Genomic DNA, 144,179 nt, shown 5'->3' on the forward strand with positions numbered 1-144,179 from the left:
TAGAGATTTTTTATTACTTCTCACAGTTAGTAGTAAAACTCCTAGAAGAGCTTCTGTTTCTTAATCTTTCTTAAAGAGGTACCCCAAAATGTTAATTTTATAAAAATTTGATAAATTGGACTTCATAATTGTAAATTAATGTTCCTTGAAATAAAGCTTAAAAAGGGGCATGACTGAAGGATGTATTTGAAATTTATAGAGTTTATAAAGGAGTTATATCATGAATACATAAAGAACTGTACAAATCAGCAACAGAAAGACAGTCACATAAAAAGGGGCAAAAGATTTTACAGACATTACACCAGAGAACTAGAGAGTATATATAAATGGCCAATAAACACATCAAAATGTGCTCAGCATCTTCAGTCTTTGTGGGCCTGTGTGTGTGTGTTTGTGTGTGCATGCTCAGTTGTGTCTGACTCTTTGTGACCCCATAGTCTGTAGTCAACCAGGCACCTCTGTCCATGGAATTTTCCAGGCAAAAATACTGGAGTGGGTTGCCATTTCTTTCTCCATATAGAGAAAATTTTGTCAAGTTGTAAAGTACAATTGATTGAAAAGTAAAAATACAGAATTCTGAATATATAGTATGATATAAGCAGTATTTTGAGAGTATAATTTATGTCGGTGTGTGGGCGTAAGTACAGTTGGAGCAAATGGAGAAATTATTATATCATTACCTTTGGCTGGTGGGATTATAAATGAATTTAATTTTCTTTTCCATGTTTTTTGGTATTTTCCCAATATATCATAAGAAACATATATTATTTTTATGATAAGAAATATATACAGCCTTGAATTACGTTTCAAATATTATAAGAGTGTCCAATTTAAAGCTTCTCTATATGCATGAACTTAATTTTCACAACTGTTTGTTGTAGGCAGGATAATTGCAGATATTCTAATTTTACAAAGAAGAAATATTATAAATGTATCTTAGAAAGGTGAAGAGTAAACCAAGTTTAAATCATGTAATTAGTGGCAGGGCAGGAGTAGAACATATGTGTTTCAATTTCTGATTTTTGCTTAGGTTAGTTTTTATCATACATGTTGCTTGCACTAATCAATGATGCAGATGGTCCCTTGTAAGGTGTGTTGGTATGGAAGCCTTCCTAAGAGAGTTTAATAAAGCCTTAGTTGAATATTATAGTGGCAAAAAAAGAGAAAGCAACATTTTAATAATAGAAAAACAGTTGCCTTGTAAAGGTAAATTTCCCATGTGTGGGAGATAGTTGGAGGTGTAATCACTGAAATTTTAAAGGCCCCCTCTAGGAGTACTGGGTATCCTTGGTGGCTCAGCAGTGAAGAATCCACTTGCAAAGCAGGAGTTGTGGGAAGGTCCCCTGGATAAAGAAATGGCAATCCCCTCCAGTATTCTTGCTTGGGAAATCCCATGGACAGAAGAGTCTTGCAGGCTACAGTCCATGGGTTTGCAAAGAGTCAGACATGACTTAATAACTGAGCATGCTACCAGGAGTACTAGGATGAGGGAAAAAACACCAAACTGTTAACTGATTTTATTTTTTACTTCTTAGCTGCACCCTCTGCTTTGTTTCTAGCAAGGCTTTGCAGAGTCTGAGATTAATGACATATTGTCATTTCTCCAAAAATTTTATTCATATTTTCCCAAGCATTCTTGCTGCCAGATGTTTCAGGGAAGCTATGGGAAATACTAAGCTGCAATTAGTAGCCATCTTAAATTCAATTTTGCCAGAACATAGTGTTCATTAATAGAACTCAGAAGAACAGTTTTGTTGTTGCTCAATGTATCTTTCTGACAAAAGAACACTTACTGTCCCAGAATAACAAATATCTCCACACAATTAGTCTTCGAAGACCAGCTTTTCTCCAAACCTCTGTCTTGGCATTATAGCTCTTATATAACCAGCATATGTTTTTATATTCTAGGTATCTGGAGTAGACTTAATGACAGAGAAGATTTTCATTGCTTCCCTGATAGCTCAGTTGGTAAAGAAGCCACCTGCAATGTAGGAGATCCGGTTCAATTCCTGGGTTAGGAAGATCTTCTGGAGAAGGGATAGGCTACACACTCCAGTGTTCTTGGGCTTTCCTTTTGGCTCAGCTGGTAAAGAATCCACCTGCAATGTGGGAGACCTGTGTTCGATCCCTGGGTTGGGAAGATCCCCTGGCAAAGGGAAAGGCTACCCACTCCAGTATTCTGGCCTGGAGAATTCCACGAACTGCATAGTCCATGGGGTCGCAAAGAGTCAGACACAACTGAGCGACTTTCACTTTCAAGACATACATTACATTATTTGATTTTTATTTGAATTGAACTTCAGTGGCTAGTACATGAGGAAACTCCCTATTTAATGGGTCCCCAGTAAATCTTCAGATTAGTGGTTTTGTTTTTCCCTTGAAATACATAAAATAATTTTACACAGATGAAAGAAATGAAGTGTTTGTGGAAAGGTATACATCAGCAGGAGGAGGTCAATTGTTACACCATTTGTTTTGTAAATTTAGCATGGTTTCAATAAACTTACTAGCAGGATGTTTTATTCCTTATGCTGTAGAAGTTGGTCATAAATTCATGTGGAAACATATGCAAGGAAGTGACTGTAGGAGGGGATCCAAAGTAGAAGGACATTAGAATTAGGGATTAAGTCCTGCCACATACTAAAATGTACTATAGTATCTGGCTTTCATTTTTCACTTTCATGCATTGGAGAAGGAAATGGCAACCCACTCCAGTGTTCTTGCCTGGAGAATCCCAGGGACGGAGGAGCCTGGTGGGCTGCCGTCTATGGGGTTGCACAGAGTCGGACACGACTGAAGCGACTTAGCAACAGCATCTGGCTTCCCCGGTGGCTCAGTGGCAAAGATTCCACATGCCAGTGTAGGGGACATAGACTCCATCCCTGGATTGGGGAGATCCCCTAGAGAAGTGGGAAGTAGGAATAGTCTTGCTGGGAAAATCCCATGGACAGAGGAGACTTGTAGGCTACAGTCCATGGGGTCATGAAGAGTCAGACATGGCTGAAGTGACTTAGCATGCAGGCAAACTAGACTTCTACTTAACTTTATGTATACTAAGACAAATACCAATTTGGTTAAAAAACTAAATGTAAAACATTTAAGTTTTAGAAAATATTATTGGTGAATTACTTTATAACTCAGAATTGAACAAAAAACCTTCTTTTTTTCCCAAATTTTGAAACAATAAAAACAATAATGAATCTATTAAAAATATTTTTTCATGAATTAAGAAAAGCAGAAGCAAAATCGAGATTTAACATAAGAAGCAATAATAATACTTGCAACTTATATTACAAGCAAAGTGCTAATTTCTAAATATATAAAGAATTCTACATATGGAAAAGAAAATTTAAAACAAAGTTACTGGAATTAGTGGGGAAAGTGATCAGAGATTTAACAAATAAAATAAATATAAATTACATTTATCTATACATAAAATACTCATCCTGACTCTTAAAAGGAAAAATGTTATTTAAACCTTATTGAGACAGTATTTCTCAATTATTCTATTGTCAAATATCAAAAAGTTGACCAAGTATTCTGTTGGCAAGGCTGTGGGGAAAACAATAAGACATATTTTTCAAGTTCAGTTCAGTTCAGTCGCTCATTGGTGTCTGACTCTTTGCGACCCCATGGACTGCAGCACGCCAGGCTTACCCTGTCCGTCACCAACTCCCGAAGTTTGCTCAAACTCATGTCCATTGAGTCAGTGATGCCATCCAACTGTCTCATCCTCTGTCGTCCTCTTCTCCTCCTGCCTTCAATCTTCCCCAGCATCAGGGTCTTTTTAAATGAGTCAGCACTTAGCATCAGATGGCCAAAGTATTGGAGTTTCAGCTTCAGCATCAGTCCTTTCAATGAGTATTCAGGACTGATTTCCATTAGGATTGACTGGTTTGATCTCCTTGCAGTCCAAGGGACTCTCAAGAGTCTTCTCCAACACCACAGTTCAAAAGCATCAATTCTTCGGTGCTCAGCTTTCTTTATAGTCCAACTCTCACATCCATACATGACTACTGGAAAAACCATAGCCTTGACTAGATGGACCTTTGTTGGCAAAGTAATGTCTCTGCTTTTTGATATGCTGTCTAGGTTGGTCATAGCATTTCTTCCAAGCAGGAAATCGGAATGCAAAATTCATTCAACCTCAATGTAGAGAAAGTAGGCATTACCTGGTTAAATTTTATCTCATTTGTCTCAGGAATCCTACTTCAAGAAAACTATCTTGAAGAAATGTGAAAAAAATATCAAGTGACTTGCACAAAGTTACACATTATAGCACTTTACTAGCACAAAGACTAGAGGCAATCCAAATATACATTAATAGAGAATTATTGTTTTGCCCCACAATGAAATTGTATTGTTAGGTAGGTAGAACTTTGTCTCATCAGTATGTTGTTGCAAAAAGATTTAGAATTCTATTCATTCTATTCATTGATTTGTTCATTGCAAAAGGAAACAGTTAGATTTTTACACTTTGATATGACACAATCTCTAGCATATATCATTAAGTGAAAATAATAAACTGCAAAAAGCATAAATAGTGTGCTCCCTTTTGCGGAAGCATGTGAGTATATGCTTACATTTGCAGAAAGAAAAAAAAAAACTTACTGAAATTCAGCTGTTAATGTCATTCTGGAAGATCAGTATCATGCATTTCCAGAAAGATAGATAAATGGAGAGGGAGGAAGAGAGATACATGGAGAGATTTGATATAAGAAATTATGCCAGAATGGAAGAGCTGGCTAAGCAAGTCCAAAATTTGTAGGGCTAGCAGAAGGGAAGATTGTGGTGCAGCTAGAGCCCACAAGCATGAATTGAAGTTGTAGTCTATTCAGAGACAGTCAGGAAAGGAAGATGCAGAGAGGGGAGAGGGTTTATAGATTCATTTGCTATTCAAAGTCTCATTTACCAGGAAAAACCAACTCCCTTTCAAGGTCTTGCCTGATTAGATCAGGCCTGCAAAATATGATAATTTTAGCTAAAAGTCAACTGTTAGAGACTAGCTGCATCTACAAAATTCCTTTACAGTAATCACTTGCTTGATTGAATAATTGGAAGACAGCATGCAGAGTCTGTGAAATGCCCCCGGCTCTCCATTCCATCCTGGTAGCTTAGTCAATTTGGCTGAGTCAACACATCGCAAGTTTATCATAGGGCCTGAAAGTTGTAATAAAAACATTTGTAATAATTATTCTGCATCAATATGATAATGTGTTTTTGAGGGTCTCCTGCTCTATGAGAGCTGACTCTACCTTGACAATTTTTGCCCAGGGTATGGAAGAAACTCTCAATCTGGCTTCCTATGAAGCAATTACAAAAATGCATTGCTACTTTGGTCTAATCACTGCAGAGTGGACATGAATGAAAAACTGATTTTCAGATCTCAAGCTATATTTTGAGGTGCCGAGATTACAGGGTTCAAAGAGAGACCACTGGCCATTCTCAGCAAGATTGATACTTTTTATTGATAACCTGAACATTTCAAAATTATTCATAGAATCAAGGTTTTCCACAGTTTGGTGACAAAGTACCTTGAACTTGACATCAGTGGAACCCATTTGAAACAGTTCAAGTCACATTTCATGAACATTTTATTCTCAATCTTTCTTCTTATTTTTTCTATCACAGTGACAGATAATGTTGAATGAAACCTGACAGGACATTTAAATGCTAAGTACATTCTTTTCATGTTAAATTTCCATAACATCTTGGTTGCTGAATTATATACTATATTTGTACTTTGTTTTGAAAACTAAGCATTGCTGGCCTACCCAAGATAATTTGCAGGCCGTTGGTCAATTAAAGAGAAACCCAATGATTGCATGTAATGATGGTTTCCTTTAAAATATGATGGCTTAAGGAAGTTAGAACAGAATGAAATTACCTTCCTTGCTCAGTAACTTAGATCCTTCTTTCCTCAGTGACACAAATCTGGAGCAGTTTTGTCATAAGAATTACCTAAGTGATTGAAAAGTTGAAAATCGGTGATTCTGGGTAAAACTGGAGGAACTTTGTCCCTCCACTACAGGGAAGAAAGAAGGAAGACTCTAAAGCATGTGATTTGGAATCTGACTTTCAGAGGAACTCTTTTATTAGGGAACTCCTATTCACCCAGCTTTCAGTTGAAAATGTCATTATTTTCAAAGAGAACATAGTATTGCATGCTTATTCTTTATCAGTGGTGATCTTGAGGGCGGCTCTTCATTCTATTACATAGTCAAGGATCCATGCCTGGCAGGCATTTAGAATGCTTAGAGTCAATTGGATCACTAGCTTTCAAGCACACATATTCTCTCTGCAGAAAGGTGAATTTTTTAAACACTGCCTGGTAAATATTAAGCTAGGTTTTCAGGTGCAGAATGCAAAAATTAAAGCTAAATTGGTAGTTTTTTATTTTTATTTTTGAATAAGAATAGAGTAAAATATGTTGAGTATTAAAAATGATTGATCTTGAAATCTGAACAATGTGAGAACAAGAATAGATATATTCTCTTCTTTTTAACATTGGTTTAATTATAAAAACATAGTAATTTTACTTGCACCTAAAGGTATATGAAACAGCCATTGGTTTAACTTAAATACCTACTCCTTTACAATGTCCTATTTACCTGAGAAATAGCAGTGGTATATAAACAAAAGTATTGAAAGAAAATAATGCACTGATATTAAAAATACTGAAAATAAATCACTTGACTCATACTGCCTTTTTCTCTTCAGTAGTTCTTCAATGTTTTAAATTTGTGCTTATTAAAATAAAAAGTAATATTGAAAACAGTGATTATCACTATCACTAAGTTTTTGGATTCCTTTTAATTAAAGCAGTTTTACACCTTTCCTTGAGGAAAAAAAGCAGAGGTACAGAAAATAGTCTGTATAATAGCTTCCTAATAGCTGAATTATTCTTAAATACCTTTCTTGACTATCTTTTTGACTTCCCCCTCCCCACACGTTTCTTTCTGGCAAAGTATGCCTGTGGGATCTAGGAAATCACTAACACCATTAATGATTGATAACAATGAAGCAGACTCTCAATTATCTCCTAATCATTTTCTTCCTTGCTAGTTTATCCCTTGTTTCATTTGAGTAGTTCAAGTGTGGATAAGATGTTGTACTTCATAGAGGTCTCTGATTGCCTTTTAAAGTTCTATTTGTTTACAACTTTAGAGCACTAGTCATCTTTTTTAAAAAGCAAGCATTGAACTAGTAACATAAGATGCACCATTTAACTGCATTTTATTTTGCCTCTTTGAAGAGTTCCTGCAAATGCAGATAACTCCAGTAAGTCTTCATAACAAAATCAAGAGTTTGTTTACCAAGGAAAATTCCTCCAGTTTTGGCAGAAGAGTCTTGACAGCGTGTCAGTGATTACCCTGTGAATGTTCCACAGTCCAATGTTTGGCACTTTCATACGGCAACATTGAAAACTTGACTTGTCAGTTTCCCAATGATGGATTTATCTATAGGTACAGATTCACATTAACCATGTCCAAGGACTGATAAGAGTGCCAGAAGGTGCTGTAAACCAGAATCCTGGGAAACTCTATACTGACCGTATTTTCTTCCTGAAGGTAGGCCCACAGGGGAAGCCAGGTTATAAAAAGAAGTTTGTTGTTGAATGTGGACTCAAGATTAAGCATATATGATGACTGAAGTTTTTGCATCAGGCATAAATGATCAGAACACTCAGAGTAAATTGACCACATTGCTTACACCCATGGTCTCATTGGGAATTTCCTTGCCCAGGGAGTTGTTGCTGTCACATGGACTGCAGTCTGCCAGGCTCCTCTGTCCTTGGGATTCTCCAGGCAAGAATACTGGAGTGGGTTGTCATGCACTCTTCCAGGGGATCTTCCCCACCTGGAGATCAAACTTGTCTCCTGTGTTTTCTGCATTGTGGGCAGATTCTTCACCTGCAAATCCACCAGGGTAGCCCTGCCCAAGGAAGAGGAGACTCAATCTCTAGTGAAGCTCTTTCCTTTTATGATTGGACTGGCACTGCCAAACTTGCCTCAGTGACATTGCTTTTTCAAGTGATCAACAATGATCAGTGGCCATCCTCATTGATAATTACCTTTAAATATCTGTGTATTTAGTTATATGATTACAAGGCCCAGTTGGCTTAGAACCATACAGTCTCTTGAGGATAGCTTGCCTCTCTGCTCTGCTCTATTTGTGTATGCCTTTTAAATTTAACAACAAAATTTTTATAACTTCTTTCACAAATGTGAGAGGCTTGCATCTCTTATGGAATGCTTGATTACTGAGATATAGGGGTAAAGATTGGAGGCTTTTAGAATTTGTGCTTTCCTTCATTCATGGGTTGTATGAATGTAAACAGCTTCAAAAATATATAAAAAAATCTGAAATATCTGCTGCCTTAGAACTTCCAAGGCTATTATTGTAAAGATATTTCTGATGATATATTTTTCTGACACTTCACTACGAAAATGAATTTGTTAAAATGACTATTTCCTCTTTCTTAAAATATAGTAAAATATACTAAATTACATTATTATGCAAGTAAATCAGTTTAAAATTATTACCATGTTATTCTTTTAATATGAAAATATATCTTCTGTACATAATCTTTATATGTTGAGTGTGATTCTGACCTTGAGTGTGAAGTTAAGGAGATAATTTAGTAAAATATCTTCATTTGAGTTGTGGGATAACTTCTCATCTTTTGATTAGTGATTACTTCTAGGAAGACTTTAACAGCTATTTGAACAGCTATGAGAGTGATGTTTTTCACAGAAGACAGCTGGCCAGAGACATTATACATAATGAGATATGGAAGTTATCTTCATCTATTTCTTTCTTTCTTTCTTTAATTTATATTGAGTTCCTCCTCTAGAAGTACATGCTAGCTTCTAGAGCTACACTGCCTGATATGGGAGTTTCCAGCTACATGTGACTATCCAGCACCTGAAATGTGATAGTGCGAACTAAGAAAGTAAATTTTTAATTTTATTTAATTTTAACTAGTAAAATAAAAATACTTGAAGCAGTATAAAAATTTTCAGGGATTATATATTGAAATGACAATATTTTAGATATATTAGCTTAAATAAAATATATTATTAAAATAATATTATCTGATTCTTTTTACATCTTTCATGTGTCTACTAGGATATTGAAAACCCATGATTCTATATTTCTATTGAACAGTACTGTTCTGGAGCTTTTGTGGTGAATAAATAAATATGATCCTCACCTCATGAAACATTATGTTTTATTATAAACATTAGATATGGGTGATTCCTTTTGATTACTAATGTTAGCAATAAAAATTGCACCAAAAAATGAGTAGCTGATGAAATAAATTGAGTTGAAAGTAAATAACAAATATTTGAACTCTGTACTAAAAAATATTCTCTAAGAACCTAAGGGATCTTAAATATATAGATGAATGAGATTTTACTCTTTCATGTAGTTCTATTGTGGTCCACTTTATGATGGCATATTAGCCATATTTTTGATGGAAAGAAAGGCCATTATTTTATACAAGAGTTTGTTTAATTATTTTAATAATTCTGTGTGATAAGTATTACTTCTATTTTACAAAAGAAGAAAGGCTTTTGAGAGATTATTCAACTTTTAAAAATTTGTACAAAAATGATGAACAGAGCAAGGAAGCAAACTTCTATTACTCATTTCAAACTTCAAATCTCTCTTCTATCAAATATCAGGTCCCTTGAAGCTGAAGGGGGCTTTGCAATGCTATCTTAAGAAAATAATATTCAACTTTCAGCTTCTGGTGCAAGGCACTCACAAAACATAGGAAATGATTTTGGCTTTTCCCAGAAAAGGAGTTCATCTTCCTCCCTTCTGGGATTGCTGGTTATCATAACCAGTTAGCCACAGTGAATCTCCTAATAGTGTTCTCATTTTTATTTCTCTTCGTCAAAGGCCCCTGCTATAGGCTGGATTAAGGACAGTACTAGGTACTCTTAGGTTTAGATACTGGAAAGAATAAGTTAATGGAAGCATTTTTCTCAGTATAATCTGTCACTAGGAAAAGCATCTAAACCAAAGAACTGAGTCACTAATTTCAGAATGCTCATAGTGTAGATAGATACTGATGACCTCATGAAAGCAGACTCCTTCAATCCAGAGCAGGAAAACAAAATTTAATTACCTGATACTAAAATAAGTGATGGGTGAAAATGCTCAAAAGGCACAAACTTCAAGTTACAAAATAAATATGTGCTTAAAAAATAAAGCATAAAATAAGTAATTCAATAATGACTAATATTCTACTTAATTCTTAAATGAATTTCTGAAAAATATTTTCTAATCTTAATTTAAATTTTCCAATACAGAAGTTTCAATTTAAACTCTGTACTTGTATAAACTAAAATCAAATCCCTCAGATTTCAGAAAAAAAATTCTTTTTAGGAAAGATCTTTATGTAAACTGAAAGTAAATATATCATCAGAAAAACAAAATAATGTTCTGGAAAATAATGTCATATACTTATTAGTCTAACAAACTCTTCAAAACAATAGTTAATTATTACAAAAATTTTCTGTATTAGGCACCTTTATTTTTCATAGCTATATTTTTATTTCTGCAGAGTGAGTAAGAAGCTATTCTCCTTTGCACCAGGATAAAGTTGAATAAATCAGTGTTGTAACTGACCTTGCCACAGATCTTATTTATTTATTTAATTATAACAAGTCCTTTATTGAAGAATAGGTATTATTCTTCCCACATGGTCAAATGGAGTAAAATATCAAATTAATGAAATTCAATTAGAAAGATCAATTAACAAAGTTATGCGTGCATTAGAGAGGACTTAAACCAAGTCACAATTATAAAACCTCTTCCACCCTAAGACACACCAACAATAAATGATGCCATGCTGCCTCATCTCCTTACCAAAGAAATGAACCAATGAACATTTCCTGTAATTGGCTAATTCCCTAACAAAAACATCATTCACTGATTTTGAAGTATTAATGTTTGATTTTATGGTGCATATTTTGTAAATGCAATTTCTTTTTAAAATGCTTTTATTCCGGAGGCTTCTTTTTACAATAGGTAACTCAGAAAAAAGGCTTATCAAAGTTTGTGAGTTGAGACAAATCATAAAAACAAGTTTCTGTTTGGGTTTGTGGATTAGTCTTACTGAAGAAAAAGGTGGATATTTTCACAACCATGTTAAAAGAAGATAGGCATTTAACATTGGAGAAAAAGAGGGGGAAAAACCTGTTTTCACTTCCTAAAGAAAAGCTTTTCAATCGAGCAGAGGAATATCTCCATAATTAAAATCAGGCAGGTAAATACAGTTGCATTTTAAAATTGCATCCATCTTTCATTAAAAAACAAAACAAAACTACTTCTCATTTGTCTTAAAATGGGATCACTATAGATAAGCAACTGAAAACAGACGTGATGTAAACTTGTTCAATATCATCACTATCTCAGAATATAGGTCTTAATGTGTCTTTTTAATCTGAGATTAGAAATAAACTCAAACTCTTGTTAAATGTAGCGACTTGCAACTAATTCAATAAGTTAAAATCCTTTTCAGTAGATACTAATGAAACATCCATGTCTTTCAGTCTATTTTGTGATTATATGTAGCAAATAAAGAAATACACTGTATCAAATTTTGCCTAGTGTTCAGGTGGAAAATATAATATCTGCTAGAATGCAATGTCGGAGAAGGCAATGGCAACCCACTCCAGTACTCTTGCCTGGAAAATCCCATGGACGGAGGAGCCTGGTAGGCTGCAGTCCATGGGGTTGCTAAGAGTCGGACACGACTGAGCAACTTCACTTTCACTTTTCATTTTCATGCATTGGAGAAGGAAATGGCAACCCACTCCATTGTTCTTGCCTGGAGAATCCCAGGGATGGCGGAGCCTGGTGGGCTGCCGTCTATGGGGTCGCACAGAGTCAGACATGACTGATGAGACGCAGCAGCAGCAGCAGCAGAATGCAATGTAAGGCATCTCAGATGACCAGGGTCATGTAGTTCCACAAAGTGAAAATTTCTTAGTATTTTGCCCCTTTACAAGTGTGACTGTTTCTTACCTAGCTAAGACCCTTTATTACTAAGAGGAAGAGGTGGTGATTATTCTGCCTAATTGTAGACATTTGTGGTGAGTGAGAAAAGATATGCTGAGGACATCAAATCTCCATGTTGCTTTTTTTTTTTACAGTGTAAATAGCAATGCCGTGTAATTTCTTTTCAATGATAGGGATAGTTTTCTCTTTATATTCTTACATTAACCAAATTTAAAATCTACATATGTGAATCAATAAAAGCTTCAAGTGAATATCATAGTTCTGAAAATATTTAATGGAGATGGAGGGAGACCACACGGCAGTGAAACCAGAATGCTTAAGACGTAGAACAAGAAGAAAAGGAAGCACTTTCTAGAAAGTTACATTTATTAACATCCATGACTCAGAAACCCAAATAAATAACAGTTAATAAACTTTCCAATTTTAAAAGTTCAAATTCTTCTCAAATTTTAGTGAAACTAAATATAGCAAATACTTTTATTTCAGTTCAATATTATTACTGCCAAATATTCAATTAAAGATCCAAATGAATTTGAAAGCTAATTAAGAAGAATAGTAATATTATTTATGTATTTTCAAGAAATGTTCCTGTGCTGTACTGTAGGTTTGAAAATGCCTCTTCCACTGTCCACTGTTAGAACAAAGTCACAGGAAATAAAAATCTTGAAAGATAACTGAAATAGTGCCAAACTATATAAAAGAAATTGACCAGCATACATAGGGGCCCCATTGATAGAGCAACACAGCAACTGTGGGATGTAGAGACAAATAAGATAGACTTTCTAAGCTCAGGAAGACACATTAAAGACAGTAAATAGCAATTTAAAATTAATTAATATTAATCATTAACATTAATTATTAATATTCTCTGATCATAATGAAACCAAAAATACAAAGGATATGGGTAATAATAATAATGATAATAGAAATCACTATATGATTAGCTACCATAAGTGAACATTATGAAAAATGTAAGAGGAAGAGGAAATTGTTTTTCTCCAGTGTGAATAAATGGTTATCATCTGGCTTGGGTGTGCAACAATCTAGAATTCTCCAGGAAGATGATCTGAGATTACCTATCACAACACTACTTCCATGGAGATGACAGAATTACGATGAATGAAGAATGATGCATTCTAGCGGACAATTGTCATTCTTGTTTATGTGCAACACTTTATATGGTACTGGGCTTAGCTTGGGGGCAACTTTGAGCTACAACCAGAATAATATTAAAGACGTGTGGGAAGAAGCAAAGTCTTCTCTATGTCAAGATGAATCCTCCACATGGGGATATCCCTTACAAGCCCTCACTTCCTTTGGGAGAGTTGGGTAGTGTGGGATGGGGGTGAGAAACCGTGTGTGCTGAACCTTCCAAAGAGTTAGTGAGGTCGCTCAGTCGTGCCCGACTCTTTGCAACCCCGCGGACTGTAGCCTACCAGGCTCCTCCATCTATGGGATTCTCCAGGCAAGAATACTGGAGTGGGTTGCCATTTCCAATTGCTTGCCTTGTATTCATCTCTAAGGCAGTCACTATGCTTGTGAATTAAAAGCCCACTGTGTCTCATGAGTGCTATTGCTACTATTGAACCTGGTGATAACTTTATGAGATTTTATGACCAACATAGATCTGGCAGTCTTGAGAAGAAGATGGCAGCATTTCATGTAAGTATGATAGTATAAATTTTATACTATAAGATGGCAAGTGTAGAGATACATTAGCATGATGGAACAAGAATTTGGCTGGAGTGGAATGGTTGTGTACCCACATTACACATTAACTAGATCCCCTTAGAAGAGACAGGATGGAGCAAGAATTTGGCTGGAGTGGAATGGTTATGAAATCATATCACAGCTATCCAAATGAGAAAATGTCAGGTGGAGGAGAGAGAGGGGGCTGAAGGAGTGGGTGGATGATGGGATGTGTGTGGGAGAGTATAGAAAGAGCACCAAGAGTTACAGAGCAACAAAAATGTATGGTGAGTTTGAAGAATGATATTATAAGAAAATTGACTGTGGTTAAATGGCAAAGCCTTTTTATTGGATGATGTCGGTATCTGTTCTGAGGTCATTAAGTGGGGATTTTTTTCTGGTGATCTTTTGATATAATGAGTAAATAAAAATGTCTTTTTTCCTCTATTATTTCTATATTTCAACATGAATGATTCTGAAGCTTCCCAGGTATGGATAAATCAAGACAAATTAGCTAGAATTTTTATTTTTGTTCTTTAATCCAGAAATGGCAATTTAATGCAATACTAGGATGTCATTTGAAATATTCCCCTTCCACTTGAATGTCTGTAACTCCTAATTTTTAAAATTATTTATGAAGTATTGAAGGTTAAAAGAAGGTTTTAAGATTCTAACAAATAATTGAAAATAAGGGAAAATTTGGGTTATGAATGGGGCTTATCCCAGTGATTACCAAACACATGCTTATAAATCATTAGAGACTGCTGCTCTGAGATTTTGTCTTGGATGATAAATAGATGTGTTATTCATCTTGCTATAGCTACTCTAAAATTTGGATTCATTCCCACAAATTTTTTGGGTCACAGAGACATGAAACAGAAGCAAGATTTTAGTCCATCACCCATAATTAATTAGCCGTCTTTGGAGGAAATTCTTTCAGTTCTCTGGGATTCTTTTTTTGTTCATCTGAAAAGCGAGGGTAGAATAAGCTTTTAAAGTGAGATAATGGATATAAAAGCCCAAATTGCCTCAGCAAAGATAATATCTTACATAAGATATGATGCCTTTAGAATATTAGTTTTATTATGTTCCATCTTAAAATTGATTCTACACTTTTATTCAGTGATCTACATACATGCAAACACCCACATATATTATTTGACTAATCCAATTTGATACCATTTTAAAATTAAAGACATTAATTGGTTGGTTTTAAAATGTTTTTAAAAGACCCACGTTTCCCTTCTTTCTTGTATATGAATTAGAGGCTTTTCTCTAGGGGAACTGACATTGAGTTTAGCTGTAAATATTCAAGGCAATCGTTTTTAGCTTGAGGCATGAGGTTGGTTTGTATGACTGCATGCTAAGTCTCTTCAATTGTGTCTGACTCTTTGCGACCCCATGGACTGTAGCTCGCCAGGCTCCTCTGGCCATGGGATTTTCCAGGCAAGAATATGAGAGTGGGTTGACATGCCCTCCTCAGAGGATCTTCCTGACCCAGGGATTGAATTTGCATCTCTTAAGTCTCCTGCATTCGAAGGTAGGTTCTTTACCACCTGAGAAAGAACCTTCCCTGGTGGGTTCGAGTGCCACCTGGGAAGCCCCCAGGTTGGCTTAGTAACCTGTATATAGATTCTGAGCTGGTATTTGTTACATGTGTATGTTGTTTGTAGTAACAATCTAATATATAACATTGTAATAGAACATTATGCGATGGTGTGACTTAAGAAATTATGAAATTTATGATCAATCTGAATTTTAAGTTTATGCTAACATCTTATTTTTATACAAACACTTATAATTTGTCATTTGTTCACATCTGTATTATAATCAGGAAAAAATACTTTTTCTCATGGCTTGTCAGTTTAAACAACTACTTACTTGGCCTGTGTCTAAAATAAGGATCCTGAAGTGCCTTCCCAGTCTTGGAATGTGGGGTGTTCTAGCCCATTCTCAGCTTTCCTCTCAATCCCTGAAGGCAAAAATTTCTGGTAGCTTGTTGGGGACTCCACATCTGGAAAGTGAATACAGTGCAACTGGGCATGATTCTGGAGTAGGAAATGGCAACCCACTCCAGTATTCTTGCCTGGAGAATTCCATGGACAGAGGAGGCTGGAAGGCTATGGCCCATAGGGTCACAAAGAGTTGGACCCAACTGAAGTGACTTAGCATGGGCATGATTCAGGGTAAATCTCTTGTGTACATTGTTTAGTTGTTTTAAAGACAGGACATGCTGTATGAATTGGATGGAGTTTTGCAAGAACCAAGATAAAGAAATTTTAATATCTGTGAAGGGACAGGGGCAAGGCACCACTTTGTTATAAGAGAATAAGCTTATGAAAGGATTTTTTATATGAATAAAAGCAATAAATAAAGATTGAAATCAACTTGTTTTTTGGTCACACTATGCAGCATGCAGAACTTTCCTGACTAGGGATCGAACCCATATCCCTGCATTGGAAGCACAAAGTCTCAACCACTGCATAAGTCCTACATCAACAGGTGTCCACCATAACCATATTTAGGATCAGGATTTTTAAGTAAGAAAATATGAAAACATTAAACCAACTTATGTTCAGGTTTTACCTATTTGGCAAGATACTGCATAATATCTAACATAATTCCAGATTTTTACATCTTTGTACTGGGGGATGAAGGGAGCATACATTATTTGGTTTTGGTATTCCTCCATAGAATATCTGCAGGTAGTTTATAACTTTTCACTTCAACATTTGCTCTGTTTGGGGTGAACAGAATTAAAAATATTTCTTGAAGACATATGGAATGTAGGTGTGAAGCAATTCTCACTTTATTAACACATTTCTTGACAGATTCTCAGATTGGTCAAGAAGTGGTAACAATTTTCAGGGAACTGAGAAGTGTGTAACGTGAAGGTGATGCATGTTCCTAGAGATGGTTTAGGAAAAGCCCAAGAGTTCTATGAACTTCTCTTTAAATAACTTGAATTCCTGTCAAAAGGGCTTGGCTGAAGAGAATTATTGGAAGTAGATGGTTTAAACCAACTTAGGTTGAGTTAAAAAAAGTTTCCTATCACAAAGTAACGCAAATATTAAGAAGCTAAATGGAGAGGGTGAGTTTTTCAAAAACAGAATTTGGTAAAAAATGTTTGTCTCTGATGTGATGAGCATCTTTAATGCGACACAGTGCATTGCAAGAATTTACTCAGGAAAATAGATTGTTTTGGCTTCTGCATCTCCTACTGCCACCTTTGTTGTACATCTGAGTCTCTGGCTTAAAAAGACAGAAGGCAGAAAAAAACCATTTCCACCCAACAGAATATTCTGCTGCTGCTTGATATTTTAAAAATCTGTCCCTTTTTCATGAACTCTCAACTATTTATCTGGAGTCAAATTATATGGAAGTAACAGGAGGCAGTTTTTATAAGTATATGGGATATATTTTCTCATCAAATCTATATATGCTTTGAAATGAGAGCTTTCTCTACAGGGTTTTATAGAACTCTTTTCTTTGGAACCAGCTTTGGTGGAGTGTAAAACAGCTGTAGATTGGTAATTTTGCACATCAAGTGGCTGCAGATTGGTAAAAAGAGAAAGTGGAAAAAGTGAACCATTTTCAAAAGGTGTTTTTTAAAAATTGTTTTCTTTCTTCCTGCTGGGTGGGTTTTGTCACTGATTTGGTGCTAACACCTCTGCACTCTTAGGTGATACATCCCTCCTGATAATTCATGACTATGAGACTAAATCTTTGGTCCAACACTTCCTTTACCACCGCATTTTCAAAAATTAAAAAAAGTGTGTATTTCCTGGTAGCTTTGTATTCATTCATTCATTTCAGTCATTCAGTCATGTCCGACTCGTTTCGACCCCATGAATCGCAGTACGCCAGGCCTCCCTGTCCATCACCAACTCCTGGAGTTCACCTAAACCCATGTCCATCGAGTCGGTGATGCCATCCAGCCATCTCATCCTCTGTCGTCCCATTCTCATCCTGCCCCCAATCCCTCCCAGCATCAGAGTCTTTTCCAATAAGTCAACTCTTTGCATGAGGTAGCCAAAGTACTGGAGTTTCAGCTTTAGAATCATTCCTTCCAAAGAAATCCCAGGGCTGATCTCCTTTAGAATGGACTGGTTGGATCTCCTTGCAGTCCAAGGGACTCTCAAGAGTCTTCTCCAACACCACAGTTCAAAAGCATCAATACTTTGGCGCTCAGCTTTCTTCACAGTCCAATTCTCACATCCATACATGATCACTGGAAAAACCATAGCCTTGACTAGATGGACCTTTGTTGGCAAAGTAATATCTCTGCTTTTCAATATGCTATCTAGGTTGGTCATAACTTTCCTTCCAAGTAGTAAGCGTCTTTGAACTTCATGGCTGCAGTCACCATCTGAAGTGATTTTGGAGCCCAAAAAAATAAAGTCTGACACTGTTTCCACTGTTTCCCCATCTATTTCTCATGAAATGATGGGATCAGATGCCATGATCTTTGTTTTCTGAATGTTGAGCTTTAAGCCAACTCTTTCACTCTCTTCTTTCACTTTCATCAAGAGGCTTTTTAGTTCCTCTTCACTTTCTGCCACAAGGGTGGTGTCATCTGCATATCTGAGGTTACTGATATTTCTCCCAGCGATCTTGATTCCAGCTTGTGCTTCTTCCCCCTTAGTGTTTCTCATGATGTACTCTGCATAGAAGTTAAATAAGCAGGGTGACAATACACACCCTTGATGTACTTCTTTTCCTATTTGGAACCAGTCTGTTGTTCCATGTCCAGTTCTAACTGTTGCTTTCTGACCTGCATATAGGTTTCTCAAGAGGCAGGTCAGGTTGTCTGGTATTCCCATCTCTTTCAGAATTTTGCACAGTTTATTGTGATCCACACAGTCAAAGGCTTTGGCATAGTCAATAAAGCAGAAATAGATATTTTTCTGGAACTCTCTTGCTTTTTTGATGATCCAGAGGATGTTGGAAATTTGATCTTTGGTTCCTCTGCCTTTTTTAAAACCAGCTTGAACATCTGCAAGTTCATGGTTCACGTATTGATGAAGCCTGGCTTGGAGAATTGCCATTGGCCACAAAACTTTGTTTGGGTTTGTTCATGGGAAACCCCCAAAACCCAAGTAAACTGTATCAGAGACCCATAGAATTAAATGCAGCTGCATAATCTAGATTGTTTTACTTATTTTTAGTGAAGAGGAGAGAGGGTGGGCATGTGTGTGGTGCATGTACTTTTCAGGCTCAAGGATAGGGAAGATGGTAGCCAATGACACACTGATAGAGTATATATAAAGTTGAGTAAGGGGTTTCCCAGGTGGTGTTAGTGGTAAAGAACCTGCCTGTCAGTGCAGGAGACATAAGGGACATGGGTTCAGTCCCTGGCTTGGGAAGATCCCCTGGATGAGGGCATGGCAACCCAATCCAGTATTCTTGCCTGAAGAATCCCATGGACAGGGGAGCCTCATGGGCTACAGTCCATACGGTCACAAAGAGTTGGACAGGATTGAAGCACCTGAGCTGGTGCCACACTGTCCAAGGAGCGCTTGAGAGCAAATGAGCTTAAGTACCACTTTAAATATCTTTTCTAGAATCTGGACCCAGCTACCCCCTCATCTACTCTACAAATCAACCTACCACTCAGCTGGTACCATTGCCTTCATTGATACTGGATTATCATTCATAAATCCCATTCCTAAAATTGAGTTCAACTCTTGCCCTCACTTGTATCCACCTTGAGACTCCCAGAATCATGTTTAAAATTTTGAAGAACAGTTGTCTATAGTTTTATGAGGTTTTAAAATAACATCATCCCTTATAAGATGTCATGTATGGGTCCTGGAAAAGCCCATGGACAGAGAAGCCTGGGGGGCTACAGTCCATGGAGTTGCAGAGTCTGAATAGGGCATGACTGAAATGACTTAGCAAGCATGCTTACAAGGTTTGGTAAGAGCAAAGGAAAACAAAATCTGCTTTTACATGAACTTAACAACCTGTTAGAGAAAGAGACTGTGTGTATACAAATAAAAGGAAGTTCCTAAATTGTAGCTATTTTGTGACTTTTATCAAAAAGTGACTTTTTATATAAGATGTCATGCATGCTTATTTGCTCAGTCATGTTGGGCTCATTGTGATCCCTTTGACTATAGCCTGCCAGGCTCCTCTGTCCATGGGATTTTTCAGGCAAGAATTCTGGAGTGGGTTGCCATTTCTTCCTCCAAGGGATCATCACTACCCTGGGATTGAACCCACATCTGTGTCTCCTGCATTGCAGGCAGATTCTTTATCCACTGAGCCATCGGATAGGAACTCATTAAACTGGAATTTACCTTGGATTTTGAACTAGTTTCTTTTCCTTTGCCTTGATTAAGCCATTGAGATAATGGATGAAATTTTCATTTAAACTCCCTTTGTGTCTTAGTAGTTCGTACTAAACATGTTTTGATTCCTAACCTGTCCCAGAATCATGGCTTTGGGATGAGAGAGATGAGTAGTCAAGAAAGGAAGTCTAGTGATGAGAAAGAACTTCTTCTTCGCTCCTAAAAAATTTCCTATTTATCTCTAACAGCTTCTTTTTAAGTAGTGTTCGAACTGATATATGTAGGTTAACAATAACAGCGGTGTCAGTTCAGTTCAGTTCAGTTGCTCAGTCATGTCCGACTTGTTGCGACCCCATGAATCGCAGCACGCCAGGCCTCCCTGTCTGTCACCAACTCCCGGAGTCACTCAGACTCACGTCCATGGAGTCAGTGATGCCATCCAGCCGTCTCATCCTCTGTCATCCCCTTTTCCTCCTGCCCCCAGTCCCTCCCAGCATCAGAGTCTTTTTCAGTGAGTCAACTACCTTATAATAAATAGTGTTATTCTGATTTCCAAATCCCAGTACTTTCTTTTTACTGATTTTTTAAATTAAAACTTCATTTTTTCAAATAATGACATCTTAAAATTATGATAATACAACAATGTACAAAAATGGAAGTGTCAATCAGTCAATAATTTTCTATCCAGAAATAAATATAATTCACATTAAGGTGAATATTTTTCTTCTCTGCTTTAATTTAGACAATTATTTCAAATTGTGGCTGCTAACTTATTAAGGATGATAGTAAGTTAAATTTGTGGGCAAGCATATTAAAACGACTAAATAGAACAGAATAGAAACTCATCGCATGTGACATGGGCACTTGTATTCGAAGAAAGTTTTGCTTCAGTTGTTTCTGTGTGCATGTGCGTAGTGCTTGATGCGAGCTTCAGTTCATGGTGTAGGCAATGGATGGAAGTCAATCTGAATCCAGAACACAACTGGTTTGTCGTTCTTCAGTCACTCTGTTGTGTCTGACTCTGCGACCCCATGGACTGCAGCATCCCAGGCTTGCCTGTCCTTCACTATCTCCTGGGGTGTGCTCAAACTCACGTCCCTCGTGTCCATTGAGTCAATGATGTCATCAACCATCTCATCCTCCACTGTATATAATTAGGGTTGAAGATGAGATATGATCAGGGACCAGTAAGGAAGAGTGATAGAACGTGAGAAGAAAAAAGGGAAGGAAGAGAGAAAAAGGAGTTCTGCTTAAGGACTATTGCTGTCTTTTGCCTTAGATTCATTTCTCATGCTAGATATAGCCTGTTCAGATGAGCATTTGAGACATGAGATGGGTAATGAAAATGGGATGTACTACAAGAATAGGGACTGACTTTAAAACATGTGAAATGAGGAATGGTCTAAGATATATGATTTGAGCATGCTCTTCCCTGCCAAGAACCCTCCTGTGAAAGATGGCACAATGAAATTCACTCTAAAATTTTATTCCCTTTTAAAATCCATATGAAATGCACATCCATCCTGGTCAGGACACATTTAAAGGTCATCCCTGCTTGAACCGTTTCACCTGCCTGGGACTTAGGTTTTCCTTGATGAAACTGAGATGTTGGATGAGATAATCTTAATCTTCACTTCTAATTCTGATATTATAGGGTTTATATGTGAAATTATCAAGCGGTAAAAAAGTTGATTTTGATAGGCATAAAGTGGTAGCAAGTTGAAGGTGAAAACACTTGTGTAGCTGGGAATACTGGAGGTCAGTTCAAAATGGATTTCCAAATTCAACTTTTCCAAGGACTGACTGAAGAGAAGAGAATTACAGTACTAGCACCACTTATTCATCATTTGCTATTTGCTTAGCTCCCTGATAGCTCAGTTGGTAAAGAATCTGTCTGCAATGCTGGAGATCCTGGTTCGATTCCTTGGTTGGGAAGATCTGCTGGAGAAGGGTTGGGCTACCCACTCCAGTATTCCTGGGTTTCCCTTGTGGTTAAGCTGGTAAAGAATATGCCAGAATATGGGAGACCTGGGTTCTATCCCTGGGTTGGGAAGATCCCCTGGAGAGGGGAAAGGCTGGCTACCCATTCCAGTATTCTGACCTGGAGAAATCCATGGACCATATGGGGTTGCAAAGAGTTAGCTGCGACTGAGCGACTTTCACTTTTTTTTTTCACTTTCATATTTAGCTCTTCACTATATTTTTCATCCAATCCCCCAAATAATTTCTATAGTGTAGGTACTATTAGCCTTGAATCTAGGATACAAGGTAACTCAGTGATTAATTAATAAAGTCAGACAAATTTAGCATTGTCTGCTAGAACTCCCTTACTAGTCACTGGCATACCCTGCCGAGTAGGCTTTTGAAACATATGTAGGATTAAATTTTATTTTATTTAAATTTTTTGGCTGTGTAGCACAGTATGTGGGATTTTAGTCCCTAGCTAGGGATCGAACCCATGCCCATTGCAGTGGAAGCAAAGAGTCTTAACCACTGGACCACCAGAGAAGTCTCAGGATTAAATTATATATTGTTGAATCTGTATTGATAATCTCAGTATTCAGATTTTTAAAGCATGTAATGTATAATGAGAATATGCAATGACTAGTATAATATGAGGGGTTTCCCACGGTATGACGGTGATGAATCTGCCTGCCAATGCAGGAGACACAGGAGACTCGGATTCTGTATGTTGGTTGGAAAATCCCCTGGAAGAGGAAATGGCAACCCACTCCAGTCAGTATTCTTGTCTGGGAAATCCCATGGACAGAGGAGTCTGGCAGACTGTAGTCCACAAATTTGCAAAGAGTTGGACATGACTGAGCGACTGAACAGGAGCATTAATATAATGTGAAGCATAGAGAGTACAGAGTCAGAAAGTGTGGGTCTTAACATCAGTTGCATCTTCTCCTAGAGAAAACTTTGTCAAGCTGTATATACCCCTGCCCTGAAATACAGTTTCTTTACCTTTGAAAGACACATTAAAATCATTTCTAATAACCTGTACTGTGTGCCTCAGGATTGTAACTCAGTTCAGTTCAGTTCAGTCGCTCAGTCGTGTCTGACTCTTTGTGACCCCATGAATCGCAGCCCGCCAGGCCTCCCTGTCCATCACCAACTCCCAGAGTTCACTCAAACTCACATCCATGGAGTCAGTGATGCCATCCAGCCATCTCATCCTTGGTCGTCCCCTTTTCCTCCTGCCCTCAATCCCTCCCAGCATCAGAGTCTTTTCCAATGAGTCAACTCTTCGCATGAGCTGGCCAAAGTACTGGAGTTTCAGCTTCAGCATCATTCTCTCCAAAGAAATCCCAGGGCTGATCTCCTTCAGAATGGACTGGTTGGATCTCCTTGCAGTCCGAGGATAAAACAAATGAATCTATTTGGAAACATTCTGTAAATTATAAAGCAGTGAATAAATGAAGAACATATTACTTAATATATTCTTGGACTTAGCCATTGCCTGAATGGGAGAAGGACTTTATAAAATGTGAAATCTGTTTTTTAATTATAAATTTTGTATCTGCATAAAGAAATAATGAAAACAATATTAATTTTTTAAATGGAAAAGGAGCTACATCACAAACATCCAAGTAAGAAATGTGGGTCTGAGAAAGGATGCACTGATTGGATGCACTCTTAAGATTAAAAGTACAAATACAGTGAGAATAGTATTCCCTGAAATGGGAAGTTTGAGATCAGATGACTTGGGTGGATGATGGCAAAGGCAGTTTGATAAAAGACAAGCAAGATAAAAGATCACCAAATCAAAGCAAGAACTGTTTATTCGCAGAGATGAGGAGCAATGGCATTTTGAGCACAGAAGATGTGGTTGTTGTTATATGAAAAAAAAAAAAATCCATAAAGGCCTTTAAAGCAACAGTGATGTTGTAGGACAAGAGCAAAACAAGTTCGCAAGTTTTACTGTGTGAGGTTTCGAAAAGAAAATCAATGTTTTCTTTATCAAGTGCTAGTTCTCTCTCCTTTGAATTCTGTGTGAAGTGCTGATCATATGTATAAACCCTTCCCAGGGTTGTAAGAAAGAGATCAGGCTTCAAGTATCTGTGCTGGTGAAAAGATGGCAAATTTGAGCTTTTGCAAACTCAAGGTGAACTTTGCCTTGACTACACTGAATTTTAAAAAATCAGATCTCTAGGACTAAATTAGTACACATTCAGTAACTTGGAAAATAAGTTTTAGAATGTGAAAAGCCATGAAACTTTTAAGAAGTTTCAATGCAAAATGCTTTGGAGATTAAAAATTGGTATTCATAAGTATGTGAAAAGATGTCTCAATTATACTTCAGTTGCTAAGATACAAGTATTCATTGGCAAACACTTGATTTACTTAGGAGCAAGACAATGACCATAATTCAACTATACCCTTACTGAAATGTCATGGCTATTTTATGAAAGACACTGTAGCAGACAAGAAGTAAAGGGTTCAAAACGCATGTACACCCGTGGTGGATTCATGTCAAGGTATGGCAAAACCAATACAGTATTGTAAAGTAAAATAAAGTAAAAATAAAAATTAAAAAAATGCATTGCTCTCAAAGAATAATTTTTATAATTACTATAAGCCATTTCAGGGAGCTTCCCAGGTGTCACAATGGTAAAGAATCCACCTGCCAATGAAGGAGATGCCAGAGATGGGGTTTCAGTCTCTGGGTCAGGAAGATCCCCTAGAGGAAGAAATGGTAGTCCATTCAGTAATCTTGCCTGAAAAATCCCGTGGGCAGAGGAGCCTGGTGGGCTATGGTCCATGGGGTCACAAAGAGTTGGACATGACAGAGTCACTGAATGTGCATGCATAAGGCACCTCAGTTACTAATGCAAGTTGTTAAGAGAATAGATCCTAAAGATTTTTATCACAAGGAAAACTTTTTTTCATTTCCCCCAAATTTTGTATCTGTATGAGATGATAGATGTCCATTAAACCCCTTCATTGTAATAATCATTTCATGATATATATAAGTCAAATCATTCTGTGGTACACCTTACACTTATTTATAGTGCTGCATGTCAGTTGTATCTCAGTAAAACTGAAAGAAAAAAGGAAAAATAATTGCAATATTAAAGTAGCTCATTTATTGAGTACCTCCTGTATATTCAATTTTCGAAAACATACTTTCTATATACTAATTCTCTGTATCAAAACAATACTGATAATTTGATATTACCGTTGTCTTACAAATGAGAGACCTGAGGCTGGATCCAGGAGGAGTTATACAACCCAGTTATACAACCAGATTCTGGAAATGTCCAAGTAAGTAATCAAAACTTCTTTAGGTCTTAAAATTATTTTTTTCCTTATTCTTTGCCACTTCCTCCTCCTCTTCTATTCCTCCTCCTCTGCTTTATATCGCTCTTCCATCTCCTCCTTTTCTTTCTCCCCTCTCCCTTCTTTTTCATCTGCTTTCAAAGGCAGAAACCCATGGCCTCACAAAAAAGGGAACAATCAGGCAGAATGTGGAAAAGGTCCAAGATTGAGAGACAGAAACCTGGAACACTAGCTCGGCTTCTTTTCTTCAGCTAATGTTTAACTTGAGCAAGTTACATAATCAGTCTGTAAGAGGGACAACTAAACATGGTAGTCTCTGCATCTGAGCAGTGCATAGGCATAAAGGCTATTTGAATCATCACATGGAAAAACTTACATTTTTCAAATAGGTCTTAGGGATGAAAATAATGGTCCTTATTTTCAAGCCTGAAAGTTAAGATATTGCAGAACTTCTGGGTTCCAGGCTGATGACAGATAATAAAAACTGACAACCTCCCAGAATCGAATCCTCCAATAATTAGAAATGCTGCAGAAAATGAATGTAACTTTTTAAAAAGTATGGATGACACATTTATTACCAACAAAAAATAAAATTAAAAATAAAAAGTCATTGCTCTACTCAGCAAAGCATTCTCATATTTTTCATAAAAATTGATAAATTTTGTTAAAAATTGACCAAACTTTAAATGATTCAGCTGCAGATATTTATAGTACATTTAAAGCAACATGATAATTGATACAGTTGAATGTGATTTGAGGTAATGACACATGATTCTGAAAAACGCTCCTGTAAGCATTCATAAGCTGAAGCAAATGACAAAAAATGAGCTAACCAAGTGTATAACAGGGGAATTAACTTTCTAATGAAGGCCTAAAAGTATATGTGAAAAAATATAAGAGGGTAGGTTACATTTAAAATTTACAAAAGGCTACAAAGGAAGCTTGAGAAGCCTAATAAATCAATATTACCTGAGCCATATAGAAAGAAAGAAAGAAGCAAAGGAGAGAAGGAAGGAAAGTAAAAAGGAAGCAAGGAGAGAAAGAGAGATGAGGGAAAGGAAAACAAACCTCTTCAACTGCTAAAACCAAGAGAAAAATGAAAACCAGAGCACCCAGGACTTCAGCTCAAATGACAGATACCTCTGGGGTGGGGATGGGTGTGTGGGGCTATTTGCCTTTTTCTGCAATAGTCTCACTTTTAATGTCCATTTGAGGAATCAGCAAACTAAGTTACATATTTGACCCAGGAAAGAGGATATAACGAAAATCTTTAAATGTCTGCACTTTGCACTTTCTATGTAGAAACAAACCTACCCTCCAGCTAATGAAAAACAACAACTAAAACCAATACAGCTTTTTAAAAAAATTCTATGTTTATCTGCTTTGTCAGTTAGTCAAGTTAAAAAAGTCTAATCTGAGAACTGGAAAGGCAAAGTTTATATCCTTTTAAATTTGTGACTTGATTTTGTCCTGCTTGCATGTTTTTAAAACTCTCAGAACAAGGAGAGAGAGAGAGAGACAGCCAGTGAGCCTTCTCAAACCAGTGAAACTTGAAACTTGTCAGAAGCCAGGAGAAGTAAATGAATGTAAAATGTATCTCGTCAGGCATTCCCACAATTGAACAACAGAGAAGTCTCAGCCTCAAGAGTTTAATATAATCGAAATACATTCCTAAAGAGGATATAGTAATATAATAAGCATACTCACAATTATAAGGAGTTGAAACACAAACATAAAAAGATGCAATGCGTAAAACACGGGATCTGAAAAATACTGAACTAGACCTTACACAAATAAAAATGATCACAATTTAAAATTAAAAAGAAAATGACATAGTTGAGAATTAGTCAAATTGAAGTATATATAAGCCAATTATATAAAATGAAATATCTAAAAAGATGGAAAATGTAGCAAGACTAAAATTCAAAGAATGAAGACTTAGAGGAAGTAATGTATTTCTAATAGGTCTGGAGGGAGACAGCATTCTTAGAATATATTTTAGTAGAAAATGGAAAGGGAAATCATGGTTGAGAATTTTCAGAGCTAACAAAACACAGGTATTCTTTATTTTGACAAACAGTGAGTCTTGAGCAGAACTGATGAAAACAATCCATTGTGAGACACACAAGTTTGATCCAGCAAAACACCAAAGTCAATGAAAACACTTTAAAAGCAACCAGAAAGAAAATGCCATCTGTAAGAACCACATCTTAAACTAAAGGCAGAAATTTTCTGACTATAACAGAACAAATACTTTAAACTAGAAATAAGTAACAAAATAAACCAATTAGTTTAAGCATGTATAATATGATATTATATGGTGGCTCAGACGGTAAAGCATATACCTACAATGAGGGAGACCTGGGTTCAATCCCTGGGTCGGGAAGATCTCCTGGAGAAGGAAATGGCAACCCACTCCAGTATTCTTGCCTGGAAAATCCCATGGACAGAGGAACCTGGTTAGGCTACAGTCCATGGGGTCGCAAAGAGTCCGATACTACTGAGTGACTTCACTTACTCAGGTAAAAAAATGTACATAACTGCATATAAATGCAATGACAGAAATGATATGGGAATTGGTGGGTCTTAAGAACATATGGGTAGGTATATACTTTCATTACTGCTTTATTTATGTGCATGCAGTTTTATGCATATGCATTGTGTGTGTGTGTGTGTGTGTGTGTGTGTGTATGCTCAGCCATGTCCAGCTCTTTGCAACCCCATGGACTGTAGCCTACCAGGCTTTTCTGTCCATGGAATTTTCCAGGCAAGAATATTGGAGGGGATTGCCATCTCCTTCTCTGGTGAATTTTCCCAACACAGGGATCAAATCCATGTCTCCTGCATTGTCAGGAGGATTCTTTACCACTGTGCCACCTGGAAAGCCTGAATATGCATTACATAGTTGGTAAAAATGCATTAAATATACAATATTTTTTGTAAAAAGAAATCACTTAGACTAACAGCATGCATATCAAGACCATCGACTTAGAATAGGGAGGCAATGCTATAGTATCCTCAAAAGGTCAAGAAGACAAAATAAATCTCTTTATAACACCCAGCAGACCTATTATTGATCAGGAACAAGGGCTGTCTTAGGTTGATTTCTGAAAACGCAAGTCCTTAGAACAATAATTCATTTGAAAGTGATTTATTAGAAAGTGCTGCCTGGAAAAAATTGATAGGACTAATAATAACAGGATGATTTTAAAAATTTCAATAAATAGTGCTGAAAAATAAAATATCCATATAAATAAAAATAATTATTAATCCAAGTGTAAATATGGATGTTAAAGAGCTTCTAGAAGAAAACACAGGAGAATATCTTTATATGTGTGATTAGATTTTCTAAACAGAACATAATACACACTAATCGGAAAAGTTTAATACATTAAACTTAATTAAAACTAAGGTATCTGTTCACCAAAAGAAAGCATTAAGCAATTAAAAATGCAAACTATACACTAGGGAAAATATAGTGTATATATCTAATTAATATATAAAACTTACCAATTTTTTGATAAACATATTTCCTTTTGAGTATTTCTTTAGCATGGGACATTCATCTTTATTATCTCCTGACACACTCTTTAATTCTATACCTTATTTGCTAGAATTTTGTCAGATGATCACACATAATTTTAAGTGAAGGTATAAAAACTACTCTTTATTTATGTGTCCAGATGAAATTCAAAATTTTCTTACGAAGTAGGTCAGGAAATGTGTATTCAAGAAAGCAAACAGTAAACCTTGAGATGCAATTTTCATGTATGTGGTGTGAATATAATATCATTCTATAAATTTATTGCAGATGATGTTTATTTTGTATTTCTTTTCCAAATGCGATTTGGGAGGAGATTTAGAAATTAAAAGCTGAATGAAACACTGTCCTGTCCTCAAAGAGTTGATAGTCTAGTAGGAGGAGATAACAATGCATCAGGTCAGTTCAGTTCAGTCGCTCAGTCGTGTCCGACTCTTTGCAACCCCATGAATTGCAGCACTCCAGGCCTCCTGTCCATCACCATCTCCCGGAGTTCACTCAGACTCATGTCCATCAGGTCAGTGATGCCATCCAGCCATCTCATCCTCGGTCGTCCCCTTCTCCTCCTGCCCCCAATCCCTCCCAGCGTCAGAGTCTTTTCCAATGAGTCAACTCTTCGCATGAGGTGGCCAAAGTACTGGAGTTTCAGCTTTAGCATCATTCCTTCCAAAGAAATCCCAGGGCTGATCTCCTTCAGAATGGACTGGTTGGATCTCCTTGCAGTCCAAGGGACTCTCAAGAGTCTTCTCAACCATGCATAAATAACCATAATATATTTTTTCATTAAATATACTGATATTAGATCTCAAAATGAAAATGACTACTTCCACAAGAATCTTGAATAAATAAAAATATTTTAAGGTAGAGAAAACTCATGGACAGAGTCAGAGAGCTGGGAAAATATTAAGTAGCTATGGAAAAACAGTAGTTCAGTTTGCCTGGAGTACTGTGAATGTAGTAGGCCTTAATTGTCAGGTTTTGGCTCTTCCTCTTTAAGGAATGAGAACCCCCAAATTTCTGAGCCATGATCCTTAATGTTTTGTTTGTGGAATGTTGCATTTGCTATGACTTTGTGTCACATCTCAGTCTTGAATTACAGATTAAAAAATAACTTTTAGATTAATGCTGTGGTACATACACTATGTAAACTAACATGGTCTTTAAGTTTCTAATGATAATTGTAGGCTAGACTAAGAAATGTTTTTTTATAACCAGAGCATCAAGATTATGCACATCAGATAACACCATTTTCTTTTTTTCCTCTAAGAAGACACACTGAATAGGATACCTGATAGATCTCAATGTCATTAGAGAGGACAATTGGTAATAGACAATTTGGAACTTAGTAGCTACATAAAAAATGTAAGCCAACTGATGTAGTTCAATTATGTTTTGCTTTACATAGTCAACATGATATTAATGCTGAGTAAATATAAAATGGTAGAGCTATGTTGTGAAGTTTGGTTATAGGAAGGATGTGGGACATCAGTAGATCATGTCTAAAGCAAAGTCATTAAATAAAAATATAAGCATGTCATGTAGACAAATAAGGATAAATATCAAAAGAATAGTAGAATAAAATTGGTTGTCTTTGGGGAGAGGAAATCAGGAAGGGAGATAGGTACAATTAGTATTTCTCAAAATAAACCTTGCAAAACTATTTTATTCTAAATTATGTACATGTACAACTTTGATACAAAATCAAACCTGAAATTAGACATTTCAGAAATAACTTCAGTAACACATGGTAATTATCAAGAGTTGTCATACCACAAGACAAAGTATTACCCAGAAAGATACTGCTGTTTAAATACCACTTCCACTACTAGCTGATCTACCTATGTAACAATAACAAGAATGACATCATTTAGCCAGTACTCACTGTTACACTAGACAGTTTACAAAGTTATTATTTTTATCACCTCTAGTCTTTATAAGAATGCTATGAAATAACTACTGTTATGACCCATATGTTTCAGGGGAAAACATGGTCATTTAGAAAATTTGATTGTGCTATCTCTATTTATAATGCTAGGAAAGAAAGGTTCAAGCCAAATTAGACTAATGAATATCTGGATGTAAAGCTCTTCATAACAGTCTAGAAAGGTTAAATATTTGCATTAGTTTGGGATTTTCTCAAGGCATACCCCTGACAAGGATGAGAGTGCAAGTGGTATGGGAGAGGAGCAAAAATACAAGACAGGGAAGGGGGGGCAGGCAGGCAGCAAAGGCTATTATTCGGTCAGAAACCATAATGGGTCACTGGAGCTCAGGAAATTCTGGAATCTAGGTGAGACTTGCTTCAAAAGTATCCTACAGGAGGGTCCAGGAGAGGGGAAATTGCTGGAAAATGCCCTCAGTCATTAGTTGAGGGCTTCCAGGGAAGGGCAGTAGTAAATTATAGGGACAAGTTCCCTATAATTTCTGAACAGACAAGTGTTTTGGTGGCCAAACAGCCTTTTGTTGTTGTTCAGTTGCTAAGTCCTGTCTGACTCTTTGAGACCCCATGAACTATAGCACGCCAGGCTTCCCTGTCCTTCATTATCTCCTGGAGTTTGTTCAAACTCATGTCCATCAGGTCAGTTATGCCATCCAACTATCTCACCCTCTGGCGGCCCCTTCTGCCTTCAATCTTTCCCAGCATTAGGGTCTTTTCCAATGGGTTGGCTCTTCCCATCAGGTGGCCAAAGTAAACATCCTTTAGGCAAAAACAAAAAAGGGTTCTGATTCTTGCAATGGGAAGTCAGGCTGAAGATCTCTTAAATGGTAAGAACTTGGAGATAAGGTAACAGGATTTTTTAGAAGTTGCTAGCAGATAACCCCCAAATCTCGGTTGATGAACAACATAAAAGTTTATTTCTTGTTTCCATCATGACTTAAGGCAAGAGAGGAGGGAGTGCACATGGCTGTCACTCACAACCCAGATTTCTTCCATCTAGATGCTATTTGTAGTCTTCCAGAGTTTCACAGTCTTCTCGGATCCAGTGCGTCTAGCCAGCCCTAGAGCCAAGAGAGGGTGGCAGAATTGTGCAGGAATTTTATGGGTGAACTTTCTAAGTTTTGCAACACTTCTTCCTATATGCCATTGGCTGAAACTTTATCACAAAACTGCATCTTATTGTCAGAAAGCATTAGAAACATAATCTAGGAATGAAAGTATGGTTGTTAATGGGGAAGAATGGGGGAAGAGATACTTAGGGAGTTTGGGATTGACATGTAGATGCTGCGATATTTAAAATGAATAATGAACAAGGTCATACAGTATAGTATAGGGAACTCTGTTCAAAGTTATGTGGCAGCCTGAATGTGAGGGGAGTTTGGGAGAGAATGGATACATGTATATATATGTGTGTGTGTGTCTGTGTGTGTGTGTCTGTGTGTATGGCTGAGGCCCTCTGATATTCACCTGAAATGATCACAACATTATTAAATGGCTATACTCCAACATAAAATAAAAAGTTAAAAAAATTAAAAATTAAAAAAAAGAAATGTAGTCTAAATGCTTGTCCTGGTTAAAAAAAAAAAAATCACTTTTGTTAAGAATTACTCATAACCATTCAATAATTATTACACTATACTACTTCTCAAAAGCTCACCTTGAGGTGATTAACAAATATACATGTAGATATTAATATATCCATATATATTTGCATATATGATAAGTACACATTCATATATATCTACTGTTTTGTCTGGCAATTGCAAGCTATTCAGTAAAAACTTACCCTCATGGAAACCATTTTTACACATAAATTCATCAATTCTTTTCATTTTATATTAAAAATAAACATAATTTATTTTAATTTCATCAGACTGCTTTTTTCTTAGGGAAACTTATCTTAATTTGCTCCACAAATTAAACTACAGTATTTTATAAAGGGATTTATCTTCCATATTACCTAAAATTTTATCTGACATTTTAAGAAATGATGTGTACTGGCTTGAATACTTTTGAAATGAGTGGTTTTGCAAACATTTTAAAATGCTATCTATATATCAGCAGAAATATGTCTATTTCCCTGTCCTGCAAGTTTCCCCATACAGCCGGTCATTTTCACATTGCATAGAATGTATTTTGACTGTTGCTATTGGATTCCTTGCTGTTTTGGAAGCTTCATGTATTTGAGTACAAAAAAAATTAAATTTCAGTGAACAAAAGTACTGATAAATTCTTTTTTTAGTAAGTTAGGGGCATCATGAAAAAAAATATGTACAAACTATAGTGGACTCTTGAAATCCCTTACAATCATAAAGTGAATTTAAAAGAGCAAGAAGGCAGTATAAGTTTTAGAAAAATTATATCATATTAACTTCATCATTTGGCTAGCAGTAGGCAAGTTGCACAAATGGAACTGTTATTTATACTGAATTTCCACTTTTTTCTTTCAATAGGGAGGGGAAGGGGAGAGAGAGAAAGAGATCCAAAAGAAGATAGAGGACAGAAATATAGAATTTGGGGAACAGAAATATAGATCTTTGGGCCTGTATCATACCTCAGGAACTGTTTTCTTTCTCTGTTATCAAAGAAGAGGCCAAATGGATTGAATATACAGTTAATTTTCTCCTGGGAGCAAATCATCCCCGTGAAAGTCTAGCTCTGGGAATGAGTATAGGTGTCATCCCAATATTTTTCAGGCTTAGACATCATGCCTATTTAGTAAGGTAAATAATATCATTATGCCCTGATTTGATATAACAAGGCAATTTGACTGTGGTTGAAATGTATTCATCTATCTGGATTATCTAGACTAATGTTTCTCAACCATGGGTGATATTTTTCCCCTAGGAGAAATTTCTGGAGACATCCGTGGTTGCTAAGATTATAACAGATTGCATTTAGAATCTAGTGAGTTGAGGCCAGGGATACTGCTAATCATCCTACAATACACAGGATAGTTACTCACAATAAAGAATTATTTGGATCCAAATTTGTATACACCAAGATTGAAAAATTGTGACTTATAACTATAGTGTTTTATATACATATGAAAATAGTCCCTATTTCATGTAGAAAGAAAGAGTCACTCAGTTGTGTCCAGCTCTTTGTGACCCCCTGGACTATAGCCTGTCAGGCTCCTCTGTCCATGGAATTCTACAGGAAAGAATACTGGAGTGGGTTGCCAATCCTTTCTCCAAAGGATTTTCCCAACCCAGGCATTGAACCCAGGTCTCCTGTATTGCAGGCATATTCTTTACAATCTGAGCCACCAGGGAAGCCCCTATTTCATGTAAGAAAGATTAAAAATTGGAGTATCAATTCATCAGTTCCTACTTTTGTTATAAAATAGTTAAGTGATTATTCATTAGAACTAGACCTCATTTTCCCCCTGCTCTAGTTCTTGCCACAGAGAACACATTATCTATCATTTAATTCTCTTTTGTTTTGCTCTGTTTAAATTAGACTGTCAATTTCTACATACTCCCTATGCTTGACCCTCCTGGCACTAATCCCTTTCACAGGTGTGCTGGCCCCATATATTACTAATTGAATCATCAGCCCTTCAAGGCAGGATAGACATTAACCAATGGAGTGAAGGCTCTATATGGTGAATGTGACCTTTCATTTTTCCAGGTTTCCTCCCCAAAAGTATCTCATTTTACTTCACTCCATCAGGCAGCCACAGTCACTGGAGGATGTGGGAGGTATCAGATAGACCAGATGGCAATCCTTGCTCCTCTGGTTCGGGTTGTCGCTTCCTACTCTTTTTCCTATGGCTTCATCACTTTTTATACATCTCACAGGGGGTTCTGATTTAGTTGGCTGTGTAACCCTTCAGTTTTTTCATGAATGATTAACTTGTTATTCAGTATTAATGTCTCCTGTAAGCAATCTTGCCTTGTAAAGCAGGGCAGATTATTAAGCCAGAAGTCTGATCTGAAACAAAATGGAAATGTTCTATTTTGAAATCTTGACTTCCTTTGTTTTATTGAGAACCTGGGAAGTATTGGTTCAGAAACTATCTTCTCTGTTTTAATGTAGTAAAATTGTACATAGGTCAAATAGTTGATTCAACTAGTTGAGGTCAATATCTATGAAACATTCTGGAAGGTAAATCTGAAAAGTGGGAAAGAGTTGGATAATCATTGTTGTTGCATTCAGACATTAAGTTGTGTCCAACTCTTTGTGACCCCATGGAGTGCAGCACTCCAGGCTTCCTTGTCCTTCACTATGGATAATCATATTGGTGCCCAGATACTTGCATAAACATAGCTCATGCTTCTATCATACAGCAAGCATATACAAAATGTAACCAGGCCTGAGAACAGGATTTTCATCCTTGGAGGAGGTAATATTTTACCTCCTAAATAAAAGAAGAACCACATGTTGGCTTTGGAGTCAGACAATGGTGACTTCAAATCATATCTCTGCCACTCCCTCTGCCTCTATAATCTAGGGAAGATGGTTTAACCTCTCTGAACGTCAGGTGCTGCATCTACAAATCAGATAGAGTAACTCCAAATTTATAGTATTGAAAGGATTATGGTGTTGCAAGGATTAAGGTATATCTACCTATTGCTATAATATTAATATATACACATATGCAGGTATAAATATGTATATATATGTACATAATGCTTATATGCATATTTGTATACACATATATGTATTATATATATGTATTGATAATGGTCCTTATCTCAGACTGGTCCTATTTACAGAAAAAGATTGGTTAATACTATCATTCTTACTTGACCCACTGTTGTATATCGTATATGCTACTCCAATAACTGCAACATCAGCATTAGGAATGACTTCAACTTTAGAAGTTCAGGGACCATGTTCCTAGTATAATTCAAGCCAACTGCTAGATGTAAAAACCCTAAAGGATTATACACACAGAATTCCCTTGAAAAGTCAAGCTCCCTGTGCTTATTGATGCATATGCCTTTGTTTTTGTTATTCCTACTGCCTCCTTCCCTGTATTTCCCTGATGTTAATAAAAACCTTCTACTTAATTGCAGAAAAAAAGAAAAAAACCCAGATTGGGTTTTGTTATGAGCTGAATTATACCCTACCAAACTCATGTTTAAGCCCTAATCCCCAGTATCTTAAAACGTGGCTACATTTGGAAGTAGGACATATAAGAAGGTGATTAAGTCAAAGTGCAGCCAGTATTCAGTTCAGTTCAGTCACTCAGTCGTGTCCAACTCTTTGAGACCCCATGAATCACAGCATGCCAGGCCTCCCTGTCCATCACCATCTCCCGGAGTTCACTCAAACTCATGTCCATTGAGTCGGTGATGCCATCCAACCATCTCATCCTCTGTCATCCCCTTCTCCTCCTGCCCCCAATCCCTCCCAGCATCAGAGTCTTTTCCAATGAGTCAACTCTTTGCATGAGGTGTCCAAAGTACTGGAGTTTTGCTTTAGCATCAGTCCTTCCAAAGAACACCCAGGACTGATCTCCTTTAGAATGGACTGGTTGGATCTCCTTGCAGTCCAAGGGACTCTCAAGAGTCTTCTCCAACACCACAGTTCAAAAGCATCAATTCTTTGGTGCTCAGCTTTCTTCACAGTTCAACTCTCACATCCATACATGACCAATGGAAAAACCATTGCCTTGATTAGATTGACCTTTGTTGGCAAAATAATCTTTAAGCCACTGATTCTGTATCTTTTTTTTTCTTTTTACTTTATCTCTGGAAAACTCATACAAGCTTCATGGGCCACTTCAAAATACTACCTTAAAGTATCTAGAATGACATCTAGAAAATGGTGATTTCTGGTTTGAGTTCTTAAACATAAAATCAGAACTTAAAATTTGGAAGAGATTGTGAGTGCATCAAGATTGCTGGGAGAAATATCAATAACCTCAGATGTGCAGATGACACCACCCTTATGGCATAAGAACTAAAGAGCCTCCTGATAAAAGTGAAAGAGGAGAGTGAAAAAGCTGGCTTAAAACTCAACATTCAAAAAACTAACATTATGGTATCTGGTCCCATCACTTCATGACCAATAGATGGGGAAACAGTGGAAACAGTGATAGACTTTATTTTGGGGGGCTCCAAAATCACTGCAGATGGTGACTGCAGCCATGAAATTAAAAGACACTTACTCCTTGGAAGGAAAGTTATGACCAACCTAGATAACATATTCAAAAGCAGAGACATTACTTTGCTAACAAAGGTCCATCTAGTCAAGGCTATGGTTTTTCCAGTAGTCATGTATGGATGTGAGAGTTCGACTTTAAAGAAAGCTGAGTGCTGAAGAATTGATGCTTTTGAACTGTGGTGTTGGAGAAGACTCTTGAGAGTCCCTTGGACTGCAAGGAGATCCAACCAGTCCATCCTAAAGGAGATCAGTCCTGAATATTCTTTGAAAGGACTGATGTTGAAGTTGATACTCCAATACTTTGGCCACCTAATGTGAAGAACTGACTCATTTGAAAAGACCCTGATGCCGGGAAAGATAGAAGGCGGGAAGAAAAGGGGATGACAGAGGATGAGATGGTTGGATGGCATCACTGACTTAATGAACATGAGTTTGAGTAAACTCTGGGAGTTAGTAATGGACAGGGAGGCCTGGTGTGCTGCAGTCCATGGGGTCACAAAGAGTCAGACACAGCTGAATGACTGAACTGAACTAAACTGAGTCAAAGCTATGGTTTTTTCATTAGTCATGTGTGGATGTAAGAGTTGTACCATAAAGAAAGCTGAGTGCCAAAGAATTGATGCTTTTGAACTGTAGTGTTGAAGAAAACTCTTGAGAGTCCTTTGGATTGCAAGGAGATCAAACCATTCAATCCTAAAGGAAATCAGTCCTGAATATTCATTGGAAGGACTGATGCTGAAGCTGAAGCTCCATTACTTTGGCCACCTGATGTGAAGAACTGATTCAATGGAAAAGACTGATACTGGGAAAGACTGAAGGCAGGAAGAGAACAGGACAACAGAGAATGAGATGGTTAGATGGCATCACTGACTCAATGGTCATGAGTTTGAACAAGCTCCAGGAGTTAGTAATGCATCGGGAAGCCTGGCGTGCTGCAGTCCATGGGGTCTCAAAGAGTTGGACATGACAGAGCGACTGAACTAATGATTACATCAATTTAAATGTTGGTTTCTCCACATCACTGTGTTCATTTTCACTGTAGCTTTTCATTACAATCTGAAATTTAATTCTATATTTATTTTCTGTAACTCCATCATACTAGAGAATAATCTTAATGAAAGGACGAAGTGTGTAGTTTGATCAGTACTTTTATTGGCAACTGTGAGGAGAGCACCTGGAGGAAAATAAGAGGGCAATAAAGAACAGTTGAATTATCAGATGAAATCATAGAGCTCTGAATAATTTATCATCATAAAGTAGTAGGGATGACATGATTTACTTCTTCATCATGAGGCAGCTAACCACCAAAACAAGTAAAACAGAAGCACCAGAAGTCATCAATTATTTATGATGTTGGATATTCAACTGTGATATTAGCCCTCAGACTAGGAAAGATTTTGAAGGGTTAACAACATTTGAAATATGCTTTGATATTCTTTTAAAATGCAATATGTTTACCATACATTTGTGAAGTGTGATTCAAGGCCATTGCCTGAAAACTCTAAAGCACTTTAGAGCTTTTATAAAGATGTCTGAGTTTGGATAAACACTTTCCTGCAGCCTCTAGAGACTGTATTTAACTTAAGTTCTAAGTGATCTTTAGACCTGACAAACATCTCTTGCAAAGTGTATTTTAGTTTATTTGAAGTGGGAAGTAAATGACTGATAAATTTTGTTTATATTTCACTACAAAAGAGATGCAAGTTCCTACCATGATGCTGTTAATTGGCTGGTAAAAATTTATACTGAATGTTACGCCAAATGTTCAATATATCAAAATGAGACTATTTTTGAGAAGCTGAGTTTAAAACCCTCCAAATACATAAATTACTGGTGAACACAATTATAATCTGCTTTTGTCTTTGTAAAACAAAAGAATTTTTGTGACAAATTTTGAAAAATAATTTATAAACTTCACACACCTAATTGAATTTACAAGTGTACGTTGTATTCTGTTGTATTGCATAGTTAACATAGTTTAATTATTTTTACTGTATTCCTCTTTCTCATTAAAATTTCTGCATAATATTTAAAAACATGGTTCCAAATTTAAGTAGACTACAGTTATAATCCTGTGTCTGCCACTTACCAACTGTGTGGGCTTTCTAATTTTCAATTATCTTATTGGTACTTATTATTGGTAATAGTTCATATACTTCACAGGTACCCTGAGAAATATACATTATATAATGAATATAACAATGTTAGATGATATTTTCTGACACAAATTACATATTCAATAAATTTTAACTATTTTTACTTTTGTAGGAATTTTATTTCTGTGAATGTGTATGTGTTTGAGATGTTTAAAGGCTTAGTCTAGACTTCTGGGCAACCCCATAACTAGCACTAGAAAATGAAAGTGAGTTCGCTCAGTCGTGTCCGACTCTTTGCGACCCCGTGGACTGTAGCCTACCAGGCTTCTCTGTCCATGGGATTCTCCAGGCAAGAGTACTGGAGTGGGTTACCATTTCCTTCTCCAGGGGATCTTCCCGACCCAGGGATCGAACCCGGGTCTCCCACATTTGAGGCAGATGCTTTAACCTCTGAGCCACCAGGGAACATTGTTATATACATTATATAATGTATATTTCTCAGGCTACCTGTGAAGTATATGAACTACTACCAATAAGTACCAATAAGATAACTGAAAATTAGAAAGCCCACACAGTTGGTAAGTGGCAGTGTAATTCTGAATGAATCTCTTTTATACTACAATGGATTGCTGCTAGACACATAAAGCAGAGGGCTTAAAAAAAAGACAAGTGTGATGTTCAGTTTATTCCTTTTGGACTAAGTCACAGTTCTACATTTTTCAGTCAAATATTAATCGAGGTGTTGCTCTGGAAGTATTTTGTAAATGTGATCGGAATCTATGATCAGCCAACTTTAAGTAAAGGAGACTATCCTAGACAATCTGGGTGGACTGTATCAAATCAATCCACAGTTGCAAGAGAACTGAGATTTCCCTGAGGAAGAAGAAATTCCCCCTGTGGATCAAAGCCTCAGCTCTTGCCTGAAAGTTTTGAGCTACCATTTCTGATGGCCTGGCCTATGGATTTCTGACTTGCATAGCCAGCCCCTTAAAACATATAAGCTAGTTTCTTGCAGTAGACATTTTCCCCACATCTCTTTTTCAAAAGGAATATAATTCTCTGCTACAGAGCACATGAACTTTACCCAGAATTTTAGTAGTCTGTACCAGTGATTCTCTCATTAGGACTTGTCATTAACTGTACACCACCTCTTTTCCCTAAAACAGATACCTCAGTACTACTGTACTAGGTCATATGGTCATACTAGCATTCATCACAGTTTGCAAGCATGTTCTTTGTAGGTGCCACTAAAAGCTGGGAGCACTATGTCACCTGATATATGGATCAAAACAGCATTCTCAGAGATGGAACATCCCACTCCTAAAACCCAAGAGACTAAACAGAGATTACACTTAATTCTTAGTGGCAGGAGGTTCAAAATGCAAAAATTCATCTTTTACGTTGGAGAGGATGCCTGGGCATGGTTGAGAACTCCAGACATGTTCCAAACCTCAGTGATATCTACCCTCCAAATATTTATAAGGGTCATCTGATATCCTTTGCAGGATTTGTCTTCCCAGGATTTCAACTCCCTTGCCACTCTTGTTCTCCTGGTGCCATTAAGATGAAGTCATCTATCTGTGGGGTTTTCACTTTGTTCTGTTGCCTTTGGACTTTTTTTTTTTACCGGATAGTAATGTTATTATAGGCTTGTAACAAGTATATTCTAATATGTCTTAATACTTAAAAATACCATTTCTAACCTTCATTCTTGATAGGGAGGTAAATATATTTGTAAGATCACTGATTGCAAAATATATACTGAGGCTGTGTTAATATGATCTAGTAAAGATTCCTCATTCCACACAAATAATTGGAATTGCTGTGTGGTTGAGATGGCATGAGTCAATACCATCCTCCAGAATCCATCTTGCATTTTTAGAGACATGAATAGAGTTGGAGATATAATGAGCATCACCACCCTAGGAATAACATTAACCTATTCCATTTCCTCCAAGCTATGATATTGCTTTTAATTTTTCTAATTTGGCTTGGGGTGGGGGGCTTTAGAAAACTGCCACTTGACCTTCCAACTATGAATAGGTCTTACCTCACAGGATAAGGAATCAATGTGGGGCCTGCCAACTACCAAATATGTCCATTAGATTTTATAACTGGGGATATATTATATTATATTTGGACAAGAAAACTGGTATTAGGTTTATGGGTTTATGGATGAAGTGGACCCAATGTGGGCCACACCTGGCCAAGATTCCCTTTATTGCCTGGCCTCCATAAATCACACTCTAACAAAAGGGCTTTAGGGCTCTGGTTGTCTATGCCAGTTTGGATTTTGTGTCTTCAATATCTTTTGGGTATTCTACTTTCCCTACAGTAAGTTCAATAGGGAAAGTACTCAATGGCTACAGATTTCCTTGAAGAAGGAATGGGAGGAATAATAGTCAGATTTTCTTGCTACAGTGTTGCAAGGGTTCTCTCTTTTGTAAACTCAATAGCTACAGTATGTGAGTTCTGGGTCTGAAAACTGACTTGAATTCATAAATTAGGCAAGGTGTTGTGACTTTTAGTTGGGGTGGCCCCTCTTAGATTTCTGATCATTAATCCTTATTTTATTGTTTGCATAGATCGAGAGATGCTCTGAATACCTCTGTTTTGCTCATAAGGACATCATGTTCTATTACCCAATTCCATAGCTCTCTAAATTTTTATGGAAACTCTACTGGTACAGCAAACCTATTGAGGTTAAAAGTTCAACTTTTTAAATCTTCTTTGAGATCTTCTGCTACTTTTATGATTAAACTTGATTTTCCTATCCCCTAACAGGATAAATCGGAGTCTCTTTATATTGATATATTGTCGAGGAGGGCCTCTTCGAATTTAATTGTTCAGTCTTTCATTTTTTCCCCCCACTAAATCAACTATTTCTCTTAAATAGTTATCCATTTCCTTTGCCTTTGTAAATACTATTTTGGTGTGCTTCTTAATCCCTGATACATTACTTCTATCAGTGCATTCCCTTCCAGCACATACCAGTTCCTAACAGTAAAAGTGTTAACAACTTCACTATTGCTGCTTACCAAGAGATCTGAATGCTCTGTCTGCTGCCGACAGGTGATCCGGTAGGCTTCCTAGGACCACTTCTAGCACTAACTATTGCAGACTGTGTTTCCCAGATTCTGAGACAGAGATTTGTGTACAAGAAGCTTATTGACTCAATATCTGTAACAAAGCAAAGAGTAAAGAAATGGGTAGAGGGAGGCCTTAGGCTATGTTCGAGTCACATCTACGATGAGCTCTGCGGTCGGTAAGACCTTGCAGAGTTGTCTTGTATGGGAATCTATCATACAGAGCCAGCTCTCTTTATCCTAAGGCAATTGCTGGGAGACGGGAATCAATCCCCAGCAGGCAGGAAGAGGCACGCTTAGTCTCAAAGTACACACGCGTGTGCGTTTCTTCATCCCTGTGTACCTACGTGCGTATGTGCGTAATGCGTGCATGCGTTAGGGCGTGCACTCTGCGTTGAGCATGTGCTCTATCGGCTTTCCCTTCACTAAGCAGGGAGTTTGATCATAAAGCCCTTTGTTACTTTTCACTCTGCCTTGCTTTCTTTTCTGAAAATGACCCCTCATACATATGTTAAGACAAACTATATGATTGTAGAAAAAATTTTAGAGAATTAAAGAAGGGTAGTTTGGTTTGGAGAAGGCAATGGCACCCCACTCCAGTACTCTTGCCTGGAAGATCCCATGGATGGAGGAGCCTGGTAGGCTGCAGTCCATGCTAAGGGTCGGACACGACTGAGCGACTTCCCTTTCACCTTTCACTTTCATGCATTGGAGAAGGAAATGGTAACCCACTCCAGTGTTCTTGCCTGGAGAAACCCAGGGACGGAGGACCCTGTTGGGCTGCCATCTATGGGGTCGCACAGAGTCGGACAAGACTAAAGTGACTTAGCAGCAGTTTGGTTTACCTTAGGTTTCGCCCAACTCTCTGAGGTTGTGGTGTCCGTTCTCATTTGAGTACATGTCAGAATATGAACTAGGACAAGGATAGGAAGAGTTTCTCTCTGGATTTCATAAGGTATATTTTTTTCTCTCATGATTTTGGTTTTTTTTAATTGGGCTATAGATGATGGGTTGGGGAATATCTCTGCAAGGTAGGCGCCACCAGGGAAATATCCATTCTCCTTTTCCTGAGATAGCTTTTGTAGCTTTTTCTTTCTCTTGGAGCCACTATCCTTGCCGGCAGCAGCATCTTCAAGTCCGTTGCCAAGTGGCTTGTCCTTGGAAGAGAATTTCCTCTTTTTCTTAGGGACACTCTTATTTATTGACTTTTAGGGGACCCTAACTGGTTCTTCTTTGAAAAAGATTTCTTCCTTTTAGGAAGATTCCACTGCCAGCTCTCTCTTCAAGATCACTGCTAACCAGTTTCTCCTTAAAAAATTATTTCTTTTCCTTGGGTTTGGAAAAGGAGACAGATGGGTCTTCCATTCGATTTTCCTGAGGAGACTCCTGGCACTTTTTCTCTTTCTTCTTTTTGGGTCTTTCACTTGTCTCCTCACCTTCCTCTGGAGCACTCCTGCTATTTTCTGAAGATTCCAGGGCAACTGCAGCCAGCCACTTATTTTCCTTTTTAAAGTGCTTCATCTCCTGTTTCCTAGTAATCTCAGCAGCCGCCCCCTGTCTGAACCGTTGCTTCCTTCATGAGATCCAAATTCTTTAATGGAATCTCTTCAATGTCAAAGCACAGTCGCTCCTCAACTTGTTCTCAAAGGTTCTCCCCAAATCCACTGGTGCTTAAGATATACAGTCAGTTCATGAGGTCATATTGCATTTGTTTGCCAGGTATCTAGAAATGCGGTGGACTAAGGTAGAATGGAAAATGAGTCCATGTTTTGGGGTGTTAAACCTTATCTTTAGGGCTCTGGAAACTTGGTACATTTGCTGGGTCTAGGAAATCATTCAGACATCAGGACTGGCCAGGGTTAGAGTGCTTTTAAAATACAACACCATAAAATATTTTATTTGAAACTTGGTGAATCTCTAGAAGATGTCAAGTGCTCATATTTAAATGTAAGTATGTATGCTCATTCTTGGAGAAGGCAATGGCACCCCACTCCAGTACTCTTGCCTGGAAAATCCCATGGATGGAGGAGCCTGGTAGGCTGCAGTCCATGGGGTTGCTAACAGTCGGACACAACTGAGCGACTTCACTTTCACTTTTTCCTTTCATGCATTGGAGAAGGAAATGGCAACCCACTCTAGTGTTTTTGCCTGGAGAATCCCAGGGACGGGGGAGCCTGGTGGGCTGCTGTCTATGGGGTTGCACAGAGTCGGACACAACTGAAGCGACTTAGTAGTAGTAGTAGTAGTATGCTCATCCTAAACTAATCTAGATGCACTCTTCTTAGCTCTGGGGTCTCAATTACTTTCATTAGGAGGGACTCCTAAGATCTGAATGTAGACTGAGGTACTGGCAGTTTGGTGGGGAGGAGGTTTAAAAATCATTAATGCTGTCTTCTGTTACTTCTTTTCTTAAACAGCATGAGATTTTAAGATGAGCTATTTTGAAGGTATTTTCTGAAATAATAGGAGGGTATTATAGCCACCCCCTCTACAAAAAGAGGGTACTTTTCTGATGCATGAAGTTTGCAGATGTAGGGTAGCATAAGTGGCATTATCCTTAGAAATAGTGTATATAACACAGGTGCAAGTGACTCTAGCTCTCATTTGAACTAGGTTTGTATTAAAAGAGGTAAGAGAAAGAGTTTATTCTTTCTTTCTCTGCATGCAGTTCACATCCATGCTAATGAAATTCAATATAAAGAGTCACTTGCATTCGCTCACCGTATAAAATGACACTGACTGCTTCCCAACTCCCATATGTGGGATTTGAGTAGGTGAACACTCTCAACTCAAGTGCTGTCATATGTATTTGCCCCGTGAAGATCTTTTAGGTTCTGCTCTCAAGTCAGCAGGTTGCCTTCGATGCCAGTGGTGGTATTTTATCCTGTTGTTTCCCCACAATAAATTCCAGTCCTTCCCTGGCTTGGCTGTGACCACCTGTTCTCCCACACCTGTTTTCAATTTATAAACCATATGCTGTAGTCACAGCTGAGAACCGCTGTAGACATGATGCGATTTCTCATAAATATTTCATAAATTCAAAGTTTCCTGCACTTCAAAATATTTTGAAGGCACTGATTTTACTGAAAACCTCACAGAGACTGACATACACTCTTTACTATGATCATTATGCAAGCAAAGAAAGATGAAGTGTACCGCCTTATAAAATAACCTGCACCAATACTGAAATAGCACTATATTGGTATTTATGCTTTTAAACAAACAGAACTGCAGCCTATGGTAAAATAATTCAAGTGAAGTAATTGGTCTGAAATGTACATATGCTCAGGAAATCCAGGGAAACAGATGTTTTCACATTGCATTTCCTATGTGGAATAAGAGGTGCTTCACAAGACTGTCAAATACTTAACCATGTATATTAATTGGCATTCTGTTATTAGTATTTTGAGAATGCACATTAAGTGAGTTTTACAAATCATGCTTTGTAAGTAATGAAACCTAAGATTCAGCTTGCTTAAATAATAAAGGAAATTGCCTGTCCTATTAACAGCTAAATGTTAGTTGCTCAGTCGTGTCCAGCTCTTTGTGCCCCCATGGTCTGGTCTGTTCATGAGATTCTCCAGGCAAGAATTCTGGAATGGGTTGCCATTCTCTACTCCAGGGGATCTTCCCAACTTGGAGCGAACCTGGGTCTCCTATATTGCAGGCATATTCTTTACCATCTGTGCTACCATAAGAGATCTATTGAATTTAAGCCTTGGATTGATTCAAGAATAAAGGAATTGTGGTCTGGACTCTGCGTGTCTCCCTCTTATTCTCAGTTTGGTTTTTCTAGTACAGTTCTACCTTTATATTTAGAGAATGTATGCTGTTATTTCATCAGTCTTCATTCTTTCTTGTTTAAGGGCAAAAGAATTTCACATGGTAGCCCCACAAAACAGATAAACAGCAGTAAAAGCCAAAAGAACAACAGTGAAGAAACCTCCTTTCTCTCCAGAAGTCTTAGTAAATATTTTCTCTCATCTCATTTAGATTATAATCTAAATGACTATTTATGAAATGAATATTTTGAACCAAGGAGTGAGGTCTGTGAAGCCAGTCAGTACCTAACCCTAGGAATTCATCCCTCTGAGACCATGTTCTTGATAATAGGAAAGAGGCAAATTTCCCAGCAGAGGATCAAGTTACTTTTTTAGGGTGAGGGTGGTTGCATATGAAAAAAGTCAATTTGTATCTGTACCTTTCCCTATGTGTACCTATAGATACATACATACACAAACAAAGTTGGGATGATACTGTACTTTTCTGTCTTGTTATTTAGACTTGGAATTTTATCACACTTTTTTTTTTTTTCATTTCAGTGCATAGCCTACAAAGTTAGATTTTCTAAATAAATGAACACCAGGGATTATTGTTATGCTAATCACTGTTGCATTGATGGGTACATAATATAGGATATTTTGATCCTATTTGACTAGACATTTTTGGAAAGACACGATAGTAAACAGTTCAGCCAAACAGTTTTGATGTAAAGACATACTTCTTAATGAAACAGGGACTTCCCTGTAGCTCTGACAGTAAAGAAACTGCCTGCAATGCAAAAGACCTGGGTTCGCTCCCTGAGTAAGAAAGATCCTCTGGGGAAGGGAATAGCAAGCCACTCCAAAATTCTTGCTTGGAGAATACCATGGACAGAGGAGCCTGGGGGGCTATAGTCTGTGGGGTCACAAAGAGTCGGACATGACTGAGTGACTAAAACTACTTAATGAAACAGGGCTTGACCAGAATAAAAGTAATAGCAATACAACACCTACATTTTCCCTTCATTGTGGTATGTTTTTAATGAATAAATTTCTTTTATTGTGGCAGTGATACAGTTCATATTATTCTTTTATGATTTAATTCTTTATTTGATTTATTTCTTTATTTGGCCACAATTCTTTTATTCTTGAACTATCCTGGCTTGAAATTAGAGAGATCTGCCTCTTGTCTGTTCAGTCAGATACTCCTCTTTATTATTTAAGCCAGTTTTATTTTAGGTTTCTCTTACTTGCAAAGAATGATTTTTAAATGTTTCAGTTCATTTAAATTATTGTGAATGAAAAACTGTCCTCTGAGTGATACTTATCACTGTGGCAATGATAGGCCAAACAGAGGTTCATATGCAAGTTTTGCTTTTGACAGCAGATGTAACCATGGAATGTTGGTTTTGAGAAGTTTTCTCAGAAATCATCTGGGAATGGGGACCCTTGTTGAGCTCCTTTCCAACCATATTTGGCCTTGCTGATTCCTTCACATATCTCATTCACATATCACTTATAGCTGCTTTCACACTGCAAAGGCAGAGGTGATTAGTTCTCACTGCAAATTCAAAAATATTTACTAACTGACTCTTTTCAGACAAATATCTGCCAACACCTGATCCAGGCTATTCAGTTCAGTTTAGTTCAGTCACTCTGTCATATCTAACTCTGCGACCCCATGGGATCCAGGCTGTGGGTGGCAAATAGATTTTCTATTCCTTGGTATCTTGGGTAAACTGATGGTAATTTCCTTTAGGACAGTATGGAGGATTGGGGAGGAGCATTAGGAAGGACTGCTCAGGTCTGCTTTGGGTTTCTGAAGGTCCAAAGTTTGTGCATATGTTGGTACTTAGCAATCACCCGTGGTATAAAAATAAACAAGAAAAATGATTGTGTTCAGGGAATGCTGCTCTAAGAGATGGGAAATTAATTTCTGCTTGTTACTAACTGTGTCTTTGGGTAAACTCAGTATCTGCGTCTTTACTCAATATCCACCCTCTGCAAACCAAAAGTGCATAACATATATCTAGCCTAATTATGTCTTGGAGTGGCTGGCACATGTAAAAACATGTGGGAATGCTTTTTATATTATTGCACTAAGAGAAAGAAATACTAATAATTACTTTATCATAAAACTTTGTTGGAAATGGCCATAAATAATGTCTGCATACCAGGGCACTTCTGACTATATGTTATTTATAGGATTAATAATCTCTGTTCTAGAATTATTATACAATATATATGTGTGTGTGTATATGCATATTCAGTATCATTATGCTATATAAATATTCTCATTTGGCATATTTAAGTCCAAGTAATCTGGTACTGAAGTCTCAGTTCTCCATTGTGCAATACCACCTTTTGAAGAGTGGTACCATAGCCTGGGTACTTTAGGGTGAGACACATATGCATGAAAGAAATAGGCACAGGAATATCAAACAATGGTTTGTGACAGACCAGGCCCAAGTGCTTTAACAGGTGCAGTGATGAAGCTTGCTCCTATATTAGTGTGAAAAGTTTTGGCTTACATTAAAGTGATGAGCTGGGAATGGTAACAGTGAACCTAAGGAACTGTTCTTCACCGGATAATGTATGAGGTTGTGAAGGACAATATTTCAAAGACCCACTATCAGCAGGATTCTGGAAAAGGTAGCAAAGATTTTAGAAAATATACCATATCACACTCGCAGTTTCAAATATTTCATATTTTCTTTTTTATTTGTAAAATACTCAATCCACAGTAGATCACCATGTTGTGCCCAAAATGTTTCGTTTATCCTAACCTCCCCCTGTGGTCCTTACTATTGTATATTCACTCAGTTGTGTCCAACTCTTTGCGACCCCATGAATTGCAGCATGCCAGGCCTCCCTGTCCATCACCAACTCCCGGAGTTCACTCAAACTCACGTCCATAGCGTCGGTGATGCCATCCAGCCATCTCATCCTCTGTCGTCTTCTTCTCCTGACCCCAATCCCTCCCAGCATCAGAGTCTTTTCCAATGAGTCAACTCTTTGCATGAGGTGGCCAAAGTATTGGAGTTTCAACTTCATCATCATTCCTTCCAAAGAACAGAGTCTACTAATTTGTCTTAAGCACCTTGACTTTAATGACATTTTCCCCCTTCAATTTAAAAAGTATACATATATGTTATGGAAGTCTGAGAAGCAAAGGCAGCCAGGAACACAGAATCATACATGGTTACAAACAGTCTATAATTTGATGTATTTGTCTAGTCTCTAATGGTATCTCCATATTTGTCTGGTCCTTTGGAGAAGGAAATGGCAAAACACTCCAGTATTCTTGCCTGGAAAATCCCATGGACAGAGCAGACTGGCAGGCTACAGTCCATGGAGTCGCAAAGAGTTGGACATGACTGAGCGACTTCACTTTTTGTGTGTATATATACTATACAATGAAGCATATTTTTATGTGATAGTACAGTATATATCATGACTTTTTGCACATTGTGAATATTTACTAATTCAAAATCCCAAAGCCACGGGTAGTTTGATTTTCAAAAATGCACTACACTGTAACAATCAGAAAAGAGATATAACTCAGCTTTTGTGGGAGAAAATTCGCTTAAAAGACAAAATGATAACAGACCTCCAAATAGATTTTTGCTAAGTTACAATTAAAATACCATATTTTCTTAATGTGCAATCTAAACTGAGACCCAGAGCAATAAAGTCCAAAAAGCATAATGCTTCTAGATGATTTTAAAATTTGTACTATTCAAGTACTATTGAGAGATTTTTTTCATTAATTGTTTAAAAATCTATTCATATAGTATGGCCAAAAGAAATCCACAGATACATCAATGGTTATAAATGAATGAAACATGAACACACCTGCATACATTCCTTCTGTTACACTTCGTTTTGCCTTTTGTTGCCACCACAATGAAAAAAGTTTTGATTCATAGTGCTTCAGAGATGACTTACCAATTCCATGTTTAAGATGCTTCTTTCATATATTACAAAATGATATTCATAAGTTGGTTAATTCACTAGTTCTATTTTTTGTTAGACATCATCTCCTCAAAGCATTTTAAAAGCTTAGGTGTTGTAAAATCAAGACAGAAGTTTGTCCATAATAACTCAGGCATTTCCTAAAAAATGAACACATAGAACTGTGGTTATAATCTGTCTTCTAGATATAGAGATACTATCAAAATTTTTCATCCTTTCTTTCCTCTTTGCCCTTCAGGTCTAAGGATAGTAAATGATGTCTGTTATTACTATTCCTGTGGTACTGTATTATTTCTTGATCACTAACCCAAAACCTGCCTTAAAACTTTTAAAATTGTTCTTTTATTAAACTTTCCTCATATTACTCAACTGGAGTATACTAAATTAGTTTGCTAATGCAACTTGACTGATAGCAGCTGAAAATTTCAGGTCATAGCACATGTCCTAGGAAAGTAACACTATCACTCAAATAGATTGTCAACCTCCTCCGTTACTTAGCAAGGCTTCCCTGATGGTTCAGCAATAATCTGCCTGCCAATGCAGCAGACATGGGTTCGATCCCTGGGTTGGGAAGATCCCCTGGAGAAGGAAATGGCCACCCGCTCCAGTATTCTTGCTAGGGAAATCCCACAGACAGAGGGGTCTGGCAAGGTCTCAAAGAGTTGGACATGACAGCAACTAAACAACAGTTACTAGCACAGTATTTGTGATATAGAAACATTCAACAATACTTTTTAAAGTAAAAGAACATATATTTGAATGAAAGAATGAGGGTTGAAAAGGTACGTAAGAGGATCACTCAAACATTCAAACTCTTTGCCAGAACTTTTGAAAAAATGTTAGACTTAGCATCCAAGTTATATTATAAAATTATTCTTATATGATTTGAAAAATTTTAATCTTTATAATTTGATACAACTGTACTGAGTTAAATTATGTCCCATCTCTCCCACAAAATTTATGTCCACTCAGAACCTCAGACTTCAGGTCTTATTTAGAAATAGAATTTTTGCAGATGTAACAATTCAGACGAGGTCATAGAGGATTAGGGTTTAGTGTAATCCGATGATTGGTGTACATATAAGAAAATTGGTCAAAGCGACATACATGGGGAAGAAACACAGAGAACACCATATGAAGATGGAGGGAGAAAATGGAGAGACATGTCTATGGATAAGGAGCATCAAGGAATGGGCTGGAAGTCACGAGAAGCCAGGAGAGAGGCGTGTAACACCTTCCCCAAGAAGGAACGAACCCTGCTGTCACCATTGTTTCAGACTCTGGCTTCTTGAATGATGAGAGAATAAATTTCTGTTATCTCATGCTGTTAAGTTTATGGCAATTTTTACTAGTTCTAAGAAACTGATAAAATAGTTAATTCCACAAATGTTTACGGATATCTGACACATGCCCAGCACTAGCCTATGTTGTGGTGATACAGTGGTGTACAAGACAAAGTGCCTCTCTTCATGGAACACGTGGACTGACAGAAACAAACACATGAATAGGCAGGGGACACCACGACAGGGAACGGCGAAAGCAACAAAGAGTAAAGCAGTGTATGACATGGAGTTGCAGAGTGTACTATTTTATGTGAAGTAATCCCAGACCTTTCTCATGTTGTGATATTTGATGAGAGATGTAATTGAAATGAAGAATCAGAATATGTGAAGATCTGGAATAAAAGTATTCTAGACCAAGAAAACACAAGTGCAGAAGCCCTGAGGTGTGACCAAGCTTGGGGTATTTGGAAGCAACTGGTAGACTAGTGTGTTCATACTATAATGCATAGGGCAGAGGAAATGATTTTGGTGAAATAACATAGGAATGCCCTCTTGATAAGGAATTTTTATGCTAGGTATAATTGAAAGCCATTGCTGTTTGTGTACACAGGGAAAAGTATAAAAATTTTAATCCATATTTAAAAAAATAACACTCTCACTTCTGTGTGAATAATAAATGTAATAGGCAAGTGTGAAGGTAGGGATATTGATTAGTAAGCAACTGCAGTAATTTAGGCAGGATGTCATGATAACGAGGTCTAGAATGTTGGCAGTGAAGGTCATGAAAAGAATTCAGTCAAGACAAATATTGATGGAAGAGAAAATTGAATTTGCTGTGAGACATGAACATATAATATGAGGTATGAAAGAAAGACCAGGATCAAAGATGAACCTTTCATGGCCAAAGTAAGTAGTACATTATGGTGTGACTACTGAAATATGAAACAAGAAAAGCCTCAAGTTCAGTACCCAAGTTGAGTTTGGAATGCCAGGAGCATATTAAAGGGAAAGACAAGTAGATAGACACTGGCATTGGAAACTTGGGAGTAGTTTTCCTGTGAACACAAGAGAAATGGGACCGTGAATTACTGTCCCATTACAGGGCAAAGTGGTATTCCAGTAAGTTCAGTTCAGTCGCTCAGTCGTGTCTGACTCTTTGCGACCCCATGAATTGCAGCCCGCCAGGCCTCCCTGTCCATCACCAACTCTCGGAGTTCACTCAGACTCACGTCCATCGAGTCAGTGATGCCATCCAGCCATCTCATCCTCTGTCGTCGCCGTCTCCTCCTGACTCCAGTCCCTCCCAGTAAGTTAACCATGTCTATATTTTTTAACCTGGGAGATATTAGAGTGTGTTTGTTTGCTGATGAAAATAGTCCAGAAAATAGGACTAAGTCTATGATTTAGGAGGGATGAGAGAATTGCAGAGACATTATCCCTGAGGCAAGTGGAAAGGATTCAGTGTGCAAATGGAAGGGTTGGACTTATCTAGAAGTTAGATTCACTTTAGCTGAAGGAAAGGTCTAAATACAAGGGTATACATCTAGGCTGTTTGGTATACTCAATGTTACCAATTTACATAGCTTTCTTCTAATTTCTTCTACTTCTTTTTTTTTTTCTTAGAGTCAAAAAAGCTTAGAATGAGGATAGGGAGAGTCTTGAGAAGAAAAGAGTTATTGAAAAATTATATCAGAGTAGAGAGCAAAGTGTGAAATTAACACCAGATGATTTTATAGCTGGGCAATGCTGAGGGCCCACTTAGAATCTCTTGTTGTAAATTTAAGTGAAACAAGCCAGGAGAGCTCTCTTGATTTTTTTTCTGGTTGAATACTGCTGCTTAGGCACAGGTGAAAAGGAGTTAAAGTTAGGTTTAGCTGGGTTCAGATTTTGTGAAGTCAGTAGAATACAGAGTCAAAGAATTATGTACGTGTGCAAAGTGTGATAGACTTTGGAATTTAAACTAGTGAAGAGGGGAATAAGGACATAAAGGTAAGGAAGGACATTAAAATACATGGTACTGAGGAAACCAGAATTGAAAGACATGTGTTCTCCAGTGTTCATCGCAGCACTGTTTACAATAGCGTGGACATGGAAGCAACCTAGATGCCCATCGGCAGACGAATGGATAAGAAAGCTGTGGTACATATACACAGTGGAATATTACTCAGCCATTAAAAAGAAATCATTTGAATCAGTTCTAATGAGGCAGATGAAACTGGAGCCTATTATACAGAGTGAAGTAAGTCAGAAAGAAAAACACCAATACAGTATATTAATGCATGTATATGGAATTTAGAAAGATGGTAATGATAACTCTATATGCGAGACAGCAAAAGAGGCACAGATGTAAGGAACAGACTTTTGGGCTCTGTGGGAGAATGTAAGGGTGGGATGATTTGAAAGAATAGCATTGAAACATGTATATTACCATATGTGAGATAGCTCGCCAGTCCAGGTTCGATGAATGAGACAGGGTGCTCAGGGCTGGTGCACTGGGATGACCCTGAGGGATGGGATGGGGAGGGCAGTGGGGAGGGAGTTCAGGATGGGGAACACATGTGCACCCATGGCGGATTCATGTCAGTGTATGGCAAAAACCACTACAATATTGTAAAGTAATTAGCCTCCAATTAAAATAAATTAATAAAAATAAAAATAAATAAAATACATGGTATTAAAAATGACATGCTTAATTATTAGAGGCCCCAGTGGATAAAACATGTGAGATACATAGATGCTAAAGTTAATAAACTAGATTAAAATAATGCATTTAAAATCCACAAAATAAAAAACAGGCAAACTAACTAAATTGAACATAAGGACACTGATTTTGATTAATTGATTAGGAAAAATTCAGATACTATTAAAATTTCTTCTTAAGATGCCTGATTCACATCATTTGGAAAATTTTTCTTTTATATCTTCATACTTGTTCTCTAGGCATCTTAAGAAGAAATTTAAATCTGAAGCTCTAGATCTTAGTAAATATTAAAATAAATTTTTCTTAATGGGGAGAGTTTATTTTTATTGTTTGACATGTATGCTATCACAAAAATGTTAAGAGAAATCACATTGTTATAGTTTATTTTTGTACCATAAATTTTTGTTAGAGTTAAAGCTCAGTTTATTATCAAAGGTAGAAAATTAGTAGGTTATATGTTTTATGTCTTCTCTTAAACTGATGGTTTATTTCATTAATGGTTGTCTTCTTGACAACTGGAGTATCAATATATGAGTTTCTAAAATGCTCCCCTTTATAATAATATGTTACTTTAGTCTATTCTTATTTAATTTCTTTAATTTGAAAATTAAAATGTTAGTAATTTCTTTTTTCAATGATGTAGCTAAATTTTAAAAGGTTGTTGAAAGTTTCACTCCCGCTTAGTATGCAGAAGACTGTAAAAACACAAAAAGAAAATAATCTCCAACCCCCCCAAAAACTGCTCCCACAACAATGAGGAAAAGATGGATAATCTAAAAATCACGTTTTCTTGAGTTCATCAGAGCACTGAAATTGCCAAGAAATCAAAGGACAAAGAGGGACTTGCTCCTCCAGGAGAGATGGGAGTACAGCCTCACCTTTGGCAGATCACAGAGAAAGATGCACCCACCATACAAAGGGGTAACAAGAAATCAATTAAAATTTTTAATGAATTTAAAGCCTAAGTATGACAGCCTTCCCATGGTAAACTGTTAGCAATAAAAGTTCTTGGATATCCTCATCAATAGATATTGAAAAGAGGCCTTATAAGCAATTCAGGCAAGACATTATTGATACTCCTGCTGCAGCATGAAGGAGCAAAAACAACAGGTTCCCTAACTTGCTCCCTAAATAGGGGGTGAGCTGGTCCTTTAAATAGGGTGAGGGTAGGGGCAGGTCCAGGGGTCATGCTGGAAGGGTGCTTTAGGTGGTCTGCCCACTCCCTTCAGGGTGCTGTGTGCAGGGACCATGAGCAGTACCCTGCTTTTGCTTCTGACACCTCAGTTGAGTTTTGGGTCTTTTGGTATCTTGTTAGTCATAAATTGCCCCACTGTGCATGCTCACAGTTAGTTTTAGTCCTTTATGATTTCTTTGTGTTCTGTAGCTCCAGGAGATCGAGACATTTGTCCAGGTGTAAGCACTGCAGTAGAGGGCCCCAGGTCCTGGCCTGTCTCAAAACCACATTAAAGATTAGAGACAGGACAGAGAGAGTGCTTCTCCATGGAGTGGGCATGAAAGAAGTGATCGTATCTGAGAGAGGAGAGGCCCATCTGCATCTAGATCCCTTCCTTCCTTGTATAAAACAGAAGCTGTAAGCCACTGGGGAAGAAATAGAAATCCATTTACCTCTGTCTACCTGCTTCTGGAGGAAGAGTAGAAAACTCTATCCCAAGGCACCAAAATCGATTGCCTTTGGAGAAAAGACGCAAGCCAAAAAACAAAACTAAACAAAAAATCTAACCCTGAGGGAGAGTTGGGAAACTGGCTAATTTCTACAATGATTCTGTGAAGTCTGTACATACAGAGAGAGAGCGAGAGACTCTCAATAGGTGCATAAAAAGAATTGGTAAGATCCAACATCTAAGTACAATAAAAACTGTTAGCAAAGTAGGAGTAGAAGACAATGTCTTTGACTTGATAAATGGTATCCATGAAAAAATTGTGATTAATATACCTGAGTGAAAGAATGACTGACTACTTCCCTGACTTAGATGGCAAACAAGGTAGGAATCTTTGCTCTTGTAACTCCAGATTGAACTAGAGGTCTTTAATGATGAAATGATGCAAGATAAAGAAGAAAGAGGAATACAAATTATAAAAGAAGTGAAATGGTTTTTATTCACTGAAGGCATTATTTCTACATAGGAAATCCCAAATAATTTATGAATAAAGCTACAAAACCTGTAATATTTTATCATGGTCTCAGTATATGAGCTCAACAGAAGTCCATCGTGTTTTTACGTGCTACTATAAATGAAGAAGTAGACACTGAAATTAAAATATCATTGCTGATTACAATAGCATCAAAACCAAAAAATACTTAGGGATACATCAAACATAAAACATGTAATAATTGCATGCTAAAACTAGAAAATATTGCTGATAGAAAATCAAGGAGAGACAAAAAATTAAATAGATACAACATTCTCATGTTTCAAAAATACTCAGTATTGTTATGATACTAATTCTTTTAAGGTGGATCTACTTATTAAATGCAATGCTAGTCAAAATTCCAGCAGGCTTTTCTTCTTACAGAAATTGACAAGCTGAGTCTACAGTTTATATATTAATGCAAAACACCTAAAGTAAGCAATTTTAAAAAATAGGAACACAATTGGAAGATACACTACCTTATTTTCAAAACTTAATGCAAAGCTATAGTAATTAAGACCATGTTTTATTGGTAAAAAGATAGACATACTGTAGATCATTGTAACACAGGAAGTCCAGACATAGACTTACAAACATATGGTTAGTTAATTGATTTTGGCAAAGTTGTCATGGATAATTCAATAGAAAAAAGATATTCTTTGACAAATGAACAATTGGACTTCCATTTGTAGAGTATGAACTTTGACCTGTGAAAAATAAACTCACAATGCACCATAGGGTTTACATGTAAAATGTAAAACTATAAAACATTTCAGGGAATGTGTAAAAGAAAAAAAATTGTAACTAACCAAAGATCTGCACATAAAATCATAAGCTATAAAATATTAGCTGTAAAAGGAAAAATGATAAATAGAACTTCATGGAAATTAAGAGCTTCTGTTCATTAGACAATGATGTACATATTATGAATAAACAAGCCACTGATACAGGTCGATTTTTTCCTAAGCAAACATGTCTGATCAAGTACTTTTATCTGGAACACATAAAGAAATCTCAGATCAATAATAAGAAAACCAAAACATCAATACAGTTTTTATTGAAGATTTGAATACTCGTTTCACTAAAATATAGCTGTGAGTAGCATACAGGCACTTGAAAAAATGCTCAGAAGCAGTAATCATCAGTGAGCCAGAATATGATACTAGTATCTGTTCTGAGCTGAATTGTGTCCTCTTAAATTCATGTTGAGGCTCTAATCCCTAGTACCAAAAATGTCACTGTATTTGGAGATAGGGCCTTTAAGAGGCTGTTACGGTAGGCCCTAATCTAACCTAACTAGTATCCTTACAAGAAGAGGACATTTGGACATACAAAGAAACATTTAGGGTATGTATGCACAGAGGAAAGACTTTGTGAGGCCACAAGAAGAAAGCAGCTACCTGCAAGCCAAGAAGAGGATCTTCATAAGAAAATAAACCTGCTAATTCCTCCATCTTGTACTTCCAGCCTCCAGGATTGTGAGAAAATACATTTCTGTTGTTTAAACCAGCCAACTAGTATTTTGTTATGGCATCCCTAGAAAACTAATACAAATATGCATCTATTAGAATGGGTAACATTTTTGCAAAATAACAAAGCCAAGTTTTCATGAGGATGTAGAGTAACTGGGATTCACATACATTGCTGGTGGGAAAGCAAAATGGTACAACTAACTTGGAAACCAGTTTGTCAGTTACTTATAACATTAAGTGTATATTTTTTGCTTCAGAAATCCCATTTCTAGGTATTTGTTCAGTGGAAATTAAAAGATATGGCTATACAAAGACCTGTACCTGAATTTTTGTTGTAGCTTTATTTGTAAGTGGTCCAAAATCATATATAATTTTGATGTCTGTTGACTGGTGAACAGAAAAATGGTGGTGCATCTACACGATGGAGTATGATTGAGCAATCAAAAGATCAAAGGGTGTGAACTTTTGATACATGCAGAAGGACAAATCTTAAAAGTATTATTTCAACTAAGAGAAGCCTGACAAGAAAGACTGAACACTGCATAATTTTGCTTGTATGACGTTCTTGCAGTGCAACACTAGAGATAGAAATAGATGTTTTCAATTGCTTGAGTTGGATTGTGGACATTGATTACAAAGGGGTACAAGGGATATTTTGCCTGTGTGGTGGTGATTAAGACTGTACATACTCTCTAACACTCCTAAAACTTTACATCTAAAAAAGAGCAACTTTTGCTATATTTAAGTTATACTTGAATAAACCTGATATTTAAAAAGAAAGAAAGTCTAGAGAATAAAATGAGCTAAAGGCCAACCATGAACATTGACACACAGAATAAAACAATAGCTTAACAAGAATTAATATAATGATAAATTAAAGAAAAGTTTTGTACTTAATAAAATTCAAGTAGTATGCATTACATAAATAATTTGACCTGAGATTTCCATTAATAACCTCAGACTAAGAAAAATGTAAATTAATTAGATCCCTTGGCTTGTAACCATCTATTGAGGGAAGCATTCATGATACAAATAGTTTCACCAACAGATGCCATGTTTGAATTGTTCTCTAAGTGCTATAAATCACTAATGATAGAATAGTTAGTTCTGATTGAAGATACTGGGGAGGGCTTCAGTGAGGAGGTGATATTTAAATTAAGTTCTTCAGTTTTCTGTGGCTTACCAATCACTTGAGAGCTGTAAATATATATTTGCATGATGCAAAATCCCAAAATACCTCCATGTGATTTTATGCATATGTGAGGTGTTTGGAGATGTTAAGTACATTTGCAATTTGCAGTGTATTTGTGGGCACCGTTAAACGCTTTCTTTTCCAAAGGTCATATTGTTTCTATAGTAACAAATGCATTTCAAAATGAACATCAACACTGGGATCACTCAACTACTGCTGTAAAGACTCTGAGTTGACCCCTTAGCAGCAATAGATTCTGCTAAGAAAGATGTAATCTGGATTTCTTTTCAAAGTTTTATCTGTCTGTTCTTTTGTGTAAGAACATAATCAAGGGAAGTTGCCTCACCTATATTGCTATATAGATTAATGAGCAATAAAACATGCTTGTTTCCTCATGTATTATGCAGGCACAATGGTTGTTTATCTATGTCATTTGCACTCCATTATTTCATTTATCAATTAATCTAATACAATTGGTGAGAGCCTACCAGGTATTATCTACCTATCTATAGTTACAATTAGCTTTGAGGTAGGTATTATGAATTGTATTTTATAGATGAATAAAAGAATCAAGTAGTTTGCATCATTACTGTGATTCCATATATAGAGAAGTTCTTTTGATCAAAAATGCAGGATATATTTTTCTCATTTGACAATTGCTTTACTGGAGTATGGTTTCTGACACCTGAAGATTTGTCTTTTGTTTTTAGGTAGTCACCAATCTGAGCTTCCCCGATGGCTCAGATGGTAAAGAATCTACTTGCAATGCAGGAGACCCAGGATTAATCCCTGGGTCAGGAAGATTCCCTGAGAATTGACTATCCATTCCAGTATTTTTGCATGGAGAATTCCATGGACAGAAGAGCCTGGTGGACTGTAGTGCATAGGGTTGCAAAGAGTCAGGCATGATGGAATGACTTTCACTTTCAGACCTGAATCTATTTTGACTAGGGTCTCAAGATTTAATATGAATATCTACTATAAATAGAGCTATCAGGAAATTTGGAGAAGAATTTAGCCATTCAGCTGCAGCTTGCTTTTAAACATGAGAAAAAGCTTAGGGAAAATTTTTGTCTTTGACTTGCTAGTTATTAAGTGGTATTCTCCAGGGATCAATGCTACGGCTCTGCAGACTTATTTAACTACCTTTTAATATAAAAGCTCTGGAAGAAAGAGCACTTAATGAGATGATCAAGTTTACAGATGAAAGTATGGTCTCCCGGGTTGAGAAGTGCCAGGCTAATGGGAATAAACTTCAGCAATTGCTCATGAGGCTGTGATCGCTCAGAGCTGGGGTAGATGAACTCGAGAGCCAGCAAGCATAAAGTTTTACTTTTTGTCAAAAATAATTCAGACCAAACAGATGAAATTAAGACCTCTAAGTAGTGGATATGAAGCGAGAAATATCTTTTTATTCACTTTTGGCCCAGGAGATTTTCTCTGAATAAAATAATAATGCTCTTTGAATATGCTTAGGGGAAAAAGAAAGAAAATGAAAAGAAAATGAACTTATTCCTTTGCTCTTGACTTGTGCATGCAGTTTTGGGTTTTTCTCTTCAGAAAGTGAGGGCTTGCTGAAGGCAACTGAAACCATCAAGGAGTTTGATTATTATTATTATTTTTTTTTACTAGGCTATAGGAGCATTCTTTTGGTCTAAGGACAGAATAAAAAAGTAGAAAAGTATCATTGCCCTCATAAAATTTTGAATTACAGCCAGCTTTCTAATTTAAATATTAATAAACTTTAAAATTGTTAATATTATTAAATTATATATGTCTAATTAAACAGTGCATGTGTGCTCAGTTGTTCACTTGTGCCTGACTCTTTGTGACCCCAGGCTCCTCTATTCATGGGATTCTCCAGGCAAGAATACTGGAGTGAGTTGCCATTTCCTTCTCCAGGGGATCTTCCTGCCCCAGTGATCAAACACAGAATTGGCACACAGGTTCTTTAACACTGTGCCACCTGGGAAGGCCCTACTAATAGTAATATTTATTATAATTTTCTACAAAATGGTTCAAATAGATGGCTTTCTTTGATCTTTGCTGTAATCCTGTGAGGAAGATATTTTTATTAACCAAAACCTGGGAGAATTCTTGGTTGTCATTGCTTCCTCTCTGATGCCTTCCAGATCCTCATTATTTTCTCACCCTTCATGCTAATTACTCTGTTAAAAACTCATCCTTGAACTATTTCCCTGTATGTATAGCATGGCTTCTGCCTGCAGTCGTGCCCCATCCAACCTTCCTCCACATACTGTCCAGTCATTTTTCTAAATTGTTAGCTCTACACTTACTAAACATCCACTGCCAATGATATTGTCAGCATCCTCTATTATAGACTCCTCTTCTGCTCTGCTCACTCATGCTTTAATGGAGTCAGTGAATATAAATGATTCTTTCAGTTAGATTGACTGGGAAGGGAAAGATAGTGATTTAACATTAGATTGATGAGGATGTAGAACTAATAAAACACATTTTTTTGTATTTCCTGCTATGGATTCAGGGTTAAGAATCAGTGGAAAGAAAAGAGGATGAAAATAATTGGAGGAATGAAGACTTAGAGGATCTATATGAAGGATGAAAGTACTAATGTGTATGGGTATGTGTAGCTGCAGGTAAATTTAGATGAGATTGAGTCTGTGTGTGTGTGTGTGTGTGTGAGCTTACACAGGCACACATATGACCTGGAGTGGAGGAAGGACTATCAAAGTTATGCCCAATGAAAAACTACGTGAAATACATTAGATATTTTATTTAAGCAATCCTCTGGTTAAGTATAATCTTTACAAGCAGTAGTTCAGATTGAAGAAAAAAAGTAGTTGCCTCAAATGTTGGAATTTTTTCATTAGTTGTTTTCATTGTTGTAGGGTTTATCCACAGTTTCATTAGTTAATTACTATGCACCTATGTGTGTGTATATGTAAGAGCAAAACCAAAAATTTTATTTTGAATATGTACATTTATGTCTTTTGGTTTAGCTAATAATGGTGAAACCTCTGGAATTATTTTTAGTCATAACTTTTGTTGAATGTGTAATATATACCCAAAATATCTTGTCAATTATATATTTTTATTCTTGTAAATATATATATATAAAATCCTCTTTTTCAAATTATATATTACATACATAAGGTCAGATGCTTTTACAAAATCACAAAAGAAAGCTGAGTGCCGAAAGATTGATGCTTTTGAACTGTAGTGTTGAAGAAGACTCTTGAGAGTCCCTTGGACTGCAAGGAGATCCAACCAGTCCGTCCTAAAGAAGATCAGTCCTGGGTATTCATTGGAAGGACTGATGTTGAAGCTGAAACTCCAATACTTGGGCCACCTGATGTGAAGAGCTGACTCATTTCAAAAGACCCTGATGCTGGGAAAGATTGAGGGCAGGAGGAGAAGGGGACGACAGAGGATGAGATGGTTGGATGGCATCACCAACTCAATGGACATGAGTTTGGGTAAACTCTGGGAGTTGGTGATGGACAGGGAGGCCTGGAGTGCTGTGGTCCATGGGGTTGCAAAGAGTTGGACATGACTGAGTGACTGAACTGAACTGAACTGAACTGAATGAAATAAAATTAGTATCATATAGTATCACATTTCAGTTATTCCCAGGCCTAATTCCTGTTCCTCAGAGACAACCCTACTTCTGGTTTTCATTTCTAATATTTGCCTTCATATCTCAATATTTCTTCATATTTATTATATTTTTATCTTAAAATGTTTATATATTATTTATTAATCTCTTAATGAAGAAGCCTTATCTCCTGTCACTAAGCACATCTCATACCTGTGCATTGGTGGGAGCTCACACACACATCTCATATGCAAATCTAACAATACTCCTAATGTTATTACATCATAATTTTTGTTAGGTCAGTGTTCAGAATCTATCTACATCATTATGGATATCTAAAGTTTAATCATCACTGAAAGCCATAATTTTGTTTCTCTTCTGTTAATCATTTTTATTTGTTTAATTAAAAATAATTTTGTAAGTCATAACCAAACTTTATGAATAGAATTTTACTCTCAGATTAACTACACTGACAGATCTATCAATGTCATCTTACTTAACATGGCCCTCTGGTCTTTTACTTAACATGGACTTGTTTTACCTTAGGTTTAATTTGCAATTTTTAATGTACATATATTTACCGTGATTGTGGAGATTTTCTTGGCATATTCTCTGTGATAAATCTTTTACTTCCTGGATCCAGGTTCTTCTCCTTATTTTGAGAAAGTTAGCTGTCTAGGTATAATCTTTTGAGAAGTTTCTGAGAAAGAAGATATGAATGTTAGTTTTTAAGACATGTGTTTTGGTGGTAGGGGAGGATACCACCCTTGCTTTTTGGTGATTTAGTAAAAGGGCACATAGGATTCAGAGGGAGTTGTACTCACAGTTACGGTTTATTGCACTGAAGGGGTACACAGCAAACTCAGCAGAAGGCAGGGAAAAGAAGCATCAGATAATACCTAAGGGATCCAGGAGCAGACTTCCAAAGTTCTCTGTCACAAAGGACAGGAGGTCTTGCACTGAATGTGCCTCTTCAGCATGGGAAATATGCAGCACGTATCTAGTGTTTCTGCCTAAGGAAACCTGCCTAAAACTCAAGAGTCCAGAGATTTTATTGAAGGCTGGCCACATAAGTACTCTTTGCCTAGACAACTGGGCACTATTACCAAAATTCCAGACTCCAAGAAGTAAAGTGGTTGTTTACCATAAATCACATTCTTTGCACAAACAATACAGAAGACTAGTATAACAGAGTTCAGTGACCCAGTCGCACAGTCAACACAACCAGTCAATATGAGGAGCCAGTACAGAGTTGGGAACATTCCATAGCCAAGCTGCCAGGAGCGTTCCCAAGTTCAGTCTCAAGCAGGGCCTTCTAGAGGTAACAGTATCAGACCGGCTACATCAACTCTTTCCTGAACATGAATACCTAACAACATTCTTTTTCTGTTTCTACATTTTACAGGCATTGACTGGGTATTCAAAGCAATAGATATTTATTAATTTCCTTATAGAACTTGGAAGGCATGTGGGAACTAGCTTCTAGCATTGCAGTGGTAAAACCATTGCCCGCCTTATTCCAGGCACTTTATTCCTTGCTTTATTAGTTTTTTCTTTCTGGAAGCTTTAGGTTTTTCTCTGTAAACTCCATATTCTAAAATTCCAGATGATATGACTCTGTTTGAGAATTATAAAGATTATTTTTGTTGGACAACTAGTAGCTTCTATCTGAAAGCCAAGTCCTTTAATGTTGGGAACTAGTTTGCGTCAATTTAAAATTTTTTCTCCCCTCTGCTTTTTCTCTTTTCTTATTCTGGAATCCCACTGTTTAGATCTCATACTGTTAGGATTGGTCATCTTATTTTTTTGAGGTTTATCTCATATTTTCCATGTGGTATACGTTGAATAAAAAAAGAAATACAGAAAATTGAAATAATATAAAGAGAAACTTGATCTTATAGTATTTCTCTAGAGAATGTAGAAAATAATAACATTAAACTGAGAAAACATAGAAGGGAGAAAATTGTATTTTAGCATTAAATATAAAAAGTAGCAAGGATTTAATAAAGAAGAACTAAAACAAAATTATTTTGAAGGATTGCTTCAATAGATATACCTTTGCAAGAATGATTAAGAAAATTATGACACACAAGTAACTTAGAAATATAAAGTTATAATAACTGCTGACACAAGGATTTCAAATATAATAGGAATTTAGTACAAACCGTTATACATATGATTCTTAGAGATGTTAAGTAACATTAATTCAACACCCAAGTCCATGTAAGATACATAAGTTCCCTGGTGGCTCAGAGGTTAAAGCGTCTGCCTGCAAGGCGGGAGACCTGGGTTCAATCCCTGGGTCAGGAAGATTCCCTGGAGAAGGAAATGGCAAACCACTCCAGTAGTCTTGCCTGGAGAATCCCATGGACAGAGGAGCGTGGTAGGTTATAGTCCACGGGGTCGCAAAGAGTCAGACACGGCTGAGCAACTTCACTTTCACTTTCTTTCATAAACTCAGAGAACAATTTTTGTTTAGTGAGAGCCCATACTAAAAGAGATGTGCTTATTCCTCCCTTTATGGCATGCATCATATTCCAAATTCTTTATTATGTCCCTCTTGCTAGAGAATGAGTCCTTCAATCCTTTGAAGGATTCAAAATGAATGAGAAAGTCCTACAGTCCTTTCTCTGTAGTCCTTCAATCTTTCACCAAGGATGCAGCCCTTCAGACATGCCAGTTTCTGCATGTAGCTCTATTCTGTTTTCCCAGTGCCTACAGACTCAAGACTATTCTTTGTCTATAAACTTTTAAATTTTTGGCTCTTAAATGGAAAAAAAACAAAACAAAACAAAAAACCTGCTCTAGCATCAGCTAAAATCACTAGTTTTAGTTTGCTTTTTGTTGTTCTGACCCCAGGAAATTTCCTCATCTTTTCTAGGGCTAGTTAGGCTTCAGTTCAGTTCAGTTCAGTCGCTCAGTCGTGTCTGACTCCTTGCGACCCCATGAACCGCAGCACACCAGGCCTTCCTGTCCATTACCAACTCCCGGAGTTCACTCAAACTTACATCCATCGAGTCGGTGACGCCATCCAGCCATCTCATTCTCTGTTGTCCCCCTCTCCTCCTGTCCACAACCCCTCCCAGTATCAGAGTCTTTTCCAATGAGTTAACTCTTCGCATGAGGTGGCCAAAGTACTGGAGTTTCAGCTTCAGCATCAGTCCTTCCAAAGAACACCCAGGGCTGATCTCCTTCAGAATGGACTGGTTGGATCTCCTTGCAGTCCAAGGGACTCTCAAAGTCTTCTCCAACACCACAGTTCAAAAGCATCAATTCTTCGGCACTCAGCTTTCTTCACAGTCCAACTCACATCCATACATGACCACTGGAGAAACCATACCTTGATTAGACGGACCTTTGTTGGCAAAGTAATGTCTCTGCTTAGCACACAAAAAGAGACTTGTTATATTTCATCCTGAATTTGGATGTTTGACCAAGAAGATTTTTGGGTATTTTAATCTGACATATTGACAGAACTCAACATTTCTTATTGTCCATTAGGATTTTTAGCATATGTATGAACAATACATATGAAAACTATAAGGGCAGATTGCAAGGTTCCTATATGTTTTATCAGGTGGTATAATATTGGAAAAGACTCTGATGCTGGGAAAGACTGAAGGCCAAAGGAGAAGAGCATGGCAGAGGATGAGATGGTTAGATAGCATCACCAACTCAGTGAACATGACTGAGTAAACTCGGGGGCACAGTTAAGGACAGGGAAGTCTGGCACACTGCAGTCCATGGGGTCCTAGAGTTGAACATGACTTGGCGACTGAACAACAAAAACAATAATATAAATAATATAAAACATATATAAGCATGCTTGGAAAGGTTAGATTTGTATTTTGTAATCTCTTGAATAGTCTCTCTCCCTCTGTTTCTCTAATAAATACAACCAAATAGTAAGTCAGTAGGTAAATAAATATTAAATAGTAAACTTAAATTTGACTAGCTAATCACATTAATATTTATCATTTAAAACCAAAAAGGGCAGAGATTATCAGAACACATTAGTGAAAAACGATAACCAACTATATGCTGCCTATAAGAGACATGCTTAACAGATACAGACACAGATGGGTTGGAAATAAATAACCAGAAAAAAAAAAAATAGCAGGAAGATAGTAAATAAGAAAAGACTGGATTAACTATTCTAATAAGACAAAATAAACTTTAATCAAAAAGTATTAGAAGAGACTGATATATTTACATAATGATAAAGGGAGGGATTGATCAGAAAAATATAACCATTATGATTATTTCTATTTCTGATAATAAAGTCTCAAACTATATAAAGTAAAATTTGAGAGAACTGAAAGCAGAATTAGACAATTTGATAACTATAGTAGGAGAGGTTATACTTTTTCTGAGTACTTAATAGTAAATTTGAAAATGAATTCTTGAAATACGGTAGAATCTAAATAATACTACATACCAGTTTGATCTCATTGGCATTATTAAACATTACACACATTAACTATACTTTTAGTTGCACAAGGTATATTCACCAAGATAGTCCATATGTAGTACAGTTAGACCTGTCTCAATAATTTAAAACAATCAATATTTTATGAATGTGTTTTCTGACCACAGTGGAATTAAATTAGATAGCAATGGCATTGCATTACCTAGACAGACTCCAGATATCTGGAGATAATATACTTCTGAATAGGTCTTGGCCCAAAGAAAATAAGGAAATATTTTAAACTGAATGATGTTAAATATAAAACATATCAAACTTGTGGCATTTAGCTAAAGCTGTGCATAAAGGGAAACTTAGCTTTAAATGGTTATGTCACCGAAAAAATTCTAAAATCACTGACTTCATGTTCTGCCTTTAAAGAATGAACTAAGAAAAAGAATATAAATAAAAAAATAAAAATATAAAAGCAGAAATGAGCAGCATATTTTAAAGTTAGGGGGAAAATATTGATAATATGTAAAGGTCAACAAAACTGCCAGACTGTTATCTAGACTAGGGTTTCCATGGTGGCTCAGATGGTAAAGAATCTAGGAGACCACGTTCAATCCCTGGGTTGGGAAGATCCCCTGGAGAAGTGAATGACTATCCACTCATATTATTGCCTGGAGTATTCCATGGACAGAGGAGCCTGACAAGCTATAGTCTATGGACATGACTGAGCAACCCTAACACTTTCACTTTATCTAGACTAATCAAAAAATAAAAGAGTTGAAACAAATTAGCAATTTTAAGAATGTATGACTGGTGCTTGTTATATATCCTGCAAACAATAAAGAGATAAAAACAGAATATTATGAACTTGAGGCAGTTAAGTATGGAATTTAAATGAAATGGTTAATTCTGCCTTTAAAATAACTTATCACAATTGACAACAGAAGAAAAAGAAAACTTAAAGTAGCCTTATATCTATTCAACAAATTGGGTTTATCAAAAACTTCTCATACGTAAAAACTCCAAGCCAGATAGTTTCACACATTTGTTTATTCAAACATCAATGAATAAATTAATGCCAAATTTACGTAGACTTTTTCAGAAAACAGAGGACGTACCAATCATTCATGAGGCCAGCATAACCCTAAGTTCTGACAAAATTGGGCTTCCCTGGTAGCTCAGTTGGTAAAGAATCTGCCTGCAATGCAGGAGACCTCAGTTTGATCCCTGAGTTGGGAAGATCTCCCGGAAAAGGCAAAGGCTACCCAGTCCAGTATTCTGGCCTGGAGAATTCCATGGACTGCAGAGTCCATGGGGTCACAAAGAGTCAGACATGACTGAGTGACTTTCACTTTCACTGACAAAATTACAAAAATAGAAAATTACAAACCATATCCTTCATGAACATAAATTTAAAACCCTTACCAAAACATTAACAAATAAAAGTCAAAAATATGTGAAAAGAAGCCTTGTTTCAAAGCCTTGTAGGGATTGTCTCAGTAATGCCAAGTTGAAAATCATCCCATGTGTTTAAACATATATGATCATAAAAATATAATGCTTTGTGATATCTTTAATAAATGCAGATAAAAATTCTCACAACATCAATTTTAATTAAAAAACTCTCAGCAAACTAAGCAGGGAATTTCACTAATCTTATGATGAACATCTTTGTAAAAGTTATAGCTAAAACTGTAGTTAATACTAAAAGACTAAACTCTTTCCGCTTAAGACTGGGAATAAGGCAAGAATGCTTGGTATTTGCTTTTCTACTTAAAATTTTCCTGGATTCCTTAACACTACAATGAAGTAAATAAAATTCGTTAGAGAAGCAAGGAAGTAAAAGCTCTCCCTTTAGGCATATGATATATTAGCTGACAGGCTCCCTAGGTGGTGCTAGTGGTAAAGAATCCACCTGCCAATGCAGAAGACATAAGAAAAGTGGGTTGAATCCCTGGGTTGAGAAGATCCCTCGGAGGAGGGCATGACAACCTACTAAAATAGTCTTACCTGGAGAATACCACGGATGGAGGAGCCTGGCAGGCTACAGTCCATAGGGCTGCAAAGAGTTGGACACAGCTAAAGTGACTTAGCATGCACACATATTACTTAGCATCAAAAATCCCAATGAATTTGGCAATCAACTATTGGAATTACTGAGAAAATACAAAAACTCCACAAAGTACAAGGTTAACAAACAAAAATTTATTGTTTGGTTATATACTAGCAGTACCCATCTGAGAAATAAAATTTTTAAAATTCGATTTCAAAAGTTCCAAAAATTATAAAATTTTTAAGAAAAAATCTAAGGAAATATGTATAAGACAACTACATTGAAAAGTAAAAACATTGTTCAGAAAAAATAAAGACAAAATAGAGACATGTTCTTGGGTTGGAGGAATACAATAACAACAAAAATCTCCTCAAAATTTACCATGCTGCCAGAGATAATGAGCATATCACTTTCAAAGGAAGAGGCTGTTGCTGGGAGTCGACTTCTCAATTACAACACAACAAGGTGGAAAATACTGGTATGATATCTACAGACTAGTTCGATAACTGTAATACAACTCTACATTCCATAGACATGCAAAACATTATCTACCTGTCATGGGGGGAAAAGTGTATTTCTTAAGAATTCAGATGTATTTCTTAAGAATACATCACCCAAATACCAAGTCTAAAGATACTGTCAGAAATAGAACACTAACACTAATTGTGTAACAGACTAGAATAGAGACTTCAAAATAGTAATAGAGTTAAGGGAAAAGACTTGTGAGAAATGAGCTGTGGCATATATGAATTTGATGCTAATCTCCTTGGATCTACCTTCTTGAAATAATCCTACCAGCAAATAAAAGCAGATGAACAATATTCATAGTGTGGTAGTAAAAGCTGATAACTTTGAATTCCTATTAAGAGATAATGCTTGTAAAGATTGTGGCACTTTCACGTTATGAATTTTATGCACCCGTTAGTAAAAAAAAGAATTAGATCAATAAGACAATTGGAAAGGATTTCTACAATGTATACACTTGTGACATCAGAAGCAAAATGTAGTTTAAAATGTATAACAGTATTATGTTTTTATAAAACACCACAGAAACAAATAATCCATTGATAATGTATATACCATTTCAAAAGCATTGAGAAGAATATGGAATGATGCATACCAGTTTGTTAACACAAGTTAAGTTTAAGGGAATATGGGTGATTCAGTGGCTTAAATCAACAATCATTTATTATCTCACCATTCTCTGGGCTGGTACTTTCAGCAGAGCTTGGCTGTGTAACTGAAAGATGCTCAAAATCACTAGTAGTCAGGGAAATACAAATTAATATAAATGAGAGATACTATTGATATTTTTTACCCATCTTATTGGAAAAAAATAAAATGCCATATAAAAACAAATTTGGCTAACATATAGTAAAGTTGACTTCTCATTCACTTTAGATAAAAGAGTAAATTGATAATTCACTTTAATAGCAATTGGGAAATACCTAGTAAATCTGAAAATGTGTAGTCATCCAATCATGGATATCTAACCAGGTAAAGAGAAGAAAAAATAAGCATACTACTGGGTGTCTATGACACTGAATAAATATATTCAACACTCCAGAACCTCTCTAACTCTTACTGCTGCAATAGCTGACTTGTTATATTGTGCATTTATTGTTTGATTTGGTCAGAATCCATCTTCCCTTCTAGTTCAAGAGGCTCAGTTTTTGATGGGGTTGCTGAACTGGTAGAATGTAAGTCTAGAACTGCTTGTAGACTTCTGACTCTCACATGAGAAGTCTGCATCAGAATGAAATCATCACAAAGAAAAGTATTTGTCCAAATTTAAACTTGTGTCCAAACCAAAGTTAGATCCCATTAAAATATTTTCATTATTCTTGTAACTTAGTTGAAAGAATAGGCTTCTTTAAATGTTATTTATAACCTCAAAGAGAAACACAGGACTGGGAAGCATATAATTCCAAATAAATTATAATGTAATAAAAGTTAAAATGTATATTTTTATATTCATACTCTCCTTTTGGAGGGCATTGCAGTAGTTCTTCTGTCTTATAGTGCCACTATTGTTTTATTCTGGATAGGATAGATTATGCCATGGTGAAGAACAACCTCAAAAGTCTTGGCATTACGTAGCAAGAATTCATCTCATGTTTTTTTCCCTGTAACTGAGCAACTCTTAGGACAGATTATTTCCATGTGGTCCTGGATGAAGAAATCTCCACCATCCTATTGATATACCATCTCATTGGTCCCCCTTGGTCATTGCAGCAGAAGTGAAACACTAGCCATTAAATTCTTTGGCCTATAAATAACAAGCATTCAGTTCAGTTCAGTCACTCAGTCGTGTCCGACTCTGAGCGACTCCATGAATTGCAGCATGCCAGGCCTCCCTGTCCATCACCAACTCCCGGAGTTCACTCAAACTCATGTCCATCGATTTGGTGATGTTATCCAGCGATCTCATCCTCTGTCATCCCCTTCTCCTCCCGCCCCAATCTCTCCCAACATCAGGGTCTTTTCCAATAAATCAGCTCTTCACATGAGGTGGCCAAAGTACTGGAGTTTCAGCTTTAGCATCAGTCCTTCCAATGAACACCCAGGACTGATCTCCTTCAGAATGGACTGGTTGGATCTCCTTGCAGTCCAAGGGACTCTCCACAGTCCAAAAGCAAGCATTACTTCTGCTTAAAACTCATTGGCCAAAACTGGAAAAAGGGATTTTGGAAATGGAGTCTTTACTATGTCTAGAGAAGAAACTGGATATGGGGAATGCTAGCAATGGCTTTCACAACTATGGTCAACAAAGACATCCAGAGTCACTCTGCCTGTCTGTTATGAAGCTGTCAGAGAGTGAAGAAATAGAAAGAATCATCCCTAAGAAATTGACTTGTGGAGTAGGATTTCAGCCAGAATTCAATCATACCAAACTTCAAGGGCAGCAGGAGATATAATCCAGATGTATAGCTGGGGAAAAAAAGGAAATGGGTTTGGAAATGGGCTAGTATTCTCTGCTGCTTGGCTTGGCCATATTGTTCCTTCATTTGGGATCACTCTTCATCTAAATCTTTGTGTTTTGTGTGTGTGTGTGTGTGTGTGTGTGTGTGTGTGTGTGTGTTTAATTTGAGGTATGATGGACATATAACATGATACTTTTGGGGCCAATGTGAGGAAAGCAGGAGAGACTCCATCTTGAAGCCTGTCATCCATCTTAAAGATTGGATGTGAACTGGGCCTGAACCCTTCCCAAGAGTGAGGAAACTATTGCTAGTGAAAACCGGATCTCCTGGAGACTTCCTTCCTTACAGATGATAAAGGGAGATTGTGGTTGAGGTCAGGTTGCCCCTGTCTGATTAACCATGGAGATATCCTCCCTTGATGTATAATCATTGTTCCCCCACTTTAAGCTTAACTGTTTGTTCTCCTAGCACCTACTTGTAAAACTCAGTCATATACAACAAAGAGGTTGCTAACATGTAACTGGTCATTTAGTAGGGGGTATAAAACTGGGCTTCTCGGAAACATCAGGGTCCTTGTTGGGAACTGATGCCCCTTGGACCTGCTGGTGTAATAAACTGTACTCCACCGTTTTGATTGTGTGTTTTGTGACTCCGGATGCCACAACATTTCTACTATCAGATATACGAGACAATGATTAGATATATGTATTTATTGTGAAATAATCACCACAGTAAGTCTGGTTAACATCTGTCACCATATAGTTACATTTTTTACTTGGAATGAGAATTTTTAAGATCTCTCTTAAACTTTAAGAGAGATTTAAGGTCTCCTGCATGGCAGGTGAGTCCTTTACCAACTGAGCTATCAAGGAAGCCACACAATCACTATACATTATATGCTGTGCTCGGTTGCTCAGTCGTGCAACCCCGTGGACTGCAGCCCACCAGGCTCCTCTGTCCATGAGGAATTCTCCAGACAAGAATACTGGAGTGGGTTGCCATGCCCTCCTCCAGAGGATCTTCCCAACCCAGGGATCCAACCTAGGTCTCCCACACTGCAGGCGAATTCTTTACCAACTGACCCACCAGGGAAGTCCTTCAAATATGCAATATGGTATAGAGCACTCTCATTGTAAGTAACTGTTTTGTTGGTACCTATAAAACAAAAGGCAAATTAACCTAAGAACTTTTTTGAATGAGAAAAACCAATTTAGGAACCTTCACTGAAGCCTTCTCAATGGGCCTTACAGATGCTAATAAGAACAATTAAGAATATCAACAAAAAACTTGGGAAAAAAATTAAAAGGTCTAGCTATTATTTCAATGATGTAAACTTTTTTTTTTCTTTTAAAACACCAAATTACCACAAATGAATTTTAAAAAAATTCTTTGGATGGTTATTTAGAATGGAATAAGTAAAATAGACATTTCTGTGATTAAAACAAAATTTGATATTACAGCACTACATAAAGTGGACTACCCTCATAGCTCAGTCAGTAAAGAATCGGCCTTCAAGGCGGGAGACCGGGCTTCGATTCTGGGTTGGGAAGATCTCCTGGAGAAGGATATGGCAACCCACTCCAGTATTCTTGTCTGGAGAACGGACAGAGGAGCCTGGAAGGCTACAGTCCATGGGGTTGCAAGAGTTGAACACGGCTTAGTGACTAAACTACCATAATTAACTATAACCACTATGAAAGAAAATGAAAGTCGCTCAGTCGTGTCCAACTCTTTGAGATCCCATGAACTATACAGTCCATGGAATTCTCCAGGTCAGAATACTGGAGTGAGTAGCCTTTCCCTTCTTCAGGGGATCTTCCCAACCCAGGGATCAAACCCAGGTCTCCCACAATGCAGGGTGGATTCTTTACCAGCTGAGTCACAAGGGAAGCCCAAGAATACTGGAGTGGGTAACCTATCCCTTCTGCAGTGGATCTTCCTGACCCAGGAATCCAACTGGGGTCTCCTGCATGGCAGGTGAGTCCTTTACCAACTGAGCTATCAGGGAAGCCATACAATCACTATACATTATATCCCTATCGTTGGCTTAAGTATTTTGTAACTGGAAGTTTGTACTAGAATCTTTAATTTTAATGTATATTTTTTCTCTCCAAGTCAGTGTAAATGTACATCCCAGATTCTAACTCATATATCAAATCGAGTATTTCAAAATCATGTCCAAAACTCAACACTTGATTTCTTTTGCCAAACTAACCTACTCCACTCACAGGTCAGGTCATATCCAACCAGCTCATTCTCTTGAGTAATTCTCATCCCTTTCATTCCTGGTGCCTAATCCAAACCACCATCTCTTACTGAGATGATTGCAGAAACGACTTAATTGGTCAACTTGTTTCTACCCTTGCCCCTACATTCAATTCTCATCACTGAAGCAAGAGTAATCTATGTACAGCATGAGCTGGATTTTACCATATGCTGCACCTTTTCCATGAATTGTTCCTTGTCCCTCAGGTAGTACAGGCACATGCTCTTTTGGAAGGGAATAATTATAATGTGCTCAACCTCAGTCAAGATGTGTAGACCCAACTGGATCACTCCTTTTTTTCCTCTGACATTCTGTGTTTCCCACTTTTACTCCACACATAATCAGTAATGATTATTGTATAGAATAAGAACAATTTCTTTTTCTTTTGTGTCATTGGGAATTTGCTATCTTCTATTCTCTATAGGAATATTATAAATTATAAGGTATGAAATACATCTTAGGACATTGAATAAGTCATGAAAATTGAGAAACACCTCACACTTTAGTTCTCATCTTTATTGAAACTTAGGTTAAGTCAACTATTGAGAATGCAAGAGCTCAAGCCATATGGCACTAGGTTTTACTAATGGCAGTCTATGAGGTGAAAGTTGATGTCATGGGGAAGTGGCTATGAGTCTGTCTTATGTCTTTTCCCATTGTACTTATGTACTCACACGATCACACCCATACACACATGTATGAAAGCTGCCTCCTTTCATTTACATATGTGTGTGCATCTCTAATAACTTTCTATTATATAGTATTGCTGACTTTTAATATTTCTATAATACACGTTATTTTAATATCTGCAGATATTATTTCACCATTTTCCTTAAAAATTATTTTAATCATATAATGAAATATTCTTATGTATGCGTATTTTACTGTATTTTTTTCCTTTTCAGTTTACTTTCTCCCTTTATTACATTTATCAAAGTGATGTTTCAAAGACTATAAGATTGTACTACAGTAGAGAAATCAAATACAATTGCTTGCAAATGTCAAATATTGCTTACTTTTTATCAAATTTCAACCTTTAAAATTGCCAATACATTTTTATATTTGCCAATTTCATTTTATATTTGCTACTTTTTGTGAAGTAGAACTGATTTTACCATGTAATTTCTAATTTTTTTCTTTAAAGAGTAAGCCTTGTACTTGGTTTAAAAAAACCACATAGTGTGTGAGGGCTTGTAGCAGTGTTATTTAACATTTCCCAATCTGAAGAATAGATATAGACAGGTTAGGCAGGAGTCAATTTCATCATCATTTTCTTGAGAAGCTAGTAAGGAATGCTTTTTCTGATTGTGGAGCAGTTTTCTATTTGTACATGTAGAGCTGTGTTGAAGAGTTTGTAATATATGTTGGAAGACTGTGTTTCTAGCAAAGCAGTTGTATTTGCATGCAAGTCAGAGTTACTTTCAAGCTTATGCAGCTATTTAGTAGATACGTAGGGTGTCTTGTGTGAGTAAAACTTTGTATAGAGATTTGCTGAAGGATAAAATGGCAGTTCTGACTTTGAGTTTGTCCTCAGTGGGTTGTAGTCTAGAAGAGAGGCACTAAAGGAAGTAAAATCCATACATGAAATCTTGGCCAGTCTACCTCTTTCCATTAGTGGATCTCTTTCATTTGTTTGTCATTTTGCGTCTTCCTCTTGAAAAATAGTGTTCTACATCATATTATCATTTGGCATCCTTTACAAACTTAACACCTGAAGGTAGTTAAGGGTTATATTTGATTATATATAGTAATATCTGCCACTCACTGTATATTCAATAAGCATTTGTGGAGTCAATGAATGATGCATTTATCCAAAAGATTTGTGTATACTTATGAAGATTCTGATCATGTGCAATGTGGTATTCTGATTCATAGAGGTATCTAAGATTATCAGTATTGTCATAAGAAGAGAAAAACTATTTCTTTCATTTGACAAAATGTTTTTATTTTTCATTCATTAAGTATTACTAAGTAATGCTAACCCATTTCCTGTATAGAAGTTTTTCTCTGAGGATTCTCTTGCTCTCTCATGTTCTCTTTGCTTGTCGGTAACCATCTTTAAGATGGTTTAGTGGTCAGCTGGAGAAGGCAATGGCAACCCAATCCAGTACTCTTGCCAGGAAGGTCCCATGGATGGAGGAGCCTGGTAGGCTGCAGTCCACGGGACCGCTAGGAGTCGGACACGACTTCAGTTTCACTTTTCACTTTCATGCATTGGAGAAGGAAATGGCAACCCACTCCAGTGTTCTTGCCTGGAGAATCCCAGGGACGGGAGAGCCGGGTGGGCTGCCGTCTATGGGGTCGCACAGAGTCGGACATGACTGAAGCGACTTAGCAGCAGCAGCAGTGGTCAGCTGTAACCACAGGTACATTGAGACTTTTCTACTGGGCAACCATTATGGATAATATATCGTTACATAAAAGCCTGTGTAAGTACAGTTTCCTCATTTATTACAGTCTTTATGAATAAAATTTATGGGCATGAACATCTCTTAATCCAGTTTAGTCTAAATAATTTTGTAGATGTACTAAGGACCAAATACATTAATTGACAAATAGATCAATTTGTTTCCAAGTTTTCCATCTGGGACTGACAAGAAGTTTTGATGAATGAGTATGTCTGTGAATAGACTCCATGAAAAAGTCCCCTAGGTCTAACAGTATGCTTTCTTATTTCAGTGATCTTCACAAAAATACTCAAGGTGAAAGAGGCAGCGAAATGATGTTCCATCATAATAGTAGCCACTTGAACTAGTTTGGACCTTGGATAATTAGTGGCAGGTATTATACTACTGCTGCTAAGTTGCTTCAGTCGTGTCCAACTCTGTGCGACCCCATAGACGGCAGCTTACCAGGCTCCTCTGTCCCTGGGATTCTCCAGGCAAGAACACTGGAGTGGATTGCCATTTCCTTCTCCAATGCATGAAAGTAAAAATTAAAGTGAAGTCGTTCAGTCGTGTCCGACTCTTAGTGACCCCATGGACTGCAGCCTACCAGGCTCCTCTGTCCATGGGATTTTCCAGGCAAGAGTACTGGTGTGGGGTGCCATTGCCTTCTACAAAACTAAAATGAAATCTGTGAATTTAACTGAAAACCTGAAACTTTTTAACCATTGCTAATTACTCTCTTGAGCAACATATTGACTTTTTATGGTGAGGTTTTCTAGTGTGATCATCAGCTTCATGACGATATGATAAAATGACAGCATGTAAAACAGAATCTGGCCCATGATAATCGTTCAAGCTTATGATAATCATCATGGTTCTCTTTGTTATTGTGATTATTCACTTACATTCAGTTTCAGTTCAGTTCAGTCGCTCAGTCGTGTCCGACTCTTTGCAACCCCATGAATCGCAGCACGCCAGGCCTCCCTGTCCATCACCATTCCCCGAAGTTCACTCAGACTCATGTCCATCGAGTCAGTGATGCCATCCAGCCATCTCATCCTCTGTCGTCCCCTTCTCCTCCTGCCCCTAATCCTTCCCAGCATCAGAGTCTTTTCCAATGAGTAAACTCTTCACATGAGGTGGCCAAAGTACTGGAGTTTCAGCTTTAGCATCATTCCTTCCGAAGAAATCCCAGGGCTGATCTCTTTTAGAATGGACTGGTTGGATCTCCTTGCAGTCCAAGGGACTCTCAAGAGTCTTCTCTAGCACCACAGTTCAAAAGCATCAGTTTTTCGGTGCTCACCTTTCTTCACAGTCCAACTCTCACATCCATACATGACCACTGGAAAAACCATAGCCTTGACTAGATAGACCTTTGTTGGCAAAGTAATGTCTCTGTTTTTCAAAATGCTATCTAGGTTGGTCATAACTTTTCTTCCAAGGTGTAAGCGTCTTTTAATTTCATGGCTGCAATCACCATCTGCAGTTTAGATTTCTCTAAATCTCAGTTTTCTTATTAGGATAATTAAGATTATGCTATTTACATTAAATTATATTTTGTAAGTATAGATTGGTTATGGCTAGCTGATAGAAAACATACAAATTATGACCAACAATTTATTATTATTATAAATGCTATTATTTTATAGAATTTTATTTACTTACCAGTTAGGTAAAATTTTGGCAAGATTATTTAATTCTTCTAGGATTTAATCTCTTCATCTGGGAAATTGGAATGATATTATTATGACATAGGGATTTTTAAAAAAATAAGACAGAGCTCATAGTAAGTTCTCAATAAATAAGGGCTGCAATTATTTTCATATTGTTATTGCAGGTTATTTTGATAATTTGCTATGAAATAACTACCCATAGTATACAGTAATCTGATTTTCATTCAACTCAGTGAAATTATATCCATCAGTTAAAGGAATCTAGTGATTGAAGAGACAAGATTCTTCCATTATCAGACAGTTTTAATGTTAGACTATGAAGTATATTTTACAAATCTACAAATATATACTCATGGATGTGATGGAAATATTTTTCTTATTTGCTATAGCAATTATGTGGTACTTGTACTATTTTTAAAACAAAATGTCATCTTCCATGGGAAGATGAAAACTGAAGCTTCAGATATCATAATTGTTAGAGTCATAACACATTAGTTAAAGATTAACAGATGAGCAGGAAGGTAAGGGAAATATGACCTTAATTATCTCGTGAAGAATTCAATTTACTGGCAAATAATGCATGTGTGTTGTTCCAGTGGCTGGTTGAGTCTCCTTTATGTTACCTACCAAGCATCATTTCCTTTAGCTAAAGACATTGAAGAACTCTTCTTGAAGTTTTAAATAGAACTTAATCAATTTTAAATGAAATAATTCTTTTGATCATATATCTTAGTATCTAGGACTGATATTGAAGAACCAATTCAGAAAAAAGATACATTATATATGTTACATTTTTAATTTTCATTGATTTTTACTGATAATGTGAGCCCTTTTCCGTTTACGCAGGCCTTAACATTCAGTTCAGTTCAGTTCAGTTGCTCAGTCATGTCCGACTCTTTGCGACCCCATGAATCGCAGCACTCCAGGCCTCCCTGTCCATCTCCATCTCCCGGAGTTCACTTAGACTCACGTCCACCGAGTCCGTGATGCCATCCAGCCATCTCATCCTGGGTGGTCCCCTTCTCCTCCTGCCCCCAATCTCTCCCAGCATCAGAGTCTTTTCCAATGAGTCAACTCTTTGCATGAGGTGTTCAAAGTACTGGAGCTTCAGCTTTAGCATCATTCCTTCCAAAGAAATCCCAGGGTTGATCTTTAGAATGGACTGGTTGGATCTCCTTGCAGTCCAAGGGACTCTCAAGAGTCTTCTCCAACACCACAGTTCAAAAGCATCAATTCTTCGGCGCTCAGCCTTCTTCACAGTCCAACTCTCACATCCATACATGGCTACAGGAAAAACCATAGCCTTGACTAGACGGGCTTATTTAACTTATATGCAGAGTACATCATGAGAAATGCTGGACTGGAAGAAACACAAGCTGGAATCAAGATTGCCGGGAGAAATATCAATAACCTCAGATATGCAGATGACACCACCCTTATGGCAGAAAGTGAAGAGGAGCTAAAAAGCCTCTTGATGAAAGTGAAAGAGGAGAGTGAAAAAGTTGGCTTAAAGCTCAACATTCAGAAAATGAAGATCATGGCATCTGGTCCCATCACTTCATGGGAAATAGATGGGGAAACAGTAGAAACAGTGCCAGACTTTATTTTTTGGGTCTCTAAAATCACTGCAGATGGTGACTGCAGCCATGAAATTATGACCAACCTAGATAGTATATTCAAAAGCAGAGACATTACTTTGCTGACTTGCTCTTGTTTAATTCTAAATTTGGATGAATGTACAGGGAACTGAGTGTAAGCTACCTTTTTTTATTCTGGAAATGAAAAACTATAGTTTTGTTTTTTTTTAATTTAAATGCTCTCACCTTAAGCACATCTGTATAAAACTGAAATAAATAATGGACAGTTAAAATACAGTAATTTGAAAGGTTTATTCATTGGGAAGACTATTGCAAGCAGAATTGAGGCAGTTATACTTCTTACCTGTAATCTGCTGTTCTGTGAAGGAAAATAGACAATAGTGCCTTCACTTTCCAGTTTGCCTGCGATGTGTGTTGCTCAGTTGTCCTATTCTTTGTGACCTCATGGACTGAAGACTGCCAGGCTCTCCTGTCCATGGAATTTTCCAGGCAAGAATCCTGGAGTGGTTTGCCATTTCCTCCTCCAAAGGATCTTCCCAACCTGTGATTGAGCCCATGTCTCCTGTGTCTACTGCACTGGCAGGTAAATTCTTTACCACTGTGCCAGCTGGGACAGTCCTAGTTAAAAGTTATTATGTAATCATTAGCAACATGTCCTTCCTGATTCAGATTGTCTTACTTTGAGTGACATATGGTTGCTCTACTTAAAGGATACAAAATCTGATCTGCTTTTGGAAAGATGAATAAAAGTTAGAAGAAGGTTGCAAAGGGGGGAAGAATACACACAGAGGGAATCACATGTTCTAAGACCTATAAGAATGAGAATTTTTGAGGAACTATAAATTCAGGGTGAATGGAGTGTGACATTTGAGGGGTACGTAGTGTAAGTATAAATGTGAAGTCAAGATCATCCCAATTCCCTCTTCTTGGGGAAGACTTTAGTCATTCTTTAATTTTTAAAATTAATTTTCTTTTATTTGAAATTTATATTTGCACCAGATCTTCTGGCATTGTGGTGCTGATCACTCAGCTGTTTGCCAACAATAGACATACTGTAAAGACACTGATTCTGTCATAAAACAGATTTTCTACATGGTTCTCTATTCTTTTCCTGTGGACTCTATATAACCATGAAGTGAAATGAAAGTTGTTCAGTCATGTCTGAATCTTTGTGATCCCATGGACTGTAGGTCACCAGGCTCCTTGGTCCATGGGGTTTCTCCAGGCAACAACTGCAGCCTACCAGGCTCCTCCGTCCATGGGATTTTCCAGGCAAGAGTACTGGAGTGGGTTGCCATTGCCTTCTCCGATGGGAGTGGGTAGCCGTTCCCTTCTCCTGGGGATCTTCCCAACCCATTGATCAAACCCAGGTCTCCTGCATTGCAGGAGGATTCTTCACCATCTGAGCCATCAGGGAAGCCCATATAACCATGAAGATGTACCTTTATATGGACTGACTGTTTATGTACCCCTCAAATTCATATGCTGAAATCCTAAACACCAATGTGATGGTATTTGGAGGCAGGGGCCTGTGATCAGTGATCAGGTTCAAGAAGTGGCACTTTTGTGAATGGGATTAGTGCCTTTAGAAAAGAAACCTCAGAGAGGTCTTCAGCCTCTCCACTAGACACCATATTTGTGGGTACCCTGGTCTTGGACTTCACTGTCTCCAAAACTGTGAGAAATAAATATTTGTATAGCAGCCAGAATGGACTAAGATACACGTGAAGTGCAGTTTTTGAGTGTTTTTTTTTCAGCAACTGTTATCCTACTACTAATGAATTTATTCCTCCAGCAGAAGGAAGCACAGATGTCCCATGGTCCACTGGCATGATCTACATAGTATATGAAATAGACTTTTAGCAAAAATGTGTTTATGTTAGGTGCCCTACAAAGAATTTTGAAAATGGAAGAGAAGTTATGTCCAGTTTATGATTCTTTTGTTATTTTATGGTTTCTCTGCCTAGAAACTATACTCATATATTCCACCATCTCCATAAAAATAAACTTCTTTAAATGGGGCCCTATCACAAGGCATTTTGAAATGAGGAGTTAGGAATTAAGATTCTACTCAAGGGTTCTTATATGTGACCTTGAGCTAATACTAACCCTTTCTTAGCTGCAAGTTTTTCTTTTCCAGCATAAGTGAGTTGAATATATAATGACTTAACCCCTCTGGGCTATAAATTTCTGCAAGATTCAAAAATCTTTTTAAATGTCCTGTGCCCTGAGAAGAGCCTCAAGCGCAAGACTGTGTTTGGCCTGCTGAACCAAGCACAAATAATTGCCTGAGGCTTTTGGTCCAGGACTTAGCGTGCTTCTCTGACAGCTTTCAGATGAATCATGAGACCGTCTCAAAGCTTCGGTGACAGTGCTGACCTGTACTACAGACAAGGAATTTGTCCTGTTCAGCCTCACGGGGTGACAACGGCTGCTTCTGTGTTAAATTCATACTTTGAGCTGAATTCACGTGGGCAATCAGTACAAATGACTTTTGATTTAAGATTCTTACATGGGAAAACACCAGCACCAAACAGGCAATAACCTTATCAATATTAAGAGTCAAGTTCTTCAAGCACCCATGATAGACAGACAGAAATTGAAAAAAAAGTTTGGGAGATTGTTTTTGTTCCTGAGAAGAAAATAAGAACATTCTGAAAAATTCTGAGACTTTAATAACTCCTTTTTTGGTGTATTTTGGGAATCGTTACTGATGTAACCAATGTGTAAACTTGTTGGTGAGCATGTTTTCCACATAGCTCTTGTTAATTCCTAATATGACATAGATGTTTTAGAAAAGGAAAAATCAAGAGCAGACCTTTTGTTTACTGATTGAAACTATTTAGCAAATGGAATATCAACAGAAAGAAAATATTGTGTCTGGTAATGAATACTGTTCTTTACTTTTATTTATTTTTATTTTTAATTAGAGGATAATTACAACATTGTGGTGGTTTTGGACATACATTGACATGAATCAGACATATGAATACACATCTCCCCTCTCTCTTGAACCGCCCTCCCACCTCCTTCCCTATCCAACCCCTCTAGGTTGTCACAGTGCACTGGCTTTGGCTTTGGGCTCCCTGCCTCCCAGGTTGCTCAGTGGGTAAGGAATCCACCTGTCATGCAGGAGATGCAGGAGAAAAGGGTTTGATCACTGGGTTGGAAAGATCCTCCAGAGGAGAGCATAACAACCCATTCCAGTATTCTTGCCTAGAGAATCCCATGGACAGAGGAGCTTGGTGGGCTATAATCTACGGGGTCGCAAAGAACTGGACATGACTGAAGTGACTAAGCACACAAGTACGCTTCACACAACAAACTCCCACTGGCTATCTGTTTTACATATGGTAATGTATATGTTTCAGTGCTATTCTCCAAAATCATCCTACCCTATCCTTCCCCACTGTATCCAAAAGTCTGTTCTTTAAGTCTGTCTCCTTATTTCTTTTTAAAAACTTTGATCTTGGAGGTTTTGTTTTTAACAAGTTTTGAGGATTTGTAAACCAGGACTTTTATGAATGATTTCATTAAGGATATTTTTCAGGATTTAAATCCAAGTCTCAAAAAATTTATAAAATATCTCCTCTATTCCACAGTGTTTTGTTCATATGTGATAGTGGAGAAATAGAAATATTCTTTATAGCAAATTTAATGTTAAAAAGTATCATAATGTCAATGATAAATATGTTGGCACATTTAATGAGTGATTAATTTTTTTTGCAAAATAAGAATTATATGTATTTATATAGCATAAAGAATCATTGGGCTAATGATATTGATCTTAAAGATGATTCTGAAGGAGATCAGTCCTGGGTGTTCTTTGGAAGGAATGATACTAAAGCTCAAACTCCAGTACTTTGGCCACCTCATGCGAAGAGTTGACTCATTGGAAAAGACTCTGATGCTGGGAGGGATTGGGGGCAGGAGGAGAAAGGGACGACAGAGGATGAGATGGCTGGATGGCATCACAGACTCGATGGACGTGAGTCTGAGTGAACTCTGGGAGTTGGTGACGGACAGGGAGGCCTGGTGTGCTGTGATCCATGGGGTTGCAAAGAGTCGGACATGACTGAGTGACTGAACTGAACTGAACTGAACTGATGGCTGAAAATTAAGAAGGGTAGCTAAACCTCTTTGTTGTAAAAATTTCCTGCTATGTACTCATAAAAGCTACCATCTCAGTTCTGTCAACAGCCTCTCTTTCTAAAGAGATTCCTGCTATTGGAAAACAGGCTTTTTTACTTTGCAGTTGTTCTGAAAAGTCACGGCCAAAGATCTGTTCCATACATTGCTTCACCTCTAATAGTTTCTTTTAAAACTGCTTTATTTGACAACTTAGGGAATTTTTCAGTTATGCCAAAACATTAGAAATAAACATAATAAACCATATTCATTCATTTGTTCCTCCAAAAAGTATTAATTCCAGGCTAAATGACTCTAGCGACCCTGTGCAGGGCCCAGGGAATGCTTAGATCCATCCAGCATAGTGCACATACTCACAGAGCTTGCAATGTAATTTATATTTTTCTGTTGCCCATTCTACCTGTTTGCATCTCCAGATTTTAGGATAATGCTTGGCATGTAGTATGCATCCAATACTCACCAATTAAAGTTGAATCATGCTGACTGTTCTCTGATACCCTGCTTCACCAAAATAAAATGCTTAAGTTAAAAAAGACTTTCTTGTTCATTTACCCAGATGCCTTAATTCTATAGAAGAAAAAGCTATCTATGGAGTGAATAAGCACAAAGAACCCTGTTATATCCAGGGTCACACATTTAGAGCAAAAATTGGACAGACATATTCATTCTTCTGTCCCGTACCTATTACCTAGGTTCCTTTCGATATGGTCTGCTTTGTAAAGATTAAGTGCAGTGCAAAATTAGTAATAATAAATATTTACAACTCAAAGTATCTTCTGAATTTCATTTACTAAAAAGCTGACATAATCTAGCGCTAGGCTTTCATACCATAAGATTTCATTTGATACCCATAACAGGTATAAAATAGGCAGAACTTCAGTTATAATTCTGTAGGTATCAACTCACATCTGTCATCATGTCTCTGCAAAAATGACTGTCACTGGGTATTGATAGAAAAATGAGCTTTACAATAAATCTCTTTATCAACAGTAGGATAAATGATTCCTTCTTTTGCCATCTCTGAAAATGTAACCTGGAGATATTCACATTTTGGATCAAAATGAAACATTTAGGGGGAAAAGGAGTGTTATTGGGGCAAGAGCAGAACTGTACTGTGTACTTAAATTTTGCTCTTATGGGTACATATCTGCTTTGTTTTTTCATACTTTTTTTTTTTTCTGGTTGTTTTTTGGTTTTAAGTGGTCTTATCTGTATAGCATTCCCTTGTCCCTGTGGGTTAAGGTGGTGTGTTATTCAGTAAAGACTCTCTATGACATTTCTGTGTCAGAATCTGACCCTGGGCATAGTTTATTCTCACTTAGGAAAAGCCTTCATGGGTTATTTCTGAGTACAAATGGCTGTAGAAATCTGTATGAGAGTGAAAAATTGAGTACACTGGATTTCACAATGATATTAATAAAATTAAAATATCACATTTATTAAGGATTTACTCTTTTCCAGATTTTATGCTAAAAACTTAAATATAGATTTGTATATTTAATCCTCACAGCAATGTAAGATAAGTTATATTATCATATGCATTGCACATGCAAGGAAAATTATGTTTAAAAAGTTGGAACTAAAATATTATTCACTTGCTGCTGCTGTTGCTGCCGCTGTCGCTTCAGTCGTGTCCATCTCTGTGCAACCCCATAGACGGCAGCCCACCAGGCTCTCCTTTCCCTGGGATTCTTTAGGCAAGAATACTGGAGTGGGTTGCCATGGCAGCCAGCAATTTGAAATAATAACTAACCCTTATTATATGGACTGTTTTACACATTCAGACAAAATGACTCTATGGTTTAGTCACTTTCACTTTGATGAGGACTGCCAGGTTTATATGTATGTGTTTTAACTCTGTATTATTATATGAATCATTTAAATTGAGAAATAATGGAACTTACCTAATCTGCTAGAAAATAGGGCAGCGGGTATGTTGAGCCCCATGAGATCTGTTATGTCATATTATTTTACCTGACATAATTGACAGATATTGACTAAATATACTGTCATCCCAAAGACTGAATGAAGTGCTATATAAATTACCTCTAATGTAATAAATTAAATATAAATAGATATGATGTATACTAAGACTTTATCATAAATTACTAGTTCCGTTTTTAAATTTAAAAGCTGGAATATAAAAAAGAAATTAGTTGTATTATTACTCAAATTCTAAGTTAATTTTCTTCCATCATTCCAGATTAGTGTATACTTTTATGAGATTATTTACAGTCATTTCATTATCATGCTGAGTATAAAACCTATGACTTGACAATTAAAAATGACTTAAATTTGCATTGAAATAAACTTCAAAATCTTTAATAAATATTCATTTGATAGAAATAAAAGTCAAATAATACATGACTTAGTAATAATCTCTATATTTACATAACAGGTATTTCTAGATCTTGAGAAATATCTGTTCTTAGAAATCAGATATTCTGTATTGAGACTCTAACAGAAAGCCTGTTTCCCTTTATTTTATGTAGGGAAAAATATAATACATTTAAACATCAACTCAAGCCTCCAATCAACATAAAATATAGCTAAAACACAAGAAACTAGTTCTTATGTATAAGTAGCAAACTGTTACCTTAAAGTATAAAATTCTTAAAATATTATTTTCTAATCACCAATTAATTGTGTGTTACTTTTTTCTTCTTTTGCTTCCTTCTTACAGTTTTGTTTAGGACCTTCTTTTTTTTGGCACCCATGAAACACTAAGCTAAAACAGGGTTATGTAAGATAGGACCTGTAGAAATACATTCAAGATGAGCACATGATAATTGTTTTCCCTGATTATGAAACTGTGATGCCTCAGACTCACTAATATCTGGGAAACACATACTATTTTTAGGCACTCAGTGACCTTTTAAAATGTCTAGATATAATTGTGTCTTTTGACTAATGGCGCTTGGAATTTAACTTGAGGTTTTACCACAATAATTTGTGATAAATATTGTACTGAATTTTGGTAACGAAAATACAAAATGTTCCTATATGCTAGCTGAGTAACATTTTTTAAGATGTAAGAATGTTCTAGAGTACTAAAACGCCTTCTACTAGGAAGATATTTACTTGGAAGAAGTTCTCCAGAGCATGCCTGTATTTCATTTTGAAAATTAGTTGGCAGATATTAACATATGTTTATGCAGAGTGTTTATATTTCTATCCTTCTAGCTGTTTGGCAGTGAAATAGAACCCAGAGGATGTGGCAGTCATACATTTGCTGTTGTGTTCTCTTAAATTTTGTCACTATAGAGAAGCATTTTCTCTCTGCACGCTAAATTCTGAAATTGCTTCGAGAGTTTTTCAGTTGCTTCCCCACGGTTTGAGCAAAACTCTCTTTGCCCTTGTGTGAGTTCAGATGAGGAAGATAATCTAAATGGGCAATAAGAGAGGGTAGGCAGTGCTTATTTCTGAGCCTACAAATAAGAATGCCACATTTCCTCATGTTTAATGAGGCCACAGTCTCCACATTTTGAGGATTAGGGATATTTAACACCGAGGATGTGGTAAAGGTGGAATAAACTAGATTTTCAAGGTGCTTCATGTTTGTTTATGTAATCTTTGCACCACAGTCGTAAAACAAGGAAGTCATATACCCTTTCATATCAGCAAAGAAGCAAGCCTCATAGTAAAATTAATACAGTAATTATAATTGACCTTGCTTTCAAAGAGTCCAGGAAATATTATTGAACCATAAGTGGAAAATATTACTACATGTGCAAATTTTACTTTACTTAAGGTTTGTCTGACGCTCAAATTGAAGCAAGTTAACAGTGAGCGAATGCTTAATGAAAGCATGAATAGACATGTGTCCATTTTTCCGCTTTCCACTGTGGCTTCTACTATGAATCATGGAATCTTGATTGTCATCTCATGACAGAATACATAGATTGATTGCTTTAGAACTAGTGTTTCTTCACAGTCATTCCTAGCTGTAAGTCTGCACATTGAGAAGGTTTTGATTCTTTTTTCTTAATCTCAAAAGATGGTGTTAGTGAGCAATGATTACTGTGAAATGGGATTGAAATGGGATGTTGATTTTTATTCATATATTTTGGGTTTACTAAGTAAAATTATATAGGTAACCAATTATTAAATTTAGAAATGCTTCTGGGCATTTTCTTGTCTTTTCTAGAAATAGAGTTCCTGAATATTTTTAAGCTGTTGCTCTTATAATTATTAGAAAATAATTCCTTTTATCCTAATTACAATTTATGCTTCAGATCTCAGGGCTTACAAATTTTGTGGAATAAAAAAGACTGTTATCAATAGCTCTATTTATCACTCACTGTTTGCTAAGACTAAATAAAATAGCCTCAATGCCGTGGATCACTAATTCTAAACATAAGGAAATGCTATGAACTTATACATTCCTTCTTAGTACATGAACCGTGCTCCTTAAAGAAATTACCAGAGTAGATGATTGGGGATTTAAGGTTTTAACAATAACACCAGGAAGCAAAGAGTCGTAGGTTATGTTAATGAAGTCTTTTTGATGACAATGTATTTTCATAAAAGCCAAATTCTTAGGCGCATAGAGTTAGTTCTTTTTGGTAGTATTAAGTAGTATAACAGTTCTAAAATATGATATTAAATTACAAAGCTGGATTGAGTAGGAAATAAATGTGAATTAAAGCTAGCTTCCTGGGAATTTTATGTATCATAATGATTATCTTGTGAATATAGCACCCATAGTGAAAAGTATTGAACATATGTCACACAGGTGAATGTGATCTCTGAGGTCTATTATTTGGGGAAAAGCAAGTTTGAGACCCACTTGTGTAGCAGAATGGCCCCTTCTCAGGTCTTTTTTTTTTTTTTTTTTCCAAATCCACCCTTCCACCGTAAGTATTTATTACAGAGTAGCAGTATGTGCTAAGTTACTTCAGTCATGTCTGACTCTTTGTGACCCCATGGGCTGTAGCCTGCCAGACTCCTATGTCCATGTATTCTTCATGCAAGAATATTGGAGTGGGTTGTCATGCCCTTCTCCAGGGGAGTAGTAGTATAGTAGAAGGTAATACGACATTGGATAACTAAACTACTTGAATAAAAAATAAACCTTATGCTGTACTATGAGTAGCTGTCATTCACATAGATCATATTATAGCTCTAATTCTGCATTAAACTGTGAGAATCTTAAAGTCTCATATTTCTGATCCTTTTCCCACATTTGTATGATTTGAGAGTATACTCAGGTGATCAAGATTCTCTGGCTAGAAAGACCTGTACATTCTACATAGGCTCAAATCAGCTGCTTCAGCATTTTGAGAGCCTCGTTTATTTTCCTAGTCTTGCTATTATATATCATTTGTTGCCCTGAAAAAGAGCTGGATTGAGAGCTTTCACTGGAAAATTAACTCTTGTACTTTACTGGCCAACAGTATTTTCAGTCTTAGTAAATGTGCACTCTGTGAACTTAAAAGAAAGTCATCTAGGCAGCAAGGTTGGAAAAGCAGGGGAAGCTGCTATATATCACATTCCTAATAAAAGAGCAAGATACATTCAAAGTAGTAAACAACCAGAAGCATAGGCATTGACCAGTTAAGATGGAAACCTAACCAATTCAAGCACTCATGGGCCAGTATGCTGTGTGGGTACCTAATGACCAAGGGCCAGCCCTAATTTTTTAGAAATATAGTATTGATTTTTAAAAAAATACATTTGTGTGAATGATTATATTTACAGTGTAGCTTTTATATCCTGCTAAACATCATCAGTGAGTTTTTGAAATAGAACATATTACATGATGAGATATATGTTCCTAGAATATTCATTTTTTAGATTGAATGGCAATCTGTGTCAGAGAAATGACTAAAATTTTTAAATACTGTGTGCTTCACCATTAATAATTATTTAAAACATTTTAATAATATAGGATAGTTACTGTTCTTAGGTTTCAGAGAAATTGGGCACTAATATATTTTACTATAAAGTGCTATGTTTTTTTATTTGATTTGATTAGTTTCACTTTTGGTATTAAGATTTATGCCCTTTATGATGTTATCCATCAGATATATAGCCTTATTTTATGTTGTATACAAATCAATATACAATTTAGAAATTGTCTTTTAATTTATTCATCAAGCTCTCACGCATACTGAAAGCATATTACCACACATTTAGAGGAAGGGAAAAAGGATTTTCCCCTCTACATTGACCCATATTTTTTCATTTCATAATGCTATTTGGCCTCTTAAGAAACTAATTAAGATATAGGGAAATAAAGTTCATCCTAGCAACCAAGGCATAAGAGAAAATCCTCATGAAGCTTGAACCAGAAGGTGTTTGAAGCTGAATGTTTATAATGATTTAAGGTTTTCAAATATAAACTTCAATTGATACTGCAGTTTTCAAACATGCTATGTTTTACAGATTTTTCATAACTTGAGCAGTTTGAGTAAATGACCAATTCAGAGACTTGAAGTATTGAATTCCAGGAATTAAGAGTAATGAAGCCAAGCCATGTGCTGAGTGGGTCTCTGTACTTTTCCAGGGATTATTTACTGGGTCATCTAGGCCACTGGTTTTCTAAAGTCAGCCCTTGTGCTGGAGGCATGACTCATTTGTATTATTTATTAAAGAGGTGGGTTTCTGGACCTCACTCAAAATTGCCTGGCTCAATATCATCCATGATAGGCTCTAGATCTTAAAGTTTTTAAGAAGCTTTGTAGGTAACCTGTTCTAGATGCCCTGCAGCATGATTTTTACAGAGTCTCTTATTGTGTATTTCAGCTTTGTTGCTTTCCCTTAATGGATACATAATGCATAAACATAACCTCACAAAGCTTCCTGCCAGACACACTTCCCTCAGAGCTCTGCACCATTTGTTCCTGAGCCATTACTTTTTCTAGCCATCATTTGTTACCTTTTGGTGAACTCATCCTGTGATTTGAGGGAACAGAGAAACCCCAAACTTGTGTGAGTAACAGCTTTAAAAGTTTTCAGCTGTTTTTCTATTTGTTGGAACAGCAGAATTTTTCAGACCCCTTGCCTGCTCTTTGCTTGACAGAATGACACAATAAAGAAGATTGATATCAAGGTCTTTCAGATAATTGTGCAGGGAGAAGCTGCAGGAACTGTACATTAGCGCAACTATATTTGTCAACAGTCGAGTTAAGTGATCCGCAAGAAGTCATCTAAAACAAATGACACTAAAATTTACTTTAACACCAATAATAGCATTGATAATAGCATTGAACACTGACTTAGCTTAGCACCTTAAATAGACTTTAAATCTTAGATAATACATGACTGTTAATCAACAGCAAAGAAGTTTGGAAAAGAGATAAAAAGACTCACTTAATTTTGATTCTAATATATGTATACCCAGAGTCAGAGAATAGAATAGTTTGTTATAAAAGAAAAACACATTCAAAAGCCTTCAATCCTGTTCTATTGAACTTCTCACAAACTACAAATCCATTTCCTTCTAGAGAGTCCATCTGAAATATTTGCCATTTTCTTTCTTATATGTCTTAACCTTGCAGGCCAATACCCTACATGTCAAATAGGTGGAATTAAACCAAGTTACTTATCACATTTTGACTGTTGCTTTACTTTTTATCATCCTGGAATATAATTAGTTAGGAAAGAAAAGCAAAATGGTTTCTCTTTACATTAATATTTTTTTGTCTCTTAAGACTATGAAATAGACTTCAAAGGTACTTATATTTTTAGGGCTACAACTGTAAACTGTACATACCTGAAAATGTACGTGTCACCAGGAGTATAGTGAAAAAGTTCAGAGGTGACTTGGTTATTACCTTTACACTTGAGGGAATTACTTGTTTTGACTTTATATATAAAATATTACTATTATAAAGGGCAAGCATCAGTTTGACTACTGAAAGGAAGCAGAGTAGAAAGTATAATGAAATAATTATCTTTTAATAATTGACATACCATAATATTGTAATTAGGCTTTTTAGTTCCTCTTCACTTTCTGCCATAAGGGTGGTGTCATCTGCATATCTGAGGTTATTGATATTTCTCCCAGCAATCTTGATTCCAGCTTAAGCTTTTTCCAGCCCAGCATTTCTCATGATGTAATCTGCATGTAAGTTAAATTAGCAGGGTGACAATATACAGCCTTGATGTACTCCTTTTCCTACTTGGAACCAGTCCGTTCCATGTCCAATTCTAACTGTTGCTTCCTGGCTTGCATATAGGTTTCTCAAGAGGCAGCTCAGGTGGTCTAGTATTCCCATCTCTTTCATAATTTTCCACAGTTTGTTGTAATCAACACAATCAAAGGCTTTTGCATAGTCATCTAGTCCCATCACTTCATGGGAAATAGATGGAGAAACAGTGGAAACAGTGTCAGACTTTATTTTTTGGGCTCCAAAATCACTGCAGATGATGATTGCCACCATGAAATTAAAAGACGCTTACTCCTTGGAAGGAAAGTTATGACCAACCTAGACAGCATATTAAAAAGCAGAGACATTACCATTACTTTGCCAACAAAGGTCCGTCTAGTCAAGGCTATGGTTTTTCCAGTGGTCATGTATGGATGTGAGAGTTGGACTGTGAAGAAAGCTGAGTGCCAAAGAATTGATGCTTTTGAACTATGGTGTTGGAGAAGACTCTTGAGTGTCCCTTGGACTGCAAGGAGATCCAACCAGTCCATTTTGAAGGAGATCAGCCCTGGGATTTCTTTGGAAGGAATGATGCTAAAGCTGAAACTCCAGTACTTTGGCCACCTGATGGGAAATGCTGACTCATTGGAAAAGACCCTGATGCTGGGAGGGATGGGGGCAGGAGGAGAAGGGGACTACAGAGGATGAGATGGTTGGATGGCATCACCAACTCGACGGACATGAGTTTGGGTAAACTCCGGGAGTTGGTGATGGACAGAGAGGCGTGACGTGCTGCGATTAATGGGGTCGCAAAGAGTCGGACACAACTGAGCTACTGAACTGAACTCCACTGAATATTGTAATATGCACAATTCAAAATATATTTTACATCTCCTATGGTTCAGGCTGTCTGTTAATTTCTAGGATTATAAAGTATGAATAAGAATGACTACAGCTTAAAAAGACCTCATGATAGAATACCACTTTATCTTTTCCTTTCATTGTTTACAAGTTCTAGAAGATTGTATGAGGCTTGCCCTTAATATTTGAGAAGTAGGAGTAGGACAAATATAAATAAAATATTTAAAAGTTACATTTAAAAAGTGTTTGAATGAAGTTAATGCTTTCCCCTTACCTTGAAAAAATACCATTATAATTGTTATGCTCCAAGCCCGTATCTCCGAACCGACCGAGAGAGAGAGCAAGTCCACCATGGTAATGCAAGGGCAAGAAGGGAGTTTATCTCCAGCGCGCTAGGGCCCAAGTCTCATCCCACACAAGGGAATCCGACAAGAGCCCCGAACAAAGGAGTATGGCGGCTTATATACAGGCAGTTCTTTGTCTCAGTTACAGGAGTAGCTGGCGTTACATGATTGGCCAGGCAGGATGAGCGCATATCCTGTCTTTTTTTGGTAAACATGACTCAGGTCTTAGAGCCTGTCGTTTGGTCCCTAACATTCCCCCCTGTCCTTAGATCATATAGAGGAATCTTCCTCTCGGTCCTGAGACACAGTTTGATATTGTTGTCGAAGCACAAACAGCTGTACTGTATTTATGTGTTCTTTTACAAAGGCTATAAGTCTATTGATAATACATGGGCCAAAGGTAAGCATCAGTAGAAGTATTAGCAGGGGTCCCAGCAAGGTGGAGATTAGGGTGGTCAACCAAGGGGATTGTTGAAACCAAGACTCAAACCATCCTTGTTGAGCCTCACATTTTCGTTTACGTTGGGCTAGTCTCTCTCTTACTTTGGGCATAGATTTTTAAACTATTTTTGTGTGATCAGCATAAAAACAACACTCTTTTTAGGGCAGCACAGAGTCCCCCCTGTATCTCCCCACAGATCTTTCAGTTATGCCTGGGCACACCTGGACATGCCCAGAATGCATGATTTTGGAGCTTGCCCCTCTTTCAGGGTACATTTACCACCGGCTTAAGGTCAAAGTATAAGTCTGGCCACCAAGTATTTGGTGGATGTATTGCGGTGGTGGAGTTAAGCATCTCACGTGTTAGTCTATTTTGCAGTTTTCAGGTGATTTTGACGGGTTGATGTGGGTTCATGCTGGCAGCTCCGGAGCAGAGTAACTGGGTCATCCACAAGACGGCCCAGCTGAGCTGTCCTAGTCCTGTTGGCGCCTTCGAAGCTTTAGCCTCAGGGGGTTGGACAGGTGCAGAGATACTTCCCATTTTTTTTTAGTGTCTTCCTGCTCTGCTGAAGCAGCTGGGCGTACGTGGTTGCAATGCACCCAAGGCCCGATACCGTCGAACTTTAGGGCAGTTGGGGTGGTAAAGAGAACAACATAAGGACCCTTCCATTTGGGTTCTAGTGCCTTGGTCTGGTGCCTTTTGACCCATACCCAATCTCCTGGGCCAATGTCATGTGGGGGAATAGTTCCCTTATTTTGACCCACATGTATTTCCTGGAGCAGTTTCCAGACACGAGAGTGCACCTTGCTTAAGGCCATCAAGGCCTCTTGGAATTGTCCCAACGTGGGAGGCGGTAGTTTCTTTTCTTTAAATATTGGACATACAGAGGGAGGTCTCCCATACAGAATTTCAAATAGGGTCAGATTAAGTTGATAAGGAGTATTACGCGCACGGAAGAGGGCGAAGGGAAGGAGGGTCACCCAGTCCCTGCCAGTCTCTATAGCCAATTTAGTTAGTTTTTTTAGAGTCCGATTCATTTTTTTTTTTTTTTTACTTGCCCTGAGCTCTGTGGAGTGTATTTACAATGTAACTTCCATTTAGTCCCCAGGGCTAGGGCAAGGCTCTGAACTATTTGACTCACAAAAGCAGGTCCATTATCAGAGCCGATGGTCACTGGCAGGCCAAACCTGGGAACTATTTCTTGTAAAATCTTTTTTGCCACTATCATCGCGGTTTTTCCCTTTGTAGGAAAAGCCTCCACCCACCCTGAGAAGGTATCCACCAACACTAACAAGTACCGGTAACCATACTTGCCTGGCCTTACCTCGGTGAAATCTATTTCCCAGTGTTGCCCTGGTCCTTCTCCCCGATACCTCAGTCCTGCATGTTGTCCTTTTCCTGGCCTCATCTGTTGACACGCCTTACAAGCATGCACTATGTTCTTTACAGTTGTCTGGTGCCGGGGAAATCGCAGGCGCGCAGTTTGAAAGAGCATCAGAGTCTTCTTTTTTCCCAGATGAGTAGACAAGTGCAAATGCTCACATAGTTGCCGTCCCAACTGAGCAGGGAGTATCAAGTAGCCGTCTGAGTCTCTGTACCATCCATCTTCACCTTTTTGAAGGTTGGTGTGTTTTTGGATCCAAGCAAGGTCTGTGGATGAATACTCAGGGGTTGGGGGCAGAGTTCCCATACCTGGAGGTGGAAGTCCGATCGCCAACACAGGGGTGATGAAATCTTCATCAGCTACTTTTTGAGCTGCCAGGTCTGTGGCACGAATCCCTCGTGCCGTGGGGCTGTCACCCTTCTGATGTCCAGGTACGTGTACTATTGACACAGCCCGAGGCATCTGTACAGCCTCTAAAAGTCTACGGATTTCAGGCAAGTTTTTAATTTTTTTTTTTTTTAGCTGTCAAAAACCCCCGTTCCCGATATATCGGGCCCTGGATGTGTACTGTGCCAAAAGCATAGCGACTGTCAGTGAAAATAGTTATTTTTTTCCTTTGGCTCTCTCTAATGCTTGAATCAGGGCAATTAACTCTGCCTTTTGTGCTGAGGTATCCGGGGGAAGGGCCTCTGCCCATATCGTCTATCCAGAGTCATCTACTACTGTGGCTCCTGCCCGTCTCTGTCCATCTTTTACATAACTGCTGCCATCTGTGAACCATTTTAGCTCACTGTTATCCAGTGGAGTATCAGTTAAGTCCTTTCGCATTGCTGTTACCCCGGCCAGTATCTCATCACAATCATGGAGGGGGCTATTTTTTTCCGGATTGGGCAAAAGAGTGGCCGGATTTAGAGTGCAGGGCATTTGGAGATGAATCCGTGGGGTGTCAAGTAGCAAGGCCTGGTAGTGCGTCAAGTGGGCATTAGAAATCCATTTACCTGGGGGTTGCTTTAAAACTCTCTCTATGGCATGAGGAGTGTAGACCAAGAGTCTCTGTCCATAAGTCAGTTTATCAGCATCGTGGACTAAGAGCGCGGTGGCCGCGATGATACGGAGGCAAGGTGGCCATCTGGCTGCCACTGGGTCCAGTCTCTTGGAAAGGTAAGCTGCAGGTCGCTTCTATGGTCCCCATTTCTGTGTTAGTACCCCTTTTTCTATCCCCCGCTTTTCATCTACAAATAATTGGAAAGGCTTAGATGGATCAGGGAGGGCAAGGGCAGGGGCTTCTAGCAAGGCTTGCCTGAGCTTTTGGAAGGCCTCTTTCATTGCCTCAGTCCATTTCCAGTCTTTGGTTTTTTTTTGGTCCCTTCATATAGGGGCCTGGCCTTTTCTGCAAACCCCAAGATCCATAACCAGCAATATCCCACAGTTCCCAGAAATTTTCTCACTTGTCTAGGGCTAGCCGGCTCAGGGATCTGGAGGATGGTTTTTTTTATAGCCTGTGTTAGCCACCTCTGGCCCTGTTTCATCTTATAACCGAGGTATGTAACCTCTTGCTTGGCAATCTGGGCCTTTTTGGCACTGGCCCTGTAACCTAAAGTCCCCAAGGTTTGGAGAAGGTCACCTGTTGCCTCTTGGCACTCTCTCTCTGTAGCTGCTGCCAGTATAAGGTCATCAACATATTATAATAAAACAATGGTAGGGTGTTCAACCCGATATTCACGGAGGTCTTCGTCCAGGGCCTCATTAAATAACGTGGGCGAGTTTATGAAACCCTGTGGTAAGCGAGTCCATGTCAGCTGCACAGAGGTCTGACCACTGTCTTCCTGCCATTCGAAGGCAAAGATCTCTTGGCTTGCGGGGGCAAGAGGCAAACTGAAAAAGGCATCTTTTAAATCTAAATCAGTGTACCAAATGTAGTTTGGAGGCAAGTTGCTTAGCAATGTATAACGGTTAGGAACCATAGGATGAATATCACTCACCCGTTTGTTGACTTCTCGTAGATCTTGAACTGGTCTAAAATCAGTTCCCCCAGGCTTTTTTACAGGCAGCAGGGGAGTGTTCCATGGGGACCGGCACCTTTTCAGGACCCCAGCGTCTATGAGGCGTTGTATATGAGGAGTAATTCCTTGTCGAGCCTCTTGACTCATGGGATACTGTCGTACCCTCACCGGGGAAGCACTGGCTTTCAGTTCCACAATGATAGGGGGCCTCTGTTTGGCTAGTCCCATTCCTGCTGTTTCAGCCCAGGCCTGAGGGTATCTTTGAACCCATGGTTGTACTTCGGGGCTTATTGTCGCTGGGGCCTCTGGCAAGTAGAGTCTGTATTCATTTTTTAATGCCAGAGACAAGACCTGAAGAGGATGCCCGGTCCCATCTAAAACCGACACTTGTCCGTGGTCAAAATGAATTTGGGCATTTACTTTAAACAGTAAATCCCTTCCCAACAAGGGCACTGGACACTCAGGTATCACCAGAAAAGAATGGGTCACCTGGTGGGCCCCCAAGTTCACATGCCGTTTTGTAGTCCATCCATATTGTTTAGTCCCGGTTGCTCCCTGCACCCAGCTACTTTTCTTAGACATGGGTCCATCTTTTTGGTTTAAGACTGAGTATTGGGCTCCCATGTCCACCATGAAGCCAACCGGTTTTCCCTCCACATTTATAGTTACCCAGGACTCGGGGAGGGTCTTCAAGCCCTGACCCCCCTAGTCGCTATCCTCACCCGCGTAGAGGATATGACTGTCTGGAGAGGGAGTCTCGTTCTTGGGGTTCTTGGGCCCCTCTTTTAGATTTTTCTTGGGGCATTTATCTTTCTAATGTCCAAACTCTACAAAACGCACATTGGTTTTTTTTTTTCAAGCTTACGCCTTGTCGTTTTTTCTTCAGTTTTTGAGTCCAATTTTTTTCCTTTTTGGAACCTGTTTTTGTTTTCAACCCCAGCAAAAAATATCTGGACCAGCTCTTTTTGATTTTTACGGTTTTCTTCAGCTCTAAATTTTCTTTTTTCTCTTCTAATGTGGTCCTCTCTCTCTTTTGGGGTCTTTCTATGATTAAAAACTCTCTCGGCTGCCCTCACTAAATCTTGCAAGGATTGTTCATTTAACCTCTCTATCTTTTGTAACTTTTTTCTAATATTGGGGGCTGCTTGATTTACAAATGCTAACATAACTGCCGCTCGTGACTCATCTGCCTGTGGGTCCATAGGGGTATACTGTCTAAAAGCTTTTATTATCCTTTCAAGGAAGGCTGCTGGGCTCTCATTTGGTTCCTGCCTCACTGAATTTATTTTGGCCAAATTAGTTGGCTTCCTGGCGACCGCTCTAAGGCCGGCCATGAGAGTCCGGCGGTACACTCGGAGATGCCCCCCACCCCCGCCCCCGGAAGAGACCCCGGCGCGCCCCCCGCCAGGGGGGGGGGAGCGCCAGGAGGGGGGAGAGCATGGCGACGAGGGCTGGCTCCCTCAGCCCCGGGAGTCAGCGAGTGCTGCTGCCAGGGGGCTGTAACACTCGGGGAGGGTGGACCCGCCGCCGCGAGACGGCAGGGCCCCCCGAGCCACCTTTTCTTGCTGGGCCTTTTTAGCCGTCCCAGAGCTGGTGGCAGCGTACCACCACGGTGGAAATGCGCCTGGCGGCGCACCGGCCGGGGGGGGGGGGGGCGGTCCCCCGTTGACCCCACCCTTGGCCCCGCCCACCTACCCCCACGATCTCCCCCCAACCTTTCTCTTCCCCCCTGCCCGGAGGCGGAGGGAAGAGTGGCGAGGGGTCGGGAGGAACGGGGAGCGGGAAAGATCCGCCGGGCTGCCAGCACGGCCGGGCCCACCGCCCGGTTGAATCCTCCAGGCGGACTGCGCTGACCCCACCCGTTTACCTCTTAATGGTTTTATACCCTCTTGAACTCTCTTTAAAGTTCTTTTTAACTTTCCTTTACAGTACTTGTTGACTATCGGTCTCGTGCCGGTATTTAGCCTTAGATGGAGTTTACCACCCGCTTTGGGCTGCATTCTCAAGCAACCCGACTCCGGCAAAACCCGAGCCGACGCGCTGGGGGCCGTTACTGGCCTCATACCGTCTATGGGCCTTGAACTCTCTCTTTAACTGCCTGGATAATTTGGGGATTGAAGGTTCCTTCTTGTGGCCATCTGACGTCAAAGGTGGGCCACTTGGCGGAACAGAAAGTCACCAGTTTGCTCTTCTTCATCAGTAACGAACGATTCTGAGCTCTAGACTTGAAAGCAGAGAAGTGGTTAATCATAAGAGATAAAGGAGTAGAAGTTGTTGGTCCCATGATCACAGAAAAGTACACTGGGAGCCAACAGAGCACACAAAGAGCAACGCAGACACCACAAATAGACAAACAGATAACAAACGCAAGGTGGCCACTGACAATGCACTCAATCTTACCTGCAGGATGTTCACAGAGCCAGCCGCCTCCCCCACGAAACCGGGCCCTGGCCTTACGCTGGACTTAATCCAGTAACCAGAGCCAGCCGCCTCCCCAGCACGAAACCGGGCCCCGGCCTTACGCTGGACTTGCCTCTGAACTTTACACCCAGATGCCTCCCCAGTACGATACTGGGCCCCAGACTTAATCTGGGCTTCTGCAACGTTAGCACCAGTGCTCAGAGCTCTTATCTCCTAACGAGGTTACTCCCTTCTACCAGGAGAGTTGTCCTCCCCGGCGGGACGGAGATCCCGGACGAGCCCCCAAATGTTATGCTCCGAGCCCGTATCTCCGAACCGACCGAGAGAGAGAGCAAGTCCACCACGGTAATGCAAGGGCAAGAAGGGTGTTTATCTCCAGCGCGCTAGGGCCCAAGTCTCATCCCACACAAGGGAATCCGACAAGAGCCCCGAACAAAGGAGTATGGCGGCTTATATACAGGCAGTTCTTCATCTCAGTTACAGGAGTAGCTGGCGTTACATGATTGGCCAGGCAGGATGAGTGCATATCCTGTCTTTTTTTGGTAAACATGACTCAGGTCTTAGAGCCCGTCGTTTGGTCCCTAACAATAATAACCTGTACTTTGGGTGTGAATTTATACTTCTCTGACTTTATGGACCTTCATGATGAGAAATATTGCCTAGGGAGAGCTGGCCCTTGGGTTCTGGAGCACATTCATCATCTTTCCAACTCTGATTTCTATCTCTGCTACCAGAGTGGATGCCCAAGACATTATGTCCAACTTAGTGACAGCTGTCTCTCAGCTACTCTAAGTCCTAGAAATTCAGATGTTGACATAGGATCTACCTATGAGCCTTGGGAAGTAATATCTGTTTGTATATGTGTAATGTTGGACTAAGATAAAAAAGATAAGGAAGGAGAGAAACAAAGTTCTTAATGTTGGTTTAATATTCAATAAGAAAAGCAAGGTAATAAAGAATGTCAGTACAAAATGAATGATTATAAATTGCATGTGACAGAAAATTAAAAAGCATGATATAATTGAATTATTAAAACCATTTAGAGGAAATTCCCAAGATGGTAGAGTAAAAGACCCTGAGATCACCTTCTCTCATGGGCACACCAAAATTACAACTATTTATAGAACAGCCATCAATGAAAAAGAACAGGGTTCAACTGTTGGTGGGAATGTAAATTAATTGATTTTAAAGCTTCCTTCCATATATAAATATATTTTTGAATTTTAATGTAATGAGTATGAGTAATAATATATTTTTATCTTTGCAAAACAGAGTATATTCTTTACAATTAAATATATGTGGGTCCTGTGCTTACTAATGCTAGATTTAGATCAATTTTAAAACCTCTCTTAGCCTTTCTTATCTCTTGTGTAGCATGAATGTACTGTAGGTATCTTTCTCATAGAATTGTTGTGCATGTTAGCTAAGCAAGCAGATATCACAGAATCTTGCATATGGTAACCAACAATTAAAAGTATGCTGCTATCATCATCATCATCATCATCATCATATCAATTAAATGGTGAGAATTTAAATTCTACCTCTTATTATCAGTATATCTTGGAAATATTAGTGGTGACAAACTAGCCAGTTTTCCTGTTTGAGTCTATTTTCCTGAAGTTAAGCCTGAATTAGAAACCTAATGAGCAGAGCCATAGTTCTGACATGATCTAGCTTTGTGATCTTGGCCACGACATGAACTCTCTAGTCTTCCATTTCCACATAGATAAATCACAATAATTTGAATAGGTTAATTCCAAGCCGTTATCAATCATAGTGCCAATTTAAGTTGTCTGTATGTATTCTAACTGTGACTTCTATAGCCACACCCCACTCAGAACATCTAGGTCAGTATCATTGCTTCCCTTAAGTCTTATAGAAGCTTCCTGCCTAATGTCCTTGCTTCCCGCCTAATGTCCTTGCTTCCCCCTTGGTCTCTTGGTAACCCACAATCTATATACAGCAGCCCAACTGGTAACTTGAAAATGGAAATCTTAGTATGCTTTTCTACTGCTTACACCCACCAATGCACTTGGAATAAAATTTAAATACCTTATCACTGCCTACGTGTTCTGACAAACATAACCTCTAAGTTTCACTACCATCTTGTCTAGAATCACTGTCCCGTTGTTATCCGTGGTCCAGTTACATGGATGTTCTCCTCCTTACCCAAATAGTCCAGTTTATTTTCCAACTTAAGATCTTTGAGTAACCAAATTCTTTTAACAACAATGCACTCTTACTGATTCGTGTTTGACTGGTTCCTTTTCACGCAACTAGATCTCATCTTAACTGCTATCGTCTTAAAGGGGTATTTCCAGCTACTTTATCTATAGAATTGCCTCTGGAACTGGTAGCTGGCACAGCTATTATGGATTTTAGTCTCCTATTAGGTGGAATAAAACTAATTTTAAAAGTTCAAAAACACACTTTAGTCTATTTTAAATATTTTCTTGGTTTATTCATTGAGTTTAATTTCTCTGAATCTAGATATCTTAGTATCAAGAGACAAGGAATCATTTTAGTCCAGATATCTTTTCTGTTCCCAGTATCTAGAATGGTGACTGGTGATAGACGATGTTAAGTAAATATTTGCTGATGAGTACAAATAAACTATAGATGAATGCATGGGTAAACAAGTGAATAGTGAGTAAACTAGTGCGTGTGTGATGTGTGTTCATATGCTGAAGTTTAGTAATAACCTGACACTATCATTTAATTTGGTTCTGGCACTGCCTTTCCCAGAGAGTGGATATCAACAGTGTCAGAATTGTCTATTACTCAAATGGATAGTTTCAAATAAAGTAGAGTCAGTTCTACTCAGTGTTCTGTAGTGACTTAAATGGGTTCAGTTCAGTTCAGTTCAGTTCAGTCACTCAGTTGTGTCCGACTCTTTGTGACCGTAAAAACTGAAGCACACCAGGCCTCCCTGTCCATCATCAACTCCTGGGGTCCACCCAAACTCATGTCCATTGAGTTGGTGATGCCATCCAACCACCTCATCCTCTGTCGTTCCCTTCTCCTCCTGCCCTCAGTCTTTCCCAACATCAGGGTCCTGTGAAATGAGTCAGCTCTTCACATCAGGTGGCCCAAGTATTGGAGTTTCAGCTTCAACACCAGTCCTTCCAGTGAACACCCGGGACTGATCTCTTTAGGATGGACTGGTTGGATCTCCTTGCAGTCGAAGGGACTCTCAAGAGCCTTCTCCAACACCACAGTTCAAAACCATCAATTCTTTGGCGCTCAGCTTTCTTTATAGTCCAACTCTCACATCCATACATGGCCACTGGAAAAACCATAACCTTGACTAGAAGGACCTTTGTTGACAAAGTAATGTCTCTGATTTTTAATATGCTGTCTAGATTGGTCATAACTTTCCTTCCAAGGAGTAAGTGTCTTTTAATTTCATGGCTGCAATCACCATCTGCAGTGATTTTGGAGCCCAGAAAAATATAGTCAGCCACTGTTTTCCACTGTTTCCCCATTTGTTTGCCAGGAAGAGATGGGACCGGATGCCATGATCTTCGTTTTCTAAATGTTGAGCTTTAAGCCAGCTTTTTCACTCTCCTCTTTCACTTTCATTAAGAGGCTCTTTAGTTCTTCACTTTCTGCCGTAAGGGTGGTGTCATCTGCATATCTGAGGTTATTGATATTTCTCCCAGCAATCTTGATTCCAGCTTGTGCTTCTTCCAGCCCAGCGTTTCTCATGATGTACTCTGCATATAACTTAAATAAGAAGGATGACAATATACAGCCTTGATGTACTCTTTTCCTATTTTGAACCAGTCTGGGTAGTCAATCCAGAAAAGAAAAGATATGTATAGTTGATTCACTTTGCTATACAATAGAAACTAACACAACATTGTAAAACAACTATTTATTGTTGTTTAGTTGCTAAGTTGTGTCTAACTCTTTGTGACCCCATGGACTGTAGCCCACCAAATTCCTCTGTTCCTGGGATTTCCCAGTCAAAAATATTGGAGTGGGTTGCCATTTCCTCTTGCAGGGGATCTTCCCAATCCAGGGATCAAACCTTCATCTCCTGCATTGGTAAGTGGATTCTTAATCACTAAGCCACCTGGGAAAACTATACTCCAATTCTAATTAATTTTTTTGAAAGGAACAATATTTAGAGCAAATGGTGACTAATAGCTCATCTGGCCTCTCACCCCTCTTTCTCTTCCATATATGCATGAATATGTAAAATATGTAATTTTTTCTTCTTGTCAATTTAAGCTGTGATACACTTATTTTTTGAAGGCTAGAAACTTTACTTTTTAAAAAATTGTTACCATGCAAATTTCAGTAAAAACTAAATTAGTTATACCAATTCTGGAAACTCAACCTGTTTTAAATTCTTGGATTAATTACGTTAACAAAATTATTTATAAACATGTTAAACATACAAAAAAGAAAATCAGAATTGGGAGTTTCATGAGGATACAGACACTATTTGATTTTGTTCCCTACTTGTAAATAACAGTATGTCTGACATTTCCCAAGGGCTAATAACTGATCAGTGAATTATTGACATATAGAAAACAGGATTGTGATATTTCTGCATAAAATCATCAGCTATAGATATTACTCAGGATGGTTTTACAAGCAACCTAATACCTAGTCAGAAGTGATTTTTATTTTACATTCCATAAATATTCTCAAACAAAAAGTTCTAGATTTTTCCGTCAGTTTACATAATGAAACAAGAATGAATTTCTGATTCAGTCAGACACAAATTCCAGTATCTTGACCTTGAGCATATCATTAAACTTGTGAAATTCAGTTTTCCCATCAGTAAATTAAGATGAACACATCTACATCCCATAATTTTCTAGTACACCTTATCAGGTACTAGAAATACATCTCACTCATATGGGACTGAAAAGGCTTCCCAGATGGCTCAGTGGTAAAGAATCTGACTGCCAATGCAGAAGTTGCAGGTTTAATCCCTGGGTCAAAAGATCCCCTGGAGGAGGAAATGGCAATCCATTCCAGTCTTCTTGCCTGGGAAATTCCATGGACAGTCCACGGGATCACAGAGAGTTGGACACCACCTACTGACTGAGCACCCATATAAGACTCAAAGTTTAATAAGATTTAACATTACCATTTAGTACACATATGGCCCATGTATATCTCTTTGTCCTTTACCTACCTCAAAGCATATACAAGTTTTACTTTTTTTACACCCATATTACACCACTTACTAGCTATGTCATCTTGAGTACCTGTGAACATGTGTTTCTCATGTGTTCTAAATATTATCTGCATTAGTAACCTCAGAGGGTTATTTTGAGAACCGAAGGAGAGTATTCCTGTAAAAGTGTTTCATAAATGCTAACATACATAAAGAACAAGCTGGAATCAAGATTGCCGGGAGAAATATCAATAACCTCAGATATGCAGATGACATCACCCTTATGGCAGAAAGTGAAGAAGAACTAAAGAGCCTCTTTTTTTTTTTTAATTTTTATTTTTACTTAATTTTACTTTACAATACTGTATTGGTTTTGCCATACATTGATGAAAGTGAAAGAGGAGAGTGAAAAAGCTGGCTTAAAGCTCAACATTCAGAAAACTAAGATCATGGCATCCAGTCCCATCACTTCATGGCAAATAAATGGGGAAACAGTGGAAAACAGTGGCTGACTTTATTTTCTTGGGCTCCAAAATCACTGCAGATGGTGATTGCAGCCATGAAATTAAAAGACGCTTACTCCTTGAAAGGGAAGTTATGACCAACCTAGACAGCATATTAAAAATCAGAGACATTACTTTGCCAACAAAGGTCCGTCTAGTCAAGGCTATGGTTTTTCCAGTGGCCATGTATGGATGTGAGAGTTGGACTATAAAGAAAGCTGAGCACCGAAGAACTGATGCTTTTGAACTGTGGTGTTAGAGAAGACTCTTAAAGAGTCCCTTGACAGCAAGGAGATCCAACCAGTCCTTCCTAAAGGAGATAAGTCCCGGGTGTTCATTGGAAGGACTGATGTTGAAGCTGAAACTCCAATACTTGGGCCACCTGATGTGAAGAGCTGACTCATTTGAAAAGACCATGCATGATAGGAAAAAAAACAAACAAACAAACAAAAAAACACCTCAGTAAGTAGGTATGGGGAATGTGCCTTAATAGAAGAAAGCCCACAACTAACATTATACTAGATAATAAAATGCTCAAAGCTTTTTCTCTAAGACTAAGAATAAGACAAGGATGTCTACTCCTACCATTTCTATTCGACATAGTACTAGAGGTCCTAGCAACAGTAATTAGGTAAGAAAAAGATATACAATCCATATGAATCAGAAGGGAAAAAGAAAAGCCAGCAATATTTTCAGATAACTCTATATAACACACAAAAACCCTAAAGAATAAACCAAAAAGCTGTTAGAACAAATAAATAAATTCAGTAAAGTTTCAGGATACAGATTCCATATACAGAAATCTGTTGTGTTTCAATATAGTAATAATGAAGTATCCGGAACAAATGGCCAAAAGTTTGTTTGAGAAATATGCACAAAGCTAAAGGCATCATGTTTCCTGTCTTCAAACTACGTTACAAAGCTATAGTGTGTGTGCGTGCACGTGCTCAGTCGCTTCAGTTGTGTCTGACTCTTTGCAACTCTATGGGTTGCAGCCCATCAAGTTCCTCTGTCCATGGATTTTCCAGGCAAGAATACTGGAGTGTGTAGCCATGCCCTCTTCCAGGGGATCTTCCTGACCCAGGGGGTCAAACCTGTCTATCCTGTGTCTCCTTCATGGCAGGCAATTCTTTACCACTGAGTCATTGGGGAAGCTCATAGTCAACCATATTGCAGTGCATATTTGAAAGTGGCCGAGAGTAATTCTTAAATAAAGTTATCACACACACAGAAAATTTTAACTTTGTAGAGTTATTAATGGTAACTACACTTAGTATGGTGATCATTTCACAGTGCATACAAATATTGAATTATGTTGTATACCTGAAACGAATATGACCTTATGTGTCAACTGTATCTCAGTGAAAAAGAACCTCTCCCCAATTTTAATGCACACATATTTTGGCAAGTGTACAAAATGACATGTGTAAGGCTGTTTGTTGCTACCATATTTGCAATAAGAAAAAGCTGGAAAGAACTTTAATCAGGTTTTCACTAAATGCATATAATGGGAACTCTATATCATTATCTTCTAAAACATGATTCAACTCTCTCTATATAATGAGATGAATATATTTTTCAAATAAATTGAAGCTGACATGAATCAAAAAAAAAAAAAGAAAAGAAAAGACCCTGATGCTGGGAAAGACTGAGGGCAGGAGGAGAAGGGGACAACAGAGGTTGAGATGCTTGAATGGCATCATCGACTCAATGGACATGAGTTTGGGTAAACTCTGGGAGTTGGTGATGGACAGGGAGGCCTGGTGTGCTGTGATTCATGGGGTCACAAAGAGTTGAACATGACTGAGTGACTGAACTGAACTGAACTGACTGAACATATATAAATAAAAGGCCATTGATTTGCCTGTAACTCTCAAAAGAAAACATGATGTAGTATGAAGATCACAAGGCTAGGAGGCTTCTTATTTACTGCGGAACCATCAACAAGTTTTAAGCTCTTGATCATCAGTTCCCATGCTGTGGATACTTCAGTCATATCTGTTGCCATTCTACCTTTAGAAGATTTGCCCACTCTGTCCTTGATTCTGTTTCCAAGAAACTGAGCTATTACTTGCCTCAGGTCCTTTGCACATACTTTTCAGAATAGCCTGGTGGCTATAGTCCATGGGGTTGGTAACAGTGGGAAATGACTGAGCAATTAACATTTTCATTTTTCATTTTCACTTTTCATTGACCCAGAAGATTCTTTTTCCTACTAATCCCATCCTTTGTATCTTAGCTTAAATGTCACTTCACTAGGGTGGCATTCATTGACCATCCTGTTGAGAGTACAATCCCCCAGTTTTCACTCCTGTTTATTCTTCCAACCTTACTATTCTAAATTACCTACATCTTCAAAATAATTAAAAAGTAGTTTAAGCACAATAACAACTGCCAATTATTTATTTCTTATTATGTGACAAGTACTGGAATAAGCTGTTTTGAGCAATATCTTGCCTGACCTTCAAGATGTTCCAAAGTAGCAACAGTAATTATCTCCATTTCATAGTCAAGAAATTTGGAAGTTAGGGATGATGTGTAATTGATCAAGATCTTACAGTTTGTAGATGGTGGAGCTAGAAGTCAAACCCAGTGTGTTTTGTTCTTATGGCAAAGCAATTAGTTCCTAAAATAACCCCTGAGTTTCCCTCCATTTCCCAATCTTCTTTAATTCTAAAACTAAATTCTGGCAAGTTAGAACATGAAAGAAGGTGAGTGTTGTCACTTCCAGCCAGATGTACTTGTTAGGTAGAAGAGATATCCCACCAGACCTTTTGGGATTTTCATAACTGAGAAATAAAATTGTATGTGTCAATCCACTGAGATCTTTTCTGTTGTCACCGATATTACTCACTCTGACTAATACAACTACTGAAGTTATACTGCCTCCTCAGGAAATGAGACAGTAGAAAGTAGTCTTCAAAAAAAAAAAAAAAATAAGAAAGAAAGTAGTCTTCAGTTCATTGGAGGTACTTTCTACTGTAGAAAAACTTGTGATGTCATTTTATTTTTGAACATTTTATTAGGGCTACAAAAACATTTGCTTTTGTGAACAAACAAATTTTGTTTGGGTAGCATGATACACTTTATAAGTCCAGGTTTTTCAACAGTGCTTAAAAGCCTTATAATGTTCGGTATGTTCCATTATTCAAGGATATTGGAGGGAAAAAAATGCACAAATTACACTTCAGTAATCTAGAAGAAAGTAATGAAAGAAGACGTCTTTACATGTTATGTATTTTTCTTCTGCTTCTGCCTTGGTCGATGGTAGGTTAACTGTTTAGTTCAGTTCAGTTCAGTTGCTCAGTCGTGTCCGACTCTTTGCGACCCCATGAATCACAGCACACCAGGCCTCCCTGTCCATCACCATCTCCCGGAGTTCAATCAGACTTATGTCCATTGAGTCCGTGATGCCATCCAGCCATCTCATCCTCGGTCGTCCCCTTCTCCTCCTGCCTCCAATCCCTCCCAGCATCAGAGTCTTTTCCAATGAGTCAACTTTTCACATGAGGTGGCCAAAGTACTGGAGTTTCAGCTTTAGCATCATTCCTTCCAAAGAAATCCCAGGGTTGATCTCCTTCAGAATGGACTGGTTGGATCTCCTTGCAGTCCAAGGGACTCTCAAGAGTCTTCTCTAACACCACAGTTCAAAAGCATCAATTCTTTGGCGCTCAGCCTTCTTCACAGTCCAACTCTCACATCCATACATGGCCACAGGAAAAACCATAGCCTTGACTAGACGGACCTTAGTCGCCAAAGTAATGTCTCTGCTTTTGAATATACTATGTAGGTTGGTCATAACTTTTCTTCTAAGGAGTATATTCCACATCCATTCTTCTACTTTTTTTTGAATAGGAGGGAGACCATTGTCTAAAGAAAAAAGATACTAGCTCATATCACAGGATATTGTGCTTTAAGAAACCAATCAAATTCCTTCTGCAAATATACTGCTATTTATAAAGGGATAGGAAAATGGGAAACACAAATTCATGCTTAGGTTTTTGTTATTAGAGGTACATTAAGTAAAATCAGAAGGGTATCTAACTTATTCAGAATTAAGTCAGTGCTACATATTAGCACACGTGCTGCTTTTAATTCTACAGTTCTTGGAGAATATAATTCATCTCATTTCTACCCAGAAAAAGATTACAGAGGTTGACTCACTTTCTGAGGAGAGCAGAGCCAATTAGTGACAGAATTTAATGTAAGCTCATGGAAATGAGGAATGATGCTGGAAGATTCCAAGATTTCTGCTCTTATTGACTAACTCCCAAGTGATCCATGTGCCTATAAAGTAAAATGGACTGTTCAGAATTTTGTTAGTGCTATATTTAAATAAATATTCCTTTCTTTCCTTTCTTCTGTCTTGAAATGATAATTAAATGAGCACACACCGTCTAGCACAAAACAATGGTGAATCCTTTCCATGGTTTTCTCAGTTAACTTAGCTGGTAAAGAATCTGCCTGCAATGCAGGAAACCCTGGTTTGATTCCTAGGTCAGGAAGTTCCCCTGGAGAAGAGATAAGCTACCTACTCCAGTGTTTTTAGGCTTTCCTGGTGATTCAGATGATAAAAAATCTGCCTGCATTGCAGGGTTCAATCCCTGGATTGGGAAGATCCCCTGGATGGAGGAAGGCATGGGAGCCCACTTCAATATTCTTGCCTGGAGAATCATGGACAGTAGCCCAGCAAGGTCCTTTTGTCCATGGAGTCACAAAGAGTTGGACATGACTGAACAACTAAGCACAGCACAGCAATCCTTTACCCAGAGCAGTTAGAATATATTTTCCTCCTTCTATCTACATTGTTTTATTTTCTTCTCACAACCACCTTATGACTAGGTTTTGCCAATCCTAGTTTAGATTGGAGGAGAGGAGAGGGAAAAGATCTTAAGAGATAAAATTACTTGTTTCAGGTCATAAAATAAGTGGCTAATCTGGGAATAGAATCAGACATTAAGATTTTAATTCTTATGAATTCTAATGAACTAACTATATTAAAAAGCTGCTCAGCTTACATCATTCCCTGGAAAGATACTAAGGTGCCTTCTTCACTCACACACACAACTATGCAAGCAGAGTCTTGAAATGCACTTATGTGGCTAGTCTTGCGCTCTTATACTTTTCACAGCAACACTTTATCTTGGGAAACCATTGCCTCTTTAGCTTTGGTCCTAGAAAAACATGCTTGGAACAGACCTGAGCCCCACCCTTAGTGAAAAACCATGCCCAGCTCAAATACCCGCATGTTGAAGAGACCTGCCAGCTGTACATGGGCAAGATTACCCAACCTGCTGAGTCATGTATGAGTGAACAGGAATAAGCGATTGCTGTTTTATGCTACTGAGTTTTGGGTCATTTATAAACAAACACTTGAACACACACACCAGTACGCCAGTGTCTGTGCTGGCAAGTCTTAGCAGTGACTAAGCTTTGAATAATAAGAGAAAAAGACTGCAGTGCTATTGGGCCAGGAGTGCTAAATTCAGTACCTTCAACGTGACATAAAATACAAAAAATTTTAAGAGCCACTGTATTTCAGGATCATTTTTCAGTTTTAAGCTCTGGAATGCCTAGAATTATCTGGTTTAGTAAATAATGATACACAGAACAGAACAGAACAGCTCAGAGGGGTCTCTAGTTCTCAAGAGAACTTGATCGGTTTCTCAAAGATGCCAAAAAATATTGTTTAGTGGTTCTGTTTCCTCTGATAACACCTGATCTTCAGGCTGCACATAATGATCACCTGGAAATTCCAATCTCTTGCTACTGGAATGCATGAGTTTTAAGTCTCACAAATCTGAATCACCAACTCCAGTGGAGTTGTGAGCATCTTATCCCAGTGTTCCCAGTAAAAGTTCTAAGATTCAGTCTGATTACATAGACCTGGGTCACATGCTTACATCTCTGAAACTTTACTGTGCTAATTGGCTCTCTCCTTTTAATCCTATTCATATCATTTGGGCAGAAAACAGGAGGTGACCACAATGTTCTTGCTATTCTTATCACTTAAACTCCGTGTAACATGAAGAAAAAAACAATCCATCAAAATTATGACTGTGGCTTGGAGAGAAATCGATTGATTCATCATTGGTTTGCACAGGGTCGTGTATTTCCCAGTTTGGACAAGTTCCACAGCACTTTGCAAACACTCTGATATAATTGAAGACCAGAAGGCAGACTTTCCAGGGAGTCCAGAATATTGTTTTGAATGTTATTCCCATTTGAAAAAATAAAATATCTATGACACCCCGGAGTCCTCCAAGTTAAAGCTCAGTTGTTTTCTGGGATGATTTACACACAGAAAGAAATCCTTCAGCTTAACACTATGACATACTACTCTCTGAAAGGATGCCAAAAGCTGTGGCTCTTCCTGTGGGTGCTGTGGGAGTTGAAGAAACATAAAAATCAAGAGTAAAGGATATAAAATAAACTTCATTGGGAATAATTATTTTTAAAAAGAAAAACAGGCCCAGATTTATATATTATTCATCAAATATTTTATGTATAGCAATTTAAAAAAACCTTAATATCCATCATAAAACTGAAACTTAATGACCTCATGCTACATTCTAGATTATGTACTAAGTTTTCTACACCATTGCATCCTCATAGTAATGAATCATTGTCTTCATTTTTCATGAGCCATTAGTCAAGTCATGTGGCTGGTAAGTGATAGGACAAAGATCAAACCCCCACTATCACATATCAGTCCCAATGTCTTCATGATACACTATATCATCAAGGAAGCACAGAATATTACCAAAGAATAAAGTAGTAAACTATGTGTAGTGAATTTAATTTGATTTAATTTGAAAAACTTTCATATATTTTGATCTGAGTTCTGCAAACAGATTGATACAGGTTTGGGTGAAGAGGAGAGGGGCCATGTTAGTTACCCAAAATAATGGATTTCTTCAAATTCTCTAGTATCTTTATTAAAAAATCATCTACTTGAGTGTTTGTTTGCCATTTTAAGACCTATGCACTAGTGCTTAATATATATCTGTTGAATGAAAGTAACATTCAGTATGGGATTAGCTTCCCTGGTGGCTCAGAGGTTAAAGCATCTGCCTCCAATGAGGGAGACCTGGGTTCGATCCCTGGGTTGGGAAGATCCCCTGGAGAAGGAAATGGCAACCCACTTCAGTATTCTTGCCTGGAGAATCCCATGGACGGAGGAGCCTGGTAGGCTACAGTCCATGGGGTTGCAAAGAGTCGGACATAACTGAGCGACTTCACCTCTCACCAGAACCTTATTTTATTGTAGTTCACCTGATAAGGGATTAACTAAATTGTTAGACTTAATTTAAATTAACTCTCTGGATTCTTTGATAAAATTTAATTCTTTGATGAAAGAAAGTGAAAGTTAGTCACTCGCTATGTCTGGCTCTTCTGTCCATGGAATTCTCCAGGCAAGAATATAGGAGTGGGTTGCCATTTCCTTCTCCAGGGGATCTTCCTGACCCAGGGATTGAACCCAGGTCTCCTGCACTGGCAGGCAGATTCTTTAGCATTTGAGCCCCTAATTCTTAGGAAGATAAAATTAATTTCACAAACTTGTTAAACAAAGCTAGTTAATTGTTGAAATCCCAAAACTATCTAATTTTTAAAAAAATGACCTTTATTAATGATTGGATTACAATGTAAGTATATTTTTAGTTGGAAAATAATTTTAAAATAATCACTTTGCATAGTTATACATTCAAACTGGAAAAATTTGATATCATTTTCTAATGATACTGCATTTTCTCTTTCTACTGATAAAAATGCCAAAAGCACATTAAAACTATTCTATGGAAACCAATGGGTATGTGTATTGTTACTGGTCAGTTTTGCTATTGTAGGCTTTCGTTGTTTTCATTTTACACAGTATTGATGAACAGACAATCTATTGTGTGTTTGCAGCATTTGACTTTGCGGTGGAGATAATTTCTTAATGTTTGCCACCTCCTCTTTCTTTTACTTCTATCAGAATAATTTGGGAAACTTAATTTTCCTCCTGCTTTACAATTCAGTCTTTTTGTTGTTGTTCATAATCCCAGCATTTATACAATACTTCCTGAGGAAGATCTCTGATACCAATGCATAACAGGCTTCTTAGAATAATTCTGACGGACACACTTAGTGCTATTTTTCCCCCAAAAAACTCAGTTCTTGTCTTAACCATGAAATTGCTGTGCTATGCATTTTATTAGGCTTGAAGTCTTAATACTCTTTTTCTGGCTATGAACTGAAGAGAATATAGGTCCCTGGATAAACTTATCTGCTGGTAAAGGAACACAGAAATGTAATCTCCTAACTGGCCTCATATCTTTTGGCTGTGCTTTGCACAAATGAATCTGAAGACATTTATCTGACTCTAAAGCTGAGATCTTCATGAAAGCAGGTTAGCTCTCCTAGATTCAAATAACTGAGTTTATATCCTGTGACCTAAGGGTGACTTGTGAGTATTAAGCCAACCTGTGGGTGAAAAGAGAAGTGGCTTTAAAATAGTTTAGATTTACTGTGAAAGGCAAAGAGGTGAGCAGTGCAGATGAAGAGAAATGGCTGTACAACACTTCCTGCTGTAAAAGAGGCTACCTTGAACTTGCTGATTGAGAAGAAATAATGCAGTGCCTTGCAAATAAACCATGCTGATGGATGTCTTCTGCTAGAACGGAGCTCACTGTATTTACTCTCTTTCTGTTTGATGTCAGCATCTTAGCACTCAGCGTGAACTCTACTACAGCTAACTGTCGAAATAAGTTATTTCTAGTCGATAATGAATGCTTCCCTAACATGTTATTATTGAAAATAACAGGTTCCAAATGTGTGACCATATGGTATGCAATTCATTTTCTTCCTCTGAAAGAATTGGATTTTCTTGTCATTAGAATTGAATTGTGTGTCGACACCGTACTAAGTCAGAACATCCTGAATCCAGACCAAAGGCAAAAAGTTACGATGAAAAATTATAATAACAATTGCAGTTGAACAGTGGCTTACAATCTGCAAAGAGCTTTGAAAGTACTGCTTTGGAATATTTGGTTGCTAAGGAAGATAGCATATGTATTTTTTATTCCCATTTTAGTAAAAGGTGGATTTAAGACTAGGGGATTTAAGTTACTTATCCAACATCATCACAAAACTGGTAATTGAGAGCACTGAGGCTCAAACCCTGAGTATCTGCTTCCGAATCTAATGTTCTATCTTTCCTTCCTCTAAAAGTAAATACAATTACCTGAATTTGCTTGGCTGTTTTTAACAATAGAAAGAGAGAAGCGTAAAGGCCCTTGTTGTGGGAGTGACTGCAAACAGCTGAGAGCATGTCAGCTACTAACTACATGCTGGTTGTTGGGTCACACAGATAGTTACAGAGTGGCATAGACAGGGTTTAAACACATTTCTGACATCTTCAAAATCACACTTCAAGATAGATACATTTAAGAATCAAATTTTGAAGACATGTTTTTCATCTCTTCTTATTTTCTTTGCCCTCTAATATGTGAAATGATTACTAGAACTAAGCATGCTTAGTAGAACCTAGGGCACACACAGAAATTTTCTTGTTTTAGGAACTTAGGTCCGTGTAAAGAAATGTATAGTTCTTCCCTCTCTCCTTCTCTTTCTTTCTTCCATTATTATTTATTGAGTACATGATATGCACCTAGGTATGGTAGACAGTAATCATTGCTTTTAACTCTTAGTTGCCTATTTAAGATTATTCTACTATATCATCTAAGGAATTCCTTCCTCTGCTTAAGTTTAATAGGATATTAGAGAAATTGTTTTTCCTGAAATGTTGTTATGGCTGCAGTCCAGCTAGGAATGAGAGAGAGCAATAACCACTCATTTTTACATACATCAGATTCACCTCCTATAACAGGGTCTGTATTGGGCATAATACTAGGCTTCAATTAGACTCTGAATATCAAAATAGCATCACAGGATGGGTAAAGTCTGGTGATGAGAAATGACAGGATCGTTAACAGTGAATCTGCAGTTCCATCTCACTAACTGGTTGCACTCAATGTAGCAAGGAAATTATAGGTTCACTTTTGCAAAATAGATGCTCCTGAAAATAGAAAGATGCTTGTAAATAGAATACTCTTACCTTCAAAGTCAGGGAGTTTGCTCTTTTAGGCAATAGTCTGCTCAAAAAAAAAAAAAAAAAAGGAAACTAGGAAGTGTAGGACTATTTCTAATAATTACATTTTATTTAAAAATCTTTATTTTCATGACCTTGATACTTTATGGAAGAAAGTAAGTTATGTTTATTCATTATCATCTTACTTAATCTTCACCACAAGGCAGGAATCAGGTCTATTATCATTGCCATGTATTCATGGTGCCCTTTGAGGATTTTCTTGCCTCTCAAGAACGCTGTATCTTCTGGCTTTGATGATTTCATCACTAGCACTTAGTGTTAGACTGGATCACTGTTCACTAGTCTTCCCTCTTTATTACAGAAACAATGCATATATTCACTTTGCCAGGTGACTCAACTATGCCACTCTATGTGGTAAGCTGAGTACCTTTCCCTGCCCCAGTGATACTGGGTATGGCCAGTGACTTACTCTGGGTACTAAATGTTAGCAAATATAATTCCAACAGAAGCTTAAAGTATTTTGTAACTTGGCCTTTCATCCTTCTGACATCCACCATGAGAGCACACTTCAAATATCAGTCTCAGGATGAAAAGACACTTGGAAAGACCTGAATTAAATCTATGACCAACAGCAAAGCCCAGCTGAGTCCAGCCAAGCCCAGCAGAGCCAACATTTAACTTGCAGATTTGTGAGTGAGGAGGAACAAAAAGATATTCACTCATTTAAGTCCTTAAGGCATTGTAGTATCTTGTTACGCAGCATTACTATAGCAAATCTAACTAATGGATTTTCTGAAGAGTTTGCTTTTATATTCTATTGGACATATCATTTTATTTTCCTAGGTCTTTCTAGCCCATTTAAAATCAAAACACTTCCACACACCATATGTTTGTTACCAAGGACAGCCTGCCTATCCTCTAACTACAGGTAGACTCCCCTACACGTATTTCCAACCATTGTTGTACATGTAGCTATATGGAAAACAGACATAACAATAAATGTTTATTTTAAGGAAAAGATGAGTAGTGACTAAGTTGAAACTGGCTTTAGCAATTTTCCACATATCACTGATCAATGCTTGGGAAGGAGTGCTCAAATCTGTAGAAATATTTATAAAGTAATAAATCTTATGTTTTCTTTTTCTCAATTCTAGTAAATGTTAGTCTAGCCTCTGAGAGTGTTCATATCTTTTCTACCTACTTTCCCTCAAATATATGACCTAGTGTCTTACTTATTGTACTTTCTAGTAAAAGTTTTATGTTCTGAACAAAATATATTGGATGCCATTATTTCCCTGTAGTGATGCCACATGTCTTGAAAATGCAAGGAATACTTTGCTTTCTGTCTATCAGGAACAATGCCATGTAGGCTATTTTCCGGACACCGGAATTCTCAGCCCTTTCGTTTCACTGGCCTTCCTGTTGAATGAGGGTGAGCACATTGCCTTTTACTGAAGAATTAATATTCATGTAATTGATTCTGGTGAATTTTGTTTTCTTATTTTCTATCCTTTATGAACTGTATTAAAATAACCTAAGTTGATAATAACCCTTTAAACATTTTTATTTTTTACAAGCTTGTTTGATCTTCAAGTAACGTAGTTAGTAAATTTTTTTTCGTTGTTTTTACCAAAATGTATAACAGATACCCAAGCAGTTTTCAGTTGAGTGTCCAAGAGAGAAGGGAAATAGAAATGGAACAGAGACACCTTATATTTTATGACTGTACTATTCTATGGCCAACACTATTTGCCTTTTAAGTACATGAAGAGAAGGTCAAAGAAGTAAATCAGATTACCCTTTCATGTATCTACTTCTTTTTAAAATTTCTGAAAGTCTGCAGACTTTGAAATAAGTTGCATATCACACAAATGATAAATGGATCATAAAGGCACAATGGGCCAAAATTTTGGACATTTGACTCTGTACGAAATTGTAGGAAAATAACAATTGCTGGAGAGGTTTGCCAGCAAACCTTTTGAATTTAAGTATAAATTCAAAATACTATTTGGTTTGGCCACTGTTAGTTCCAAATGAAAACCTTAAGAGTGGGTAATGAACTCATTGGTCTTTAATGTTTCTTTCTGAGAAACAGATCCACTTGAAAGATATATCCGCTAAAGTTCAATTACAGAAGAGGCCTTTTATACATGATGATGACACAGATATTAACAGCAAATGGCTCTATTATGATTACAAATAGATAGATAATGAATAATTTGGGGAGCTGTGATTTCAGTTGAATCAATTTTTTTAATATTACCTTCACTAGGCTTTTAAACACTAGTGTCACATAGGAATAGTAATCAAATACTCACAATCTAAGTATTTTAATTTCTCTATGGTTGTCAGTCATTTTCATACCAAACTTATCTGTTGAATGAATTAGAACCAAAAAGACAGAATTTGCTTTTAATAAAATGTCTAGATTTTCTTCTTTGCTATTGTCTTACATTTATTCAAGAAGATGGAAATCATTATTCAAATTGTAGTCATTTATTACTACATTTTTTCAAATATATTTCATTAGCCTAATTTACAAAATAGATTATTCAAAATAAAAACAAAGCTAGAATCATTAATGCAGCATTTTTTGAGAATCATTTTCTAGGTCAGTTCACCATAACCATGCTTTTCAGATCACTTTCATTGTAGATTAAGATTTTCTTACACCTGTCTCTTCCAGTCTCACGTAGCAGGCCTGGCACTCTGAGGACATTATTTTTGTGTCAGTTATGATTAGGTTGAAGATGCTTTGAGGTCAAAGGGCTTCCACAGATCAGGTGGGCAGTCCTTATGGTAATACTGCTTTCTTGAGGCAGACTTCATAGTAGTCCCTATTGAGGTGCTTTGGAAAATTGTATTACCTAGCCGAGGCAAACAGGAAGATCCTTTAGTACATTTTGGGGTAGTTCTACTTTAAATTGGCAAAAATAAAAAATGTGCACTAAATTTCTTCCCTTTAAAGTTATGTATGTGTATGTGATGATGTGCATGCTTGCATATGTGAAATATGTCAAATAAAAAGAATTTATTTACCAAACGTGTACCACTTAATAATATAGACATCCAAGCCAGATTTACAAATGGGTGTATACAAATACCACTGCAACCTTCTCTTAATCCTTTCATTCTATAACTCCTGGAGAACACAGTAGGGTAGCATTTAAACCCAGATTTTAAGGAACAAAGACTCCACTATAACCCAGCCTATTTCTGTAGCTTCTACTTTTGTTATTCAGTCGCCAAGTTGTGTCCAACTCTTTGCAACCCCAGGGACTACAGAACACCAGGCTTCCCTGTCCTCCATTTTCCCCAGAATTTGCTCAAGTTCATGTTCATTGAGTCGATGATGCCATCCAACTATCTCATCCTTCTACTTTGAAAGAAAAAAAAAAAAACATACAACATGTATAGAAAAGACAAGAGGTGGTCACAAATTTGGGTCAAAGGAGAAATCAGATAAGAGAAATAAAGGAAGGATTGATAGTCAAATATCAAAGGATAGAAACATTTTAATCAAATTGGTGTGTATATGAGAGAGTAAAAAAATATCTGAGACATTCTTTTGTTCTAAATGTTAGAAATTTCTCCAAGTTTTTGTCACTATTACAGTAAATGTAATTTTCCAGGCCAGAATACTAGAGTGGGTAGCCTTTCCCTTCTCCAGTGGATCTTCCCAACCCAGGAATCAAACTGGGGTTTCCTGCATTGCAGGCAGATTCTTGACCAGCTGAGCTACTAGGGAAGCATTAATTTCAGACTCTGGCTTATTAAGTTTTCTTTCTGTTGTGCAGTTGTCCTTTTTTTAACCTTCCAAATGTCCACTAACCTGTGAAATATGATAGTATTTTATCATAGCATATTGTTAACCTCCTGTACATTCCTTTATTTATTTGTTATACTATCTTATTTATTCCTTTTATTGCTCTAACATACTTTGATGATGAAAGCAAAGAAATACATGCAAAAATAATGAGCTTCTGGCCAAAGGTGAAAAACACATGTTGTGTTCTTGCCTACCTGACATAGTGATTGTCAGCACTGTATTAATTGGACCTCATTATAAGATCAGACTGTCTTGTTTACATCAAAACAAGATTACATGAGACATCTAAAATTTTGGCACATATTTGCACTTATTCTGTGCCACAGGACATCTTTTCTTTTAGAAATCCAATTCCTAACCCGGTTTGCAAGATGAGCAATTTACTGATTTTGAGGGAGGCTTCAGGTAACCAGTTGTTAACTTAAAAGATGACCATTCACTTGGATACATTTAAAGACATTTTCTTCCTGTGCTGCCGAGCTTTTAGCTGCCAACATTTTATCAACATGTTTTCAATGGGAAACTTATTTCATACTTTCTTGTAACAACACCTCGATAGCCCACACATCTCCAGTTTGTTAGGTCAGAATGTGCTGCCTGTGTATTGCTATGATAAGGGGAAAATTCCAAAATGCCAGTTTGGACTTTTTCATTCTGGTGTACTGAAGGCAGTATTTTTCCCTATCATCATTTATTAGTTGTTATAAGTTGAATTGTAGAATAAAGTTTAGCAAGGGGATATTCGTGTCAATCAGATCCTCAGCGCTATCCTACCCTGGCCATAGAAGTGCTTAATTAACTAAATAATAAAAATTAAGATTATTAAATCCTACAGCCAAAGGCCTTTGGTTTTCAGAAAATATTGAAATTAACATGATTCCTTGCTGCTGGGTTAGTGATAAGGAAGCTTGAGCTCTGATCCAGGGTGCTGGTACTCAGTAGCTGTTTGATTTTCATCAAGTCATTTAACTTCCCCAAGCTTTATTTCCTTCATGCAAAATAGTGTTACTAACCCCTGCTTTGGGTAACTTGAACTTGTATGATGCAAAGAGGTGATATTCATTTGAAAGTCAGGGATCATATATTGTTTTAACTTCACCACATCAAAAAATCAAATAAGTTGTATGCTTTATCTCATTTTATCTTTAAACTGAAGCCATAACTGATAAATGACAAAGTAAAGATTCAAGTTTGATTGCCTATACTCCTTGCTATCTTTGTGACTTGAGTTAGAATTTAGTACCAAAACTGAAATGAGGAAAAAGTTTCTCTAAGTTCATTAAGAAGAAAATTCTGGAAATGTGAACAGACTCTCTTTCATTCTCAGCTCCAATTTTGAGTCAAAGGGCTACAGGCACATCTAAACTTATCTATTTAAATATAAATGCATATATTAATAGATAACAAATAATATAATAAAGCAAAATCCAAGAGTTCATACTGATTCCTTTCATTCTTACCCAAAGCTGCAGATTTCTTTGTAGTCTCTTTCCTCTTCATGCTTTTCTAACCTTGAAAAACCTAACTCAAGTTTTAATCAGTATTCTTACTTACTGTCTGATCCTTTTACTTATTTGTTCCACATTCCCAATCTCCCAGAGATGCCAGCTGCCTTGTTCCATGGCCTCTGCACTCATTCAAAGGTGCCTGCTAAGCTCTCAGAAACCTCCTTCATGGGCACCTCTCTTTGTATTCACCTCCCACTTGGCTCCTTGGTCATTGTGAAGTGAAAGTTGCTCAATCGTGTCCAACTATTTGTGACCCCATGGACTGTACAGTCCATGGAATTCTCCAGGCCAGAATACTGGAGTGGGTAGTCTTTCCCTTCTCCAGGGGATCTTCCCAACCCAGGGATCAAACCCAGGTCTCCTACATTGCAGGCAGATTCTTTACCAGCTGAGCTATCAGGGAAGCCCACATTGGCAAATCCTCATGGCTCACCTCCCACTGTCTCATTCCTTTGTTTCTGGCATATTGTTGCCCTTTACCAACCCCTGCCCTTACCGCCCGGCTTTCTTAGTCACCAAGAACACTGGTGCTTCAAGATAACATCTCCTTTCCTACTTCCTACTTCCCCACCTGACATCCTGCCCTGCCACTCTGAGTCTCTGGCACATAGGTCCCTCTAGGAAGGGGAGGATGGCAAAGGATGAAGGAAACTAAGAGAGAGGGAGCATGGAAGTAAAGAGAGAAGGACAGAGAAGAGAGAAGGAGAGGGGAAAAGGAAGAGATGGAGAATGGGAAGACACAAGCAGGAAGGAAAGAATTCAAAAGTAGAGAAAACAGTAGGGATGGAAATGGAGAAAAGAAGGGATGTAATAGACTTTAAAAAAAAACAGCAAATAAGCCAGAAGAGAAAATTCAAGATGAGGAACATAAATATTTAAGCAAAGGCCCTGCTATAACTGTAGAAATATCTGTTTATTCATGTAAACTTGCCCATAGCTCCTCATCACATTTAGGCTATGAACTAGAGCCGATATTTGGACTTATGAGAATCTCCAGAGAACTTGTAAACTCTAATATTTTAAAATAATACTTTAATACCACTTTGAGACTTGAATGTCATTTGATTCAACTTGCAAAGAAGAAAATACTTCCGGTGATTACAACTGGAATTGCTTTAATAATATACATCACTTTTTGGCAAGTGGACGTTTTTCTAAGTATTTAATTTTAAAATAGAGAATACCTATTGATTTTGAATACTTATTCTGATTCCAGTCATTTAATAATCAATTAATTTTAATTAATTAATTAGTAGTATTTTAGGATCTCTTACTCACCTAATTATATAAATATATCTTAATTAATTGCAAAAATTAAAAACATATTTTAAGTTGCCTGTGTTTAATTAGTATTAGTTAAGATTGATTGGATTCATCTAGCTTAAATTTTCATGTGAAATTATGTAGACTAGAAAAAGAAAAAGATAATAAATTCTAGTTATATAGTACATTATAAAGCATGGTATAGAAAAGTTTATTGTATAGTAAATGTTGAAATATCTTTTACACACTGCCTGAGACTATTTCAGAAACTTATAAAGGGGATAGGAAGGGTATTAGAAGCTTTCTGTGACAATTATGTCATGTGAGGCTTAGAAAATTGTGGCCTAGAGTACAAGTCTCTTGATTTGAATTTTGGTCCTTAGAACTGTGATAGCTCATTGTGACTTATAGTGAGATCACTATTTGACCATTTGAAAGGCTAAAGTGGAATTTATGTACATAAGTTACATATATGTACAGAAATATGGCCACCACGGTCACCCTCACAAAGCACCACTCTGATGCATATATATAACTGTGGGAGCTAAAGCTGAATAAAACATAAAACAAGAGACACAAAATGCCTTAGAGTCAAGTGATTTACTGTGTGACTATAGAATTTTATAATAAACAGTCAACCTAAGAGTACCTTGCTATGCCTACCATTTACGACTGTTTGTGTAGGTACTAAGAAAGCAGGATGAATATGACTTGTCCTCTCTTAATTTTTCAGGGTATCTGGAAGACTACCAAAAGTAATAGAGAATAATTGGTGGATGACTAAATGCTTAGACTTTGTTTCTAAAGGCTTTGCTTTCTGGTTTTGCCTCTGTCTCTCACACCAAGTACTAGTGGCAGAATCATTTATTTACATTCTCCAAGGCCTAGCTTTATCATTTCTAAAATGAGAAAAATAATATTCATACTGATAACTCAATAAATTAATGAGAATGAAATAAGCAATGTGAATAATCAGTCATTAGAGAAAAGTAGGATCATTTTACAAGGTGGTTTCAGATAGTTTTGGCTTTAAATTTTGTTTTCAGAAGGTAATACCTTAGCTTACAAGAACTTTGGATTTTACAAACAACTTCAGTGTGAATCATCTCATTTAATATTCTGAAAAACTTTTGTAATGAACTCATTTTCTTGTTTTTTGAAATGTTTCCATTGGAACATCCAATATTAAATCTGTAGTTAACAAGAGAACTGGGCAAGACTTAAATTTTCTTACTCCAAACCAACAGCTTTTTCTGTGTTTTTATTCAGAGAATCATTGTTTTATAGTGTAAATCTTAGTGCCACTAGAAATAAAATGTCACTTAACCTAAGTATAGTGATTTTCTTTATTTCTCCAGGGAAAACTGATTACTCTATAAGTACACAATTATATAATGTTAATAACCCCAAAGTACTTCTAGCAGTTTCCAAAAAGGTTAACTCATTGGCATTTTCATTGTTCAAATACAAAAATGTAATAGCTTAATAATTTAGGATAAAATATCCTACATAGCTCTGTTTCTAATAACCCTCTAAATGTGCTTTCTATTTGCAAATTCATGTTCCATTTCATCTCTCCCCAAACTCCCTTCTAAAGCTTTGACTTGAATGCTTATCTCTAAGTGTTTCTTATTCTTTGAAGAGAGGAATCATATCTATTCATTAATGGAGATGAAAGCAGTGAGGTCTCCCTGATCTTTTACTTCTAAACACTCTTACTTTTGCATCTAGGATAATGCTGGCACATAATGAAAAAAAAAAATCTACCATTGATGAGCAATCATATGTGTAATGATGCATTTCACAAATGAAGTCATTTAATCCTTCTAACAACCCAAAGGAGATATTGTTGTTATTATTCCTGTTGTATAGATAAGAACACTGAGGCTTAGAAAGTTTAAGTAATGTCCCCTTGTTCAGAGTGCTTGTAAGTTTAAAGCAGGATTTTAGACCATGTCATCTAACTCCAAAGTGTTTGTTTTTAGCCACCATGCTATATTACTTTCCATGATAGGCAATTATTATTTATTTATCAGATATAAGAAATATTGTTTAAAATTGAAACTGATCAAGCCAAAGTCATGCCTGGATGGTTGGTTTCTGCATTTATTTGATCTAAAAATTCAATTAAAGAGATAACTTAGTGCTAAAATTGATAGAGAACTTTGGATATTTTGTGTCAGATTCAGTAGAAAGTGTACACATTCTACCTTAGGAGTTGACAAAACACATTTCTAACCTAATATAATAAGAAAAGTGTCTGAATCATAGCATCACATTTTAAAGTCCTCTATATCTCTATAGATATTATTTATCACCTTAAATAAATAATACAACATTAGGACCCCACACACATCTCTTGAAAAGAGATTATTATTGCTTGCATTTATTTTTGCTCTTTTTGTAAGATACTTATCCATCCTTCTAAGAAACAGATGCGCAAAAATGATTTTGAGTACTCCTCTTCCAATTATAATACTATTGTTCCCCTGAATTTCCTTTGCCACAGTTCACACACTGGTCTAAGAAGTTTCAGGAGTTTATTTCTAATTGTGGGATTCTAACAAAGTGCTCAGATACACAAATGGGAAGTTATGTCCGACCTGGGCATTTCAATGGAAGTAAAGAAACCTGCTTTTTTATGTGTGGTGTTTCTCACCTTGCCATTTTAGTGGCCTTTTGGTTTGTTCTGGGTTGTTTTCGATTCTTTTTTCTTCAGTACAATTGAGGTTGAAGAATACACTCAAGAGTCTTTCTCCTCCAGAGAAGGTGACCTTCACACAGAAATTCTGATAAGTAGGTTGGAATGAGGGAAGAAAAGGAAGGAAGCATTTGATGCTCTCCCTAGTTAGAAAGATCTGGTGCTAATGCTACCTTCTTTTTCTTCCTGTGCTTTTAGGAAGGTCAACATTCAGAAAAGTCATCATTCAGTCCCAGCTCTAATACTTGCTATTTTAACACCATGAGAAAGTTACCTTTAAGAAGGTGTTGCAAAACCCAGGGCTTCCCTGATGGCTCAGGGTTAAAGAATCGGCCTACAAGGCAGAAGACACAAGAGACACAGGTTTGATAGCAAGATCAGGAAGATTCCCTGGTGGAGGGCATGGCACCCACTCCAGTGTTCTTGTCTGGAGAATCCCATGAACAGAGGAGCCTGGTGGGCTATAGTTCGTGAGGTTTCAAAGAGTCAGACACTATTGAAGTGACTTAGTGTGCACACATAAAACCCAAATTCCATGAGGTTTCTAAAGGCACTCAGTTGTTGGGAATGTTCTATTTTTGACAGCACACAGTTAATTTTGATAGCCTGTGTTGATACCCTCCAAGTTTCCAAGTTTGTGATAGAATCCTGTTGTTAATTTTCATAGATTCACCCATCAGTCTCTACAATAGCAAAAACCACTCTTTCTATTAGAAAAAATTACACATGTATAAAGTATTCTATAGTGAAAGAGCATGGTAGAACATAGATTAAATTTCAACTTTCTGGCCATATAACTTTTGGGCAAATGATGCCATTTCCCTCGTCCTCTTTAATTTGTTAAGCAGATTAAATCACATAATTTTTGAGTTTTCTAGCAGTGCTTCTGCCTTTTTCTAAATTAGGAATTACTTACACTTGCACATTCTAGGAAAATGATGCAGTCTATGTCACAGTTGTGATTTATGTCAGTGCATTTGCATGAAATGGCTTTATGCACCAATTTAACAATCATAATTTAAGTTTAGCTCTTCCCTTTTAATGCTTCTTATTATGGTTTCATACAAACTTTAACTCTATGTGTTTAGTGTTTTCAATTAATCAGTTCTGCAGTTTGCTCACATGTCACTCCCTCTAGCAGGATTGTTTCCATTATCAACGAGACTTTACGGGCAGTCCACAAATCATTATGTGGTTTGGCACGAACTCTTAGGTTAATGAGATAAATCTGATTTCCCCTGGTCTTCTTATATCTAAAATATCTTTTCTGAGAGTCATATTTGTGAAAGTGATTTGGCTCAGAAAATCTGTTTAAAAATATGAAGGTAACATGTCCCTTAGGTAAGCGTGATTAGGAATATAGGGTTCATGCAATTAAGTTTAATTGGATTAAGTGGAGCAGACTGACTTCCATAATTAATTTAGTCTCATGATTGGTCTTTGGGGGGACTATCCCAGATGAAAAAGATGATTGTGGTAAAAGAGCATGAAATACTTCAAGACATAAGCAAAACCACAGATGATCCGGGTATCGGGAAGAATAAGTGATGATAGCAAGGGCATAAGAAATAAGACTGTTATACAAATGTAGACTATTTTCTTATATACCAGCAATGAACAATTAAAATGTGAAATTTACAAATCCAGTAGCATTTACATTAGCACCAAAACATGAACTACTTAGGCATGGATCTAAGAAATATATGTATAGGAAAATGTGGAGAAAACTATATAACTCGGATGAAAGAAATCAAAGAAAACAAATGAAGATGTATTTTATATTCATGAATTGCAAGATTTGATGTTTCTAATGTGTTAGTTTTTCCCAAGGGGATCTATAGTTTCAGTTGTGCAGTCACTCAGTTGTATCTGACTCTTTGCGAGCCCATGGACTGCAGCACACCAAGCTTCCCTGTCTTTCAGCATCTCCCAGAGCTTGCTCAGTCTCACATCCATTGAGTCAGAGATGCCATCCAACCATCTTGTCCTCTGTTGTCCCCTTTCCTTCCTGCCTTCAATCTTTCCCAGCATAGTTTCAATGCAATCCCAAAATCAATTTGTGGATACCAACAAATTGTTCCTAAAATTATACAAAGAAGCAAAAAATGACCCAGAATAGCTAACACATTAATATAAAGCTACAGTAACCAGGGCAGCATAGTGTTGTCAAAAATTAGACCTATAGATCAATGACACAGAATAGACACACCAGAAACAGGTGCAAGAAAATACAATCAAATGATTTTTGGAAAAAGAGTAAAGGGAATTCAATGGAAAAATGATTTGATGCCCAAACAACTGGGTACTGGTGTGTGTGTGTGTGTGTGAAATTGCTACAGTCATGTCTGACTCTTTGTGATCTTGCGGACTGTAGCCTACCAGGCTCTTCTGTCCTGGGATTCTTCAGGCAAGAATACTGGAGTGGATTGCCAGGCACTCCTGAAGGGGATCTTCCAGACCCTGGAACTGAACCTGCGTCTCTTATGTCTCTTTCATTGGCAGGCGGGTTCTTTACTACTAGCACCACTTATGAAGCCCAGATACTGACATGCCCCTCACTAAAAAAAAAGAAAAAAAAAGAATCTAGCTAAAATGTTACAATTGTCACAAAAGTTAACTCAAAAATGAATCAAAGACCTAAATGTTAAAAGCAACACTATAAGACTTTTATAAAATAGCACAGTAGAAAATCTCAGTGACCTTGAGTTTAGCAATAGTTTTTTTTAGATAAAACACCAAAAACATCATTTGTAAAAGAAAAAAGTAAGGTAAATTGAATATAATTAAAATTATCTTCTGCTCTCTTGAATACACTGTAAAGGAAATGAGACCACCTACAGAATAGAGAAAATATTTGCAGAACACATATCTGATAAAGTACTGGTATCCAAAATATACCAAGGACTCTTAAAAGTAGACATAAGAAAACAAACAACTTGAAAAACAGGCAGAGCTCTGAATAGACACCTCCCCAAAGAAGATAAATAGATGACAGGTAAGCATATAAAAGACCCTGATGCTGGGAAAGATTGAAGGCAAAAGGAGAAGGAAGCAGAAGAGGAAGAGATGGTTAGATAGCATCACCAACTCAATGGCTTTGAATTTTGAGCAAACTCTGGCAGTTAGTAGAGGACAGAGGAGCCTGGCATGCTGCAGTCCATGAGGTCAGAGTCCAGCAGGACTTAGTGACTGAACAAAAATGGCAACAAAGAATATAAATGGATACTCTACTGTATTTGTCATTATTAACTTGTAGGTTAAAATAACAGTGAGATGCCATTAATGACACAGCAGTTTGTAATGGTGAAAATCCAGAAAACTGATAATATGAAACACTGATGAGGATGTGGAGCCACAGGAGTTCTCATTCATTGTTCTGGGGATGCAAAATGGTACAGCCACTTTGGAGAATAGTCTGGAAGTGAAATGAAATCTTACCATACAATTCAGAAATCACTCAAGTATTTGGCCAACTGAATTGAAACATTTATCAACAGAAAAAATGTATAGTACATTAGTGTTTATAGTGGTTTATTGATATTTTCCCAAACTAGAAGCAACAAGATGGCTTTCAGTGGGTGAATGGATAGATAAGCTGTGATATAACCATTCAGTTAACTACTATTCAGCAATTAAAAAAAAAAAAAAGAGCTATCAAGCCAAGACAAAACAAAGAGAAACTTTAAAGGCGTGTTGATAAGTGAAGGAAGCCCAGCCAGTCTTAAAAGGCTATGTAGCTGTTTTATTCCAATTATAAGACATTCCGAAAAAGGCAAAATTTTAGGTAGTGAGGCTATCATGGTTGCTAGTCTTTCCAGGGTGAAAGCGAGATGAATATGTGAAGCACAGAAAACTTTTAGGACAGTGAAAGTGTTCTGTGTTATACAGTGATAAGGAATTCACGACATTTGACTCTGTCAAATCCCATAGAGCTTTACATCACAAAATCAAGCTTTAATGTATGCAAATTAAAAAGAAATCATTTAAGAAGTTGGTCATCCCAGGAAAGAATGAGGTTATTACAAGAGAATATAAATATATTAAAATATACCAAGAAAACTCCCTCATTGAAGGTGGTAAGGAATAAAGCGTGAGCTCAATAACTTGGGAAATGAAAGCAGTCTGTGAGAGAAATGGCAGAAGAGACTGCATTTAACCACTGTAGTCTAGTTGGTGAAATTGTTTCCCAGGGAGTATGGGTTAGCAATTCTGACCCTGCTATACACATATACTGGAAATAAACAATTCAGTAAATGAATGGCAGAAGCCAGGTTTTCTACTTTTGTTGTGGAAGGTTACAGATCAAGGAAAGGTAGGTAGAATAATCCATATGGTAATAGAATAAATTTGAAGACTTCCATAAGAACTCATGTTTAATTTTCTATAAATATAAACACAGTGATGTTTATAGATATGAGTATATACAGAGGTTAGTGTACAAACATATATTTCTTTGCTCCACATCTGAGAAGGCTTAAAAAAGTGATACCCCAGTAGCAAAGAGGACACCTAGCATTCAGAACTTGGTTTCTAATACCACTCTCCAATAAAAAGAATCAACAATCTTTCGAGAAATGACTGATTCTAGATTTGGGGGAAAAAAACATACAAGATAATCCTGGAGCAACTTTAGTGCCAGAAATAAAAACTTTCTAAGCAAATGGGCAAACAAAACAACAGCAACAGCGATGCAGATATGTTAAAAGGCACATATGAAATTTCATTTCAGTTATGAAAGTTCTGTTATAGGTTAAACATTATCTTCCCAAAATTAATATGTTGAATTCTTAACACTTAATACTTCAAAAAATGTGACGTTATTCAGAAATAGGGTTATTGCAGATGTAATTAGTTAAGAAGAGGTCATACTGTAGTGAAATTGGCCCATAATTCAATATGACTGTTCTCCTTATAGAAAGGAGATATTTGGATATCTGTAAGGGAACAAACACATGCTACTTTAAAGGGCAGGAAAGTTGTTTAGTTTTAGTTGGACTAATGCCAAGACCAAAGGAGATACATATCTTTTTTCCACCAAAAATTTGTACTTCTTCAAGGAAGATGCAATTTGCTCACAAATAGCATTCCTAAATGTATACATTGAGTTTTACTGAAGCTAGGTCAAAGGGCTGTCTGCTCTGATATCAAATCTATCCTTATATTTGCTTTTATCACCTACATGGATCCTCAGTTGAATAGGCTGTGGCCAAAAATAATGTTATATTTTTTAATTTGCAATCTACAGCATGGCAGTTTTTACAGGGAAGAACCCCTCTCTTGAAGAAGAATCCGCCTGCAATGCAGGAGACCTGGGTTCGATCCCTGGGTTGGGAAGATCCCCTGGAGAAGGGAAAGGCTACCCACTCCAGCATTTTGACCTAAAGAATTCCATGGACTGTATAGTCCATGGGTTCACAAAAAGTCGGACATGCTGGGCAACTTTCACTTTCACTTTCACTCCTTTCTTGAAGTTTCGTGAGGAGTCAGACTTCCTGGATCCAATCAGCAGTGTTCAAGCCAAGGCAACACCAACTCAGTCATTTTTGTTTCTATTCAAATTCTTTTATGACTAAAATAGTATTTGCTCAGTTTGATCACTCTCTTTGTCAGTTCAACTCAATAAACATGTTTATTTTATGGACTCTTGTATGTTAATTGATGCTGTCTGTCCTGTGGGAGGTCAAAATCCTGCTTGGGAGGCATAAAGTTTGTTAAAAAAAAATAACTATTACACAAAGCAGCAGATAAAAATTCTTTATGGAGAAGCATAGTCTTAACTGAAAACAGGGCATGAGCTCTCATAGGATCGTAGAGATACAAGGTCCTTGTGTAAATTTACTGGAATTTCTTGGAGTATAATTTTCTAATTGAGTATAAGACCTGAACTTGTTTGATTGTGGCAAGCCTACCAGAAATTAATGTTAAACAGTTATACCTTGAGAATGAGTTTATTCTTCTAAGGGAAACTGGAGCAGCACTTTTCTCTGGGAGATGCAAGAGTGTCCTTTGTTCCTGTTGCTTAGACTGAAGCTCATTCTAGCAAGTAATGACCACTTATTCTTGATGTTGTCCTCTACTTTTCTGTGATTAACCTTACCTTTGCTTCTGTTAGGTGTCTCGGAAAGTTCTAGGGAAAGCATCTTTCTCTCTCCCTCTCTCCCTGACCTCCTTTTAAACAGGTGCCATGCAGAACTATAAATATAATGTCTGAAAAACTTTCAGACATATAATCGAATTTATATTGAATTCAACTTATAATTGAATTTACCTGCTGGGCATTACGGGGAAGGCAATGGCAACCCATTCCAGTACTCTTGGCTGGAAAATCCCATGGACTGAGGGCCTGGAAGGCTGCAGTCCATAGGGTCGCTAGGAGTCAGACACAACTGAGCGACTTCACGTTCACTTTTCAATTTCATGCATTGGAGAAGGAAATGGCAACCCACTCCAGTACTCTTGACTGGAAAATCCCATGGACTGAGGGCCTGGAAGGCTGCAGTCCATAGGGTCACTAGGAGTCAGACACAACTGAGCTACTTCACTTTCACTTTTCAATTTCATGCATTGGAGAAGGAAATGGCAACCACTCCATTACTCTTGCCTGGAGAATCCCAGGAAAGGGGGAGCCTGGTGGGCTGCCGTGTATGGGGTCACACAGAGTCGGACACGACTGAAGCGACTTAGCAGCAGCAGCAGCAGCTGGGCATTAAAGACTATATGAATATCATAAGGTAAAATCCAATATCATGTGGCAGTCTAGCTGTAAACAGGCACACTTCACATATATTTTAGAGTGATTATAGGTATAGAGAAATTATATATATACATAGTGATATGTTTCAGCTCAGTTCAGTTCAGTTCAGTCGCTCAGTCGTGTCCGACTCTTTGCGACCCCATGAATTGCAGCACGCCAGGCCTCCCTGTCCATCACCAACTCCTGGAGTTCAGTCAGACTCACGTCCATTGAGTCTGTGATGCCATCCAGCCATCTCATCCTCTGTCGTCCCCTTCTCCTCCTGCCCCCAATCCCTCCCAAAATCAAAGTCTTTTCCAATGAGTCAACTCTTCGCATGAGGTGGCCAAAGTACTGGAGTTTCAGCTTTAGCATCATTCCTTCCAAAGAAATCCCAGGGTTGATCTCCTTCAGAATGGACTGGTTGGATCTCCTTGCAGTCCAAAGGACTCTCAAGAGTCTTCTCCAACACCACAGTTCAAAAGCATCAATTCTTCGGTGCTCAGCCTTCTTCACAGTCCAACTCTCACATCCATACATGACTACTGGAAAAACAATAGCCTTGACTAGACGGACCTTAGTCGGCAAAGTAATGTCTCTGCTTTTCAATATGCTATCTAGATTGGTCATAACTTTTCTTCCAAGGAGTAAGCGTCTTTTAATTTCATGACTGTAGTCACCATCTGTGGTGATTTTGGAACCCCCAAAATAAAGTCTGACACTGTTTCCACTGTTTCCCCATCTATTTCCCATGAAATGATGGGACTGGATGCCGTGGTCTTCATTTTCTGAATGTTGAGCTTTAAGCCAACTTTTTCACTCTTCTCTTTCACTTTCAAGAGGCTTTTTAGTTCCTCTTCACTTTCTGCCATAAGGGTGGTGTCATCTGCATATCTGAGGTTATTGATATTTCTCCTGGCAATCTTGATTCCAGCTTGTGATATGTTTACTCATTCATTATTCATTTACCAAACCTTTATTAAGCTACTTAGAATGTGTAGCCATCAAGTTAAATCTACTGAAAATGAATAACAATGTAATAACAAGATAATTGTTTTTATATTCAGGGTATTCAGTCTAGTTAAAACGAAATACCAACCAGTAATTAAAGTGTGATAAGTGTTTGAGATAGCTCCTCTAGGCCCTCCTGTGCCTGTGCAGCCACTTCTCCTTGGGTTGCTCCTCCTGAATGCCAGCCCTGGCCTCGGGTGTGGGTGGCTCCTCCCAGCTGCTGCCCCTGGCCTCGGGCTCGGGGTGGCTCCTCAGGGTCACCGCCCCTGGCCTCAGGTGCAAGGTGGCTTCTCCAGGCCGCCCCTGACCTCGGGCCTGGGGTCTCTCCTCCCGGCCGCCACTGGCCTCGGATGCGGGGTGTTTCCTCTCGGCAGCCACTGACCCCGGACATACACGGAAGAACTGTACAAAAAAGATCTTCACAACCCAGATAATCATGATGATGTGATCACTAATCTAGAGCCAGACATCTTGGAATGTGAAGTCAAGTGGGCCTTAGAAAGCATCACTACTAACAAAGCTAGTGGAGGTGATGGAATTCCAGTTGAGCTGTTTCAAATCCTGATGATGCTGTGAAAGTGCTGCTCTCAATATGCCAGCAGATTTGGAAAACTCAGCAGTGGCCACAGGACTGGAAAAAGTCAGTTTTCACTCCAATTCCAAAGAAAGGCAATGCAAAAGAATGCTCAAACTACCGCACAATTGCACTCATCTCACATGCTAGTAAAGTAATGCTCAAAATTCTCCAAGCCAGACTTCAGCAATACATGAACCATGAACTCCCGGATGGTTCAAGCTGGTTTTAGAAAAGGCAGAGGAACCAGAGATCCAATTGCCAACATCCTCTGGATCATGAAAAAAGCAAGAGAGTTCCAGAAAAACTTCTATTTCTGCTTTAATGACTAGGCCAAAGCCTTTGACTGTGTGGATCACAATAAACTGTGGAAAATTCTGAAAGAGATGGGAATACCAGACCACCTGACCTGCCTCTTGAGAAACCTGTATGCAGGTCAGGAAGCAACAATTAGAACTGGACATGGGACAACAGACTGGTTCCAAATCGGAAAAGGAGTACGTCAAGGCTGTATATTGTCACCCTGCTTATTTAACTTCTATGCAGAGTACATCATGAGAAACGCTGGACTGGAAGAAACACAAGCTGGAATCAAGATTGCCGGGAGAAATATCAATCACCTCAGATATGCAGATGACACCACCCTTATGGCAGAAAGTGAAGAGGAGCTAAAAAGCCTCTTGATGAAAGTGAAAGAGGAGAGTGAAAAAGTTGGCTTAAAGCTCAACATTCAGAAAACGAAGATCATGGCATCCGGTCCCAACACTTCATAGGAAATAGATGGGGAAACAGTAGAAACAGTGTCAAACTTTATTTTTTTGGGCTCCAAAATCACTGCAGATGGTGACTGCAGCCATGAAATTAAAAGATGCTTACTCCTTGGAAGAAAAGTTATGACCAACCTAGATAGTATATTCAAAAGCAGAGACATTACTTTGCCGACTGAGGTCCATCTAGTCAAGGCTATGGTTTTTCCAGTGGTCATGTATGGGTGTGAGAGTTGGACTGTGAAGAAGGCTGAGGGCCGAAGAATTGATGCTTTTGAACTGTGGTGTTGGAGAAGACTCTTGAGAGTCCCTTGGACTGCAAGGAGATCCAACCAGTCCATTCTGAAGGAGATCAACCCTGGGATTTCTTTGGAAGGAATGATGCTAAAGCTGAAACTCCAGTACTTTGGCCACCTCATGCGAAGAGTTGACTCATTGGAAAAGACTTTGATTTTGGGAGGGATTGGGGGCAGGAGGAGAAGGGGATGATAGAGGATGAGATGGCTGGATGGCATCACTGACTTGATGGACATGAGTCTGAGTGAACTCCGGGAGTTGGTAATGGACAGGGAGGCCTGGTGCTGCGATTCATGGGGTCGCAAAGAGTCGGACACGACTGAGCGTCTGAACTGAACTTAACTGAAGTGTTTGAGAGAACTTTGTATGTAGGTGGTGCTATAGACTGAATATTTATATCCCCCTCCAAAATTCATATGTTAAATCCTGACACTCAATATTATGATATCTGGAGATGAGGCCTTTGGGAGGCAATTTGATCATGAGGTTGAACCCTTATGAGTGGGTTCAGTACCTTTTAAAAGAGACCCCAGAGAGTCTTTGCCCATTCCAACATGTGAGGACAACCATCTATAAACTAATGAGCCAGCCCTCATCAGACACCAAATCTGCCAGGTGCCTTGATCTTGGACTTCTCAGCCTCTACAACTCAATGAGAAATAAATGTTTGTTGTTTATAAGACACACATTCCATATATTTTTGTTATATCAATCTGAATGATCTAAGGTGATTTTAGAAGATACAGATGAAGCTGAGTTGGTGGTTGGAGAGATTCTTCAGAAAGGAATAATGAGTCCCAAAGAGTTGGACATGACTGAGTGACTAACACCTTCAGTCTCGAAAGAAAAGTATGAGTTGTTCCGGCTGGAGATGGGATGTATGTGCCCCAGGCTTTTATGGGGCAAAGGATCAGTGTGTAAAACAGCCTGATGGAGAAAACTTGGAAACTTGATACTTTGTCAGAGCACTTTTCATAATAAATTGACGTGATTTACCTCCCTATCCTGCCTGGTGCTCGTTTCACCTTACTGGTGCTGATTCTAAGGTTAGTATAACAGTTGCTTCTGGGTGTATCTTATTCTGTTTCTCTGAGACCCTTCTACAATTTTGATTAATTTGGTCAGTATCTCACGTCTCCTCCTCGGTTAAGGGCTTACACTTTCAGCCTTCTTCATGGGCAGTTGAGGACTCTAACTGCCTCATGGAGACAAGGTACTAATACAAAGTCCTAGCACTTTTACCGTCGCTCAGGGTCGCTGAGGGCCCACCTACTGTGTTGCAATTCATACTTCAGAGATCCCCCCAGGAGTTAGCCTAAAACGAAGCTTTCTCTAACAGTTCTATTTGCTTAGTTTCTTCCATTTCCTGGCTTATGCCCCTTTTACTCATCCAATTTTTTCCTAAAAGCATTCTTTAATGAATCACTTTCTTAAATCCCCATCTCTAACTCCGCTTCTGTGGGCCACAGCCAAGACAAGTGGGGTCTGTGTTTCATTCATCTTTATGTTATAGTAACAAAAAATGGAAATGTGTTCTAAGCACTGAAAAATGAATTGTTAAATAGATGGATCTAAAAATTACATTTGGTAGGATGCAAGCATACACAATAATTTGAAATCAGATAATAGTTAACATTTGTTGAATATTTACTATGCTCTAGGCATCTTGTTAACTTTTTAAAGGTACAATCTCATTTAAGACTTGAAAGACCTCATGAGGCAGAGTGAATATTATCTACATTTTACTGATGAAGAAAGCAGGGATTAGAAAAATTTATTCTTTTACCTAGGACTACCAGGTAAGAATGATCTATACAATTCTATTTAAGGTTTTGTGTATGTGTGTGCTGGTGGAAATCTGATAATCTGAACTTCATTAATTGAAATTTAATTGATTTTAGAAAAAGGTTCAAAAGCCCTGGATGTCAAATGTGTAAGACATTTTTTAAAGACATTGACAAGAGCTGGATGCACTGAGTTATTAAAAAACGCTTTCGTTAAGTTTATTTCCTCGGAAATATTTTAACTTTTGCTCTAAGATTCATACTAAAAAAATTGTCCTCTTCTCACCTCCTTTCCCAAACATGGGATAACAACACATTTTGTTCATAAGCTGTACCCTGAGTGTCAGTTTGGCATCTGGATTACGAAGGCATAATTGGATTTACTCTATGCAATTAGAATTGGGATTTTTTTGCTGCCGAAGCACTACCTTGCAGTTTTTGACTGGAAATGAATGTTAAGCATTTTGTTTGGTGCTTGGAAAATCTGCCTTGACAGTGCTTCATAACAGAACCAATTATCAGGTGTGCAGTTATACATAGCCTTCCAGACCCCAATTTAAAAAAGAAAGTAGTAACAATTTCTTATGTAAAATAGTCTCCTTAACACTTAAAAATCAACCATAATATGAAGACCTACATGCTTATCAAGGAACCAAGAATGTTTGTTACATAAGCATGTATTTCGTGTTTGAGATGATTGAATTGCCTACTAAAGAGAATGACAGATACTATCATCCTCTTCCAAAGCCAATTTTTGCTGAATTTCTTCAATAACTATTATCACAGTTAAACATATACTCTGCCTGTATTTTTCTCTAAATGAGAAAAATAATCTTATTGAAAGATGTCTATTATACTTCTATACTCTGAAACAAAACATATTTTGATCTTTTGTATATTGACTTAATGTGAACATTGAAAGAAAAACTGCCCATTTGCTAGAGAAGCAAGTAAAATGCATGACACATATGTGAAATTAAACACAATAATGAAATGTATTACAATTTCTCTATATCATATGCAAGCAACAACAGTCCTCTGAAAATTACTGACAATTTGTATATATGATCATCTACATGTCACAAGGGACTGTTGCACTGAGGAATAATTCTCAAATGCATAGAAGAAAGCCAGTGCTTAAAGATTTCTTTGGTTTCACTCTCTGAGATTTTGATTCAGTAGATTTGAAACGAGAGCCAGAAACCTATATTTTCATTTGTATTTTTTAACTGTCTAGATGATTGACATGCATAGCCATATTAAAAAATCAATAGTTTATGTGAATGTGTAAATATTTTGAGATATGTTAATAATTATACTACATATTCTGACTGCTGATATATACAATTATCAACATATCTGAAAGTAATTATGAATATATTCATAGAATATACTCTTCAACTTGGAATTACAGGAAAACCTTTCTTGTTTTTATTTATATATTGAACAGGTTTTGAATATGGGTCTTTAAGGAGTTTTAGTAAAATCTTATGACTGGAATGTAATATGACTGGAATGTAAATATGATTGGAAAATATTCCAAAGTCTCACCATGCCAACTCTATCACCTCAAGACAAAACTATGGTCAGGTTTCAGAAGAATCCAGTAAATCCCATACTGACTATAAGATCCTGATTATTTTAGTGAGCTGAAGTGAGCTGGCTAAGGAAAGCAGGAGAAAACACAGTTTATCTTAGTGCAGTGGACGTAAAAGTAGCATATGTTTACACCTGGGAGAACATATGAAAACATTCCAAGAGTTTCGGAGATACGAACAGTTGTAAGGGATTCAGTGCCAAAATTCTCATCTCTTATATTTACTTTTGCCTACAACTTATCTGGCTATGAGTGCCTACATCATTATTCAGATTCAAATTTTCTGTCTCCTCTTTAAAAATCACCCTTCTAACATTTTACACAACAGTGGAAACCCTCTAATCTACTTCTAATTTATTATAGGAGATTGTGCAGGGATGTAAGAATCTCAGAGGCACCAAAGGAACTATTCACAATATTGATGTAGATGTTGAGAAAATAAATTATTTGAATCACTATGTAACAGATCCTTTTTCTGATCAGTTGTTTTTCAGTTTTTTTATTTGAACAATATTAATGGAAGATCAAATTGATTTGTCAGTGGAGAGTTCATTAATAATAATTTTTGATAAGTGACCATGTCATTTGGGGATATAACAGAGATAGATTAAACAATTGAACAACCAATTTTGTCCTGTCCATCTACTCGTTAGTATGAACAAAGGATATCATAATTTACATCTATAAACAAAGACTGCACAGATCCAGTTTTAAGGAGTATTTCCTTACATATTTTAAAACAAAAAGTGCCCATCTATTTGAATTCCAATTCTAGATTACTTTCATAGTCTGTAAACTTGCTGAAGTAAAAGACCAAATGAGTTAGATCTTCAAGTATTCTTTTATAAATATTGATTTGGAAATGTTTCTATCTTCACAATAGCTAGTACTATAAGTAGTATAATAGCTAGCTTCTTAGTTGCTCCTTTCATGGTTTGCGCCTCTGCTGTTATATCTAAAAAGATATCTCCGTGCCCAAGATCATCTAGATTTTCTTCTATATTATCTTTTATACATTTTATAGTTTTGCATTTATGCCTGTGGTCCATTTTAAGCTAATTTTTGTGAAGGATGTGTGTTTTGTGTCTGGATTCTTTCTTTCCTTTTTGCATGTGAATGTCAAGTTGTTCCAACACTATTTGTTAAAAAGATATCTTGGGTCTATTGTCTGCTTTTGCTCCTTTGTGAGAGATCAGTGGATTATACTTATGTGGGTCTATTTCTGGCCTCTGTTCTGTTCTATTATTATATTTGCCTATTCTTTCACCAGTACCACTGTGTCTTGATTCCAATAGCTTTATATTAAGTATTGAAGTCCAGAAGTATCAACCCTCCAACTTTGTTCTTCTTCAGTATTGTGTTGATTATTCTGGGTCTTTTGCCTCTCCATATAAAGTTTAAAATCAGCGAGTCAGTTTTCACAAAATTACTTGCTGGGATTTTTTTTGGAGTTGCATTGAATCTATATATCAATTTGGGAAGAACTGACATTTTGAAACTGCTGTGTCTTCGTATCCATTAAAATGGAATATCGATTTAGTTTTTCTTTGATTTCTTCCATCAGAATTTTGGTAATTTTTCTCATTGTTGTTCAGTCACTCAGTCATGTCCAACTCTTTGTGACCCCATGGAAAGATGTATATATTAGAGATGTATATATTATGTTAGATTTATATCTAAGTATATAATTTGGAGGTACAACTATTAATGGTACTCTAATTTCAAACCCCATTTATGTATGCATTGCAGATATATAGGAAAGTGATTGACCTTTATTTATTAACCTTCTATCCTGTAATTTTATTATAATCATTTAGTAGTTCTAGGAGTGTTTTTGTTGATTCTGTAATATTGTCTGCATAGAAAATCATGTCATCTGTGAAAAAAGGCAGTTTTATTTTTTCTGTCCTAATTCGTGTGCTTTTCTATGTCTTTTCTTCTTTTATTACATTTTATTGCTTACAGTAGGCAAGACATGGAAGCGATCTCGATGTCCATTGACAGATGATGGATACAGAAGACGTGGTACATATATATAATGGAACATTACTCAGCCACTAAAGAGAATGGGACAATGCTGTTTGCAACAATATGGATGTGCCTAGAGACTGTCATGGAGAAGGAAATGGCAACCCACTCCACTATTTTTGCCTGGGAAATCCCGCCTGGAAAATCCTATGGATGGAGGAGCCTGGCGGGCTGCAGTCCATGGGGTCACTAAGAGACTGAGTGACTTCACTCTTCCTTTTCACTTTCATGCATTGGAGAAGGAAATGGCAATCCACTCCAGTGTTCTTGCCTGGAGAATCTCAGAGACAGAGGAGCCTAGTGGGCTGCCATCTATGGGGTCGCACAGGGTCGGACACAACTGGGGTGACTTAGCAACAGCAGAGATTGTCATATTGAGTGAAATAAGTCAGACAGAGAAAGCCAGATAACATATGATATCACTTATATGCAGAATCTAAAAATGGCAAATGAACTTATTTGCAAAACAGAAACAGACTCATAGAGTTAGAGAATGAACTTATAGTTACAGGGGGAACATAGGGGAGGGGTAAGTAGGGAGTTTGGGATTGACATGTACACACTGCTATATTAAAATGGATAACCAACAAGGACCAACTGTATAGCTCAGGGAACTCTGCTTAATATTATGTAACAACTTTTATGGGAAAATAACTTGAAAAATAAGATATGTGTATATATATGGGCTTTCAGACAGTGCTAGCGGTAAAGAATCTGCCTGCCAAAGCAGGAGACTCAAGAGATGTGAGTTCGATCCCTGGGTCAGGAAGATCCCCTGGAGGAGGGCACGGCAACCCCCTCCAGTATTCTTGTCTGGAGAATTCCATGGACAGAGGATCCTGGCAGGCTACAGTCCTCAGGGTCACAAAGAGTTGGCTGTGACTGAAGCTATTTAACATGCACACACATGTATATGTATAATTGAATCACTTTTCTGTACATCTGAAAGTAACACAATGTTCTTAATCATCTATACTGCAATATAAAATAGTTAAAAACAAAACTATAGAAGCAGAGTGCCAGATAGAGAGCTGTACACAGAGCAAACATCCTAGAAACAAAGGGGATTGCTTCGGTCTTAACCTGTATATTGACAAGTGCATGTGTGTGAGGAAATGTGAGTCCTGGGAAAGACCCATAGGGAGAATAAGGCAGAACAATCCTTTGTGTTCACATGGCATCAGGAATAATTTATGTTTCAGCCAAAAGGAAAGACCTCCTGAAACAAAGGACATTGGTAAGAGTTTTCAGAAAGAAATTTCTTCAGTAGTGGGGCATAGTTTTCTCTTCAATGCTTTTTTTGGAACTGTCTGCTGCTGCTGCTGCTGCTGCTAAGTCGCTTCAGTCGTGTCCGACTCTGTGCAATCCCACAGATGGCTGCCCACCAGGCTCCTCTGTCCCTAGGATTCTCCAGGCAAGAATATTGGAGTGGGTTGCCATTTCCTTCTCCAATGCATTCATGCATGCTAAGTTGCTTCAGTCATGTCCGACTGTGTGACGCTATGGACAGCAGCCCTCCAGGCTCCACTGTCCACTGCTTTCTCCAGGCAAGAATATTGGAGTAGGTTGCCATTTCCTTCTCCCTAAGAAAGCTTAAAAATGAACTGAAATAATGAATCAAATTGTTCCCAGGTAACTTAGTGAAAGTGAAGTTGCTCAGTTGTGTCCAACTCTTTTCGACCCCATGGACTGTAGCCTAACAGGCTCCTCCGTCCATGGGATTTTCCAGGCAAGAATACTGGAGTGGGTTGCCATTTCCTTCTCCAGGAGATCTTCCCAACCCAGAGACTGAACCTGGGTCTCCCTTATTGTAGGCAGACCCTTTACCATCTGAGCCACCAGAGAAACTGCACAGCAAAATGAAGCCTCAAATTATTCAGAGGAATAAACATTCATGAACAAGCAAACATAGCTCCAACACCCAAAACAAAATTCTGTTTCATTCAATAAAATCAATAAGCATGAAAAATAAGAAATTATGACCTATGATGAGAAGAAAAATCAGTTAATAGAAGTAGAACTAAATTTGACACAGATAATAGAGTTAGAAAATAGGAATGATAAAAAGGTTATTATAAATATATTCCATATGTTTAAGTGAACAGTAGAAAAGTGTGTGCATACCAAAAGGAGAAACAAAAGACATAAAAATATCCAGATCAAACTATTAAAGGTGAAAAATAAAATGTGTGAGTGAAAAATATGTAAGATCAAGAGATCAGACACTGCAAAACATTAGTGAATGTAAAGACATAGAAACAAAATATGTCCAAAATGACAAATAGAAAAATAAAACCTTGAAAAATAAACAGAATTGGTGATCTGTGAAAAAATATTAAACAATCTAACATACATGTACCTAGAGTCTCACATAATAGTGCAGTCAGCTTGATGGTAAGCTGAGGGTTGGCTGGTCTAGAATTATTTCAGATGAGATAACCCATCTCTGATCTATGTGATCCTTCCTTTTCAGCAAGATAGATCAGACTTGCTCAAATGATGACTTCAAGAAAGTGAACAGAAATGTGCAGCACCGTTTTACACCTCCATTTAGATCAAGGTCACCTTCACTTATACCACACTGCTTTTGCCAAAACAAATCAAGGTCATCCTGGACTGAATGAGGTGGGGACATTGACTCCAGTTTTTGATGACATCATGTTCTAGGAGTTTTTGTTGGTAGGACAGCAGACTTGGGACATTTTAAAATACTCTATCATATGTATTTTAATAATAATGCTCACCAAACCCATGTATGTTGAGTGGCATTTTGTGGTCTCAATGTTATTCTCCAGCTTCTGTTTAAAAAAAAAAAAGATAGGTGGTTCAGAAATAGAGAGAAGCCTTGGTCTCAGTAATACTTAATTTTTTGAGAGTTTATCCTGTGGACACATTTCCACTTTGAGTGGGAATTCCTCTTTCCACATTTTCCCTAATATTTCATATCCCTCAACTATTTGGAGTGTTGTTGTACCCTGAGGTATTTTCTGATTTTCATACTAGCTAGTTATTTTGTAAACCAAAACTGTGTATCTCTCAAATAGCCATGCAGCCAGTATTTGATTTGGGAATAATTGGATGGCATTTTAGTTTCTTTCTGAAGCACTCTGAGTACAAAATACCACAAAAATGAATTGTCTGAACAATGTATGGCATTCCAGTGGAATGCTGCAGTGAGCTGATAGCTCATGACTCAAATCTCTGAATGCCAAAGCCCTCTAGGCTTGCTTTGAAAAGCTCCATATATACTATCATTCATGTATTGGAGAAAGATAAAATGTAGAAGACCCCAAGAGTTTCCTATGATTATTTAATTTATTCTCTTTATCTAAAAATAAAAATGGTTAGAAAAAGAGTTTGAACATTCGGAAGAAATAACATATTTAAGGACTTAATTGGTTCTTTATTAGGACATTATTTTCAGGCAGCTAATATTTTTTCATTGAGTATTCTAAAATGGAGAGAACTGGCAGTCCACAAATGCTGAATAATTTGCCAATGTGGGAGAATTAACGAAGAGATATTTTAATTATTGCTGCTGCTGTTGCTGCTAAGTCGCTTCAGTCGTGTCTGACTCTGTGCGACCCCATAGACGGCAGCCCACCAGGCTCCCCCGTCCCTGGGATTCTCCAGGCAAGAACACTGGAGTGGGTTGCCATTTCCTCCTCCAATGCATGAAAGTGAAAAGTGAAAGTGAAGTCGCCCAGTCGAGTCCGACTCGTAGCGACCCCATGGACTGCAGCCCACCAGGCTCCTCTGTCCGTGGGATTTTCTAGGCAGGAGTACTGGAGTGGCTTGCCGTTGCCTTCTCCAATTTTAATTATTACTTGAATATAAATTACTTATTGTTTCACTTTAAAATATTTGAGTTAAAGTATTTCACTGTAATTAAATCTAATAACATCTAATGGACAAATGGAGGTACACTCACATTTCGAAGACCCAGTTGCAGAGTTTCATGGACGTTCATTTGTTTAGTTACCCATTACCTTTGAATATCCTCCCTGTTTTCATCAGTTGCCTAGTTTGTGAGTTGTGTCTTCCCAAGACAGAAAATGGGGCTTCCCAGGTGGCGTAGTTGGTAAAGAATCCGCCCACCAGTGCAGGAGATGTAAAAGACATGGCTCAGTGCCTGGGTAGAGAAGATCCCTTGGAGGAGGAAATGGCAACCCACTCCAGTATTCTGACCTGGAAAATTCCATGGACAGAGGAGCCTTGGTTGCAAAGAGTCAGACATGACTGAGCACAGAACATAAGACAGAAAATAGGAAGCTCACATTTCCTGGCTCCTATCAAACTCAGATTAACACATGTGACTTAGGTTTTACTATCAGATAAACCAACAGACCAAATTAAAGTGAGCAACAAGTGTGAGAGAATAAATCTTTCAACAAATAGATTGTAAAATCCACCAGATTCTTTAAGGGAGATAGGTCTATTGTTTATTTGAAATGCAGTTTTAGCTGATGTCCTGTATTTTTATTTGCTAAATCTGGCAATTGCATTGCTTGGGCATTTCTGACAACTAGCCTTAGAGTTGTTTATATGCAATCTTGAGACTCTGTGAGCTATCCACCCCACCCCCCCCCCCCCCCAAAATACAAAATTACTTTCTGTTAAAACTAACTAGAGTTAATTTCATTTCATACTAAATAAAGTTGTGATGACAAAGACTCTTCAATATAGTATAAAAGGAACCAGATGAATTACAGAAATAGGAGTACAAATGAAACCCACTTATTCTCTCTTCATCAAGGCAAATTGTATTGCTCAGTGATGGCTAACATTCTTGAGAAGGGCTATAGTTTCTCTCCTTTGTAAGCTGAGAAGATGGTTGACTCCTGGAGCCTAGAAATTGACTTTATGATATAAATGAAGAGGATGGGCCTTTGAGGCAGCAGAGGCTTCTTTGTCACTGCGACTCTAAAATCTACTTGAATGATCATACTCACCTGGCCACTAACTAGAGCATTAAGTGTTACAAAGTGGGTGTAGTTTTCATGTAGATTTCAGAGCCATGGTGGCAACCAGAATGTCCCAGTCTGCAGTGATCTTTGGCTGTGGTTAGTTTATCATTGGTACCTAGCACCAAACAAAATGGGCCATAAGAAAAGTAAATTTCTCAGAAATTTCTTTCTGCAAAAAGA

The sequence above is a fragment of the Budorcas taxicolor genome, chromosome 6 (assembly GCF_023091745.1).
Source record: "Budorcas taxicolor isolate Tak-1 chromosome 6, Takin1.1, whole genome shotgun sequence".
In the NCBI taxonomy this organism is placed as follows: Eukaryota; Metazoa; Chordata; class Mammalia; order Artiodactyla; family Bovidae; genus Budorcas; species Budorcas taxicolor.